Raw genomic sequence first — 144,179 nt, 5'->3', positions numbered from 1 at the left:
AGACAATAATTACCCTCAGGGCAGCTGTGCAGAGTCCTTACAGAACGGATTCACAACAAATATGCACCACAGCAAACTGGTTGGACTACAATGGAAAAGAACTTGTGACAATCCCAGAATATATTTCCTACCTGAGAAACAGGACACAGGATGTAACCTCCTTCACATTCAGTTTAACCTGTCGGACAATTGACTGCACACCAGAATGTTTATACAAGTCACAGGGTAGCAATGTTGTGAACCTGTCAGATTCTTTGACATGAACTTGTCATCTACTCACATTAGAGGTAATTTTAGAAACTAACGTCATGTGCACTGGTTATTCACTAGTGCAGCTTGGCGGTCCAGCATACATCTAGTATACCTCCTCCCCGGTCATAGGAGCTGCACTGTGCAAAAGGCTTAACTATCACTATCCCCTCTCCGCTACAGTGTAAGCTCCAACCGCCTCCTCCCAGCTACAGTGTAAGCTCCAACCGCCTCCTCTCCGCTACAGTGTAAGCTCCAACCGCCTCCTCTCCGCTACAGTGTAAGCTCCAACCGTCTCCTCTCCGCTACAGTGTAAGCTCCAACCGCCTCCTCTCCGCTACAGTGTAAGCTCCAACCGCCTCCTCTCCGCTACAGTGTTGGCTCCAACCGCCTCCTCCCAGCTACAGTGTAAGCTCCAACCGCCTCCTCTCCGCTACAGTGTAGGCTCCAACCGCCTCCTCTCCGCTACAGTGTAAGCTCCAACCGCCTCCTCTCCGCTACAGTGTAAGCTCCAACCGCCTCCTCTCCGCTACAGTGTTAGCTCCAACCGCCTCCTCTCCGCTACAGTGTTAGCTCCAACCGCCTCCTCTCCGCTAGTGTAAGCTCCAACCGCCTCCTCTCCGCTACAGTGTAAGCTCCAACCGCCTCCTCTCCGCTAGTGTAAGCTCCAACCGCCTCCTCTCCGCTACAGTGTAAGCTCCAACCGCCTCCTCTCCGCTACAGTGTAAGCTCCAACCGCCTCCTCTCCGCTACAGTGTTAGCTCCAACCGCCTCCTCTCCGCTAGTGTAAGCTCCAACCGCCTCCTCTCCGCTACAGTGTAAGCTCCAACCGCCTCCTCTCCGCTACAGTGTAAGCTCCAACCGCCTCCTCTCCGCTAGTGTAAGCTCCAACCGCCTCCTCTCCGCTACAGTGTAAGCTACAACCGTCTCCTCTCCGCTACAGTGTAAGCTCCAACTGTCTCCTCTCCGCTACAGTGTAAGCTCCAACCGCCTCCGCTCCGCTACAGTGTAAGCTCCAACCGCCTCCTCTCCGCTACAGTGTAAGCTCCAACCGCCTCCTCTCCGCTACAGTGTAAGCTACAACCGTCTCCTCTCCGCTACAGTGTAAGCTCCAACCGCCTCCTCTCCGCTACAGTGTAAGCTCCAACCGCCTCCTCTCCGCTACAGTGTAAGCTCCAACCGCCTCCTCTCCGCTACAGTGTAAGTTCATATTCTTTTTTAATACAATATAATGCTTTGAATTTCAATTTGTGCTTATTTTTTGTATGCTATGACTGACCACTTACTATGGACAAGGCCTGCTGGGTAGGAGGCTGAGAGTTGACACAAGGACGCTGGGTTCAACACCGGACAGCCAGGGAACGGATTAGAGTGTAAGCTCTTAACTATTGGGCACAGGATACAGCAGGTAATAGTCGCAGGCAGAGTCTTCAAGCAGTGATGTTTTATTGTGCAAGAGTCTTGACAAGGAACTTTAAACACTAGCTTGAGGTGCTAGTGATCACCGAGAAGTACAGATGGAATAACACTACATTACCTGGTCAAACAGAGCTCCTTATATACTGTTGCTGACACACATGTTGGTAGGGTGTAACCCAACCCCCTTCCGAGCTGGCACCACAAAGTCCGAGATATTACATTCAATGTTTACCATCAGGATGTAATATATACTCTAATCTTGGTTTTCTCGCAATTTACAGACTTGCTGGTTCAATAATTCTTGTAGTTCATCAATCTTTTTAACAAGATAGGATAAAGGTGACGACCTCCTACTGGGCATTCAGGCTAAAGGATGTGTTTGTCACTTCTGAGATAAGACTTCATTAACATGGGATTTGCCTTCAGAAGTTACAAAAACAAATTTCCTCCTACATCGCATACAGCATCAGAAGTGAATACAAATACATTTCCAATACAACACAATATAAAAAAGCAGTACATTTGCAGTGGTGCCCTGCGCCCGATTGTAATAAGTATCTACAATGTTATTTCTACGTGAACCAGCCACATATGCATACAGAAGTGTAAACATCACATCAAAATCCAAACTCCTACCCCTTCAGTACCCCCTCTTTCAATTTAATAAACTTTTACACTTTGCTCCAGGAATACTGCTGGGTTTTGCCTCATCTATGGCGTAAATAAATCATTAGCCTGAGGGGACATCATGGGTCTATCACCTGCATCACTTTTGTGCTTGTGAAACTTTTCTTATATTGCTGTGAGCGTATCTATCAATCCACTTCTAGACGGAAGTGCAACATGGAGGCACAGAATGGTTCTTATCAATGTGTCCCCAACCGAGTGCTGGACCTGATTTCACAAAAAATGTACTGCATCAGAATCGCTAGCCTGGGACTTGTTCTCACTATCATAGGGGTCCCTGCGCTTGTGGTCTCCCTGTTATAGAACCACCCCAGACTGTGTAGCCCTAGTGCTTGTTGATGATATGGGGAACGGGGCTTGCTGTCTGTTTTTTAATTATTAATTGCCAGGGGCCTGTCTTTATTACAGCTGGTAATTTTGTGTATTATATCAGTCGCAGTGCATCTGGATATGCATGAATGTGTTACGAGCCACAGCGACAGGCATCGCCGCAACCTTCTGTCTCCTTCGTCCCGGCCGTCTCCTTGACGACCAGGACGGCACTTCCGGTCAGACGTTGGTGCATTATTTCGCCGCGTCCCGGCAATTCAGAGCAGCCGGGCGTGTGCGCACCTGTCAAAATAACCTAATGCGATTCATTATACTATGCCTGAGGGGCGGTTGTCATATGACCCTACTCCTGCTTCTAATTGGCTGCATTTAGTATTTAAGGCAGGGAGGGCTTAGCCTCCCTGCCGGTTGTAGCGTGGATACTGTCCATTACGGACCTGCTTCTGTCCTGTTCCTGTGAATACTCTGTTCTTGACCCTTTGCTCTGTTTCCGGATCCTGCTTTCGTATTGGTGACCCTGACCTTTTGGCGTGTTATTTGACTATCCTACTTGCTTCGGACCCCTGACCTCGGCTTACGTCTGACCATCCGTTACCATCTGAATTGCCTCCTCTGGCCCTGCTGCTGCGGTGGGCATCAGAGTACCTGTGAGCACATCAAGCTCTACGGGAAAGACGGCTGCTATAAGAGAAGACCTCTAGCGCTAGTTCTATAAGTTTATTACGAGACCGGCAGTCTAACAGAAAGTACAATATAGAGCCGCAACCCAGGTCCAACTAGAAATACAGGACGCAACCTAAATCTGAGAAGGAGAAAAATGTATTTCTTTGTGGAGTAGGAATAGATGTGCTTCATCTGAAAAGACATCATCTCCAGCCAGTAATCCAATCTATATATTAACAGCACAAGTACAACTTTTATGAGTGACTTATTTCTATGACGCTATTATCTGAGCAGAGCACATCATATACCAAATTTAAGGTCTTGGGCTGTAGAGTTGCAGAAAAATATTGTCATTGCATTGTTTTGGAGTTATTTTACAAAACATCCACCCGTCATTTACAACAATGCATTACCATTGTCCTCTGAAAAATGTAACAGTTGGCAATACACCTGAGCACCTGCTGGGTGGTCTGGAAACTGTCACAGTTATTTGCAGCCCTGCTGGGTGGTCTAAAAATGGTCAGATATTTGTTGCCACATCGATCAGTGCGACTTGCAGGGACCACGTCCAGCAACGTAACTTCAAATAACTTCATATTTTGTAGTACATAAATACATTTTTTAGTTCCTTTAATACAGTGATTGGTAATGTTGGTAATGTAGCTATCTATTCCTTATACTCTGTTAACATTTTTACATTTAAAGTAGTGTATAAAATGTATCGAATTCTGTTAGTAAAGTAATTTAGTCATTACATTTCAGTTTAATTTAAGGTGGTTATCACAGAGTTTTGCTAGTATAAATAAAAGGCACATATCAAGGCACACTGTTGTACGTACTCCACTGAGAACACTATCACCACACCCAACTCTTTCCCTCGGCCTGTGCAAAGGAATCTCCGCATCGAGTGATGTTTGGGTTCATGGCTTTTCAAACCACTCTCAGCCTAATGGAAGGGGCACTAAACGTATAACACAAGTATTGCCGTAGTCCACAACAAAGCCGCCTCCTGTGTGTGGGTGACAGTTCCTCTATGACAGCCAAACATTATCTACTTGTTACCTTTACACAGTTCCGTAAGAAATCTGAGCCGAGATTGCACAATGAAACAATACAAGAGGTGACCATCTCATTTGCCTCTTTTCTTAGCATCTCTTAAAAATGTAGAAGTTAGCTGGGCACATTTTTTACTCTTGTAGAAATGAATGCAACAGCCAATAAAATGTTTATATTACTACCGCGATCTCGGAATTCTTTTGCAGGTTGTCACCATTCCTTTTCATACTAGTAATTTGCATACGATTACACGGACCTCTTCAGAGATGTACACAACAATAGCTTGATACACGTAACCTTGGACACCCAGTAATGAGGTTTTACAGATCATTCCATCGTAGCAATATTAGTCCAATAACTGGATTTATACCATCTGCTGAAAACCACATATATATATCCCTGATGGATGAGAATATGATCTGCAAACATTTTTATTTACTTCTCTGCCATCTTAAGGTTGAAGACCAGTGAAGCTTATTAGTGTCTCTACAGCTCAAAGGTCTTGAACCCTTTGGATTAATACCAGTAAAACGCATGTAAAGCTTATGCCACTAGAAAATCATTGGTCCTATAGTTTATATTTCGGTTTTCAGAATACATGTTGTTCTATCCCTGTGTTTACCACAGGAAGCCTAGACAGAGCCCCACACACTAGTAACAAAAGCATGTGAGGAGTATGTGTCCGACCTGTATCTTCACGTGGTTTACTAAAAATAAAATAAAAAATAATGGGTAAATGGACACTTGGCCTAGGACTGTTGCCATGTGGGCACTTTTTCAGACCTGCTTCATCTGAACATGTATCATCTCCACCCCTTGATCCCATTTAAACATTAATAGCATAAGTACAACTTTTGTGAGCGACTTATTTCTATGGTGCAGTTGTCTAAAGGTCTTGGGCTGCAGATTTGCAGAAAAATATTGACATTGTAATAGGTTGTCCGTTTCGGAGTTTTTGCGCAAAACGTGCACCTGCTATTTACAACAATGCATTACCATTGTGACAGATGTTAATACACCTTTGCACCTGCTGGGTGGTCTGGAAACTGTGACCGTTAGTTGCAGTCACATAGAGCAGTGGATCCAGCATAGACCATGCTCAGCACTGTAACGTCAATGGAAGAACTTATACATATTGTAGGGCATAAAGAAATTATTTTGTTGCTTTAATATAGTGATTGATAATATAAATTTTTTAGAATGGTGTATAATGAATAAATAACTACCTCTGAAGTAGTGTATATATGAAAAAAAACAAGTTATTGAATATTGTTAATAAAATAATTTAGCCATTACCTTTCAGTTTAATTTAAGGCAGTTATCTCTAGTTCTCATTTGTTTTTGAATCTTACCCTGTAAGAAAGAATGAGTTATTGTAAGGACTCCATTAGAAAAGCAGGTTTAGGGAAATTGAATATAACATGGCTTTTGAGTGTAACATTTAATCACTAAAGCACAACACATAATGATGAATAAAATTTCTGAACCAGTTTACAGAATATAAGCTTTATACATTCTACTACTACTTATGGATCTTACTCTTGTAATTACACACTACACTTAAAAGCCAGCACTTTAATTACTTATGCGACATTGACTTTGGCAGATTTACTAAAGCATGTAAAACGAAAGTAGTGAATGCTGCATTGATCCATACACATACTGTACTCTGGTATACTATAACATAGATCAACGATTCCACAAACATTCAGTTTTGAACAGGACTTAAGTCTGCCAATCTTCTCATAGGAACAAGGCTTAAAGAGGAAGGTGGTCTCTGACTTCATACCCCTAAATCCTTCCTTATAGGAAACCAGTAAGAGCACCACATCCCTGCCCCCACCACACACAGAGTCCCCCCCGATGCTGACCTCTAATGCAGAATTCAGTAGAGATTGCAGCCAGCCATGTCAGATTCCCAGGATGGGATGAGTGCTGCAGCTAAGATCACCTGTCTATTCAGGTGACCACCCCACATGACAAGACTCCAGCTACTGCAGAATTCTCCTGCAGACAGTCTAAGCATGTAACAAGTTTACTAGGTGCATATCAATCATATTGACAGCATGTAGGAGTGAATGAACAGGTAAGGTTATTATATTTGTATAACGCCTTTGATACCAGAACATGAGGAACACCCCCCCCCCCTCTCCCAATTAAATTAGGTATTATAAGTGCACCCAAAGAAATGCATTTTGCATTAAAATTATTTCTATTTCTTTACCCAAATATCCATCTCATGCCAATTCTGATGTGCGATTATAGAGATATTAGCTATATTTGCTTTATAACCATGACCTAGTGTGCAGATCAGTAACTGCTGCAGGCCTATACATGTCCCTAGGCCTGGCTACAAGTATTATATACCTACACAGACTGGCAGTTCACCAGTTCCAGCATGTCCACCATTTACATCGCTGAGACAACGTTAACATATACACAAAGCAATGCGCCACTTGTGTAATACACTAGCCCAGTAGGAAATAGCCGCACTCCCCTTAGTACCATCTGGTTCCGACCTCCTTATACCACTCAGCATGTTCATTGTTAAAATGAAATTAGAAAGTTTCATATAAACAACGGAATAAAAAGGATATTTCTTCCTTTCGTATGGTATTATTTCCAGCCACAGGACAACTGCCATTTGGATTATTCATAGCTATACACCTGTCCCCCCATGTAGCATTGACAGCACTAGCTGAAAGCTCAGACACCCTTGGTAATTCTGCGAGCACGGTCTGCTGCCTTTGTGTGTTAAACAAAACTATTTATTGCAGTTACAGTGATCATTGATCAAACATTAGCAAACCTGTAGTACAAATTACATCGTTCACTATTAAGGTTCCTAAAACCCCGATCTGAGGACAATCTTATAGACTTCTTAAGACTTTTCTTCTTTTCATCTGGTTACTCTTAGAGTGCTTTAAGAACTTGTGATTTATTTTCTCCACCTCCAAATGTTTCCAAATGACTGAAGTATAAACCCACGAGTACCAAGTTTGCAAGATGCTCTCAATGTTATTGATATTAGGCCCAACACTCACAGATTAGGGGGACCCAGGACCCCCAAAAACATTGAGCAAAGACTTTTTTTTTGCCATCTTTGATGATTTAATTCAGATTAATACATTTTGTGCATTAGATTGTTGTTTCTCTTTATACTCCCAACGCTGCAGACTGCACGTAATCTTAATTACTCGCGGTGCAGCAGCAGCAACATCTAAAACCACGCGGAAGAGCTGCACCGTATAGGAAGCCGATGGACCAACAGGGAGTGGATGCGATTGGTCACTATTGACTAAACAATTTCGTGCCAGATTTCTGCAGAGGTTAGTAGTGAGCGGATACGACAGGGATACAACCCGGCGCAAGATACTGTTTCCAAGATGGACACAATACGGGCGTTATAAAGCTCTACTATGGCTATGAAGAGCTTTTAGTCACCGACTAAATGGCTTCAACAACAGTAACACCAACAGTGACAGAAGAATGTGATAATATATTGGAGAAGGGGCTTCAAAATGTAAACTAAGCCTATGTTTCAGTTGTAAATTGCCCTAGTGAATGAGCTAAGACGAGAGTGCATAACCAACCACCACCTTAAAGTAATACCTCAACCTACAAATATACTTTCAGCACCACTTAATGGTCCGGTCCAATATGAGCAACTTGCTAAAGAGATTGAACCTGTCTCAAATGTATTTCAGCGCCACCTACTGGTACAATCCGCTTAAAACCTACCTCCTATTATATTATACTTAGGAAGGTGGTTTAATTTACAAAAGTGGACAGACCCTTTAAATATCAACCACTTGAGACAAACCACAATTTGCACGTGTGTATTATTTTGTACTTTTGTGTAGTATTTTTTTTTTTTTTAGTTTATTTGTTTTGGGGGCAAAGGGGTTATCTCGAAACAGAGAAACAAACACTCTGGGGGGAACAGTGGGGAAAAAAAGACAGACGTCGGGATAAAAATTATTACAACAGCACCTGGAATTGATAGGCCTGCCTAGGAGAAACACAGGCACTGCCACAACACCACAGGAAATAGCTACTGTCTGAAACTGCCCAGACAATCCAAACTTCTTCTGACGGGTGCTATAGGTCCAGGTCATAAAAATCGTCCAGATCCTCGTGGAACAAGTCCCACTCGTCCTCTGAGTCTGTTAGGTCTTCGTCGGTGCCTGCTGCTAACAGCATTAGAAGCATTTCACCTAGCTCAAAGGTCATCACTTCGTCATCATCATTGTCGAAGGGGTCTCCACCCTCACGCTCCTCGAATTCCCAAAACCGGTTCCTACGTTGGGCCTAGAGGGGAGAATGTGATAAAAAGAAACAAAACAAAGAAAGACTTGTGACTTCAACTATCTCTTTTCAAACATGTCCCACAAGAATCTGACCAACTACATCCATCAGTTAAAATGGACCAATCACCTTCACGGTAGAAGCAGCCAGAGAGCTCTCCAAACCAATATTCAAGAGAATGTAGCCCATCCATTAATTAGGGGTCAATGGGAAGATGGAGGCATAAGGTACCACAAGGATGTCATAGGTTCTTAGTGATAGGATGAGTTCTTATTAACACTGGTAAAGCCCAAACAATGGCTGACCGCAGTGTGTGTATAAGAGAAGCACATTTTAAAGGAAACAACTAAAACCCATAAAAAAGGACAAAGTTGACACGACCAAATCACATACAAAGACCATAAAGAAATATTAAACTACTGGTTTAGCATAACGGAAATAATTTTGTGCAGATTACAACATTTGATGCATACTTGCATTTATTAAAAAGGGATATGAGGGGAAGAGCGGCCTTCATTGATGAAATGAGTGCAGTGATGGTAGAATAGAGTATCCTAGACCAGGGAGAACCTTCTACTCTTCTAAACAAAGATCAGTAAGTTATCTAAGTGACAGACGGCAGATTAAGCAAAAGTTGCCCTACTGAGTTCAAGCAAGTTGATTTCTTCATTTAAAGATAGAATACAAAGCTAAAAGACAAAAACAGGAACTAAACATTAGCTGGAAGCTCAGACATTTTATTTGACTATGGTACAATTTAATAAGCAAACAGGAGGCGAGAACTTACCCGGTACCTACTGGACATGCCCCCTTTTTGCCGCGGCTGTGGTTCCTCTATGCGGCCGTCGGGGTACGCGTGCTTGTAAAAACAGTTGCCTCCAAATGGGCAGGTGCCACGCCCTTCATCAAAATATCGGCAAGATTTGTTGCTGGAAGACAGATAATAGAAAGGTCTGTTCATTGCAAGCCGCTGGGACCGTCACCTCACATGGACTTATCACAGGTGTGAGACAACTTCACAGCGCTAATAAAACAGCTGCTAGAACCATCATGCTGCGTGCACAGAACAGCGCTAATAAAACAGCTGCTAGAACCATCATGCTGCTTGCACAGAGCAGCGATAATGCACTACATGGAAGGTGCAACAGCCGCAAGATGTTGCCAATAATCATTCATTAGACCTCTTTGCCAATGGCAAAAACCTCTACGCCAAACGCACAGGACTACAGCATTAAAAACACTATCACAGTATTTTCTTCATGTTTACAGTAATGCTTTTAAAAGCACAAGTCATATATATCAATTTTAAACACGTATCAAAGGGTGAACCCCAGACTCAGCTTCACTGCAAACTACTTCCATAAACAGCCCCACCAGCAGGCTGAGCGCAGTCACTACATGCCAATGTACGTACAGCCACTGTCACCAACTAGAGTGCATCTGTCGTCTACAGACAGTGGAAGATACCATTCTGTGGGCTGAACCAATTTATGAGAAGGTAACTAGGAACTTAAAGCGATAGGCTGCATTCTAAATATATCTGTCTTCACTGTGTACAGGCGGTCTGTGGACTGTAAATGCTTTACCTCCCAAAAACAAACAATTATATTTGGTTAAAAAATAAAATTGTAATCTGTGTGCATAGTAGCCTTGGAAGACATCTGGGAAGTTACATCTTCAATGATCAATTATAATCCAGCAAAACTTCCTTTTACAATCTGGGTAATGTCAGATTAACCTCAATATGTTTATCAGGATAGTTCCTGCTGCTCTAACCATCGGCTTTACCATGAGGACATTTATATTTTACCAGTCCGAGCCTGGAGGTTGTCTTTGTATTATATGGACTTGGATTTTGGCTAAAGCAGCAGAACCGATTTCATCTATATTAACAAGTTTTATTTACTTCTTGCCAACGATAACCTATAAAGCAGAGGTAGGCGGCCACGTGCAGCTCATCATCTATTAAGGATCTACAAGTTACACCAAGACGACTGTTGCCTATATCGGAAGCGACTGTCGCAATCCTACTTGCTTCAATTCTCTTTGCTTTTCAGACTAGCTTTAAAGATGAACGCTGAGTAAAACATACAGTACCTCATGGCTTCTTTGTACTTGTGGATCAGCTTGTGTTTGTCCTCCTTGTCTTCCACCCAATATTCACTCGGAATGACAAAGTTTGATGTGATGCGGCACTCTGGGCACGACCTGTACACAGGACACCAACGTGTTACCATCTAACGTGGTATGTATGGTACAAAGACAGTCTAAGGTCAGGGCACACTCACTTGATGATCTTGCTCTCGAACTGCTTGGCACTCCTCCACCGACGGATGCACTTTAAGCAGTAGGAGTGGTTACAGTTGGACAGTATGCCGAAACGCCTCTCGTTGGGGTTTGTTTTCTCGTACACCACTTCCATGCAGATCCCGCACACGATGTCCTTACTGCGCTGGATGGCAAAAGACAGTTCCATGTCCTTCTCATGAGCCTCGATGCAGGACTAGGAGATCAGAACAGGGTTATAAACACAAATTACAGTGTCTAAAGAGGTCCCAGCAGAGTGTTATCATTTCCTCTGTCAGGTCGTTAAAAAAAAAAATAAGAGTGACAAACACTGCCGGACCGCGCACAGCACAGTGAAGAACCCAAAATAATTAAATTGGGTCAGAATTTGGCCAATGAAGGCAACAGAGCCATGTCCCAGATTTGGGGACACTGCACTGAATGTAGTGTTCACTGTAGAAACTCTATACGTCCGACCTAGAACAGTCTCAGTTAAAGGTTAAAAATGCTGACTAGATCTTCAGTCATCACAAGTTGGTCAGAAACTTTACTAAGTTAGTGTAATGGCCGAAGCTGAAAGGCCAATTGCAATACATATAAAGTGCGTCCACAAACAAATTCCATGACAGTCATCTGTATGAGACAGAGCAACCAGCGTGGGGTCTAACAAATGCTCATACAAACATGTATAACAGACGGATAAGCAATTTGTTACAGACAGTAAATCATACATAGTTGTGTCTTTATTCCATTTTATTATGATATTACCTGAACACATTACTAACCGGAAACGTGAGACATTTATGGGAAAACGTAAAAACAGATATCAGTAGATTTTAATCAAACTCTTTACCTTGATGTGTTGCGACCGCTGAGAAGTGTCCGCAGGATGTAACACCTGGAGCCCACACATGTCACACGGGTCTCCGTGAAGGTAGACACAGTTCTCTCCGTACCGGCACTCCCCCACCGCGGCGTACGGGCAGAGCTGCTTCTTCAGCTCTGGGTCGGCAGGCTGCTCCTTCTCCTCTTCTTGGTGTTCAGTTCCCTGAGTGTGAGGGTCTGGGCCGGACGGAGCTGCGGGTAAGGACAACGGTATGAGGAAGGCGGAAAACGTTCTCCATCCAGGCTTTTATCATGAGTGGCATCACTATGCTGTGTCGGTACAACTATACCCACTAGGTTGACATTTAGCCATATTTGCTGACAATGAATATAAACAATTCTACCTGGAATAAAAACATTATTGAAGGTGTAGTTTCTTTAATATAACTTTTTTCTTCATCGTTCTGGTGCCTGTTCTGGAATCCACATAATACACCATTGTATCCACTGAGTAATTCACCCACAGATCAGAACTACACAAACCTAACATGCATACAAGTCTAGAAACTGCCAAAATCCCACAGTTGTCTCAGCAACACTTTTACTCGTGCTACAAAAGGATTCCAGTTTAAATATGAAAAAAATAAAAATCCAACCACAAAAAAAACCAAAAACACCCCCAGACTGTTTAGTAATAAGAGATACATTTCAGGTTATAATTCAGATTAAATAGGATGTCAATCCTTGCGGTGAGAATTGACCAGGGATATGGTGCGTGGACATCACCGCAATATCCGGCTGGGCAAACTGCCGGCAATTACGATAGGAATCTCTGCTCATTTTCCCCCTCACACCTCTATGGGGAGATTCCAGCCGTAACATTGGAGTGAGGTGTCTCAGCGGACGCTCCGGAGACACCTCCCGCCAAACTGAATCTCCCCTTATGAGCATACACGAGCTGAGATCTCAATCTGTGCAGCGTGAACAGTGTCACCACGTGCGGCTTCTAAGGGACCACGTTCTGAACTTAAATCCCCCCCAAAGTCTCCCACAGAAAAACAAACAATAATTTAACATTGACTTTCCTGCACCAAGGAAGAAAAAGTTTGAAGTTAGTGTCCTTTAAAAGGGACTAATTGCAAAATGTCATAATAAGGGATATGAAACCTGGTGCCTGGGCAGCACAGACCTAACCTGCAGCAACCAATATATTTTCTTAAATAAAAACACAAAAAACCTGCACGTCAGTTTGCTCAATATATTTTGTATAATAAAACAATGTGAAGCACCATCCCTAAAAGTATTTAATAGAAGTTCTTGCTTGGTATTAAATGCACTAATAACTGTACTGATTAGCTAGTCAGCAACAGCGCTGTCTGTCATACTGAGGGTACATTGTACTCAGAAAGGTCTCATCAGTCAGTGTGTTTATCCCAGTCAGTAGTTATAAGAGATGGGGGAGAGCAGTCACTGCGGTGGCATGAAGACACCAGGGAGCGGAGAAGAAAGTCTGTGCTAGAGTTCCCTTCCCCAGGGAGCGCAGAAAATAGACCTCATCCTCCACCAATTAATGTGCCACTGCGAGGAGCCGCTATAATTCTCAAGAACAGAAATTGCATTTCGGAGGGAAAATCAACCATGCCAGTGACACTGGTCTCACTAATACAACCACACATGCAATCACTAAAGTGATGAGCCATTTGCAACGAGACATCTGTACAAGCAGCTGCCAGACCTGAATACATTTACAAACAAACCAATAAGACTCATGACTGAGGAAACAAGGTTCAGAATGGACAGACCAGGGAGGTGCAACATATTTGACTAAATTATTGCTGCCTGCCCAAAAGCATCTCAGGCACAGAACTGCCCTACTGTGAGCCACAGAACCGCGTGGGGGGCAGCTATAAACCAATACTGCCAATACTCAGATCAATGGACAATACACACGGCACATAATGTAAACTGTAATCATTCTGTACGATACGTCTGAAGAACAGATACCAGCTTGTTCGATAAGTAAAGAAATTTGTGAATCCTTTAAACAAACAGGAATTTCATAAATGAAAAGTATGGTGATCTGCTGTAAAATCTCCCACTTAACACCGTATCATCAGCGTTAGACCACACACCCACTGATGTTGCGGTTCAGTTTTTCTAACTAGTCTTACACAAATCAAAATCTGTTCCATCCATAAAACAAACAGTGTGACACTAAGGGGTAAACGTATCAAGCTGCGAGTTTCTGGCGAGTCTACAGAGTAGAGATGTTGCCTATAGCAACCAGATTCTAGCTATTTTGTAGATTGTACTAAATAAATGATAACTAGAATATAATTGGTTGCTATAGGCAACATCTACACTCTTCAGACCAGCCGGAAACTCGCAGCTTGATACGTTTACCCCTATGTGTCCTAACCAGACTGTTGTTCGAACTACATATATAGGGGAAGCAATGATGGCATGAACCCATCAGCCAGACTGGAGGGAAAATAAAATAAAAAAAAAATGCCCCCCTTCCCCCCCCCAGCTCTCTCTCTCCTTAGCGGTCACATTGTTACACCCCTTTCACTTTCTAACACAAAAGTACCCATAAGCCTCCACAAGCTTCCCCCAAGTATACTGAAGTTCTATGGAGACCGATGAGAAAAGAAAATGGCACAAAACAAGAATAACTCACAGATGAATTATTTGGCTGTAAGATAATGTTGGGAAAGACAGTGACTGGGTTTTGTGTTCCAGGTGGCATAATAAGATTTCCCTCCCAAACAATTACCACGTCCACAGTAGAGCTGCCCGGGCACAAACTCCACGGCATTGACCCAGTCTTCAGCCTGTGAGACCCCAGCTGCCAGGTCACTAGCTGCCAATTCAGCTGCCTTACTGTTAATGTTGCTGCTGGTTTCCTGGTGGGACCCGTGGGGGCAGATCCTTGCAGAAGAGGTGTCGCCAATTACTTCTTGCTTTAGTGGTTTTGTGTGTTCATATCTTAGAGAGAAAGCACAGATATAATGAAGGTTATGAATGTTCTTATATAATTCACTTGAATAGGTTAAAAAAAAATATTTGTTTTAGGACATCCGGGGGCTGACAATGTGCCACAGAGGACATCTGGGACATGCGAGAAGGAACTCTGCAGCTAAGCAACACCGCAGATTGTTCCTCGCAGCCTAGAGGTGGGCAAGAAAATCTGCAACGCTGGCGTACCGCAGTACACATACGGCGATGATGTCCCGCAGCACGCCAACTTGAATTGAATTGGCCACATAGTGTTTTATTTTGGTAGCACAGTGAAATGACATCGTGCTTCCAACCACAAAGCAGATTGTGCAGACAGTCACCCACCAATGCTGTTTGAACAGACGGCTGGGCCAGGAAGCAAACTGATTGGTTCCTGGCCAGCTCTCCGGACCCAGTGCCCGATAATGACAGATGGGGGCCCAGAGAGGAGCATGATTACAATTGACATTTGAAGTTTCCATATGTTAATCCAGTGCTGCACTGCACAACATTTAGAAAGACAATGATGTGACAAGAGGTAAAGTAGAAGGATACAGAGATCCCTGTGAGAGGTCACAATGCAACATGAGACACACAAGATGCTATTTGCAGAGCATTTTGTGGAACACCTTAGCTTTGCATTAGTGCATCTTGACGCTCCTCACAGTGCACATAATACATAAATACTCCTCGTTCTTAGGGGCCAAATTTAAAATGTCTTGATATGCTGACAGGTGGAAAAATTGAGGCTCAGTTCGCAAAAAAAACACATCAGCTGATTGTTTTGACTGATACCAGAACATGCAGAAACCCAGGTTGATGTTTGGAAGAAAGACAATGGTATAAAAGCAAAACGAAACTGTGGGAAACAACCTGGAGTCTGAATGATGACGTTCTGCGCACAAAGCGTAATGTCTCCATCAGACACAGCATAAGAGAAAGTCAGTCTGCCTCACCTGCAATGGTCTCCGTAAGCACAGCACCCGCGTTGGTAATATCGGCAGATCATGGTAGATCGGCTGGTGGACAGATCATGCGAATAACGACAGTTGTTTCCTTCTTTGCAGACGCCGTGCATGAAATATCTGTAATACAGGTAAATGAATGGACAATTAAACACAGAAGATTTGGAGTCTAACCTTACACCTTTGGTGTCAATGTATCTTACCTCATGGTTCAGATCTGAAAAGTTAATATTTGGGTTTAGTGGTCCTAAATTAAAATCCAGTTTAAAATTCTAGTTGTGGCTCTTAGACAACTCACGCTGTCTTATGCCCTATGCACCAAAAAAATATAAAAAAATCACTGAAGACAAAAGTGATTAAACAATCTGTGCTGGACAAATTAGGCATAGAACAAGACGAAGCTGAAGGTGCTATAAAAAGTCAAAAGTAAATATTAAAATGCTAAGTATAAGAACTCCCCAAAGTGTAGAAAATAGTTGATTCAAAGACATTCTCCACTGTCAGACATTTTATCCGACTGGTTTGTACAACTGCTTCAGTCTCTACCCTCAAAGTGTTAACGTTACCCTCATAACCATTGAAATTTCTTATTAGTTTTAATCTGTCTCAAAGCTTACGTAGCAGATCAATGCAAGAAGGGATGGTGATCTATTCTCACAACCCCACCTTCCTCAATCGTAGGTTATCGTAGAGTTTTATTCTGGTTCTTTTATCTTATGCATTTCAACACCACACAATGTTTAATCACTTCCCGCATAACAGTTCATTTTTGTGCACAGGCTACATCTAAGGAGAACAAAACTGCTGCAGTTCATGAACATGGAATAGCTTGCTTTATATCCAAGGTCAATAAAAATAAACTGCTGCTACATCTACACTACATTGCCAAAAGTATGTTGGCACCCCTTTATATTAGTGTGTTTGACCATTTCAGCCACACACATAGCTATAAAATAAAGCATATAGCCATATAACATTCACAGTGAAGCATGCCATGGCTGGTAGTCTCACGAATTAATCTGGGATGGGCAGATGCCAGGAGAACACTTCCTATGCCAATGTGCCCTGCCAACTGTAAAGTTTGGTGGAGGAATAACGATCTGTGGCTGTTTTTCATGGTTTGGTCTTGGCCTCTTAGTTCCAGCGAAGAGAAATCTTAATGCTATAGCATACAGTGACATTATAAAGAATTGTGTGCTTCCAAATTTGTGGAAGGCTCTTTACTTTTTTTTTCCAGCAAAACAATGCCCCATGCACAGAGAGGTACATTAAAAAATGACCTCCAGAGTTTGGTGTGGAGAAACTTGACTGGCCCCACTCCCTCCGTTCCCACCCTCTGCATCACCCCCACTCCCTCCGTTCCCACCCTCTGCATCATCCCTACTCCCTCCATTCCCCCCACTGCCAGTTCCCACCACCTACATCATCCCTACTCCCTCCATTCCCACCACCTACATCATCCTTACTCCCTCCATTCTCCCCCCTGCCCGTTCCCACCCTCTACATCATCCCCACTCCCTCCATTCCCCCCACTACCCCTTCCCACCCTCTACATCATCCTTACTCCCTCCATTCCCCCCACTGCCTCTTCCCACCCTCTACATCATCCTTACTCCCTCCATTCCCCCCCTGCCCGTTCCCACCCTCTGCATCATCCCTACTCCCTCCATTCCCCCCACTGCCCGTTCCCACCACCTACATCATCCCTACTCCCTGCATTCCCCACACTGCCCCTTCCCACCCTCTACATCATCCCCACTCCCTCCATTCCCACCACCTACATCATCCCTACTCCCTCCATTCCCACCACCTACATCATCCCTACTCCCTCCATTCCCACCACCTACATCATCCTTACTCCCTCCATTCCCCCCACTGCCCCTTCCCACCATCTACATCATCCTTACTCCCTCCACTGCCCCTTCCCACCCTCTGCATCATCCCTACTCCCTCCATTCCCCCCACTGCCCCTTCCCACCCTCTGCATCATCCCTACTCCCTCCATTCCCCCCACTGCCCCTTCCCACCCTCTGCATCATCCCCACTCCCTCCATTCCCCCCACTGCCCCTTCCCACCCTCTACATCATCCCCACTCCCTCCATTCCCCCCACTGCCCCTTCCCACCATCTACATCATCCTTACTCCCTCCATTCCCCCCACTGCCCCTTCCCACCATCTACATCATCCTTACTCCCTCCATTCCCCCCTGCCCCTTCACACCCTCTACATTATATCCATCACCCATTACATGTACATACACACACATCTCCTCAGCACGGACAGCACAGTCACCACCACAGGACCCCACACGCACACATCTCCTCAGCACGGACAGCACAGTCACCACCACAGGACCCCACACCCGCAGTACTCTCCCACCATGTACATCCCCACACACAGGCATCTCCTCAGCACGGACACCACCATAACACCCCTCCTACCTGCAGGTAACTTGCCGGGTCCAGCCACCCACGGGGGGATTGTCGGGGAAAGCGGGCAGCGGGCTCTTTCCTGCCGCGGTTGATGTGAGAGCTACAGGCGCCGCCGCTGCCTCCGCCATTCCTGTTTATCCCCCCTACACAGCGCCGGAACTTCCGGGATCACGTGCTTCCGGCGGGGGCGGGGCCACGACGAACCAAAACTTCCGGTAGTAAAAGATAACTGCGATCCCAAACAATGGGCGGGGCTAACACTCAAACCCGCCCACCCCCGTCTGTACCAACCAATGAGAACCGAGCAAATGAGGGAGCCCAGTCCCCGCCCATCATAGCTGTGAGCTTCATATATCCCATTATATATATATATATATATATATATATATATATCATTGTCAGTTATGTATATTATGTATATATTATATATCTAAGTGCTGATGTGTCTCTTATATCCCATTATATACATACATAATATATATATATATATATATATATATATATATAAAGTATGTATGTATATATAGAGATATATATATATATATATATATATATATATATATGCCATTGTTATTTATGTATATTATATATACAGTACTGTGTAGAACTTTTAGCCAGGCGTGGGAAAAAATGCTGCAAAGTAAAAATGCTTTCAAAAATAGAAGTGTTAATAGTTTATTTTTATCAATGAACAAAACGCTAAGTGAAGGAACTGAAGAGAAATCTAAATCAAATCAATATTTGGTGTGACCACCCTCTGCTATTAAAACAGCATCCGTTCTTCTAGGTACACTTGCACACAGTTTTTAAAGGAACTCACAGGGAGGTTGTTCCAAACATCTTGGAGAACTAACTACAGATCTGTGGATGTAGCTCAGATCCTTCTGTCTCTTCATGTAATCCCAGACAGACTCATTGACGTTGAGATCAGGGCTCTGTGGGGGTCATATCATCACTTCCAGGACTCCTAGTTCTTAATGACATTGGCTGTTTGTTTGGGGTCATTGTCCTGCTGCAGAATAAATTTGGAGCCAATCAGACGCCTCCTTGATGGCATTGCATGATGGATAAGTACCTGAGCATTGAGGACACCATTAATCCTGTTAGTTCAAACTCTGGTTCAGGATCTACTGGTGCAACTATATAAATCAAATCACTGATTTTCAACAGCAGATTTAAGAATTATATGTCCATCCTGCCTGTCCTGCAAATACTCCCCCATTTATCTGTCCCTCTGAGGTGCCATTAATGGGAACTCCTAAACCAGTGTTGGTTACATTTCCAAATACAATCTTCCTGGTTCTGAATTCCGAAAGAAATAAAGTGGTCATGAGCTGTCTGATCTGACCGCACTACGTCTCTTCTCTCCCTAAGACGCTCATTGCAGAGCCAGCTTGAGTCCTGTTACTTTATAGATCTCCCTTCTTGGGGAATGGTCTCCTCCCTCTATAATCTACTAGTAAATGCTAAACAATCTCCTACCTCTAAGCATGAAATAAACTGGGAAAGGGACTAAGGCAGCCCTCCAGATGAGGATTCATGGTCAACAATCAGGGGAAGAATGTCAAAGTCATCGATCTCAACCCTTAGCAAGGACAATGCCTATAAAATCTATTAAAGCTGGTACTATATCGTTCCTCTTGGGGCTGCCGATCGAGGGCTTGTATAATATCTCTGACAAACTGGCTACTCAGATTCTCAATTCCCTCTCTGTAATGGGTACACAACAAAATATGGAACCTCACTACTAAAAAATTGTGCTTATCTAAATAATAAAACTCATGTATTTTCACCAAATCTGGAGTTTAAAGTTTATATTTTTTTTATACATTGTAACAGATGTAACAAATGTACAGGTGGTATAATTATATCACTTGTTACCTGGAAAACCTGCACTGTTAGGGTTCCCTGAGGACTGGGTTCGAGAAACACTGCCGGCTACGTACAGCAGCATTTACTTGTTGTACTGTAATAGTTTGCAATAACAATGGGTAGTTCATGATTCTTTTTATTTGTAGCAATTGACGACTAAGGCGAAAAATATTGCCTAGAACAACTGATGTAAATGGACTGAGCAACCTGCGTTTAACACTTGGGATTGTTGAAAAAACCCCAGAGAATGATTCGTTTTTGGTAACCAGAGAATCTGTCTGGGAATGTGCAGGTCAGGTCTCCGAGCTATCAGTCTTCTATCTTTTGTTCCATGGCATTATCAAAGGAGTTTCAAAACAATTAGCACATAATCCTACTCAGTCTGTGGCTGAAGATCAGCCCGCCTTCAAAATCTGACCTGAAAAGAAGGATTTTGAAACAGTGCAATCATACATACAGGCTTTTAATACCCAAGTTATGTTAATATACTCTATGTATAGATACCTGTAAATATCTGTATAAACAGTGTTGTTATTGCATCAATATTCATTAGGAAAATGTATATTAGAAGTCACCTTGTAATTCTGTGACTTGTATAATTGCTGTGATTTTATATGGTCATAAAACCCCTCAGTTATATACAATAGGGAGTCAATTATCCCATGTGTAAATGACAATAAATACATATATAAAATAGGTTTATAACTTTCAAATGTGCTGTAACCCATACCGACCAATCATATTCTAGTTGTCATTTATCTAATCCAGTTTAGAAAATGAAAGCAAACATCTGATTGGTTGATATGGCTGAGAGCACATTTGTACACATGACAATATTTTAGAAAATAAGCCCCATAGTGCTTTCAGCCTATTTAATCTGACAGTGAGCTGCCTAACATGTCAAAGGCCAAGAGGTATACTTAAGATTTCTAATAAATTAATGCATTTTTTTCTGTGTTCAAGCTAGACACAGTGGTTATAACACTCATGGCCACAGAGGTCAAAATTACACAAGTATAACTAATACAAAAATAACTATATCATCATCATCATTTATTTATTTATATAGCGCCACTAATTCCGCAGCGCTGTACAAAGAACTCATTCACATCAGTCCCTGCCCCAATGGAGCTTACAGTCTAAATTCCCTAACATACACACACAGACAGAGTAGGAGCAATTTGATAGGAGCCAACTAATCTACTTGTATGTTTTTGGAGTGTGTGAGGAAACTGGAGCATATATGTTGTGTATTTATTGATAAAAACATATTTTAAATAAAATCTATATCAAAATTCCTCAAATATCACTATAATATTCTTAAATAAGCATATTGGTGGATTGATTCAGAATAGTATCACAGATAGCCAGAAAAATAGGAAAAACTGCAGCAAGCAGAGAAACGCGTTGAGGTTTGCCAGTGCCGAGCTGTGATAACTGCATATTGGGAATTGTATATTCTGAAAAAACTGCAGCTAGCAAAGAAACGCGTTGAGCTTTGCCAGTGCCGAGCTGTGATAACTGCTGCGACAAAATGGACCGCCTATGCCACCCTGTCTGTTGTTGCTGGGAACCGGCTGGGCTTACTTTGCCACTGTTCCCTTTCGTTATCACAAACGCGCCCTCTAACCGCAGTAGGAGGGGCTTACAAATACTGCCACCACTGGACTCCTTATCGGCATCCAGTACCGGGTTCCTTCTGGGTAACGGTCACTGCTAAGGTATCCCTTTGCTGGTGCACCTGCGCTGGTACTCCTGACCGCTTACTATGGATCAGGGATGCTGTGGATGGATCCCCCCTGGCCTATCACACTGGCCAGAGCTGCTGGGTAGCAGGCAGAGTGGTGGTGCTGGGAAGCTGGGTCCAAACCTCAGTACAGCCGGGAACGGATTAGAGTTGGGTCTAATCTGTAGGTCACAGGAATTTCAGCGTGGAAGAAGTTGTCAAGCAGGTCTTTGAAGGAAGTGATGTTTATTTGCTTTCACACTGGTTTAAGGTACCAGTGATCAAGAGGTCAAAAGAAACAAGAATGATACATTTCAGTACAAACCAGTGCTGTTTTATACAGTTTTGGACACAGCCTCGCAGGGGGTAACCCAGCCCCCTGAAGTCTGAGTTATTATTTGTATCAGGATGCAATGTGTTTCTCCAACATGGATTTACATGCAATTTATACTTAAGAAAATTTGCATTAATCTGTGATATCCTAAATCATATTGATCAGAGATTTCCTTTCACTTTTACCAGGATACAGGTAATGACTCCCTGCCGGGCCTTCAGGCCAGAGCAGGCATTTGACACTTCACAGCAAAAGACTTAGTTAGCATTTCCTGCTATCAGCAAAACAGACTCCCTCCCCACATATGCCTAATTGGAGATTTCCTCTAGCAAAGTTACAAAACCCCAAACAAGACATTTCCTAAAACAAAATACACACAATATCAAAAATAAGTACATTTGCAATTATATATAAAAAGCACCCTGTGCTATCTCCTTTAAATAAATTTATACCATAAGTTATTTATAACAGATCCAGCCACAACTGCATATTGGGAATTTTATATTCTGAAGAAACTGCAGAGAAATGCGTTGAGATTTGCCGTTGCGTTCATTTTGGGAATTATATACTTTTTTAGTTGCTTTTTGCCATGCCAAATTAATTTTTTTTATACTTAAGTCTATATATCAAGAATACTACAGCGCTGCCCATTTTTTTTCTTTTATTAACATACCCAAGAAGTATTACGCACGCTCTCATCTCACGTCCTCATAACAGCAACTCTCTCTTCTCATTGGGCAGTGCTTCCATTGACAGCCATGGCCAGTTTCTATCACCCCCCCTTGGTGATAGTAAAGTAATGCAGGATAAAACAACAGAACATTATCTAGCAGATCTTCACAGTGTTATCCAAACATCACCAGCAGCTTGTGAGTGCAGCAAAGGTCCGCTCTATGATATTGCAGGTGCCCGCATGCGTTCTGTTGTAGCAACGTTCTGACAATCCTTGGGGGGTATGGAATGGGGTGAAGATTGGCTTTGTCGGATCTTTTGTCACCTAAACAAATAAAAGAGTTATTGTCTAACTCAATAACTAAAATATCAACAAAGAATGACTAAAATACACATTTTGTTTTATGCATTCAGGTTATTTTGTTTACCAACAGTTGCTAAGCAACAAGACACAACTAAAAGTCCCTCTCTCATAACGCCGTCAAAATCCTGATAGACAGCAAGATACGAGTCGTGCACAGAGTTTTCAACTTACCAACAACATCCAGTATGTGCTTATTTCAATCTATATAAAAAAACATTTCAAGTATTTGGGAATGTAGTCAACAGCAACACTACTGCAGTATAAACGATGGTTAAATACAACGTAGTACCTAAACAAACTAATGTCATTTACATTTATAAAGGTAAACACTACCTGATACAAACATGTAGAATAGACTTTAACAATGATATTTAAAAAAAATAAGCAAATCACTGCTGTTAGTCAACAAAGTTAAGCATATGCTTTACTACAGAAGAAACATACTGTATATTAATCTTAATATAAATAACACACAATGGACCTGATTCATTAGTGATCTTATCTTGTGCAATAGTTAAGATGCTTATTTTAAGAAGAAACAGGGAGATAAGAGTGATGGATTTTCATCTTAACTTAAGACATTATTCACTTAAGCAGTGGATTTTGCTTCTTATCTCCCTTTTCTGGGCATGCACAGAGTGGATTTGCTTAAGATAAGCAAAAAAACGGCAGATAAGAACACTAATGAATCAGGCCCAATGTAATTAAATTTACATATATTACTTTGTAAAGTTACACCTCGTAAACATTACAATATCAATTGCACACAACAATTTTCATTACTCAATTACATTGCAATATATACATATTTTTAAAGAGAGATCATGTTCAAAGTTTCTAAAAACTTAATTTAATATATATATAAAGTATACGATCTGAGTTAACTGGTGCGCTTCAAAAACATTGCTGCCCAATTTAAATCCTATATTGACCATACATTATTATTATTATTATTACTTTTTATTTATAAGGCGCCACAAGGCGTCCGCAGCGCCGTACAGAGACAAACAAATTACAATACAATGGGAGACAGCACAGTACAGTAAACAGTAAGCACAGCAACTCAATAAGCTCAATGCACAGCTAGAGAGGGCGGGTGAAGGGGGGAGGGAGGATCCGCAAACGACGGGGCCCAAGAAGGAGAGCGCGGAAGACCCCCAGGGGGGAGGAGGGAGCGGGAGTGGACGTGGGGTGGAGGACTATCGAGGAGGAGGGCTAAGTAGCTGGAGAGCAGAGTTAGAAGTGGTGGAAAGAAGAGGAGAGATAGCCCTGCTCAGAGGAGCGTACAATCTAAGGGGAGGGGTGGACAGACAGAGAGGCGCAGGGGAGAGAGGGAGAGTAGGGGGACGGAGGCAGAAGATAAGGTAGGAAGTTAAGTGGGAGACAGAAAGGCTTAAAGAAAAAGGTGGGTTTTTAGGGCCCGTTTGAAACTGGACAGATTAGGGGAAGTCAGTCAATAAAGACATCAGTCAATAAAGCACAATATAGCACACAAAGAGAAGATAGGACAACAAATCAAGAGCTCCCTTTTTCCTTATAGTTCTCCAAAAGGGGACCAGCACTTTGGAGAACTATATGGATTCTGTTATTCTTACCATTTTATTAAATCATCGTGTACAAATAGCATTGCACTATTATTTGCATGTTTTTTTTTGTCTTTTACATTTTGTGGATCGCTTGTGAGAAACGTGGGAATCTTTATACTCACCACAAAATATAAGTATTCTTATTCCTTATTAATCTATATGAAAAGGATAGCGCTTGATTTGTCGTCTTGTTTGTATGCTCTAGAATAGAACTGGTCAAACTGCGTCCTTCCATCTGCCTCTTGGATTGTGTATCGTACTTTCAGTCACAGTAGTGTAGCACCTTTAATATATTTGGAAACTAAGGTGTGCGGACCATCCCCCCTTGGAATTTTGTATATTTTGAAGGTGGTGGCCCAGCACCCCACCCATCTATCCATGGGTGGTTTTAATCAGAGCAGCCTGGTTCCTACCAATACTCCTTGTAGCTTAGAGGCACTAAACGAGGTAAGTCCTATATTATAAAATTATAAATTCTTAGTGTATCTACCCATCTGAAAGAGGTTACCTTGACGTGGCAGATGGGAATCCACAGTTTGATCAAATTGTGCACTAAGAATCTTGGGCCTAATTCATTAAGGAAGTTAAGCAAGAAATTGAGTACGTTTTCTAACTTAAGTTTTATGGGCAAAACCATGTCGCAATGCAAGGGGTGCAAATGAGTCTTTTTTATTTTGCACAAAAGTTAAAAACTGTCTGTGTTTTCATGTAGCACACAAATACTTGTTAACTTATTTGTGCACTGTAATTTAAAGTTGATCTAGTTAAAAAAAAAGCCAGTATTTTACTTATGTGCAAAATAAAAAAAACTAATTTGCACCCCTTGCATTGTAACATGGTTGTATTCAGGAGAAAACTTAAGTAAAACAAATGAGTACTTTCCTTAATGAATCAGTCCCCTTGTGTTTATTCTAGTTGTTTTATTATGAAGTTTATGTTACTGCAGAGTTTAACATATACCTGTCTTTAATGATGTATAAATATGGCCTTATAGCTTATAAACTATCTAATAGAACAAATATAATATAATGGAAAATAGTGCAAAATGCAGACAAAACAAAATTGAGTTGCAGCTTCTTGGAATTTAAGCGAAAGTGAAGTCTTTTTAGTCTTTAGTATTTTACTATGATTTAAGATTCCTGGCGTGCCCCATGGCAGATAGCTCTTCCCTCCTCCCCCTCGTTGTCCTTATTAGGCATGCGGGCAGTATGTCCCCGTACACCCCCTCCCCTCACCAAGGGTCCTGTGTTTAATAATAAACTAGAGAGTATCTGTGTTAGGAATGCAGGACAGGGTAGACTGACCCTTTCTCAGACCCCCCTCTCTCTTGGCTGAGCTGGTAAGGAGTAAGTCTTGTTTGTTCCTGAATTCACAGAGGTAAGACTGTGACCAAAATTACAGAGCCCTCCACAGGGCCATCTTAACAACATTATGGGCCCCCGGGCAAAGCAGTGCACCGGGGCCCCTAGATATAGATATATAGATGTATACAGATACAGATATAGATATAGATATATAGAGATAGAGATAGATAGATGTACTTGCTCAGGTTTTTTTTGCAGGTTTTTTTTCTTTTGCAGGATTATTTATTCTCATTAAGAGCCTTGCCTATGGGGCCCCCTTGTCTGTGGGGCCCCCGGGCAGCTGCCCATCGTGCCCAATGGAAAAGATGGCCCTGGCCCTCCACTTAAAATCTGTTATAAAGGCCAATTTACTTAACAGCTGTTTGTAGACTATTTCCTTTTAGGGGGGGCAAAGGAAAAATCAAACTTTTTTTTAAGGTAATCTTTGACAGAGCCTCATATTACAGACCCTGTTCTGGAACAAGAACTCCGACTGTGGTCACAGATGTGTGACAAAAGGTCACAAAAACAGGCTGAGAGAAGGAATTCACGAAATATGCCACTGATATGTCAGTCAATCTGACCAATATATATGTATGTGTGTATATTTATATATATAGATATACATATTAAATTTGAAAATTGCAAGAGAAACATCAGTCTCATACACTTATTATTATTATTATTATTATTATTAATAATAATAATATATTTTATTTATAAGGCACCACCGTATCACATAGTACATTGAGAGGATCATGGTAAAAATGGTATACAATGACATGAAACAGGAGTTAAAGATTGCCCTGCCCACATGAGCTTACAATCTAAGAGCCCTGGGGTACACTTATTAGATCAGGTAGCAGGATAACAATTGGAGCTGTTCCTGGTGGTCACTTCACTACTTCCCAGCCCCAGGCAGTTGATAAGTACTGCGTACTTGCATTTGGGAGTCTTCCGGAATGTCCGGGAGACTCCCGAATTCCGGGAAGAGCTCCCGGGAGAGCAGGCAAGTCTCCCGCACCCTGAAAGGCGGCAGCCAAAATGACATGGGTAGGGCCAAAATGACACGATTGACAGTGCCCCGCCCCCTTCTGCCCCCCCACCACGCTCCCTATCCGGCATCTCCCAGAGGTCTCCAACTGAAAGTAGGCAAGTATAAAGTACTGGTACTGCGTTAGTGCCTGACATTGGGGAGTTGTTGTTTTTCTTAGTTTTCACTGAGTAAAGCTCAGGTACTTCCATGTTGACTTCCACCTTATTTGAACTTGACTTAAATTTTCAGCCATTCAACTGTTTAAAGCAGCAATTCCATGATATAAATTATGTAGGTTTATCTAACATAAATCACTGTGGGAGTTAATAATTGCTATAAGGAGAATGTTGTAAACCCTGCACACACTGTGATAGGGAAGTGGGTGGGATCCAGGGGGGACATGATCTCCCTGAATTTCGTGAGTCTCACAGACATTGAGGGAGAGTAGGGAAGCATGTTACAATGAAATAAAGGGGTCAGGGTAATTCTATGTATTTAGTGGGCCTGTGTGCAAGAGTAGTCCTTGCCCTCCCCCTATATTTGACAAGGGGAGCATCAAGAAGTCGTATGTGATCACTACGCTCCCCTTGCCACAAATGTCCCCCCACCATCCAGGATCCCTCCTGCTGTGGGGTGTGGTGAAGGAGGCCACTGGCTCTTACAGCAGCTCCCACCTCTGCTGCTCCATGTGGGAAGAAGCAGAGTGCCGGTGGCTCCCACTGATGATGCCCACATTTAATAAACGTCCTGTCATTAAATTACTTGCTCACACTTATAATACAGAGATCCATTCCCACCAACTAGCCTGACAATAAATTATTAACTCCCATATTTAGTAGAGAACCCACATTGAAATATCAGCACGACAATATATTAATAGCCCCCGTTAACACCACATTACATGTATATCCCACACTAGCAGACACATTACATGTATACCTCCCACTTCATTACATTAATACCCCCACACTACATTAATAGCACTCACCAACTCCTTCATTATTTTATTAGTCCCACTACATAACCCTCATACTCACTCTCCCACACCTCTTCCTTCTCATGTGCCGCTCTCAAGCATTGCCCCGTGTGCTGCCTCTTCCCTTGTGTGGAGCTGAGAGGGGGTCACCTTCTGCTCCTCTGTCATACCGGGAGAGTGGCCTTGGGCTGTTCCATCATAGTCACACTCCCATCATATCTCTGACATGCAGGTAATAAGCTGCTGGCTTAGTGTCCGGCACTTAGTGCGATAAACAATAATAGCTCTACGTAAGTTACATTATGTCACTCATTCACTCCCTGCACATTTTCAGGTGTAGTTGGCAAACCTCCACTTAGTAAATGGGACTGTTTGTGCACCTGCCAGGTCTAATAATCGGGCGGGTTTGATGCTTGCGCTTTGATGTGCAGTTTGAGCTTTAGTAATTTATTTACAAACCGTACAGCAAAACGTCAAAAAGTACAAATCTGTCCCTAAAAGTCATTTCAAAATGGAGATAACTATATAGACAGCTTTGTTTATACTGCAACCAGTGTACAAGATTAGTTCTTGATTTTTTTTTTGCAAACGCATTATTTCTTTATACATGTGTGTTGTTCTGGTAGTAGGGGATGGATGTAGCCCTGTTTTATCAGTCCCTGTGTCCATATTATGTTTAGGTGAAGTGCTATGTTGGTGTCTGCCCTACGACGATCTTCTACTGGACTGTCTGTCACAGTGGTCCAGGCATGCGGTACTGTGACACCCGGACAATTACATCGTCATAGTAAGTTACTGTCATTTATATTCAAGCAGCAATAAAATCTTATTAGAGCTATATATATATGTTTTTTAAAGGACACAAAGTCACTACATTTTTTAAGACTATCTCTATTATATGGAGGTGGAATATAATATATACAGAGTTTTATATTTAAAGTGAACCTGTCTCCCGAACACAGTGGAGACGCCTTCAAACACTTGATTTTTTTTCCCTGATAAGATTTGTTATGGGATAATACTGGGCCTGTACTTATACACTAATATCTCCGCTGCAGACTCTTCATTCAGAGTACACCCTAGTGTGAGTGAGGCCTTAGCAGAGAGGAGGCCGGTCGTGGCTCTGGAGAGCACAATCATTACGCATGGGATGCCATATCCAGAAAATATCAGGTGCGCTCATTCTCTTTAATGTTTGTATCATGAAGCAGGTCTATAGGGTAAGTTTATTTTAGTAGCCACAGACAGTGATTTCTAAATTTGTGATTTGCCTAATGCATATTTTGGGGACAAAATTTGTATTTTAAAGTGTGTGCTACACAATTGGCGTAGCCAGCAGGACACTTTTTGTCACAACATTGTTTGATTAATCCTTGGTTTTGTCACTATGTTGCATTCACCTGTGCTCCTGAGAGGACACCTTGAAAGCGTACACTATGGGTAATTCTAGGGGACAGGATTTTAGGACCATTGTATAAAGGCTGAGAATGTCACCATTGTAATTTCTCCATGAGGCTGCTGGACACAGCCCTAGCGGACGGCTTACACTGACATTATCTTTTAGCCGATTACTGGTTTGTTTTACAGTCTGGGCATGTTACATTATTCAGCAGTTGCGTAATGGTTTAGCAACACCAGAGCTGAAGTTTTCTGTAAACCGCGTTCACATAAATAATAACAGTAATAACTAGTTATGGTATATTTAAGTCATGTTAACTTATGGGGGCTAAGAGTTAAGGTTAACAACAAGTTAGTTGTTTATTAAAGGATCCCTTTAAACATATTACATAAAACTTAATGCAGCCTCTACTGATCCATTCCTTACCCATCATTTGTGTGATTGTCAGAATGGCCAATGAAGTGGAGGAAATCGTACGGATCAATGGGTCAGTACCAGCGACGGTGGGTGTTATAAAGGGCAAAGTTCATATTGGCCTCTGTGAAGAAGAATTAGAGTTCCTGGCGACAAGCACCGACTGCGTGAAAGTGTCACGGAGGGACCTTCCCTACGTGCTCAGCCAGGTATTAAAATGAAATAATATAATCACGTTATAAATTATATTTCTGAACCATAAATTGCATATTAAAAATAAAAACTTGGGTTTGATTGCTAGGAAATCCAGGTTTGGCCTTTACCAAATCAAATTTTGCCCAACTGCTAAACTTGATATATTTTAATATACATACATATATATCGTGCTTGTCATTTGACACACACATGCACTTACTTTTAGTAATTTATTTGAACTTGGTAATTCCTCAGAAATGTTTGTGGCTTTTGAAGACTAATGGTGAAATGCGTTGGAGGGGGCAGACTGAGCAGACATTCTAGCAGTGTAAACTTTTACCATGTCCTATAACCTAAACATAACTTGTAATAATCGTTAAAACAATGAAAAAAAAATAACTAAACTGTGTTATTTCTCTTGCCAGGGCCTCTCCGGAGGGAGCACAGTGTCCGGGACACTGATAGCCGCCCATCACGCTGGGATCCCCGTGTTTGTGACCGGAGGCATCGGAGGGGTACATCGTGATGGAGAGAAGAGTAAAATATTTGTTCATTATAAAATTTAGCAGCGCAGTCTACGGACTTAAGGCCTGATTCACCAAGGCAGGCGTACTGAACGCAACGTGTGTTTATTTTAAAACGCGCGTTAATCGTCTCTGCGTGCTCCTGAATTCAACAAGGCGCGCATAGGAAGATACGTGTGGTGATGAGTTCGGGTGTAGTCACTGCACGATACGTACAACACCTACGTGGTTTATAATGTCACAAAAAAAACGCACAGAAGAAAAAATAAAATATTGAATTAATGTCTCCAGTTAATAATATAGGCATTAATTATAAAACAGTAAAAAAAAAAAATTGTTTTGTCCCCACCCTATGAAATACATTTATTAACATGTTCTTAATGTAGAGTGAACATAAAATACATTTTTACAGTTTCTCCTGATTGCGCAAACGTTATAGAATGCATACGAGACTGTCATCACCACTGATCAGACTTAGACTAGCCCTGTGGCTGGAGCAAGAGGTACGGCAGAAAAACAAGTAAGTTTGATGCCCAAAGCTTGAATCGGAAGTGGCTGCGTACGCTCGAGTTTGGAGCATTCTTAAATAGACCGCTCATTCTCGCTCTTTCTCTCGCTCTTGCGCTCTTCTTATGTAGCAGTGCTCCTTGCAGTGTCCGTAGGTGAATACACCCTCCTTACTTGTATCTCAGTGCTCCTCATAGTGACCATAGAATCTTGTCTAGGTGTAAGTTTTTTTTTTCTTCTTGCTACAGCCATGGATATAAGTGCAGACCTGACCGAACTTGGAAGGACCCCCGTAGCAGTTATATCAGCTGGCATAAAATCCATCCTGGACATTGGCCGGACCCTCGAGTATCTGGTGTGTAAACAAAGGCTTCTGTGATTTAGCCAGCACTGTATTTACCTAGGGCGTAATTTTTTAGGGGCAACATTTAAATGTTTTTTTATATTAATTTTATCTACTTTTACCTTTTTTTTTTTTTTTTTAACCTTTTTGGTTTTTGCCATCCACCTATTATTTTTCGTAAAAATATTCAAGGTGGGTATGTTGCATAAAGCGCCATGATTGTATGTGATGCTCATCTGCTTATGTGACATTTCCTGGCCAATTTTTTTGGGGGGGAATTTTTGAGCCTCTAAAAAACAAAAGAGGTGCACAATTACCTTGAGAGATCAGTCTAAAACCCTTTTGCGAATGAAATCAGTAGAGCACCATTCTTTGTGTCTTCCCCAAAATGGGCGTGGCTTATAGGCGGGTCTGCAGCGCTATGTAACAAAAAGGTAAAAAGCTAAGCAGAAATGGCTACAAAAACCTCTGCCGCTTAGACCTGGCATAGAACAAACTTATGGTGTCCTTTGGTGGACAGCTATAGAATTTCTTACAGTTTTGATAAGTGTTGGGCATATTTGCCCTTTCATTTTTAACTAATCTGTTTTTGAACAGAATTTGTAGTGAAGAAGAAGACCTTAACAAAGAAAATCTATATAAAGTGTTGGACATTTCTATATAGGTCATGTAAAACCCTGCCCAGTGCTCTGTTTTTGAGCAGAGCAATGCCATATATCTAATATATAAATGCTTAGTGGCGTCTGTGTGTGTGTGGAAAAAAAAAACACCAAGTTGCAGCGCCACCTGCTGGGCAGAGTTATACACTGACCTACTAAATTCTTAGTGTGTGTGGGAAAAAAAATTCAAAAAGGGCTGAAATTTGGTAGTGCTCAAACTCATTTTCGTGAGGTAATTTTACCTCATGAACACACATGTGTAGAGGCGTGCGTTAGTGTGTGTGGAAAAAAATATTTTCTCAGAAAGGGCTCATCCAATTGACCTGAAATTTGGTATACTGACATAATTTGACAAAAAAAATAGAATAGTCAAGTCAGTTAACTTCCATCATCCCCCCTTTCCCCCTTGGGAGGGGTAGTAAAGGCTAAATGTACGAGTTGAGGGGTCAAACTCATTTTCGTGAGGTAATTTTACCTCATGAACACACATTAAAAAGGCCGCTTGCGTCGGGAAGTAACGCTCTTCCCCTGAGGAGGCCTGGGCTAGGTGCAAATGCATGACAAGAACCTTTTTAAAACCTTAAGTAGCTTGATTTGACTAGAATGCATGAGTATCATGCACGGGTTAACTTGTAATATAATATTCAGTTATTACTCATAACGCAGCAATACCGCAGCTTTGCCTAGAGATTGCGCCACTCTGTCCTCCATATTTGCCTTAATACACAGAGGCTCTATATATTAAGGCAAATAGTTTTGGGGCAGCACTCAGGCTAGGTACTGTCCTAGATTTAGGTTCCATATTCAGAGCCATATGAAGAAATAACAGATATGATCCTGATTGTGGCTTTTTTTTTTATTACTATTTCCATTCTCAGTTTGGATTACAATTTTTTTCCCTGGTGCAAAACGGCTTCACGGATAATTGTACAGTGCTACGGAATCTACTGGCGCTATATAAATAAATGTTGATGATGATGAAGGTTATGAGCTCTTAATCTGGACACAGAACCTTGTGGCTGTTAGACATAGGAGACACAGGATTTGAACGTTTTCCACTTGAATGTTATGGCAGGAGACAGAAGGGGTCTGTGTTTCCAGCTTTGGTGATTCCAGCGACTTCCCGGCTTTCTTCACCCCGCGTAGTGGCTTTCAGGCTCCGTGTCGCGTCCGTAATGAGGAGGAAGCCGCACAGCTTATTGGTAAGATGCCAAAAATGTGCTCATCCAATTGTAAAACTATTGTAAAGATGTATTAATTTATGGACTTATTTACAGACCAAACAGTTTTTTAGGGAAGCTAATAACCTTTCTGGTTATAGCATTGTATTTCCATTGCTCATGTGTGTACCCACAAGCTGGGTCACGCATGCGCAGATCCCCTCTTTCCTCTACCTGTCCCCAAACCATTCCCCACAATAATACCACCCCCTTCCCGGGGGCTGGTGGACACATAGATGCCCAGAACAATCACATGCACCTAAGACCTCCACACATGCCCATCAGATTTCCTGACATGCCCTTTACAGGCTCGTCAGACCTCCCCACGTACCATCCCCTTAGGCTTCTCCGCCTGACCTCTTAAACCTACAGATTGAGAGTCTGTCACTGGTGAGAATAAGAGATTCAATGCAGACTGAGATTGATGCAGCAAGACAGCCAGAGCCAGAGTATCTCATTTCACAAATGACACCATGAACCTCAAATTTATGCACCATTCCCCTTGTTACGGCCCTTTGACACGAGGCCTCACCCATTCCCATTAGGTGAGAGTTCTCAGAGCTTCTTTCACTATTACTCTGCTTCCTGCCATATTGTTTCTCATGCAGCCAGTTCTCTGGACCTCAGACTGGGCAGTGGTGTCCTCATCGCCGTCCCCGTACCACCAGAGCACGCTGCGTCTGGGCAGAGGATAGAGGAAGCTCTTCAGCAAGCTATGGAGGAGGCCAGGTTAGTGGCACAGCGTTGGTCTGGTCCCGTCCATCGTTATTACTTTAGATAAGATCTGCCATGTTTTACCTAAAGGATATTTGACGTTTTATGCTCTATGTAAAAGAGTAGAGTGCACTGAGAAGAACATGAAATATCTCTGCACGTTATATCAAATGTTGGCTGCAGAAATTGACTCATGCCCGTTCCCTGGTTACTTCCTCTCACATTACAATGTACTATGTAATATGGTGTTTAGCTGACACATGACAGGTCCTCCATAATGGTATTTTGTCTGCATTGTCAAGCCCCCCTCCCCCTTGTGAGTTCTCCATTTGGATAAATGAGTCACATACTGAATTAACACATCATCCAGCTTGACACCACACCACACAGATCAGTGCAGGACTGGCTCACTGGGACACGGGAAGTTCATGATGGGTCCCACTGTCTGAAGGCATACTTATATACAGGTGTATAGGAGGTGGGAGCGAGGTGGTTGGACTCGTCTTCCATGGACTGGCATTTGGACTAATGTAATAAAACCTTCAGTGACTTGTGATAATGACAGACCCGGGAGTAAATGTATCAAGATGAGAGTTTTCCGGCGGGTTTGAAAAGTGGAGATGTTGCCTATAGCAACCAATCAGATTCTAGCTGTCATGTTGTAGAATGTAGTAAGTAAATGATAGCTAGAATCTTTTCAAACCCGCCGGAAATCTCTCAGCTTGATACATTTACCCCCTGATGTCCCCTTATGTTTATGATTAAAGTAATATGTGCAGTATGGTGGCTCAGTGGTTACACTCCTGCCTCACAGCACTGGGGTCATGAGTTTAATTCCCCAAGCGCTTTAAGAGGTGGTTTTTCGTTATTATGTTTTATTCATGCTATCTGATAAATTGCAGTGGATGAGTATTTTATATGTTGTGGAAATACAATAGTTATGTGTTATTGATGTTTACTTACATTAAATTAACGTTTTAATTACAAATTGGTTGGTGTTTTGAAATAGTCAGAGAACGGCGCCTTTTCTTTGTCCCCCTTTTTTTCTTGTGATTTATCTTCACTATTTTGGATATAGCACAAACTATTCCATAAGAGGGCGGCTGTTCTCTGTTATTTTAGCAATGAATGTATGAATTGTTTTAATCTTTAAAGAGAATAAGAAGTGAGGTATAATTTACCTAGAAGAGCGCCTAATCCAGTGGTTCCCAAACTTTTGCAGTTCGCGGCACCCTTAGAGTCTCCAAATTTTTTCAAGGCACCTCTCCAAAATAATTATTGAGCAGTCGTGTTTTAGAAGTAGTTGGGTCAAAAAATTGTAATAAGTATTAAGGTCAGGACAGAAATACTTATTTAGTTGTATGCAAAAATGCCCCTCTGCATCCAGACACTCTGCCCTCAGGCACTCAGCCCCCTCTGCATCCAGACACACTGCCCCCTCTGCATCCAGACACACTGCCCCCTCTGCATCCAGACACACTGCCCCCTCTGCATCCAGACAAACTGCCCTCTCTCACACTGCCCCCTCTGTCCTCTGTCACGCTGTCCCCCCTCCTCTGCTCTTTCACGCTGTCCCTCCTCCTCTGCCCTCTCGCACAATGTCCCCCTCCTCTGCCCTCTCACACGCTGTCCCCTCCTCTGCCCTCTCACGCTGTGTCCCCCTCCACTGCCCCTCATGCTGTGTCCCCCTCCTCTGCCCCACTGTGCCCCTCCTCTGCCCCACTGTGCCCCTCCTCTGCTCTCTGTCCCCATCCTCTGCTCTCTGTCCCCCTTCTCTGCCCCCATCCTCTGCTCTCTGTCCCCATCCTCTGCCCCTCTGTCCCCCTTCTCTGCCCTGCTGTCACCATCCTCTGCTCTCTGTCCCCATCCTCTGCTCTCTGTCCCCCTTCTCTGCCCCACTGTGCCCCTCCTCTGCTCTCTGTCCCCCTTCTCTGCCCCGCTGTCCCCATCCTCTGCTCTCTGTCCCCATCCTCTGCTCTCTGTCCCCCTTCTCTGCCCCCATCCTCTGCTCTCTGTCCCCATCCTCTGCCCCTCTGTCCCCCTTCTCTGCCCTGCTGTCACCATCCTCTGCTCTCTGTCCCCATCCTCTGCTCTCTGTCCCCCTTCTCTGCCCCCATCCTCTGCTCTCTGTCCCCCTTCTCTGCCCTGCTGTCACCATCCTCTGCTCTCTGTCCCCATCCTCTGCTCTCTGTCCCCCTTCTCTGCCCCGCTGTCCCCATCCTCTGCTCTCTGTCCCCATCCTCTGCTCTCTGTCCCCATCCTCTGCCCCTCTGTCCCCCTTCTCTGCCCCGCTGTCCCCATCCTCTGCTCTCTGTCCCCATCCTCTGCCCCTCTGTCCCCATCCTCTGCCCCGCTGTCACCATCCTCTGTCACCATCCTCTGTCCCACTGTCACCATCCTCTGTCCCCCTCCTCTGTCCCACTGTCACCATCCTCTGTCCCCCTCCTCTGTCCCACTGTCACCATCCTCTGTCCCCCTCCTCTGTCCCACTGTCACCATCCTCTGTCCCCCTCCTCTGTCCCGCTGTCACCATCCTCTGTCCCCCTCCTCTGCCCCGCTGTCACCATCCTCTGTCACCATCCTCTGTCCCCCTCCTCTGCCCCGCTGTCACCATCCTCTGTCACCATCCTCTGTCCCCCTCCTCTGCCCCGCTGTCACCATCCTCTGTCACCATCCTCTGTCCCCCTCCTCTGTCCCGCTGTCACCATCCTCTGTCCCGCTCCTCTGTCCCGCTGTCACCATCCTCTGTCCCCCTCCTCTGCCCCGCTGTCACCATCCTCTGTCCCCCTCCTCTGCCCCGCTGTCACCATCCTCTGTCCCCCTCCTCTGTCCCGCTGTCACCATCCTCTGTCCCCCTCCTCTGTCCCGCTGTCACCATCCTCTGTCCCCCTCCTCTGCCCCGCTGTCACCATCCTCTGTCCCGATCCTCTGTCCCGCTGTCACCATCCTCTGTCCCCATCCTCTGTCCCCATCCTCTGTCCCCCTCCTCTGTCCCGCTATCACCATCCTCTGTCCCCCTCCTCTGTCCCGCTGTCACCATCCTCTGTCCCCCTCCTCTGCCACGATCCCTCTCACTCTGCCCCGCGCCAGGCGCCAGCCATAAAAAAGCAACAACACAGAAACTTACCAATCCGTCGGGCGTCGGAACCCAGCAGCCTCCTCTCTCCTGCAGCTTGTTACTGACGTCGATATTCAGTGACGGCTGCAGGAGAGAGGAGGCTCCTGGGTCCCGGCGCCCGACGGCTTGGTAAGTTTCTGTGTTTTGGTTTTTTTTATGTCTGGCCCGCGGCACCCCAGTGACAGCGCCGCGGCACCCCTGGGAGCCGCGGCGCACAGTTTGGGAACCGCCGGCCTAATCCATACACTGCAGTGACATTCTGAGGGTATTGTGTTGTTTTGTTTGTAGAGGGGGTTTCCACACCACGCTACCAGTGGGCGTGACCAGCATGCATGGGGGCGTGGCTATAATATTAGACAGTAATTGGCTGCTCTCCAACTCTTCCTATCCCTATAATATACATGGGCAACGCTGCGTGCACTACTGTTAGGTGCACACAGCTCACCCTTTTCAAGCAGAGCCATGTGAAGCGGGGGCAGGGCCCAGCCACCTTAATTATACAGTAGGCTTGGATGGGGCTTTCCCAGCACTAGGAAACTCCCCCTCGGTTTGCCTATGTACAGGGAGTGATATTGTCACAATTTTGCTCCCCCCCCAAAATTAACTGCCCCCCTCCCCATAAGTATCACACCCACGGCTGCAACCAAGTCAGCCTATTGTATATTGGCTCTGGTAAATCAACTTCTTGGGGCCCTTTCCATAGCTAGTATTGGGGGGCGTATCCATTGGGCAATGTGCTCCTAGGACTGTGTATCCCTGTGGAGGGGCAAAATACACAGAGCAACAAGGTTCTCAGTCTGTACAGAATACCCTCTATACATGTTTACTCATCTTTAATAAGAAATTAAACCAAAGTTGTCATTTTTGATAGTCGGGTACAACACTCAATATGTAACTTTGCTGCAATTTCTTTACAGGTGTCTGCCAGATGTTTTGATTAAAAATGTATATTATTGTTACCAGGACACAAGGGATTGTGGGTAAAGCGGTGACTCCATTTCTGCTGCGCAGAGTGAACGAGCTGACTGGAGGGAAATCCCTGAGTTCCAGTATCCTTTACTGTGTAAAAACACAAACAAAGTGGTGGTCAATATTTACTTTCCCTTCTGTAGTTATTTTTTAGCTAATTAATCTCCTATTTACTTCAAGAGTTTCTTTATTAAAGGAAGCACAGAAAATAAGGGTATAACGTTTTCTCCTTGTGTACACATGGTGGAGGCAGCCATTTTGTTCCCTGGCCAACATGTATGAAAATAGAGGGTATTAATTTGCTGTGAATCTGTGACATCACTGAGATAGGAAGTGAATGGATAGGTTGCATTCTCATGAAGTGGAGGTGTTGCCCATAGCAACCAATCAGATTGCAGGTAGCATTTACCTAACGCATTCTAGAAAATGATAGCTAGAATCTCATTGGTTACTATTGGCAACACCTCTTTTTGCTTTTTAGAAGGTTTGATGTCTACCCCAAAGAGAGAAGACAGTTCCTTAGCCCCCGTCAAGATATTGCTCTGATAAAGAATAATGCGATGGTTGGAAGCCGCATAGCCGTGGCTCTCAGCAAGCTCCGAAATCCTAAAGTGGGCACAAGAAAAGAATGTTGTCGTATCGAGAGTAAGGAGGACCCAAAACCTGATTCCAGGCCGGTGAGATATTTCTACTGCATATAGTCGGTACCTTTTGACAATCCTTGCGCAATATTACTGTACGGTAACTTCAATGCTGATATTTGCTCGCGAGAGTGGTGAGCAGAAATCCGCGTTAAATTACCGTACTAATGGTAATAGTGCGCGGGCCGCGTTACGCTCACAAGTAACGCAGTCAATTGAACCCCCCCCCCTTATTTCCAATCAGGAGACAGACTTACTATATATAGTTTATCTGTACACATTTTGAACATATTTTAGTTTATCTGTCATTTCCATTCATTTTCAGGTTGTCATTGGAGGCATTAATGTTGACTTCATTGCAAAGGCAGCTAAGGACAAAATGGTGGTGCGTATATATTACTGTATAATACCATAGTAACAGCTGTGTAACTGCAGTAACTCTGGTGTGATACCATCCTGTGAGATCTCAGTAGCCCCTACTGTGCACTGGGTGGTTTTGCACCAGACTTCGCTCAAGAAAAATCTAAAGAAATTTTTTTAAAAAAACCTTTATTAAAAACAACGCCCCCCCACCCTACGGGTTTCCCTGCTGTAGTGTCACCAGTGGCGGATCCAGGGGGGGGGCGATCGGGGCAATCATTCCCCCTAGCGGGGGCTTGCTGCCGGCGGCTGCACACTATGTGCAGGTCTGTTCTGCAGTGACAGTGTGCTGCCCGGCTGCTCTGATTGTGTTTAAAACACAATCAGAGCAGCTGGGCAGCACATTGTCACTGCCGAGCGGACCTGCACCTATTGTGGGGGACACACACAATTCTTTATTTGTTTAACTCTTTTTATACATACTAGCAAGGTATCATCTTCCACCAGGAGTCGCACAGCCTCAACGGATACGTCTCCGCACAGGCATATCCGCGGCTGCTTCCAAGTATGTAAATTACATGAAACGCCCATTCTGTACTTGACCCACGCTTGTCTGTCCCGTTACTGCCCCGTTCATCCTCTCTAAGGGGGGTATTCAATTGTTAGCTAGATTTTTTTTTTTCCCCACCGTGTTAAAAAAAACAATAAAAATCTCCTGCGGATTTTTGACGGCAATAGCGACCGTTTTGAGTTAGCGCAGCGGGAAAACTGGTGCAATTCAATTGAAAAAGAGTGAATGCTGCCCCCCGCGCGTTAAAAATTGTGTTTGTGAATTTTTAGGGGAGTGAAGGGGAGTTTTAACGCGGTTATGTATAACACAAAAAGGTTTTGCATACATTTCCATACATTAGATTACATTACACATTGATAATATCTACATTTAAGTACTTTCTTTAGTATATTTTTTAATTGAACTATTTTTTTTACCATACAATCATCTATACCATGTCAAAACACATTACTACATTCATATTTGTATCAAAAACATACATAAATATAATAATTAGTGATTTATTTATTTTTTATTTTTTTATTTTTTTATTTTTATGTCATTATTTTTTCACAAGAAAATCAACTTACACAAGTTAGGCATTAGTGATAAACATAACTTTTTGTCAACATTTTTATATGATTTCAGAGGTGTTTTATTTTTATCACACCCCAAGGAGGTGCGCGATAAAACAGCATATTGGCCTGTTTTACCCGCCGCGTTAAAAAACAATTGAATAGCTTTTAACGCGGCTGCCTCTCGCACAGCCTATACTTTTTAATAGACCTTCTACTGGAGCGCGAGAGGACCGTTTCATGAAACAAAAACGTAGCGTTAAAAATGGAATTGAATTGCGGGTAAAGTTAACCCGCTTGAAAATGATTAAAAACAGCTTTAAAAAGACTTAACACGCTAAAAAAAACAAACTCGCTGACAACTGAATACCCCCCTAAGTGTAAGTGAAAGACGTGGCTCACTCCGCCAAGGGACACTCACGTGTTTGTCATGCGCATGCGCAGGAAGTAATTAGGTTTTTTTTGCCAAAATAATGCCGGACCAGAATGATAAGCTGAACTTCAAAGTACTAAGCTTCATTTACTGTCAATAAATAAATCTATTTCACATTCAATTGCTCTCAAGAAAAATGCCCAAGAATAAGAAATTTCCCATCTAAAAATAGGAAACCTATTAAAACTGATGAGAAACACAAGGGAGAGACCGAAGTACCATACATTTCTTGACAAAAATATGCATTTTTCATATCAATTACATAACTAGTATAACTTGTCATTTTATAAAGTGCTGTGTGATGAGATATAACCCCCTGGAGGCCGTTCGTGCCCTTGGTATGACCTCTGTAGGAACATCTCGGTACATGTAGGGACTTATCCAGCAGCGCATATAACGGGCTCGGTGGGAGGCAGCGTTTAGAGTCGTACTATTTATTATCAACATACAGTTGTTGTGTTCTGTCTCCTCTTTAGTATATTGTTATTTATGAGCTTTTTCTCATAGACTAAACTTCTTCAGATTTTATTTTTGCTTTTGGAACATATTAACAAGTGCAAATAGTTTTCCATTTAATTTTAAATCCCCAGTGCAAGCATCAGCCATCGTATATACCAAAATGACCCATTCCAGCGGGACCAGGGGGGATATAAGAGTGAGGTTCACAGGAGGGCAATGCCTTGGGGGTGGGTCTTGGTTGAGACCAGGGGCGGATCCAGAACTTAATTGTAATTTAGTGGGGGTGATTTAGCCCCGCCCCCTTTTTGACACCTAAGGCTGCTGACGGCTGCTCACTATGCAGGTCCGTTCGGCAGAGAGAGTTAGGGAGAGAGTCCTGCCCGGCTGCTCTGATTGTGTCAATCAGAGCAGTTGGGCAGGACTCTCTCCCTAACTCTCTCTGCCGAACGGACCTGCATACAATCAGAGCAGTTGGGCAGGACTCTCTCCCTAACTCTCTCTGCCGAACGGACCTGCACATAGTGTGCAGCCGCTGGCAGCAAGCCTCTGCGATCGCCTCCCACCCCTGGATCCACCACTGGTTGAGATAAGCAAATATTCCACCATGTTCCACTGGGGGGTGCTGTTTCATTGGCGTCTATAGAACATATTATTAATCACCTAAACAGGGCATACGGCCACCACTAATGCTGATATGTTGTGAATTAAGGTTCTTTGTACAGAAGTACAACACAATAATAAGTACTGACAGTTAAGAACAGCTCCTTCTAATTCATTTTTCATTTTTTGTTGGACTAAATTAAATATTTTGGAGTAGAATATATGTTAATTGTTTATTTCCATAACACCCACAAGGGGAATGGTCTGACCCTCTCATCATGTCTTGTATATTGACTTATTCCTGCAGTTTGGAGGACAGACCAACCCTGGGCAAGTCCACCAGTCGGTTGGAGGGGTGGGCAGGAACCTGGCGGGTGAGTAGGTGAACTAATGCCAAGCTTGGCACAGTTATTTGGACAAGACAGAGGTTCTTAACCTATTTTGCCTGAATTTCCAGTAAAAACTGCACTTGGTGCCTAAGTACAGCGGAGGCAGCCATTGTCTGGCTTGAGTATAGATGAGTGCAGGGTGGACTTCAGGTGCCCCACCCAGATCCTAGAGCTTATTCTATTCTTCTCCTCTCCAGACTGTATGAGCCGCCTGGGTACGAGACCATTCTTCATCTCTGCTGTGGGGCAAGACGAGCTCTCTCATTCCGTCCTCCAATACTGCTCTCACATGGTGAGTTTTCATGACTCATTACAACCAAAACTTTGCTAAGAGTCATTTTAAAGACCGATGTGTTTATACTAGATATGTCCTATTCCTTTGCTGACAGCTGACACTTTTTAGAAGAGACATTTTTCAGGAGAGGCATCGGTTGGAGGAGACAATATATCTTGTGTAATGTAAGAGCCAGAGTCAGCTTACACATGACAAAAATACTGCAATAGGATTCACACACACATAGGCCTGAACTATGCTACTGCAGGAACATTGTGCTTTACTGTTTGAGCTTTTTGACCTACCTCTTTCCTTAGAGCCACCGTCTAAGAGCAAAGGAATGTGGGTTTTAAAGTTTGTGATGGAGGGGCGAGGAAATGCTCCATCACACTTTTTCTCAATGGAAAGTCAGGGTAGAACTGAATGATGTATTTTACCTTCATGCTTAACATATGAGAAAAAATAAATACTTCTTGGGTTTGTTTGTTGAATCAATCAAGGCTTGAAGTGGCTGCTTCTCATGCAGGATCTTTCTGTTTTATGGCATTAAAAAATATCTCCTTTTTTTTGCAGGACATGCAAGGGGTGGCTCGTCTTAAGGGCCACAATACTGCCACCTACTGCGCAGTGATCACTGGCAGCGGGGAGCTGAGCCTGGGCCTGGGAGACTTGGCGATACACAACCAGATAACCGATAAACACGTAAGGATTCACAGGGAATACATAGGCAAGCCGGGGGGGGGGGGGGGGGTTCCTAGTGCCTGGAAACCCCCCTCCAAGCCTGGGGCACTGTATACTTAAGGTGGCTGGACCCTGTCCCCGCTTCACACAGCTCTGCTTGAAAAGGGAGAGCTGCGTGCACCTAACAGTAGTGCACACAGCATTCCCCATGTATATTATGGGGATAGGGAGAGTTGGAGAGCAGCCAAGCACTGTCTAATATTATAGCCACGTCCCCATGCATGCTGGTCACGCCCACTGGCGGCGTGTTGTGGAAACTCCCCTCTACAAATCCTGTGTTTGCCCCTGGAATACTTCATATCAGCAGAAGAGACATATGATGTATTAACTCTGCCAGTTTTACGTATCATGTATATTGTAGTTGGACGTTTTAGGATAGTTTTTTTTGTTTTTTTGAACAGTTGTTATTTTTTTTCTGACCAATCAGAAGACAAACGAGTGTACCTCCGTGTCTGCGAGATGTAGCATTAGCATTAGCTTAAGGTGATAATTTGCACTTAGCCACAACAGCCAACCAGCTATTAGCTTTGATCTGTCTAGTGCAAGTTATTTGAATTGTACAATGAAAGTTAATTGCTGATAGGTACAATTTACTACCAAGGGCTTCCAACATGCCCAGTAATCCCCGTAATTTATATAGCGCCACTAATTCTGCAGCGCTGTACAGAGAATACTTCAGACCCCACACAGAAGAGGGTTAATGTGTCAGCAGCCAATTAACCTACTAGTATGTTTTTGGATTTTGGGAGGAAACCCACACAAACACGGGGAGAACATACAAACTACACACAGATCAGGTCCTGGTTGGGAATTGAACTCATGACCCCAGTACTGTGTGGCAGAAGTCCTACTCACTGAGCCACCATGCTGCCCACTAATGATTTGATCGATTTTGTTCAGATTATTATCAAACTTTGCCGTCATTTTGGCCACACACACTGAGATGCTGAGCCAGTCGCCTGATCTCGCTGCCAAAATCTCATGGTGTGTCCAAAAGTACCAATCAGTCCTTATTGATTGAAGAAGCTAATCCAGTGGTTCCCAAACTGGGTGCCGTGGCCAACTCCCTGGGGTGCCGTGGCCAGGGCTGGTGGTAAGTAAGGTGGGTGACTACTTGGTAATAATTTTGGCTTAGGGGTGCATTGAAAATTTTTTCGAGACCCTAAGGGTGCTTCGAACTAAGAAAGTTTGGGATCCACTGAGCTAATCAATGATTCTACCATTGTACCACTAGAGGCGCTGTCCCATTAGAGTAGGCCTGGCGAACCTGTGGCACGCCAGGTGTTTGTGAAACTACAAGTCCCAGCATGCATTGCCAGTAGATAGCCAGCTAATGGCTGGCAGGGCATGCTGGGACTTGTAGTTTCACAACACCTGGAGAGACACAGGTTTACTAGGTCTGCATTAGAGCATATAACTGGTATTTCATCCTATCTCAGCCAACAAAACCTTGTGGTCGTTCAGTTTAACACAAATATGCAGTTAAATGTTTTATGGTTATATAATTGTAAAGCGCTACGGAATATGTTGGTGCTATATAATTAAAAGATGATGATGATATTTGTAGAACATTTCTCTGGTTGCAGCAAACCCTTATTATAGGAATATTATTTCTTACCCTTTATCTGTAGTGTAGACACCGTTATGGTTATGTCTGAATATGACGTTGTAATTGTGATACCATTGCATGAACTCAGCTCATAGGAGAGTGCTGTCAGATCAGACAGCACTGTTACTGTGAGTTGATTTAAAGAGATTAAACTGTATCCATTAGACTTGGGAAGATTAAACAGACTGTGGGTTCACAGGAATGCAAATAGTTACACCCCCCAACAACGATCTTGTTGCTATGATTCCGCTGAGTCCCTGGATGACAGGATGGTTGTTACTCATACACAGAACATGGAAAGAGTGAGGTTGGGGATCAGGGGAGGTCAGGAGATCAGTGACGATGAAAACACAGCTTAAATGTATTGTTCCCCCTCCCACTGCTCATCAGCATGGAGAGACCTCTCTGCGTTTGTCCTGGGGCGCTCACCTGAGTTCAGACACTACCGTGTCATCGATGTCGGCTGCCTGATAAATGCACTTTCCTTTTGTAATTTCTGCTGGACGCAATTCTCAGTTTTGGCCATACATGCCAACCTTTGAATAGTGAATTCTGGGAGATCCCGGACAGGGGGTGTGATTGGAGGGTGGGAGGTCAAAATGACACGATTCACCGCAAATCACGTCATTTTGGCGAGTAAATTGCTGTATGCGGGATACTTGCCTGCTCTCCCGGGAGTCCGGGAGACCTAGCCTGATTTCGGGAGTCTCCCAGACATTCCGGGAGAGTTGGCAAGTATGGTATTGGCCTTTATTTCGTATTGCCAGACAACTGCTGAGTGCTTACTGTGCAGTTTGGTTAGTTCCTATTATAAATGTTATGTAAACTACGGCTTGTACTAACACTCTATAGCTGGCTTTGAAATGCTCTGTTCGGGGTGACCGTAGAGTTTACTGAGCTAAATGTAGGGAACATTCGCACCCACAACTCGGAAGGGAGTCAGAAGGGACCGGTGATAGGAGACGCAGTGACTACGAGCAAATGAAGACAAGGGAAGGTCAGTTAAGACAGGAAAGGTGTGCAGGTAAATACAGTGAGTTGGGCTAAGGATAGACCAGGGGAGTAACAGTCCAATCAGGTTAAATAAAGTCAGTAAGTTTCCAGCAGGTAAATTAGCTGCAGTTATATGTGATAAGTACAGTACTGCAGGTACCTGATGTAATACCTTTACCCTCCTCCAGGTGTCTCAGTTTGCAGACATTCTCCACAGGGCTCCTCTGCTCTGCATAGACGGGAATGTGCCCGTGTCTACCATCCAGTATGTGTGTGAAATCGCCCAGCAGAACTCTGTGCCAGGTCAGTGTGCCACCATGACTGGCATCTCCCCAGTGTCGTGCTGGTTTTTGATAGCGGGTCCAATTTTTCAGCCCTTGAACAGTGTTGGTTTCTCTTAAATTTGTAGTTCTTCCATTATTAGACAGAGGTCTGTCATAAGGTCTCAGCCAGCGAATGACCCACATCCTCATGTCTAAGCCCCAGCGCCCAGGCCAGGAGGGTGGTAGTCACAATACTACTATATAACATACTACTATATTACTAACTCATACATTGCTATATAATTATTTACTACATTACTTTATTATATGCTACTGTATTGCTATATTACACACGTGATGCTAATATATGTGTAAACTCCTGTAATGGTCTATTCTCATGTCATCACATTTGTGCCTGTTAAATACTTGTGTATTATGACTAACACACCCCTGTAAATCATTCAGGATATGAGAAGTCACCTTGGAACACCATAAATACAGAAACATTTGAGCTGCGGCCTCGTTCTTTAATAATGTGGGAGCGCAGTGTAGTCCTATCACTTTATGGTCACTAATTTGGCCCTCTCACAGCGCTCCAGTCCCCGGCCTCATCTTGCAATAACTGAGGAAGAGCGGGGTGATACAAGTCACCTGTGCTCTATCCTGCAATCACTGTACCATGGGGACTGACCGAGTGATAGATGTATGGACAGGACTTATTCTCCCTCTCCTCCTGTCAGACACTGCGCTCCAAGTGTAGTGAGGGGAACCAGAGAATGGGGGAGGGGGGCACTATAATTGAAAGGTACTACCCTGTATTTTACAAAAGGGGGGGAGATAATATCTATAATATAAATGTCTAGTGGCGTGTGTTAGTCTGTCTGTGTGTGTGTGGAAAAAATAAAACCAAGCTGCAGCGCCACCTGCTGAGCGGCGGAGTTATACACTGACCTACTAAATTCTTAGTGTGTGTGGAAAAAAAAAATCAGAAAGGGCTGAAATTTGGTATACTAAGATGTTTTTAATTTGTTAATTTAATTTGTTAATTGTTAAAAGTGTTTATAAAGATTTTAAAAAATATATATATATTTCTTGAAGGAGAAGTGACAGTGGGGAGTGGTTGGTGGTTGCCGGGGGTGACAGTGGGGAGTGGTTGGTGGTTGAGGCCTGGGCTATGGCCCAAATGCATGACAAGAACCTTTTTAACACCTTAAGTAGCTTGATTTGACTAGAATGCATGAGTATCATGCACGGGTTAACTTGTCCTATATATTACTTTATAATAAACCACTATATTAATATATAATACACTTCAGTATACTATACTACTGTATTCCTCCATAACATACCACTATAGTAAGATCATATACAGTACTTTATTATATCAGGTATTGTATTGCTCTCTACAAGCCTGGCCAACCTGTGGCTCTCCAGATGTTGTGAAACTACAAGTTCCAGCATACCTTGTCCTCTTTCAGCTGTCTATCTACTGGCAAAGCATGCTGGGGTTGTAGTTTCACAACACCTAGAGAGTCACGGGTTGGCCAGACCTGCTATAATAGGCCACCGTATTTGCATATAATACACATTTTTCTTATATATCATATATATATATACCATATATGTAACCATATTTACTTTAGCATATTATGTTAAAGACCATTTCACTATACTACTAAGCAATATACTATGCTATATTACTATATAATGTACTAATATGTTACAGTGACTATTGTGCATTCTAAAAGTGATTGAGCACCGGTGTGTTTGCCCCTGAGCGTTGACTTGGAGACCCCTGTAAATCACCCATTAAAGGTCGGGTTCCACTTTCGAGACAAGTTGTAGCAGAGTTGAATTCTCTCTTGCAGTTTGTTATGAACCCACAGATGTAGACAAAGCTTCAAAACCTTTCACCTCACACAGCTGGACGGCTTTGAGGTACATCTCCCCAAACTTAAGAGAACTAAAATCCATCAACAGGACCTTAGGATATCCGGTGGACATTGGTAAGTTACCCCAGGACATGGGATTGCCGAGATGATGCGTCAATGTTAGCAGTATTGTGTGGAAAGAAAATTCTATGATCATTCAAGGGGTCTGCTCTAGAATTGATATAAATTATACTGTAACATTGTTACTAACGGAATATCTTATTTATTTGATTTAAGTTAGTGAGGTGGGATATATACGTCCTCAGAAATATGGCAGTGTGCAGTAAGCAAATTCTGAATTATTTTCCGAGTAAACTAGCAGTAAAGGAAAAAGTACAATACAGACAATACGGTTCAAATACAAATGTTTCAGTGAACTTTTGGATATAGTTACAGTTGGTAACATCTTTATTTGTGTATATATTTACATAGATATGACATATATAATATGTTATTTTAGATTCATTATTATTTTAAAAAACACCCTAATAAGACAGACTGAGTCAGGATAGACGGTGAGAGCACTTTATAGAAAACAGTGCAAATCAACCTTCATATTAACAAATGAGTTTGATCATGTCGGGTACCAGAGATCCTCCTGTTTTACCTCCCATAGTTTCCAAATGTCTCGATCTTGACCTTTTAAATGATTGATTGGCTTAAAACTAGATTCTCGGTGTCTTTCAACACTTCATCGTCCATAAAAGAATTCCTTATCTATGCGTTAGCACATGTAATAAATGTGATGTTCTCTCCTCGGTCATTGTTTCCTTCCTCAGAGGTCCCGGGTGAGTTGGATGATATGATAGAAGCAGCCATCGGCCTGTCGTTGCCTCTTCTGGAGAGCCTGCGGTGTGTCATAGTGACTCTGGGGGCTGACGGCGTCCTATTGTGTGGTCACAACTGTGAGGGGACATTATCCCTCCGTCTTACAGACAAGGTAAATCTTCTTCTGTATGAGTGTCAAACGGGGAGACGGTCACCCCTAAAACACCCCTCAAATATTTGTCCTCTGGGCCCTGTCCTATGTCTTCTACCAACCTAAGGGTTTATGGTACGTTGTACAAAGGGGTAGTGATGGTATAGTGTTTGGGGAGGGGAGATTTATAATTTAACATACATTTTGTTCCTGGGCCCCGGTGTGGAACTATAGGGGTTGCAGGAGGTGTCAGAGGTGAGGGGGCCCCTCCAAGGACCCTACACCAGACCCCCGGCTCTGCTGTCCCGGCCGGACCTCATAGCAATAGGGCCGACGTTACACTGTTCCACACCTGCTTGGACCCTGTATCCATGTCAGACCCTGTATACCGTAGTCCTGTTTGTTATCCCTATACTCAGGAGAACTTGTTTTTTTACATTTTGGAATAAATATTCCAGTGGTACAAATAACCTGGGGAAGAATCATAAAAAGAGAGAATGTTGTTCCTAATTGTCCCTGTTTTGCCTATGAAACAAAATATATTTATGCCACTATAATACCATAATAAAGAACTGTATAAATGGACTAACTGGAAATAAACAGTTGACACATCACCAAAATGTGAGAATTGGTCCAGTCATGAAGTGGTTATTGTGCTGGGTGGAGGTGAGAGGTACGATATAGTAGTAATAGATATTTTGTTATATACTATAAATGTCCCGTTTGCTTAGGAGCCGCCCTGTGTCTCATTGGTGGGTGAGTGTCAGACATTTTTACTCTGTACAATCTTTCTGGCTTCTCTTCCCCTTAGATATCCGGAGGTGATCTGTGTGCTGTGCATTATCCTGCTGCCCCCATTTCCCCAGAGGAAATTATCAATGTATCTGGAGCAGGTGACAGGTCTGTCGTACTTATCGTGAATCTGTTGTTTACACGTGGTGAAGGCAGCCATTTTGTGGGGTGAACCTATACTCAAGAGATTGCAGCCTATCCGGTCGCTGAGAATCAGTGACATCACTCAGGCACTTTGTGAGGCACCCGGTGGAGGCAGACATTTTGTGAACCAATATTTAGGAGAAGGCAGCTTAACCATTCATTATTTATTTAATAGGTTGCTCTGCCCACAAAATGGCTGCCTCTATATGTGCAGAAAATGGGGGAAGACCACAATAAACTGTTGATATTAATTGGAGAATCTAAAATACCATGATAGAAGTTATGATATATGACCTTGGTATCTACATCACAGTTATCGGCCATCTTAGGCTCCATAAAATTTCCTACATTGTCTCACAGACAGGAAGTCTAATGCAATATGTTTATGTTGTTTATGTCTGTGTAATGGATACAGCAGCAAGCAGAATAGATAGTTATACACACTTGCCTGGTGCTCCTTTGAATATTGTTTCATTTAAATTCACAATAATTTCCATTTTGCCCTTTAAATCGGTCTCCCAGGGGGGCGAATGGATAAGGTATCTTGTTGTCACAACACCTTTCCCACCATCGGCTGCTTTATATAAATCATTTCTCACTTTCATTCTCACAGTCTCATGGCTGCCCTTCTGTCCGGGGTCCTGGCTGATCTCGACACCGACACCTGCGTTCGGATGGGTCTCCTGGCCGCTTGCCTCTCCCTCCGCTCCCCCGGTCCCGTCTCTCAACTCCTCTCCACCACCAGTGTCAGTGTCCAGCACGTAGCGGAGGAGAAGTGGCCTGCACCCCGAGTATGGGACATCTCCCCGTCCAATGGGAAGTCTATCTGCAGAACCAGCCCCTAAGAAATGTCTGAGGGAGAGGAACCCTGACTGTTGCAGGAGTAATAAGGTGGTGGTTAGAGAAGTTGGAGCATTTGTGTTAAATGCTGATGTTCCAGAGATCCAGGGTGCGAATCCCCAAAGCTATCCACACATTGCAGAAATTCTCAGTTGAAACCCCTGAAAATATCCTGACGATGTAGAGATCCAGGGTTTAAATTCCCAAACCTAACCTCAGATTTCAGAAATTCTATGCTCATGTCCTTGGAAATATCCTGACGTTGTAGATAGCCAGGGTTCAAATCCCCAAAGCTATCCTCAGATAGCAGAAATTCTCTGTTCAAATCCCTGGAAATACCCTGATGTTGTACAGATCCAGGGTTCGAATCCCTAAAGCTATCATGACATCGCTGAGATCTAGAGCTTGAATTCCGTAGCTAACATGATACTACATTCAATTGTAGTCTGGGCACATTGCAAATTTCACAATCTCAAATGGTTGTAATGTCCAACTGGAAATTATTTTATATCAGAGTGAGATTATCCATTAGGCAACCTAGGCTTCTGCCTAGGGACCGCTGGGGGATGCAGAGGACTGTAACTCTCATGGTTTCTTTTTTTTTTTTAAACAAACAGACAGGGTATGGTACCCAAGCCTGTATCTTGCCGAGGCTCTGATATATATTTATAGTTCTTGCATACTGGGTCCCATTAATACGTTATAATATATAACATTTGGCTGCGAAATTGACTCTGCAATGAGTAATAGACACAGGCAGTCAGTGAGGCAATCCAGGGATGTGAGAGCCGGGCTTGCCAATTTCGGTAAATTTTACAGTCAGGAAAAATATATAAAAATATTTAGTTAAATAAAAATAGCACAAAATATACAACGTTTGGTAATCTGTAAAATAAAGTTAGTTCAGTAAATCAGTAGATACATATAAAAATATATATAATATAATTTAAACACTTATACTTCTTTAATTGCCAATGGTGGAATAAAAAATATTTCAAGGTTTCAGAGAAGTGCGTTAGGATTCAGACTTTGAACTACATAATGACCTGATTCCTCTCACTGCCTCTCCTCAGTCGTCCACCAGGTGGAGCCACAAAACGTTTTTACATTGAGCACAAACTCATGGAACAAGGACATTCTCTGTCCAAAATGTAATCATTTCTAAAATGTATTTGATGAGCTCCCTGCTCATTTTCCAAGTTTCCTTGAAGATCTGATACTGTACAAATCGGGATTATTTTTTTATTCTAATGATCATGAAATATATTCTAGTATCGGTTCTGCCATTAATTAAATATTTAATTGTTAAAATAATTGTCATTTACAAAAATAAATATTTTTTTTTATACAATCCAAACATCTATGTGTTGTATCTATTGTCGCTAAACTTTCAGACTGTTGCTCAATTATCACTTACTGACTTCAGTGTGCAGCTGCTACGCCATCAGAAGAGATTAGCGTTACCAAACCAAATCATTCACTTTTTAAGAATCTACAAGTGTCAGTGTACTCATTGCCTGCACAGGAGGCAGCCATTTTGTGAGCTGAATGAAGACATAGCAAAGCTCCTCAGTAATGCCTCAGTCACTAGTTTCATTAGAGAAGTTGTAAGATGGCTGCCCCCACTATGTATAGATGACAAGAATATTGTGACTGAACTAACTCCAGAATGGTCGGACTTGCTAGACTTGGGTGATTGTCCCAATCAGAGCACAAGAAATAAATCCAGAGGCTGATAAAGCAGAATGTCCAGGCCCTGCCAATAAAATTGGCCCCTTTAGATGATATCATTATATCTGGGCTTTTTGAACTTTATACATTGTAAATGTTTAATTTATTAATTGAAGGAAGGGTGAATGCCATTTTTAAGAGAAGTGTATTCTGGGATATTCTATTCACAGGTTAGTACATATGCTTAAAATGGGAAATATTAAGGAATCAATAATATTTAAGCAAAGGCTGAGATAAGATTAATAAATTATTCCAATTTTGGGAATAAGTCATAGTTTTTGGTATCGCCTTTGAGAACCTTTTACATCACTGCTCCCAATTTATGTTATGTCACCATGAATGGTGTCATGGTTTAACATCTTTCGGGCTTGTTGTTTTTTTTAAAAAAAAAATTAAATACATGGTGTGAAGATACTGGGTTTTCTGGCCCAATTCTATCCACTTCACGCTAGTTGGCCACCCACGGGTGCCTTACTATGCCAGGGAAGGCTACCCAGTACCTTCTAGGGTTCTCAGGCAAAATGCAGTTAGAAAGTAAAGCAATACATTTATTGTAATAATCACTAGATTATTATGTACACACAGTAAATAAATACCAGGCAAGTTTACCTTATCATCTGTCCCTTACCCCACTAGCTTAAGGTGCTAGTCACCTGGATATCCTGACTTATAGGCCCATGGATCTCTCTCATCTGCATTTGTAGACTCTGGTAGAGAACGACAACTCAGAACCAGATCTTGCACTTTCCAGGAATCAAAACACAGAATGAACACCCCCTCCCCCTGATGGAGTGGCTCCTTATAGCTAGGGTCAAATTTCCACAGTGCTTTCCCCTCCCTCGACAAACCTCTGGGTCTCTCTCTCTCTCTGTAAATATTGGTAGGTCCTGGATCAAGGGGTTGGAGGGGGGAGTGGAAATGAGCGGTGCTTCCACAAAAGTCCCCTGCTGGGACGCAGACAAAACGTCTGGACTAGTACTATGGAGAACAATGGATACTAATTGGCTTCTCCCACCTCCAAAGATGGGGTAGCAGTCAGCCCCTTCTAAAATTAACCCCTTACACTACTTTGTGATGTCACAGGGTCCCCAGCTGTTCCATGCTTCCTGTAGAGGAAGGAGGGGGGGAGAATGAATGCATCTCCAGCCCCCTCACCTGTATCCTGGACACCACCTGATCTTTACCCATAACCCACTCGGCTTCACTTTAAGCACAATGAATAACAACCTCACTGCCACATCAGCAATATACAATACACAATATACATATTTACAATGAGCTACAATGTCCCCTTATCCACATGTAATTAGATACTGCAGTGGTATTCTGTTGAGCTGGGGAACAAAAGCAAAGGGCTATAATCCACATTTTGTGAGAACGAGACACAGGCTGGTTATGATGTTATCAAACTCGTTTCGTCACATATGGCAATATAGACTTTTATTTCAGAGAGAAGACACTTTTACTTCCAAATCACTTGCTCTCATCTCATTGTTGTGAACCCTTTATCTGTCGTTCCACCCTCCCCATCCTATCTCTCAAATATTTCAACCATCTAAACCAGTTACAGATTGTCTGCAACCGTCTAATTCACTATCCTCCAACTCACTTCTTCTTTAGTCTCAATTCCTCCCATTATATACAACAAAAGCTACGGACTAAAACTAAGGGACGCTTCTCTAATACAATCCTCGTTGACTGTCTGCCACGTAGACTACCTTCTCTGTGTTATTTTCCTACTCTACTAGTCTACGTGATGCTGCATTATCTTGGGTCAAGTCATATGTATCGACCTGACCTTTATTCAGTCTCTTTTTCTGAATAAACCTCAACACCCCTTGGACTGACAATCCCCAAGGATCAGCTCTTAGTCTTCTGGGTTTCTAATTGTTCTCTGCGTACCTTGGAAACCTCCATCCTTTGGTTTTCAGTATGATCTTCATGCTGATGCCACCCAAATTTACCAACAGTAGATCCTGATCCAGATCAGATCATTCAAAGGTCCATCAGGATCTTTTATAGGTCGTTCAGAACTCGTGGATAACGCACGTGAACAATGACCTCAATCTGACAAGTGTAGACCTCCTCTGACCACAATACCTGTGCCCCATAGCAGGTAAGGTTGTCACCAAATATTACCTCTCTTACTTTAATTAACTGTATGTTCCCTTAGATATTTCCCGGCACTGAGGAATTGAGCTGGTACTTTATAAGCAAGTAATTATATGTAATATTGATGAAAAGATAAGACCCTGGAAAAGCTTGAAGTCTTCTATCCATGGCTCGTGACTTCGGTTTATGTACAAAGAAATTAAGGGCATGACAATTTACCAGCAACAGTATCCAGTATAAATAAACCTATTTGTCTGTTAGCTGATAGTTACCCCAATGACATCATCCGTGTTGTATTTCCAGATGTGTTTTTGTGCATTGTTTTTTAATGACACCTCTTAAACATTCTCCACTCTCTTTATCCTTGAGTTGAGTAACACCAGTAGGTGTCCCCATCAAAACGGCATACGTCACATGGAGGTGGTGGAACAAAAACATGTTCTGGGATGTATAGATTTTGTTTAAGGAAAGGTGATGTCAGACTGGGAGAGAAGTTTCCATGTCAGGGGCACGACCAGAGGTGTGTCAAAGGTGACAGCTGTGGAAGAATATTTAAGGGTTAGGTGTGATGAAGGAGGAGACGGAGCCCCAAGAGATCTAGAGAGAGCTTGTAAGGGCCGGTGAGATAGATCTAAAACTATGAACGTCTCATCCCTTATATGGGCGGTCCTCCTAGTGATGGGACTCTATGGTAACGCCAGTGGTGCCACATGGAGAATTAGGCAAACGCCCACTGGGAAAGTCAAACCGATGCCTAGTGAGAAGGGCACAGATGCGGAGTCTTTGGTACTGGTTGAAAAGAGGTCAGCGTCAAATGGACTGGACGATACGTCTGAGGCCAATCTGAGACGTAGAAGGAAACATCAAATTTTACAGGGACCAGTCAGTGACCAAGGTCATGCGCTATTTCACTGGCCAAGTGAACATGGATCGTTCAACCAGGACACGGTAAGTCACTGTCTTTGGTTTGGTATATATATAAATCTGTCGATTGAGTTTAAAATAAAAATGCCATTCATTTAAATAGGACAAAGTGGGTATTATTTAAAAATAATTGACAGTGTAGCACCAACGCCCCAGGACATCTTTTTATAAAGCATACTATGTAGCCAGGTTTCACCAGAATTCACTGCATGAAGTGATGGAGCCTTGGTGTAGTGCAGGGGTCGGCAAAACCCTGATGTACGTGGCACGTGGACCAGTTTTATCTGGCACGACGGAGCTACGCAGCAGCTTCACTAACGCAGCCGAAGATGGTTAAAATAGAGCTGCGCAGTGTCCACTGCGGAAAGAAAGACGTGTGAGCGGACACCAGAGGGCACATGAGAAAGCAGCTGGCACTTATGTTTAAAGCTGAACTGGGCAGTACAACTGTGTGGCATAATATGAACTGGGGGTACAACTATGTGGCATAATATGAACTGGGGGTACAACTACGTGGTATAATATGAAAAATATAGTTGTTGGTCCCATTAATATTATCATGATATTTTCATGATAAAATAAGAACTAATTAAATGTTATATATAACTGACACACCTGCGGTTGACTATATTTTAACCGACGCAGTAATAGAAGAAGGTTGCTGACCCCGGTGTAGTGTTCTGACCAACCACATTACAGGGGAAGTTTACAGATTCTAAGTAGAATGTTTCAGTTTAATGTACATACGAGTGGAGAGTGGAGTGGAGTTCTGCTTGTTAGAGTTTCCAATTTAAATGCTTTAATAGTATGAGTGGGAAGTGTGGGAGTTATTTTGAAATATGAGCCTTAGGGGTCGATATATCAAACATTCTAAAAGGGAAAAGTGGAGATGTTGCCCATAGCAACTAATCAGATTCTAGCTATCATTTATCTTGTACATTCTAGAAAATGATAGCTAGAATCTGATTGGTTGCTATAAGCAACTTTTCCTGTTTAGAACTTTTAATACTTCTACCCCTTAGACTCCATTTGAACAGTGCCTTATATTCTTATATCCTTAGTACGCCTGTGATGAGATTATGTCACGTCCCTGCCAGGGACCCTCAGACTGTGACGGGTGTCTGGGTTTATTCACGTGCAGGATGCCGCAGGCCATTTGTCACTTCAAAGGCGTCTCCCCGAGCACAGGTATGTAGAATTTATACCAAGACACCCAGTGCAGAACCAAAAGTAATGGGGTCAAGGAAAAAACACAAAACATATGGAAAAATAAAAAATGTCCATATATCCTTATTTGTAGACAGATACAGCTCCAACAATAGAACTGTAAAATTCCAGACTGTGCAATATTTAGTACACACACATATCAATCAACTTTACACTCCTAAAAGTTAGATTTAAATAAAAGTGTAATTGTGCAATTAATTTTTCTGTATAAAAATGTCCCATTGCCAGCGCAGCTATTATGGGTTATGTGCAGTTTTATTATTACACCCTGCTTTAGCTCCGTTTTCTTTTTATGAATTTTCAGGTGTTTTTCACCAAAGTTTGCAGGGGAATCAGGAAGCCGATGTCAGCACTCGCTAAGCGTGGAGAGCAGAGGCCTCTGGGAAGTAGGAGGAAGCAAAACACACAACATATTGTACCCCATCTCCTGTCACGGAGGGGTGTGAATAACATGGTGAATAACACCATGCCATATACAGATCAGAAACCAACACATTTTATTAACCATTTGCAGCTACTGTGCCAAATTCTTTATGATCAATATATGATGCTGTATCACTACAATTTTATAGGGGTGCTGTATTGTATAATCAAGAGTAATATAATACACAAGTGATGCTAATATATAAAACGTCTAACTAATACGTGTAAAATGGTGAATTATGATGTTATTGCTTATAATCATTAGGAAAGCCTGGAATCGTAGTGACCTGTATAAAAGGAGCTAGGGGTAGATTTATCAAACCTTCAAAAAAAGTAAAAGTGGAGGTGTTGCCCATAGCAACCAGTCAGAATCTAGCGATCATTTCCTAGAATGTACTATATATATATATATATATATATATATATATATATATATATATATATATATAAAAAACTAGATTCTGGTTGGTTGCTATGGGCAACACCTCCACTTTTCCTTTTCAGAAAGTTTTCCAATTCAAAATAACTTCAGAGTTCATTATAACATAGCAGCCATCACATAAGCACCAGGGGACTCACTATAGCCATAACGACTGGTGTAAACGATTGTGGGGGCTACGCTATCAGATGGATGTCTCTAAAGTTGTTCCTCAGTCTAGAGCCATATATTAAATTCAGGCAGCAGATGAAGTCTGCAGCTACTGATAACTTGTATGTAGTTCAGGTTGTTTTAATAGATAAAAATGTCATTGTAGGACTATGTATTGTAGGGGAGCGATATTGAATTATTTACAATGACCAGACATCAGGGATCAATTACAGGACCTGAACCCTCACATCCGACCTGCCTCTCAAAATGTTACATCTCGAAACTCTGGGAATAAATACACATGCGTTTGCAAAGTAACTCTGTTCAGTTTTTATGAAATGCTTTTTTGCACAAATTGTTTAAAAAAAAAATTAAAAAAATCACCATTTTAAAGTAGAATTACTCTGTATTTTATTTTTCCTTTTAAATCAAATATTCCCTTTGAGTCAATTTTCTTTGTAGTTCGTAAGTGAATTCCAGACCTATAAACTGGGCAACATCCATCAACCTTGAGGAATTGTCCAGGTCATCTTTATACATACATGATTAGGTGGCGATTATGTACACTGTACACATATATGTACTTATATGTTTATTAAGTAAGCCCTGGTGATTTTATCTAAATATTATAGTCCATTTAATAAGTATACATCATAACTATGGAAGTTCAATTATCATATCTCACACACACAACATAAAAAAAAATAATTCTGAAGGGATAAATTACCCAGATTCATGATACCTTTAGGCATGTATCTAAGATACATGTTTTCAAATATTTAATATAAATAAAATGCAGCTTGCTGTACCATGGAGCATTGTAAAGACAGTGATAATGTAGAACACAGAAAATAACTATAGTACAGTTGACGATTGAATATACAAATAAATATTATTTATTATGTCTGTATGGAAATATGTACATACTTTGAATTATATTTTGTAATAACACTTCACACTCTGGCGTAGATTTATCGAACTTTCTAAAAAGGAAAAGTGAAGGCATTGCCCATAGCAACCAATCAGATTCCAGCCATCGTTCTCTAGAATGTAGTAGATAAATGACAGCTAGAATCCGATTGGTTGCTTTGGGCAACACCTTCCTTTTTAGAACGTTCAGTAAAACTACCCATCTGTCTGCAATAACACTTGAAACCAGCAATTACATAATAGGATGAGAGTGACAGAGAACATGATGGTAATGAACGGAAATGGGGGGGGGGGGAGGGGGGAGTGTTTAATGTTTTCGAGAGACATAATTAAACCCCAGCAGGAAAGGACAAATTATTTTCACACATGCAATCCTGGTATTTTAGCTACAGTCTTGTGTTTTCCTGATAATCTGCTCCCTCTCGGTCTGCAGGTATATTCAGGAGGTAGAAGGTTCTCACAATACCCGCTGTGGAATGTGTCCAGAGACATCTTGTTTTCCAAGCAGATCTGCATGTCGCAACAGACACTAAAATCCAAAACAAATAGGTGAATGTTAGACTGCGGGCAGAAATTCCCAATCAGCCTCCTGCATACGAGGATGGCCCAAGTTTGATGAGACAAACCAGTAAGAAACGGCCACAAAGCAGAAATTCGGTTAGGATCCGAAAACTGTATCCCACGTTAGTTTACACAGAAGATGCTGGAATGTATAATGCAATAGCTACCAAATGTCAGTCATTTTTCCAGGATTCAATCCAAGAAAAAAATAAAATGCTTAACTGATTAAAAAAAACTATTTTTAGTCAGACTGTCAGGTTTGGTTCAGATGCTCACATTAAATCTACTAATTAAACCTAAAAGTGTACCCTTTGTTCAAAGAGCAAATCCACTTTCATCAAATGTTGTGTATTAAAGAGCTGAATAATAGACACAAAATAACCGGATTAGGTTTAGAATGATCTAGATATGTCCACCATGCTCTCTGTTTCTACTCTGCAGCAGAATGAGATGTTAGGAAGGAGGGGATTCACTAAGCAGGCAGAGTATGAGTGACCATTTTACAGACTTGCTTTGCAGAAATGCACTGTGTGGATTGGTGTATTCATGCAGAGGTGGGGTCAGTGATGTCACAGTAGTTAAAACGACTGCATGCTCAGGCTTTTGGACAACATCAGATCAGGACAAGGACCTAAAGCTCTTAGAGGAATAATGGATGTATGCAATGGAGCGGGGAGGTAATAGATTACCTTATAACAAGAGCTGCAGTTTAATGTCAGGGTAGCACTGAACAGTGTATTTACTTTTTATCATTCATATCCGAAAACTTTAATCTTAGTGGGCCTTTAGTAAAAGAGGTTAATGGCTTGGACACATTGAGACACACTTATGAAAATGTGTACTTATGTAGATAGTCCACAGCAACCAATGACCACATTTAGTCATCCAAAACACAAGGGGGCGCAATCCAGCTTATTCTCCATGCTATAGATCAGTTTTGGCTAACCTGTGACACTCCAGGTGTTGTGAAACTACAAGTTCCAGCATACCCTTCCAGCAATAAGCTGCTATATATTAGCAAAGCATGCTGGGATCTGTAGTTTCACAATACCTGGAGTGTCACAGGTTAACCAATACTGCTATAGACAGACTTATCACAGCACAAGTAGCTGAGCTGATTCCCTCCACAAATGCTCTAAATATTTATGAACATGAAAGGACCAATCAGTGTTACCACTGCCAATATTAAGCCAAACTTTAGCAATAGACTCCAATGGAACAGTGCCTCCGGTGGCCAGATTCCAGAAACAGGATTATAGTGAACCAGCCGACTTCACATACAGGAGGCGGCCATTTTGTGTGTGAATGGCAACAGCATGCCAGCGACATCATGAAGGCCCTTTGGGACTAATATTCATTTGGCCTGACCAATATTGTGTGCACTGTGCCCCCTTCTGGCTCCCGGTGGCTGTATTGGTCCAGGGGTAGATACACTGCATAATTAAAATAGTGATTTTAGAATAAAAAAAAAAATATATACAAAATCTTAATATAAACCACAGGCTCAATTTTATTGGTTTATATATATACATATATAAACACACATACATATATTTATTACACACACATAATTATATTTTAACATTTGTGCACAGTATGACCCACAGAGGGCGCTGTCTAGCTTTGTCTAACTTAATCACAGGCTTCTATATTAGTGGTTTCAGTATTCCGCCAGCCCACACTGAATCTGTATCATTCACTTCCCTACAGTAATTCATTTTTAGGAGCTTCTGTGATTTTCAGCCACTTCACTGGCGACTGCTCTTTTCATAGCATCTGGCTGAAAAGCTTTAAAAAAAAACAAACCTTTTTTTTTATTTTTACATCTCTGAAGAACAATCTTTTTTCCATCTTTGGTATCTTCCTAAGGCACAGTCATTGCAAACAGTGGAACACAAGCACAAAGCTGAATGCATATCTTAAGGCTTTCAGTGGGCCAGGAGTTGCCCTCCTCTTTAATGGCAAACAGGCATGTACAAGCCGCATTCTTAAGGCGGGCGCCAACACGCGGTTATTATACTTTACAGCAGGGGTAGGTAGGACAGCTGTTGCGGAAAACTGGCTACCATTCACTTTGGAAACGTACAAGACTGAGGCACAGGAGAACAGTTACAGGGTTGCGCTCACATTTTTAGGTTACCGTCTTCATCTCTGCTATAGGTCAACGTGGACGGTAAAGTAGACACGTGACCTTCTTGAAGCAGACCATTTCGGCCACGCCCAATTTCCCTTGGCCACACCCTTTAATGATAACTCAGATTTACTGCAAGTAGATCCTTGCTTCACATAGGTCATTCGTTCAACCTGATTTAACCAATGGGGTCGCCTTTTTACGGCTGACCCGGTTTACTAAACGGTGGCTAAACCGTCAATATAGAAGATACAGAATCAGTCCCAGTTCCCAATCACATAAATGTTCTATGACGATATAATGCAATCTGCAGATTATATTTGAATTATTCCCGCCTCTTGTGATCACAGTTGTGCTACTGGTTATACTTGGCATCTAAAAAAATAAAAAAAAATAACTTTCGAATACAACAGACTCAAAACGACGAAGGTTCTTTTCCTGTCCAGCACTGATTACATGCAGAACACTGTAACCTAAGCAGTACCACAGACATTAAACGCCACGGAACAGAATAAACCACTGTCAAAATATAAAGTGGGGTGGACGGGTGCCTAGTCTTCGTAGCCGTCATCATAGTTAACGACAGTTCTAGCTGTACACCCATGCATATGAGCCGGATAGAACATCATACTCTGCAGTATTGCATTCCGCAGGCTAGTACGGATTAGCAAAGTCTCTTACGACAATGACCTTTTCGCACAAGGGTCTTCAACCGTAGTATATTAAATCAGCCCCCATCTTGTTATATCCGACAATAGCCATCTGCTTGGCCGCACTCCCGATATACTGATTTCTTGGACAAACAGTTAAATATCCCCAATATTTAGAGGTGATAAAAATCAGTCAGTCAATCTTCTTGTACAGATTTTCTTTTCATCCTAGTATAAATTAAAAAATATTTTTTATTTTGAAAGCGAAAGACCTAAAAAAAATAAAAATAAAAAACAAATAGCGGTTGTTGTTGTGGTTTTAATGATGAGCTTATCCAAGATCTGTCCAGTGCATGATACAGCAGGGAGAGACCCCCAAACAGTTCTACTAAGTATCCAAAGGGAGTTAGCTCTTGGTGAGGGGAATAATTTGGCTTCGGCTCCATGTTTGTGAAGTCCCTCCATGTTTGTGAAGTCCCTCCATGTTTGTGAAGACCTTTTTAAATGGTAAACAGCAACTAGGAGAGGGGTTCGTGATCATTGAATGGAGGCAGCTTGTTAATAAGTTAAAGGCATGTCCTTACGGCCGTCTTCTCCGTTTCCTACTTCTTGTGTAGAAATCGCATTTTACTTCCTAAGGAGCAGACCAAAAAATAAAGTAAAATTGTAAATATAATTCTTTGAGTATAAGACACAAATATTTATCCATAAACTCTCTAAAGGTAGAGTGTGTGTTGTGACATAGATTAAGACGACAAGTGACATTGTATTAAAAGTTTTTTTTTTTTTAGCCATGCCAACCTCCATTTTTGTTTTTCGGGTGGTTAAATGTGCAAAATCATCTTCGGGAGGGGGACGACGCCATACTAGATCTTGCCCCCTCCACGTTATTTGTCAACAAAGATTTGTCAGCTTTAAGCAGAATACCATGGAAAACAATTTGCTCTATCCACCAAAGTAGAGTTTTCATGTAATTGATAGGCTGAGTGGTGAGTGAACATAGGCGGTGTTTTGGCAACTTGGAAAAGGAAAAAAGGTCAAATCTTGTTCCCTGGTCAGCAGGTGACACCATACAAACGCCAATGGCAGCATTTACCATGTTCACTTCCGCCTAATTAAAATCAATCAACTGAAGTGAACAGTTTGATTGGGCTGGCTACACAAAATGCAACCAATGGCCAAGTCCAATGAAAGCCTGTTTGGATGTCAATCATCTCTGGCTGTGGGATATGGTTGTCTGATATCACAATCCAATTTGGTTGTATTTGCTAATCTTAAAAACGTATTCTTTACTATAATGGGCTAGTAAATCATATTATTATTATTATAATAATACACAAGTGATGTTAATATATGTATAAGATCATGTTAATAAGTTTTGTATAAACAGTGAGTTTGGATGTTGTTGTGTTCATTAGGAAGACTTGTGTATTATAAGGAATAACACCCCCCCTACTGTCAATTTAATATGAATAGAAGTCACCTTGCATGAATAAAAGCCTACAGACTTCTGTGTTTATATGGGCACACAAGTCCTCGGTTTCTTCTAACATCCATATAATTTACGTCAGGGAGTGTATTATCCCATATATAAAGCCTATGTTATAACGGGGCAGATGGACTTGTGTGTGTACTTTTCACCTCACCTATTCTATTGAAAAATTTGTTGACCCCGCTCTGCTCTCCACCTGGCAGGGTCTCCAGATACTCCTGCGCCCGGACCTCAAACAGACCTGTAGATACAAACAGCAGGGTCAATCCCAGTTCCTTCCAAACACACCCAGAGTCCTCCAGGGAGAGAAGACTCACAGCTGCGCCCATCTGTGGGGGCCGCACTGCTAGCCCCCGGGGGAGGCTTGTAGCAAAAGAACAGACAATAAGAAGTGGACAACACACAGATAATATGCTCCAGTTTATAAATGCATATGTACAGAAAATATAATCTTGTATTAAAATAGGGATAAAGACACATTATACTGGAAGATTTCAGATTTTAGAAATACTAAGTGCTCCCCAGAGCCCTATTAGGTGATCAAACACAAATCGCAATGATAACAGCATTCTACTGGATTACATTATTTAACCAGTAGGGGGCACTGTGCCATTGGAGTTTACGGATGATAGCGAGAAGAATGTTGGACCTTCCAATCATTCCTTAGTTTTTATTTGTATAGCGCTTACATATTATGCATCGCTGTACAGAGAATATTTATCACTCAGATCAGGCAATGACCCAGTGGAGCTTACAATCTATATTCCCGACCACACACTAGGATTTATCTTGTCAAAACACAATTAACCACCCAGATGAAACCCACACAAACACGAGAAAACCATACAAGTGCCACACAGATAGGGCCCATGTTGGAATCAAACCCACGACCCCAGTGCTGTGTGGCAGCAATGCTAACCCCTGTGCTGCCCAATCATTTTAATACAAATTCAAAGGGACACAAAAAGCTCCTTTGTGCAGAACGAGTATTTTAGTGAACATGCCCAGAAAACCTCTCCACTATTTAAAAAAAAATTATACATTCACTTTAAAGAAAAATGAATACAATTTGTAACAAAAAATACTTGTGCAAAGCCGTACATGGCGCGGTACCAGCCGCCAAAACCAGTCTAAAATACTTAAATAGGACGGCAAATTTATGAAAGGATACTACCGATATCTTTTTCATTGATTGTATTATTAAAGTTTAAAGGGACTTTCCATCTTCTTTCGCTCATTAACTTGTACACATCCTCTTGCAGCTTTAACTAAATATATTGCTTTTATCTTTCTGACGTCCGTCTATGTTTTTCAGCCATGTCTAGATATGAGCATGCAGAGCCGTTTCATTTTATTGCTCCCTGCACTGGACACAATGGATTCCAGAGAGTAGCTCTGCATCGTATCCATGGGCAACAGAAATGGGATGATAGAAACACATGGCTAAAAAGCACAGAAGGAAGATGACAAGACGAAAGTATTTATGTTGCAGGAGGGGGCGGTGTATAAACCAATACCATAAAGTCGTTTCAAGATGAAAAACCCATTTAAACTGTACCATGTATTTAAATTTTATTTTTTTTAAAAAAAAAATCAGCGTTGGGGATCTCCGACCTTTGCTGCCCTGTTTCCGCATCTCCCGCTCCTGGCTAAATCCCCCAAACATCTGCGTCTCCATGAAGACCTCTAGGAAGCGGCGGACGCTCTTAGAGGAGATGGATTTACGGAAGGTGTCACGGCGGAGAGATCTCTCGTCTTGCTCCCCGGGTGCCATAAACAAGGAATAGTGACCGACGATTTCAACAAAGAAGCGGACAAAGGCCTCCGATATCACGTCATTCATCGAGCTGGAGTCTGGAGGACAGGATACATTCCGTTATTATGAATAAAGATGTACGAGAGATCGACAGGGAGCAACAAACGTTCCAGTAACTTTTCCCCATAGTGACCCATTCACTGGTTTTCATAAATTTCTCAAGTGAGTTTTCTTGGCCCTTTAAAATATCTCTATTTTCCTTTTACATTCAGTAAACATTTTAAGATCTTATACTACGGTCTAAGGGAGAGTTAGCAAACATTCTAAAAAGGCAAAAATGGAGGTGCTGCCCATACCAACCAATCAGATTCTAGATACCATTGTCTAGAAAGTATTAGATAAATGGTAGCTAGAATCCGATTGGTTGCTATGGGCAACACCTCCATGTTTCCTTTTTAGAAGGTTTGATAAATCTACCCCTAAGTTTTAGGTGAAGATTTTTCCTCAACTGATCCAATGCCCCCTCCACGTTGGTGTAAATAAGGCGGTTACCTTGCTGGCCGTTAGCAGAACCCTGGTCTAGCTCACTGGCCATCTCGTTCCTCTGCTCTAAGATTTGTTCCAGAGCAGCTTGCAGTTTGCGGGGTAGAATAGAGTCTTCGTCATCCATCTAGAACACACGAATAAACAGAGTCTTGTTTGTGGGATATAAAACCAAAAGCAATCACAATAGTGTTCACTATTCAAAATGTGAAACTGGAGGAGACCTAGGGCAAGCATGGGAAGGGAGGCCAAGGGCAAGCATGGGAAGGGAGGCCAAGGGCAAGCATGGGAAGGGAGGCCAAGGGCAAAGCGGGAGAAGGCCAAGGGCAAGCATGGGAAGGGAGACCAAGGGCAAGCATGGGAAGGGAGACCAAGGGCAAGCATGGGAAGGGAGACCAAGGGCAAGCATGGGAAGGGAGGCCAAGGGCAAGCATGGGAAGGGAGGCCAAGGGCAAGCATGGGAAGGGAGGCCAAGGGCAAGCATGGGAAGGGAGACCAAGGGCAAGCATGGGAAGGGAGACCAAGGGCAAGCATGGGAAGGGAGGCCAAGGGCAAGCATGGGAAGGGAGACCAAGGGCAAGCATGGGAAGGGAGACCAAGGGCAAGCATGGGAAGGGAGACCAAGGGCAAGCATGGGAAGGGAGACCAAGGGCAAGCATGGGAAGGGAGGCCAAGGGCAAGCATGGGAAGGGAGACCAAGGGCAAGCATGGGAAGGGAGACCAAGGGCAAGCATGGGAAGGGAGACCAAGGGCAAGCATGGGAAGGGAGACCAAGGGCAAGCATGGGAAGGGAGACCAAGGGCAAGCATGGGAAGGGAGACCAAGGGCAAGCATGGGAAGGGAGACCAAGGGCAAGCATGGGAAGGGAGACCAAGGGCAAGCATGGGAAGGGAGACCAAGGGCAAGCATGGGAAGGGAGACCAAGGGCAAGCATGGGAAGGGAGACCAAGGGCAAGCATGGGAAGGGAGACCAAGGGCAAGCATGGGAAGGGAGACCAAGGGCAAGCATGGGAAGGGAGACCAAGGGCAAAGTGGGAGGAGACAATTCCTCAAAGTTAAATTACAGTTAGCTCTCATAACCTCTTGCAAATTAAAATTAATAGAAAACCTTAAAAATTTTGCACTTAAAATGCATCATTGTTTTTTGCTGCCCGGATTAGTTCTGGACTTGCCCAAATATAGCACATGAATTTCCCATGTTAGTGAATAGAACAGACAAGAAGGAAATAGAAACAATTTGCACCCTGAAGGACCACAGCTCACGCAGCCACGCAAGTGACAAAATATCCATACGAACAGGTTTCACACTTGGCGCAGGGATCAGTGGAAGCGTCATTAACAATCATGCACAAGGCATCCTTGCAACGCATATGATGTTTAGTGACGTCAAGCGCACAGTTAGACTTGAGGTGGATGGACCTGCGCATGAACATGATCGCACCAGCAGGGGGCGTGCATGAGGCGGACGGACCTGCGCATGAACATGATCGCACCAGCAGGGGGCGCACATGGCTGCATGTTGTGACGGAAAGTGCTGAGAGAATCTGCAAGCTCTTAGTCCGCTCACACGTCTTGTATTGCACCCGCATACATGAAGAGATGTTTACACAAGATTCAAGGTGTGGATAGACCTCTATAGGGGGGGGGGGGGGGGGTGTTTAGTTGTTAGAGGTTACAGGACCATTATACACCCCAAAAATACCTTTCGTATAGGAGCTTATTATAGCTTTTACACTAAACAGGAGCATTAAATACAGATAAGAGCATTAATAGGTGAACAAATGTCCACGTATGAACAAATCAGGCTTCAAACACACAAGTCAGAAATGTGCAGCTGTCCCATCCTATTATGTAGTCCTGTAGGTCTAGGTGAGGCCTGTCCAACCTGCGGCCCTCCAGATGTTGTGAAACTACAAGTCCCAGCATGCCCTTCCAGCTATCAAATGGTGTCTACCAGCAAAGCATGCTGGGGCTTGTAGTTTTACAACACCTGGAGGGCCGCAGGTTGGACAGGCCTGGTCTAGGTCATTTTATGGTAACAGTTCCCAATAGGGGTTAATGTCTGTATCCATCTATGCAGGAGCTAGCTGGAGAATTAACCCCATTTCTGCAAAAACGAAACGAGCTGAGTGTCCCTAAATGTCGCGTTTAGCAAATGTCCGTTAGTTTTAGCAGCAGAAGGCGTAACAGTGTAATGCAGACACGAAGTTACATTCACCTGTCTCAGGAAACGGTTGTTAACAAGGTCGACCAGTAGGACCTGCGGAGGAAGAAAACAAAGACCTTTCAGTTTCCTGTTTCCAGGGGAACTTTCCAATCATTAATCCCATATATGCCCTTCCTGCCTGTTACAACAGAAGCCTGGGCCGGGGGCCATGCATGCAGCGGGCCGGGGGCCATGCATGCAGCGGGCCGGGGGCCATGCATGCAGCGGGCCGGGGGCCATGCATGCAGCGGGCCGGGGGGCCATGCATGCAGCGGGCCGGGGGGCCATGCATGCAGCGGGCCGGGGGGGCCATGCATGCAGCGGGCCGGGGGGGGCCATGCATGCAGCGGGCCGGGGGCCATGCATGCAGCGGGCCATGCATGCAGCGGGCCGGGGGGCCATGCATGCAGCCTGCACATCCACGGCCAGTGGTGTGAAGTTTCCCAATTGCAGACCAGAAATGACATCTCTCTCGCTCAATTGCCCTGGACACTATCCAGAAGGCACCCAGCCCCCGCCTTACATTTAGAACCAGAGGGTCATTTAGTTTCTGTACCCCTAGGAAATCTTTACAGCCAGACACACACAAGGGTGATACCGTATAACGAGAGTTACTGCAAGTTTATATTTTTATAGAAACAAATCCGCGGCGAGTCACATGACTCGAGAACATTAATCGAGAAGAAACTATGATTGAGTTACACTGTTAAACATTCTTCCTCTACTCTTCTGTCCACGGATCGCTCAGGGGTTACGACAGATTATCATTTACAAACATCTCAGGACAGAGTTATTTTTGGCGTGGAAGCCACGTCCTCTTCTGCCTCCCGGGGCTATTAGTAAATGAAAGTCATTATTTCTCTCCTGTGATAGCCGGCCCAGTGACCCAGTACTAGTAATCCCGCGATGCAATGTAATTCTGCCTTGTGTCTGTAGGGGCAGATGGACTGATACACTGGGAAGTGTCCTGATACAAAATGATTTGATGCAAGTAAACAGAACAGCGAGAGGATTAGTCCCTCGCTCAGTATTCATCCATATTCGCTTTCTGTACCTTATATGCAGAAGTAATGCATACAAATGTACACAGAAATAATCCGGAGCTCAGTGAAGTGTAGGGATGTTTGCATGCAGCGGAGGCAACCAATGAATGGGTGGAAAAATGTATTCACAAGAATTCAGCCAATCAATTCACTGGGAACTAAGAACATGATTGAGGCATGAGTGACTCCAACTCCAACTCCGGTCAATTTACAGACGACATTCTCCTAAATAACTGATGCAGCCCATAGACTGGCTGCCTCAATTGTGCGCTGGTGACAGGTAAATGCTAAATTCCTCATTCACCATTGCTTGGCATTAAAAATATCTTTAAAACAAGAGTCAATTCCAAAATAACCATCACCAGCAGATGGTAGCATCTCCAAAAACACATTCAATATTTCAAGCATTGACATGCTGTATAGGTAAAACACTATTTGGTGCCATTTATCATTTGGCTATTAACTGGCAAAGCATGCTGGGGCTTGTAGTTTCACCAGCAGAGCCACAGGTTGGCCAGGCATGCTCTATTGTTTTACTAAGCTAACATTTTAGAGCAGCACAAGGAAACATCCTTTAGCGGGTATTGTTATCCCTGTACGGAACCAAGCGCTCTACAAATAAAATAGCCTTCTGCTTTATTTTTACTGACGTTTTAAAAACAGGAAAGGTAACACACAGATATTTTCATACACAATTATACCCAATCACTCATGAATGGAGTGATTGTGTATGAAGGTTCAAATAGACACATGTACTAGTGTACATAGAGGTGTTATCTCTGAAATAAGGCTTTGCCCTCATTTGCTACATCCATCTACTAACTCAATAGACAACTCGAAAGGTTATATATTTAATGGAGTGGTGTCATAAACACAAATGTACTGTAACCAACAGCCACCAATAAGCGGTTTATTTTCCTTTTACAAACCATACTAGAAAAATGTAATTTAGAATCAGAGAGGTTACTATGGATTACAGAACACTAGTCCCTAAGAGTTTTCCCCAATCACTGCATGCCCATGTTAGTTTGACTATAATCTTGCCCGCATGTGGCACAGCAATGGGCATTAAGCACGCTCTGCCTTACGCCATCTAGCACTTTAATCATTTATCCAAGAGTTAAGTTCTCTTGGGAAGGACTGAGACATTTTCCCAGGGTACAATAAGGCGGTATGTTAACAAATAAGACTAAATTTGTGATCCTAAACCAATTGCGTCAATACGTGGGTGTTTATTAAAGACCTCTTTGTATTCATTACTTTCCCAAGCTGCTCTATTACTTGTTACAAAGATGTGGATTTGCATCTATTTTTTTCTAGAAAGCAGAAGTATTTATATAGGTTATAATAGTTCTACAGAGAACCAGCTTGTACTGCACAATACACTGCTATTAACTCAAAATAATATGTGAGACACTGGATTCACAGTTACACTGTGAAAATAGTCTCTGGTTTTTAATCATGCAGTTAATTAAACTGTCCAAACGTCTAGGCACCCTACACCTGTGGCCCTTTAACATTCCTGACAGTGACCTGGCCACGGGGGAAGATTGAGCAAGACAGAACTTATCTGCTTCAGAGAACCCGGTCAAATATGGCATCCTGAACACCGCACAGTCCTTATTCCCACAACACATTAGCAAAACGGGTAAACATTGCAACAGGGTGTAATCTGAAGGGGAATGGGGCTTAAAATGTTGAAGTTCTGTCTATTAATGACCAGGATGGGTAAGGAGGCAGCTTAAAAATATTGGTCATTTCTAGAAACACCTCATGCAAATTTCGATAGTCTTTACCTCAGTAATAATCCTACAAGCAACCAAAACAACCAAAAGAAAACACAAAAATAAACATACAAAATACAGTTGTTGTTTGTTTGTTGACAGTTGATGTTATGACCGCTAGTTTACTTTATTAAACTTAATTGAATTTGAATGAAGATATTTCAAATATTTGCTACTGGTTTAAAATCAATCCCCACAGTGACAGTAAAACATGAACCTAAAATCAGCCTAAATACAAAAGAAAAACAAGTCTGGCGCTCTAAAAATATATAAATCACTACGTGGGGGAATCAGTGGCCCGCGCATGATTACTGCTAATACAATAATTTCAACACAGAATTTTGCTCGCAGTTCTGTCAGCCTCAAACAAAAATCCACATTTTCCAAACGACCAAACTACCGGTAATAGTACGTGGGACTCGTTCTCACGGACACCAAGGTCAACTGAATTCCCCCCTATGTGTCAGCATATATAAATATAGGAGAATTCTGTGCTTAATTGTCCAGGCTGCACTGTTAAAATGATTTTATTCACATGTACACATTTCATTAATGCAGAGAAGCGCATCTTGTTTCCACTAGTTTCTAAAATCAGGCTCGCTCACATGTACACCCCGTTAATGCCTTTGTTAGGCTCTTGGTTTTACGTTTCAGCAGCTAATGGCCGACGCTAGAGACAGAGCATCTTGCACCCACCTCTTCCACGGGCATGTCTTTGAGACGAGGCAACGAGTTGGAGAGCAGACCGATCAGGAACGGGGTGGGGGAGCAGACGATGTCGATCATGGCGGGCGGGAGCACGGGAATATAGGTGTGCTGCCAGGTGAAGGGGTAGATCAAGGCGACCATCGCGTGACAGCATTTGGACAAGGTGCTAAAATAAAAGAAACAAATTAAAAAAAACAAAAAATTAAAAAACAATCCTGTCAGACACTATTATAACGTTGGCAGCCTGTGACAGTAACATATTTTATTGGAATAGAAGTGTAAAATACAAAACAAAATCAGGAGGAAGAACAATTGATAATTCTAAACCCTATCCCGGGCCTTGGAGGAGACTACCAGATTTAAAGTGCAGCTGTTGTTTACAATGGATGCGACCATTTTGTGAGCTGAGAATGCAGCTATTCTGTTCACAAAGGAACCAATGACATCACTTTGTGCCTCAGTGATGTCACATGTTTTTGGAGACTGGATAGGCTGAATTATCAGCGATGTCACTAGTTCCTAGTGAATGGATAGGCTGCATTCTCATGAATCATAGTCCAGAGCACAAAATGGCTGCCCCCATTGTGTGTAGAGGACAACTGCACTTTATTCTGGGTCCCCAGGATAACCCTAAATACAAGTCAAAAGGAAAGTGCATCTAGAAACAATTAACAATTATCTGTGTAAAAGTTCCCAAACAATGACAGCAGGTAACATTGGTAACAGCCGGAAGAGTGGTTAGCATTGCTGTCTCACAGCAGCACAGAGGTCATGGGTTCGATTCCGACCAGGGCACTCTGTGTGAGGAGTTTGTATGCTCTCTCTGTGTTTGCGCGGGTTTATTCTGGGTGGTAAGGAATTTAGACTGTAAGCTGCAATGGGGCAGGGACTATTGGTAATGACTCCATATTCTCTCAACCCTGATCAATGCGATTAATGCTATATAAAATATTATAGTAATAATATTATTAATAATAATAAAAATAATAATCTCTTCACTGCAAATATTTTTTTTTATTAATTGTCATTTTAGACTCTGAAATGCTTCTTGTAGCAAAACTCAAAATGTTATCAGGCAGGAAATCTAAAGTGCATAAGAAAGACCTCCGCCTGCCCAAATCAAGTTCCTCAAACGTTCTTAAATAAAGTAACTTTTAATTAGGCTTAATATTGGCTTAAGAATGCCTTCGCCCAAATCTGTAAAAAAAGTCCTTAGTATCACAGAGAAATCTGAGATTTTAATTTACAAATCATGGAATTCCAAATATGTCACTCTGTCAAATCAAAGAAATTGCATCAAAATCTGTAAAAATGGCACTTCTAATAGCGTCGTACGTTGATTCGTGTTTATTAAACGCGCTCACGTTACTTTAATAGGTTTAAATAAACAGACATAAAACAAGCGGCGTTACACATCTGGGCTCTAGAACATCGCTAGTCACTTGGAATCCTGCCCGGAATCCCACACTCTATAATTATACGTTGGGTGACATCAGCATGGAACGCTGTAATGTTTACATCCGTCTCCGTGGCAACACAACAGCGAAAGAGCACAGAAATATGCGCTACACTTAACCCCTTCCCAGGCAGGAAACTGGAGCTGGACAAAATACGTTCACATCTGTTAACACTATCGTAGAGGAAGCTTAAAGTCAAACACAGCTAAGCTGTGTAACTATAAACTATAACTATAAAATGAACAGAATACAAGGTTTGCTTTCAAAGTCCAGATAGATATATTACACTAATCATTCTGCAATAGGGTATTTCTTGGGATCTCTCGTGCAATTACAGTTTTCTACAATGAGCACCAGAAAAATTTAATAACTCAAGTGCCCGTTCACTTAATCTCAAAACAAAATATTATTAAGGAGGAACGTGTGTGCCCGGCCGTAAGCGGAGCACAGCATCACTGCACGGTTTTATCGCCAAACAAATTACGCATTATACATTTCTAGAAAGAATACAACATTAGTCTTTTTCAGTCAGTCTGTCATGCATGTCACTTAGTAAGTGACAGTACAGCCTACAGGATTGCAAAGGAAATCCACGAGTTACACCCAAAAATTAGTTTGGCTTCCATTTCTTTTAAATACATCACAAAACAATTACATATACAGTGATGCGGCTGGGCAGGCATCAGCAGCAGAGAAGAATACAAACTGTTAAGTTATTATGTATCATTTAAAGTTCTAAAGTGAGACGAAGTTTTATGAAAACTAGACCCTATGCAGTTTACAAGGAGTGTTGCTTTTTTGACAGGCCTGGTAAATATATTTCACAATAATGTATTATAAATTAAGACTCAATATTGGCATTATTTTTTTAAGTGTTTTTTAAGTATTTTTTTGAAGTTCCCATGGGCACCTGGGCCAAACCAATGTGATAATAACTATATTTAGAGCAGGACTATACCTGAGGGTGTCCGCCATGAAAATGACTCTTCTCTCTAGGAGGAGCGAGGCGAAGACTTGTATGAGGTGACGGACGCTAAGCGTGGAGAAGAGGGCTTCAAAGTCCACGTGTTCGAGCCTGGAGTCCAGGGGTCGGCAGAGCTCGATCACCTAGGGAAGGAGCACAATCACAACTGCTGAATGTGGACAGGAAAAAGGTATTGTAACCCATAGCGACCTCATTTAAGCCAATTAAATCCTGAAGACGGCCACAATCCCCCAAAGATGGAGTCTCTGACTTTACCTCAGTGCCTGAGCCGGGCAGGAAGTTCTTCACGGAGATCTTCTTTCCTAGAGCTGGGAACGGGGCGTCTATAATGGCTCTCATGAATGGCTGCACGAGAGCCGGGGACAAACCTCGTCTTTTCTCCACCTCATCCAGGATCTGTGGATGAACAAGTCAGGACATTGGCAGAACGTTGCATCTTTTTACATGGTGCTTGACGATTTTTTTATTTATTTTTAATGACACCGATACACTAAATACACCAATTAAAACATAAAATTAAAAACAACCACCACCCCCCTTCCAGAATAAAAACAACCTGCCCCAAACAAATAAAACATTACAAATTTCTTCCAAGCACATTTAAATGGTCATCTCGGGGCCCCTGATCAACTGGTGTCTACAGATCAATGCAATCTGTCACTGTCCAGCTGTCGTGTAACTACGAGCCATAGCAAGAGTCAGGAAGGTGGTGCTGGGACTTGTACTTCCACAACAGCCAAACAGTCGCAGGTTGCCTCATGTTAATAAATAGATGCATTCTAAATACTCTTGGACCCTACGTATTGCTGAATATTTAAACAAAAGTAAAACATGAGCTACATCTTTAGTGTGCGTTCAGTTTAAAAGAGCAACTGCTACAAATATTTTTAATAAAAATAATTTTGCTTTCACTGGTTTTTTCCTATATTCCATTGTAGAACACTCTTCAAATGAGTGACAGACAGGTGGGTGTGGTCTGAGTACATGGGGACAGGTAGATCAAGTGGCTGTAATACAATGAGGACTAGTAGCTTCTACTATTGTGACGTCATTTTATTAACAAGGACATCAGCTAACAAACCCATTCATCAACCACAGCTTCCCTGCCCCTAATCAGTACCTTGGAGAAGAGGTTGAAGCAGCCTAGCCGGCTCACAATACAGTACACTTCAGGGAGGCGATTTCCTTTCCCGCTGGGCTGTAAAAACAGAAATGGAAGATTAAATGCAAAGGACGCAGGGAAATGCGACAAGAGCAGCTCTCTCTGTTCCGTACAGCTAAAAGCATCACGTGAAAATAGCCATAAAGCTAAATATTCCATCATCTGTCTGTATTGACCAAAACAACATTTAGCAGTGCATAGAAATAAACGTTTTATTTGGTAGAGTGTAGTATCTTTTACAGCCATCAGGTGTCACTGTTACTGTCTAAAGAGAACAGGGGAAAAAAAAAAAAAAAAGATCATTTAGAAGAAAAACATTCTTTATTTGCCTAATAAAGCATTGGTTTCCTTTGCTGATTACAGACATGGTGTCATTGCTCAGCTCAACCTCACAGATATTAGCTTTTGAGAAGTTGGGTGTAAGCCGAGCTAACGAAAGCAGACGTCTGATTAGATGCTCCGAGAAATTTGCACATTTCTGCTAATTGCACAATGCTTCTAAATATGATGTTCTTACAAGGACAGCGTATGAACCACTGCAGCGTGTGAAAGACATTTGTGGTCAATTTGTGGGATGTGGTATTGACTGGGGAATATAAAAACTATAGTTACCAGAAGGCGTCTACAGTAACCAAAACGCCGACTCCCGTCCTCCCCCGTCAGCACAAATGAGAAAGTCTCACTGGAAAGGAAAAAAAAATAATAATTATATAAGAGATGAAAATATAGAAGAACATTTTCATTATATATTTCAGTCACTAAAAGGCTTCCGTCAACTACTAAGCTGCCTACACAATCAGAATACAGTCATACGTCCTACAGATGTTTCCAGACAAGGGGACGGTATCTCGCTAATCATATATTAATTATAAGTCTGCAGCTATACCTGTATGTGTGCTACAGTCAGCAATAAATTGCAGCATTAAAGCCAAAAATACTACTTGAAGGACACATAACGGATGTCTATGTTACCTGTCAAACTGACCAACAGGAGCCCAGTCCTTTGCGTCCGGGAAACAGAACTGAGGAATCGCTTTAAACTGATCACCGGCTTCTCGCATGAATTTAAACGATCGCTCCAACTGCAAACAAAATCACCAGATTTTAGACCCCCGTCGTCCAGGAGGAACGGTCAGCGCCCATTTAGAATAAACAAACCACGGCTCGCCGCTCTTTATAATTAAAGTGTTACAGACCACAGTTTACGTTGGCCCAAAATTAGGTGAAAAATGAAAACGTTCTGGGTGCACGTTCCAGGAGGATAAAATGAAAACATTCAAATAAACACATATGGAACAATGAATCCCACACCCCCCACCCCACACTGAGAGATGAGGCCACAGGTCCAAGAGCTGTTTGTATAAGGTTTGGGAGCCGGTGTATATTTCACAGTAGGGGGTGCATTTTTCCTTAAAATACATAAGTAGGAGTTTTGACAAAGAAATAAACATTAGATGTTTTGGTATATTTAACCTTTTGTTTAACCCTTTTGGGCAACCTGATACACTGCAGTCTAACCTTCAGTTGGGACACACATCACCCTTAGGGGTATATTTACTAAACTGCGGGTTTGAAAAAGTGGAGATGTTGCCTATAGCAACCAATCATATTCTAGCTGTTATTTTGAAGACTGCACTAAATAAATGAAAGGCAGAATCTGATTGGTTGCGCAGTGGCGCACGCAGGGGGGGGTTTTGGAGACCCAGAAAAAAAGTGGAGACCCCCCCCCCCGCTAAAAAGTGCCCTACAAGTGCCCTACTGTAGTATACAGTAGCCGCGGCGCTGTCTAAGAAGCGTCCACGGCGGTGCTGTATTGTATACAGCACCGCCGCGGACGCTTCTTTGACAGCGCCGCGGCTGCGTTATACTACAGTGCAGCCGAAACGGCGCTGCCGCGCAGGTCTCTAGATTTTTTTTTTCCCGGGGGCGGAGGAAACCCCCCACTGACAAATCCTCCGTGCGCCCCTGTTGCTATAGGCAACATCTCCACTTTTCCAAAACAGCAGTTTAGTAAATCTAGCCCTTAATCTCAGTAATAAGCTAAAACACACTAAATCAAATAAAAGACACCTATCTGTAATAACCTATCAGCAGACATATTGTTCAAATACACTGCATGAAATATTATGTATATAATCTTTGTCACTCTCTGGCATGAATGAGGTAGGAGTATTTGTTGGTAGAAGTATTCACATCACTCATGTATTTTATCTTGACAGCAATTTGTTTCAGAAACGCTTATTAATTCAGCTATTTAATCAATGTAATATTAATCCTCTTTGATCACCACTTCCTATCTTCATGGCCGTAACTAGGGCTGTAGGATGGGTGGCGACCGCCCAGGGCGCAGCGTTGAAGGGGGCGCAGTTTATGAATATTTTCGATTCATTTGGGACATTTCGGATTTTTATTTTTGTATAAAATCACTGTTAATAAGGTACTATTATTTATAAATTGTCAAAGTATTCTGCACCATAGTTTATGATATAGCAACATAAACCTGAGACGAACAACGAGATAGTCCTGATAGCAGGAGCTTACAATCTAATAACGTCTTCATGGGGTCTATGAAGAGATAACATTCATACCTTTAAGGGGAACTGCTGAGTGATCTCGGGTACGTACACCGTTCCCGTCGCCTTCTTCTGTAGCGATATTACCACAAAGTACTCAAACAGCTGCCGCTCCTGATACTCGATGAGGTCGAGAGTCTGGTACCGCGGAGTGAGGCTGACGCGGGACTTCACGTGCACCAGCCTCTGGCTGTGGGCTGCGGAAAACACACAAAACATTTCTTTCGTAACAATCGCCATCTATCAGATTCTTAGCAAAAAAAACGGAGCACTGGAGCATTAGGTACGTTAGTACATAGAGCACATGGAATTCGCCCTGCAAAAGGACTTTCTAAAGCTGGGTGCACACTACGGGTTTATCAACATTTGCGGAGCATGAAAACGTCAGCACTCTCCCATATTCTGCGGTTTGTAACTAAACTTTAGTGAATTTCTTAGTTCAACCTTGTGAATCTTACACATTTATTCATAACCCAGATATGTTTTTGCTTTGATAACGCAGTGGAATACATCTAAATTTTATTTTATTTGGATTATAAATTAGCACTTATTAGAGATATACAAAATTCCGGTCAAAGTTTCCGGTAAAGACAAATTCTTAGAATTTGGCCAACTGAATCCTGATACGTGGGATTATCATGCACAATTATAATTTTCAAAATAAAATTTTAGCATTATGGACAATGTTTCAGTGAAGTCGGTACGGACAAGGTTTCACCTACTAGTGAACAGTATGTCCGGTAATTTACCACGGGGGCGGGTTTACAAGCTTCCTTGAGAAATAGCCTTTTGGCCACAAAACCACTAAAATAAACATTAATTGGAACTAAAAAGACAGGATGTGGTAAATTCTCTTCTCACTCTTCATCCACTAGTCCTTTAAATTGGGAAGGGTGTCAGCAACCTTTGCCTCTAATTTTGATACAGACGGACACAAATACGCAGCCAAAGAAAGAGCACTGCAGGAATGAACTTACAGGGGATCCGCACATGCACATTAAAAAAAATATAATAATAATATGTGACCCCAGCTAGACGGTTCATGCCTGAACCTAATAGCACATTTTCCCCTACACAGACCCTACCAATTATATTCAAAGTTATATATGTGAAAGTTTCCTGTCATGTGATCCCCGACAGGAAGTCTGCTGTGCATAGGAAAACACCCTCCCCCCCCCCCATAATCACAATTTTATTTCAAATATCTTCAGTTCCGATAGTTCCTGCAACTTTTACATATATATTAGTCTATGTTATTAGAAGTCAACTTGCATTTTAGATTATGTGGTCCTTTATTAATCATTTCCCTGTTTTAATAAAGCGTCATGAGAGGTTATATAATATGTAAATGTCTTTGGTTTAGTCTCCTTATTTTAAACATATAAAACATACTTTTTAACTTTTGGTCTCTGGGAGATCCTAGGGGGCGGGGAGCTCGGGAAATGGCATCATTTTGTCCACGCCTCCTGCAATGACGCAAACGCTGCATTTTACTGCAAGGGGTGGTTCAAAATGACAATTCCTCGAGAATCGAGTTATGGAGGCTCCTAATCCTGCCCACTTCACTAGGAAGATGGGCAGATGCGGGAGAATGCCAGAGTCTCCCAGGAGTCCAGGAGACCTACCTGGAATTCGGGAGTCTCCCGGACAATCCGGAAGAGTGGGCAAGTATGAAAAACTTTGCAATGATCTTACAAATTGTTCTTCTTATCATATCGTTTTAAAACAGTGTTCCACCATCAGACAACTTTGATTTAATTCTTTGTACATGCCCTTATCCAACCTTCATTAAATATCTTACTTTATTATCCTGGATTTACTTTGTGCGTTTATGTCATCTAGACAGAGTTATTTATTTTTGCTGTCCTTAATAAGACAAAACGCCATACGTCCCAACTGCCCCAAGTTAGGTGCGACAGTTCCGATTGGGACAGCTTAGACTCTTGGGTGGGAAATTTGTGTGCCAAGGGCACCGGTGTGCCCAGCAATTAAGGTGTTTGGAGGGGAGGACAGTGCGGGACAGCCTTGTGCTTAAAAACCACCCCCTTCGTAATGTGACCGCGCCCCCTCCTGATGACGGATTCCCAAATGTTGGGAGGTATGAAACGCTGCTGTACATTGTATCCAAGGGTAATGGAAATAAAAAAAAAAAAGTCTACCAGGATCATATAAAGACTCTGATGAAAAACACAGAAGGAAGTCACAAGTTAAAAGAGGATTTTTGAACTTACAGTTAAATCCATTTTTCCGATTTCATTTGGTGGACGCTGTTACCATGGTGTTATAGAGGGCGCATAGAGTAGACGCAAACCAACCCCTTAGGACAGGACCGAGAGAACCAAGCAACAAGAATATTAACTCTCAAACGGAACAGCTACACCAAACAGAGCGGAAAACCGGGTAAGAACGCAAATGGAATCAGAGGACTGAGCGGTAACTAGAAAAATCTTCTTTTCTCAGTAATGAAGCCCCCCAGTGAGCCCCCTATAACCCTATGGTAGCAGTAATCTCCCAAATAGGAAGGCAGAGAAAGCAAAACATTTAGTAAAAGTCGTAGTGTGACATGTACACATCTATAAATCAAAGTCGTCTGAAACAAGACACCATCTTTAAAAAGAGAAAATAATGAACCCTAAAACGAGAAAAAAAAAAAAAAAAAAGTACAACTAGAATTCTATCTTCAACGTAGATTTCAGACACACATAAACCACAGCATGCCATGTTCCTATTTCTCAGAAAAGCAAATAAAAGGGGATCTGTAACATAAGCCTTGACGTTTGTGAAGCAGCAAAACACATGTCCACGGATTAACAATCCCACCAATATCTGGTTCTATTTAAAACGTTTGTCAATTCTTCAATCTGCTATTATGCAATAAGGGCGAAGGAACGAGAAGAGGAAGCTGACGGGACAGAGGAGGGAGCAATAAGTCAACGCTTTTCAGAAGAAATACAGCGGTTCATTGTGTTTGCATCAGTCCTCTGACACTTCCCAGAATGCTGAACTGTGCGCAACAATAGGAGATAGAAATCTACCTTTCAGTTTCTCCTCCGTGTCGCTGTCAGATTCACTGTTGTCATCTGTAACTGAGGAAAAAACAAATAATATCTAGATTAGAGTGCAGCAATCAGACACATTAAGGTAAATGGTGATATGTGCCGTATTTTGCATAAAATCTCACTGCGCGTGCCCAGAACCAAACCATACACCAGAGAACGCAGCGACGTTCAGTTCATCCTTAAGGGCAAAGAACCCTCATTACAGGCTACAATTTTAGGGGCAAAAAGAGGAGGGGAAGGGGCATAAGCACTTAGTCAGTGCACAGTAAGGGTGAGCCAAGCTGGAGCACACACAGCAACATCCAAATCAAGCTTTGGGCATCTCTCAGGTACGTGATTTTCTGTCGCATCACTTGTACCAGCTGCAGGTTGGGTGTAAGAGCAGATTACTAGTGATGGCGGCTGTGTGTGCAGCTAGAACATGTGTCTGCAGCTAGAACATGTGTCTGCAGCTAGAACATGTGTGTGCAGCTAGAACATGTGTCTGCAGCTAGAACATGTGTGTGCAGCTAGAACATGTGTGTGCAGCTAGAGCATGTGTGTGCAGCTAGAACATGTGTGTGCAGCTAGAACATGTGTGTGCAGCTAGAACATGTGTGTGCAGCTAGAACATGTGTGTGCAGCTAGAACATGTGTGTGCAGCTAGAGCATGTGTGTGCAGCTAGAACATGTGTGTGCAGCTAGAACATGTGTGTGCAGCTAGAACATGTGTGTGCAGCTAGAACATGTGTGTGCAGCTAGAACATGTGTGTGCAGCTAGAACATGTGTGTGCAGCTAGAACATGTGTGTGCAGCTAGAGCATGTGTGTGCAGCTAGAACATGTGTGTGCAGCTAGAGCATGTGTGTGCAGCTAGAGCATGTGTGTGCAGCTAGAACATGTGTGTGCAGCTAGAACATGTGTGTGCAGCTAGAGCATGTGTGTGCAGCTAGAACATGTGTGTGCAGCTAGAACATGTGTGTGCAGCTAGAACATGTGTGTGCAGCTAGAGCATGTGTGTGCAGCTAGAGCATGTGTGTGCAGCTAGAACATGTGTCTGCAGCTAGAACATGTGTGTGCAGCTAGAACATGTGTGTGCAGCTAGAACATGTGTGTGCAGCTAGAGCATGTGTGTGCAGCTAGAACATGTGTCTGCAGCTAGAACATGTGTGTGCAGCTAGAACATGTGTGTGCAGCTAGAACATGTGTGTGCAGCTAGAACATGTGTGTGCAGCTAGAACATGTGTGTGCAGCTAGAACATGTGTGTGCAGCTAGAACATGTGTGTGCAGCTAGAGCATGTGTGTGCAGCTAGAGCATGTGTGTGCAGCTAGAGCATGTGTGTGCAGCTAGAGCATGTGTGTGCAGCTAGAGCATGTGTGTGCAGCTAGAGCATGTGTGTGCAGCTAGAACATGTGTGTGCAGCTAGAACATGTGTGTGCAGCTAGAGCATGTGTGTGCAGCTAGAGCATGTGTGTGCAGCTAGAGCATGTGTCTGCAGCTAGAACATGTGTGTGCAGCTAGAACATGTGTGTGCAGCTAGAACATGTGTGTGCAGCTAGAACATGTGTGTGCAGCTAGAGCATGTGTGTGCAGCTAGAACATGTGTGTGCAGCTAGAACATGTGTGTGCAGCTAGAACATGTGTGTGCATTCAGGAGCAACTGTAACAATACTTTATGTACAGTAGTTATTAATAACATCCTAATAAATATATTTTATGGGGGAAAAAAATAATATTTTGTCATTAATGACTATATCATTGACAGGTGTCATCAATGGAATAGTTTTGTATGTGTGCGTTCGTTTGTGACTTTATATTCCACATATGTACGGGAAGTATCCTCCAGTGTTTCATCTGTTAGAGCAGGACGGACCTACACCCGTATTCATCTACAGACGTATCCTCACATCCGCTCCTTGTTGAACGCGGACGTGCGTATGCCCAATATACGTGCGTTTTTGCGTTTATTAATGAATCAGGTCCTGTAAGCCTATCCATCACTACTGAACGGATGGGCTGAATATTGCACAGAGCAGACATTAACCTACAGCAGTTCATGGGGGGTAGAGTTACGAGAACTTCTATAAAGCAAAAGTGGAGATGTTGCCCACAGCAACAACTCAGGTTCTAGCCACCAGTTATCTAGTACATTCTACCCCCATGTCTATTAATTATCAGACAGCCACATGAGCCAATACCTTGTTCGCCTCACTCAGATTTATAGCGATCAAGAGGGGAATTTCCATCCTATGGCAGGCCTAGTTGTAAACTACAAGTCCCAGCATGCCCTGCCAGCTATTGGCTGTATCTATTGACAGAGCATGCTGGGAATTGTAGTGTCACAACACCCGGAGAGCCACAGGTTAACCAGGTATGTACTAGGGTCTCATGCTCACATAGGCAAAGAACGATGCAATGATGTCACAATGCACCCTGACATCACTTCCTGTAACACAGAGTGGAAAACCCACTCCCACGGTCTATCTACTGGCCGCCCAGTTTTGGGTGTGACTGCTTTAGGCAATGCAAAACTGTGGAGGTGATGGCACCCATCCAGCGTATTTACATGTCACATACTTATGTTTATAAACCATGCAACTCAGACAATGGGTCCAGGAATAGATAACATAATTCTCTAATTACCTCTCCCCGAGCTATTTTCAGTAGCCTGGTACAACCTCTTGACTCTCTTTTTACCCCGACGTGCCTCATAAATGGAATTAATTCGCATCACCAGCTATAGAAAAAAAAAAAAAATACAAATATTAGTATTAATTAATGAACAAAAACACACGCAGTATGTAAACTAACGAGGAGGAAAAGTCTTCTGCAATTCCAATTGTAGATCAACCTGTTGAGTTTATTCTTTTACGCAGTGTTGTGATTGGTTAATGTTAACGCAACACGTTAGAACTTTTGGAAACAGTGCTGTGATTGGTTTGTGAATCCAAACTGCTGATTACATCATATGGATCAGACCTGTGATTGGTTAAAGGGGGTGGACCACACTTTGCCTTAACACAATTTTTTTGTAGCCCGCTGCCATATATGACAATGGTGAGCTCGGAACGATTAAAAGCAGCAGGGATTTTCGCAGAAGTCGGTACGTGACTACTTATCTGTGGCTTGAATTCACATGTCACACCTTCTGGCATGGAACGTTCACTGCGTTCGAGCGTTCCTGGCTAACAGCAATCACCATAAAAGAAGCTTTAAAAAGGTAGTCAAGGTTCAGGATGACATGTAAGCCAATAAACATAGTTGGCATTAATAACAATAAACAATATACCTTTGGGATTTTTCTCCTCCGACGCCCATTCTGTTGATCTCCCGTGCTGAAAAAGTTATCATCTGGGCTGCTGGGGGAGGACGGGGGGCTAAGTTTACTGGGGGAGGCCACTCCATCCCTCCCCAACTTCCTTATGTCCAACAGTTTGAAACTGCGGCGCTCCGAGTTCTGCCGGAAGAAGGCGGACTTCTGATGTGCCTGGCGGAACCAGAGGAAGGAGAATACAATATAAACATTAAACATGATCCAATATTCTATTGTAGCGCCAATCCTAGAGGGCCAAAGTACACAACATGGTCACAGAAGAACCATCAAAATAGTATATATTTAGCAAACACACACAGGTCAATCAAAACAAATTCCTTCCTGAATCCCAACAAAAAGGCAGGGGGATAAATTCCCTGGATCTACCACTCCCTGGATGTCCTATATTATTATAGCTATAGATACCATTTGTGTTGTATAAAAAGGTTATTTAGACACATCTTTGTATTGACCCTGAATATTGCGGGGTATTAGAGGATAAACTCACAAGGGGTACCCTGAGACTTCTGGGTGAAGTCATGCAGACGGAAGACAGGGAGAGATACAACCAGTGGTGGCAGTGGTGGGTATACGGTGGTACGCCATACCGCCACATCTCCTACCGCCTTCATTGTACAACTATAACATTCCATTAACTTACATTCCCATACTTCTAAATTTCCACTTCAACCACTGGATACAACAATATCTTTATTAGAGAGTTGTCTAATACAAGTTCTCTAAATCAGCAAAAGGATAAAATATAAAAATATAACTACATACAGGTCCCAATAAGACCAGTTTACCGCTAGTCTTCCCAAAACTTTCCCACACTGTCCGTGATTAATGCCCAACTGATCCGGATGCGATATGATCCTATACTTCGATTGACTGCTGGGAAATAACAATCCTTAGAGGGGGTGGGGTACTGTAAAACGGCCATGTGAAAGCCGACATTGTTTTAAACGACAGGGGAATAACGATGGGTATAAGCCCTACAGTAATAAAATCACTACTTGCCATATGCGCGACATGAAGTTTGTCCGAAGGATTTTAAAGCGGCAATACTTGGACCCCACGCCATGTATAATGGAAAACAGGCGTGGGTTTCCCCGAGTCCTGCCGCTTTAAAAGCGGCATTTTCAGTGAGTCCATAGTAAATGACGTCATTTGCGCCTGTAGCCGTTTCGGAAATTCGGATTTGACAGTGAACGGTGATTTCAACCTTCGGACAAACTTCATGTCTCGCATATGGTAAGTAGTGATTTTATTAGTGTAGGGCTTATACCCATCGTTATTCCCGTAGTTTAAAACAATGTCGGCTTTTACATGGCCATTTTACCGTACCCCACCCCCTCTAAGGTGCCATATTCCAAAGTATGCAAACCAGTTATTTTCTAATTTCTCGTAATAGATTAACCCATCCATTCACATTATTTAGGAGGTTGCCCACATCTGGACCCTCTCGATTTATCACAAGTCTTTCCGGCAGTGAGATGCCTAAAAACGTACCCCCATATTCAAGATGTGGTCTAACTTGTGACTTATACAGTGCTAATACTCTGTTTGCATCAAAGGTATTTATCCCGCTTTTATGCATCATCCCAGCATTTTACTCACCTTTACAGCCACTGCCTGACACTGAGATCACCTACTAGGTTTCCTGTTAGCTAGTATTCCTGTTATGTGGACAGACAACACTAAGCAGTGGAGAGAATACTGTCATAGCCTTTTATCTATTCCATCATAACCTTATAGGGAGGGGAGACCCCCACACCCACATGTCCCCAAAGACCACAGAAGACTATGTGCAAATAACAAAACCAAGGGTCACATATGCCGTACCCATCCAACCGGCCACCTGACCCTCTGTCCCAGTGACAACTATAACGGGGGTGTAATAGCCCCCCCACTAATGGTAACCCATTAGGGGTGCCATCTAGCCAGCCCCCCCTCCCATTCAATTCCTGATCTACAACACAGCCTGTGACAAAATCAAATGAACAGTTACAAACATCTCCATTCTGTAATATATATATTTATATATTGTCCATTTCTCTCTTTTTTATTATTTAGATCTTCCTCTCGTTGTTTCTTCTTTTAATTTTTAAACGTCTTACTTCTCACATTTATCTTCTCCTATTTTTTTTTTTCACTTTTGAATAAATGACAACAAGTTCACATAACATTCAACAATACAACAATATCACAAACTTAATATTCGTCTCCCTACGCGACTCCCAAATGGGTGGGATTGGCGGGATTGCCTCCATATAATCTGCAGAAGAGTGGGGGGAGGAGATTGCGCCTTCTGGTTTTAAATGTCATCCAGTGGAGGGTCGGCAGATTTTTAGCCCGGGGGGGGCAAGGACTCGACTGAGTAGCCTATTTTAATCGGAAAAAAGTGGCCCAGTGACCCAGCCCAAGGTAGCTCATTATGGGACCAGCACAGGGGATGCCCCCTTGCCCAGCATGCCCCTGAAAGTCGCCAAGACTCAGGACATGACGTAGCTCACAGCCCCCCCCCCCCTTTTTCCCCCCTTCTTTGCCCACCTACACCAGACTACCAAAGTCCTCCTCGATCTGTCTGCTCCCTCTACAGGCGATAATCTCGCGGTTCCCCCTCCTAAACCAAGGAGTCTTACCCTGTTCACCGTGACCCTATTGGGTGTTCTCTAACTTAAACAATTTAAACGCTCCCCCCGTCTTTAATACCTCCAATACTTTCTTATATAACCACGTCGTATACCTTTCATTCTTAGAAAAGTTACTGCCATATGAAAACAGAACTTATTTAAAATATATATATATTTTTTTAAATCCCACTTGGTCTGTTCACCCAGCCGACAAGCTCCAACGCTTCTCTGTGCCAATTAAACTTTTGCCCTTCTCAATTGCAGAATTGTGTGGTTCTCTTCCAGAATGTTTTATTGAAACTCAAGTCAAATGTTCCCATGTAAATAATATTCACTAAGTACCCCCATTCACCTGTACAGCGGATCCGATATCTGTTCTTTATAGATAGTATCAAGTCCAGCAGGGCCCCCCTCTTTTGCTGGTTCTTCTACAACAATGTAGTTATTATGCAAAATAAAGGACATTCCACTGCAGTTCTGTTAAAAAGTAAAGTATTAACTCCCCACAGCATTTCAGACAGCTAAAGCTCTGCTGGGATCGGATGCAGGTAACAGAAATAAAAAAAAAGGTGAGAATGCAGCTTGTAAAGCTGTTGTGATATCACTGGCCCTGCCCCTGTGTACGAATCCACCAATCAAAAAAGGGCATGTCTGCAGAGCAAGTCTGCAAGAATGTCAATCTGTCTCTGTCTGTGCAGATGGTGAAGCACCTCCCCCACGCCGCTTTTTACCTTGCTTATTGTTCCAGGAAGGGATGGCAAGGTCCCCGGAAATGCAGAGACAGACTTCTTTCCTAGACTCCGACTGTCAGTCTCAATATCTTCATAAGGATTTTCCTTCGACGGGGGATCTACAGAAACAGAAGAGGTAGAGCGAAATTTAATTTGCTACATGTGGAGACAAGGGTGTCCTTCTAAATTTGCATTAGTTTCTACAATTTACATATGTGGAAGTGCTATGAAAAACCAAGAACAAACAAACAAGCCCCTCCCCTCACTTCATACAGTCAAGTGAGCCCTCTGTCTTGTGACTTTCTGAAGTGCACATGTTGTATTGTTGCACTGCTAGGAGTTCAGCCGAAACTGCCGTGGTCACACAGCAAGTGTATTTCGTAAAATGCCTGGTGTTCAAATGGCTGATTTGGCAACTCTGCTGAAAAGGATATGTCAGTTATTACAAAGGCTCTGGCAGAGCGCACGCCAGCAGAAGGGGATCTAGTGGTTAGCACTTCTGCCTCACAGCACTGGGGCCATGAGTTCGATTCCCGCCCATGGCCTTATCTGTGTGGAGTTTGTATGTTCTCCCCGTGTTTACATGGGTTTCTTCCGGGTGCTCCGGTTTCCTCCCACACTCCAAAAACATACTGGTAGGTTAATTGGCTGCTATCAAAATTGACCCTGGTCTCTCTCTCTCTCTGTGTATATTAGGGAATTTAGACTGTAAGCTCCAATGGGGCAGGGACTGATGTGAATAAGTTCTCTGTACAGCGCTATATTAATAACTGATAATGATGATGATGATGTGTACCAGCAGAGTCTTGCATGTTGGAAGCTAAAGCAATATCCAGACTATCAATTCACTAGGACCATCAGTGAATTGATAGGCTGCATTTGGGATATTGGTGCTGCCCACACTGTGTGTGGGTATGACGGGCATACTTGATTCGGGAACTGGGAGTAATTTGCCCGTACACCTGAAGTCAGTGGTGATGTATCCGGAGGCATGTCATACCGCCACCTCTCCTACTGTACATTCCCGGTACATTTTTCATACCGCCGCTTCTAACTTTCCCCTTCGACCACTGCGTGGAGAGCCAAATTCACAGCTTAGGGGGTATATTTACTAAACTGCAGGTTTGAAAAAGTGGAGATGTTGCCTATAGCAACCAATCAGATTCTAGCTTTCATTTATTTAGTGCAGTCTACAAAATAACAGCTAGAATCTGATTGGTTGCTATAGGCAACATCTCCACTTTTTCAAACCCGCAGTTTAGTAAATCTAGCCCTAAATCTTTAGGGGGCCTTCCACAATTACTGCATCACAATGTAAAGACCCCAGACAGGTATATTTTTACACATTTTGGGGTGGACAGAAAGTCACCCAAGTGTAAACATACGAGAAAAGTGTCATTTAATGAGACTCACTTAGAGTTTTAAAATTTGACCTTCATTGTTCATACATTAAAATAAACGGAAATATGTTAGTTCCATTGTTAATTATTTTTTTCTAAAAATTGTCAGCAAAATATAATATAAAATAAAGGGAAATGATTAGGAAGATCAATAAGTGATTTAGGATTTCTATGGTGTGTGTAGTGTGTGCATTTTCTATGTCTTTATCAGTTAATAGCAGTAGAATATTCAGCGAGAAAACTTCAGAATATTGCAAACTATTTGCAAATTTTGTTCTTAATATATTCTTGTTCAATACTGCAACTCAATTGTAATTCTTACTATATGTAAAAATGTCATTGGAACTTTTTTAACTATCTCAGCTTATCATCTACAATGACTTCCAAAGATCATACAAGTGTTTTCACGTGATGTCCTTCAAGAGGACCCATTCATGAACCCACACACGTATCAGTTTACACAGTTATAATCTAACTTGTCAGCTAATTACCTTATAGTGACAAAGTAGATTTTATATATAATTATTTTTCTCCTCAGTAGTATTTTGGTAACTGTCAGGGAAATAGTAGTTGTACAATATTCTTTAATAAAATTAATCTGATATTGATACTTAAATATGTGTCTTGCAGTCACTGTTGTTCGGTTTGACAATACACTCTTAGGGGTATATTTACTAAACTGCGGGTTTGAAAAAGTGGAGATGTTGCCTATAGCAACCAATCAGATTCTAGCTGTCATTTATTTAGTGCATTCTACAAAATGAAACCTAGTATCTGATTGGTTGCTATAGGCAACATCTCCACTTTTTCAAACCCGCCATTTAGTAAATCTAGCCCTTAGAAAGTCACCCAATAAACACTCTTAAAATTCACCATACAGTACTAAGTGTTGCCACGTTTAGTACCGTCAATAAACTTTACTGATCAGAGTAAATATTAATCCATCAATAAAAACAAACATTGAGACCAGCAAACTGAGGCACCATCAACAAACACACCACTAAAACAATGCATGCATCACGCACCAAAGGTTTGGGGAACCAATCACAGAGCTTTGTGTGCTGTGTACCATCAAATCATGTTTAATTTTAATACATATTAAAAGTTACTAAAAGTCCTACCACTCAGTAAACTCACATAAAAGAAAAAAAAACAACAACACAATAATGTTACATTTAGTGAAATATTATGTACCCATCGTTTTGGGGACCACGTAGCCAAAGGGAAACTCTTATTTCCAGTTCTGGTGTACTTTGGACATTCCTTACTGAAAACATTTAAAATCTTTTACTAAACAACTCTCGTTAAATAAATAAATAAAATGGTCATAATATTTAAATTGTGCAAACTCGACATGAGGTCTATACATTAGCCCTTTGCGTACAATACCTGTAACCCCAACCTCTGCCTCTGTTTCACCTCATTGATTCTCCAGTTGCAAAAGCTGAGGCTGAATTAATTAACTGACATTACAAAATAACTTCCCCCACCCTTAATTAATCCATCCCAGTTTACTGGAATACAATTAAATCTGCAGGGAAAACAAGAGTAACACATGATGACACAGCTGAAATAAAGTAGCAATGGGTCTGTTATTTAAATTCTCAATTAGATCAATAAATCAGAGAGGAATCCTCTCCCCCCCTTCAGACAGAGCCACCGTCCCTTAGTACAAGTGAGAGTTACACGCAGTCTTGTTTCCTCTCCTAGAATTGAACTTAGTTTCTGACTTGCTGAACTTTCGGTTTGACATCTCTGCACTGGTGGCAGATTGTGACCTGAATGTCACACACACAGAGAAGCCAGTGACTAATCTGACATGACAGGAGTGGTGCAGGGGTGCAAGGAGAGGGTGCAGAGCAAACATCAGGAGGACACTGGAAGATGCCCCTAAGTATTGAGGTTGCACTAATCTATAACTCACCTTTCTGCCTCGCCATGGTGCACCTCATGTAGAAGCTCGCCTGGCTGTCACATGATCAGGAAGTAAGGGCACAGGTATAGAAATAAGAGCCCTTTACTGGGGAGGGACAAGAGTTAAATGGTAACACAAGCAGAAGAGGTGTGTGTCTTACTGCATCCTGTTAGTACAAGGTTAGGCAACCTGTGGCTTCCCAGCTGTTATTTAACTCAAGTCACAATGTGAGTGGGGGGCAGTAACTCAGACCCTGGGGGCCCAGCCATACAAAGTCCTCTGCAATGCAGTTCCATAGGATGTAATCAGGGTGTATGTATAATGCCATCATTCACCTCTAATAATTAGTACAATGCACAGTGTTCAGCTTTACTTTCAATTGAGCTTTCTGTCAATGATTAGTAAAATGTCATTCTGCACAGTGCACCACATTTGTGGCGTATTTGCATTTACTTATATAAAGTGGTTATTGCTAAATTGTTATTATGCAGAAGTGTAATAAACAGACGTACATTCCGACGGAGCAGTCATGTGGTTTAATAATCAGGAAGAATAGAAGAATGATTGACTAGAAAGGGTCTATTATATAGTGATTTAGCTTTGTATCAGACAGACAGCTATAAATAACTGTGTTTAGACACAAGTATGTACAAGTGTATATTGGACACCTGGGTTGTGGGGGAGGGAAAGACACAGGATTTGGGGTTATGTTATTGCCATCTGACACAAAATCATTAATCAACTACATCCATATTGTAGATTATTCTTTATTGACTATTTAAATTATGAAGTTTAATTCCTAAAGTGTTTGAAACATATAAAAAAAGTTGGGAATATTTACGCTCTCTCGCTCTCTCTCTCATATATATATATATATATATATATATATATATATATATATATATATCTTTATCTCTCTCTCTCTATCTGTATCTATCTCTATATCGCTCTCTCCCCCCCTCTCTCTCTATAATTTATACATATATGTCTCTCTCTCCCTCCCTCTCTCTATGGGGTATATTTAAAAAAGCACGGTAGTGCACTATCGTGCACTTACCGTGTAAATTAGGCCAGGATGTGCCCTCCGCAAATTTATTAAAGGTGCATCGCAGCAGATATCATTGATATCTGCTACTTTGCACTCCTGATCGTTTTTGCGAGCAGTCACCATTCAACAGAATGGTGACTGCTCCTGGCCGCAATCTAACAAGTCCCGAAAAAATGTTTTTTTTGGGAACTTGTAGTGTTAATGTACGCCAGAAATGCTGGTAAAACTTCTGTTCTTCGGTATGTCCAGCTCTGCTCCGGAGAGCAGAGCTGGACAGCGCAGGCGCAGGGAGTGATCTTGTGATCCCTCCCTGTCACAGCCTCAAGTTCTCCGGTTGGCACATGCGCAGTAGCATGAAGAAGAGAAAGTACACCGAAGAGGAGGAGATCGGGAGACAGCGCGACAGAAGAGGGGGGTAAGTATGGTTTTTTTTATCACAGAAACAGCAGTTTTTTGGAACTGCTGTTTCTGTGATCCATTTTTAATAAATTTGAGAAATACATCAATCCTTATCCATGCGATAAGGATTGATAAGTATTTCTCGTTTTGTCCGATAAATGATAAATGTGCCCCTATATATGTTTCCATCCATCTCTTTCTCCCTCTCCTCTTTATGTCTCTGTCTCTCGCTCTCTATGTCTCTCTCTATGTCTCTATGTCTCTCTCTCTGTCTCTCGCTCTCTATGTCTCTCTCTCTGTCTCTATCTCTCTATGTCTCGCTCTCTCTATGTCTCGCTCTCTCTATGTCTCGCTCTCTCTATGTCTCTCTCTCTATGTCTCTCTATATATAAATAGAGAGGTATTAAACTGAACCCGCCTAGGTCTTATAGGTCTTTGCTGTTCCCCATCTGACAGCTGCATTGTATGATACAGGATGTATATGTGGCTGCAGTATAATTAGTGACACATATCTGACCTATATCCAGTCTGATCATCGCTCTCTGCTCTACAATTCCTCTGTCAGCCCCGACAGACAGATCTGCAGCATCTGTACAGCCGCTGCTGGATACGTACCTGCGGCTCATGCAGACGCTCCCTTACTGACATTGTCATAATCACACGCTCTCCATCAGCACTGACTGCCTAACACTTGTTTTATATTAATTAATTCAATAAGGCCAGGTTAGTTCAATCAGAGCTAAGTAAAGGAGCAGACAGAACTAGTTCTGGATTATTATTTTACATTTACCTGTTTGTAATTAGAGCATGTTGTAATTAGAGCAGGACATTTCTGTAATCATGGAATTATTTCTGTTGTCAGTCTATATAACACAGGTCTGCCTAATTTTAAGATCCAATTTGGCACTTTCCACTAGAATAAAATGGATATTGTTGAACATATGAAAGACAGGATCAACACCCTTTAAATATTTTCACACGTATAAATAGTCTCTTGCATCTAGATTTAGAAAGTGCTGTCATTGTTTGGGTCTAGTTTGTAGATTTCTGTAACATTTAGTGCTTGCATAGCATTGGTGTCCGCCGAGGTCATAACAAAGCATTCCTCTCATTCTGCAACCACAGCCGGAGGCTCACAATCCAGGGAACGATCTCTACTGTCAGACACTATCTGAGCACTGTTATCAGTACACTGAAATAGTGTGTAATGTGGATAAAAATAAACTCATCAGAAAATGGTTTGCTTGGTACAGTTCCCCCTCTGTAAAGGTATGTAGGATCTCAATAACGGGGCAATGCGCACACAGATTTATGGCAAGGTGCATGGGATTGCGGCAGAAGATGGTGGCGTTAGTGGAGGGCGCTGGCCAATAGGATTTTAGGAGGGTGAAGGCGTAAACCAAGAAACACACATTTTGCAGAGCAGAGAAATTTTGCAGAGCGAGCTTAAATAATTATATTAAGGGGCGTAGAAGGTGCATTTTTAAGGGAGTCTTTGCTTTGACGGAGAGGGCACAGTCCCTCGCTTTCCAATAACACGTGGATTTAGCCCCAGCGGCAGTGGTCAAAGTGGAAATTTAGAAGTGGCAGTATGGAAAATGTGAATGGAATTTAATAGTTTGAAATTACTTTTATAACCCCGCCCCAGCCCCTACTTAACGTTAAGCCCTCAGTCCCTCCCCTGGCCCAAACTCTCAATCTGTAATAAAACCCATTTCACTACACACCTAGAGTGGCACTGTTTTGCTTCTTTTTGTTCAGAGCCTCTCACCCATAGGCAAACCAAGGGTGGGTTTCCTAGTGCCTGTAAACCCCCCTCCAAGCCTGGCGCACTGTATAATTGAGGTGGCTGGAACCTGCCCCCGCTTCACACAGTTCTGCTAGAAAAGGGAGAGCTGCGTGCACCTAACAGTAGTGCACGCAGCATTGCCCATGTATATTATGGGGATAGGAAAAGTTGGAGAGCAGCCAAGCACTGTCTAAAATTATAGCCACGCCCCCCATGTCTGCTGGTCACGCCCACTGGCGGCGTGCTGTGGAAACCCCCCTCTACAGATCCCGCGTTTGCCCCTGCTCACAGGATAATTTTCAACATCATCAAAGACCGTACTCGGAAATAGAGTGTTCTACATGTTTAATGGAGGAACTGACCGCCTATACGTGGTATAGACGTCTTGACATGTTTGGGAGGGAGTACAAGGTGCGGGAGGATGTTTAGATTAAACACAGGGTCAGTGAAGAGGTGCTGACGTGGGCATCCGCAGAGCTAACACTTCCTGCACTGCTCAGCGGAGATTTGGTCTTGAACTATACTTTTAAAGGGATGATTTTGCAACAGCGAAGCACAATAATCACATGTACACGCTCTTCCCACACACATGTACAAGGCATCCACATGCCCATATTAACATGACAGGAAGAGAGTATTTTTTTCCGCAGGCCGGAGGTTTACCAAGAGCCAGCCAAGTGCTCAATGCAATAAATTCCTGTTTAGATAATGTCCCCGGAGAGCACAGGTTTGGGTTTAATTCTGTTTATTTTGGTTTCTGAGTTGTAACGGGATGCTTTCCTTTCCTTTTTTCCTGTCTGTTTAAGTTTCTCAACGGACCAAAGCGAAGAAAAAACCAAGAGGATGATTTTCAACAAGATCCCATCCTAACCGCAGACCCGCGTCGGGGACAGTGGAGGTAGCGTTGTACTGTGAGAATAATTATTAAGGGCCACTTAGGAACCTCAGAAGTGGAAACCCGCAGCTCCTGTGCGATCCCGCACCGGCTCCTGTGCGACAAGCGGGATAGAATGAAATAGTTGATGGCCTTTGTGACATCATGACCACTTTAACGCAACTGCAGCTGGTTTTACGGGGAAGCGCAAATGTTTCCACCTACCAGTGGGAGGAGTTGGGCGCGTGGGGGCGGTCCTTGCCGAGTGCAGATAAGGCAATTTTTTTTTACACGCAGTGATTATTAAATGAGATGAAGGGGTCAAGATATAACTGCACATAAGGAGGCATTGCTGGTCTGCGCATTTTGAAGCTTGTATACGACCTCACACTATCTGTTACAGAAACACTTGCCATTAGTTATTTAATTATTTTAGTTGTCTGTATTATTTATATAGTTATTTATGCAAATGAGAGGGGGGAGTCATATTCAGCCGTCATTCTAGTAGTGTAAACATACGGCTGCCCGCTTTCCCTGTAGCAATGAATGGTTCATTACGAAGAAAAAAATTCTTACCATATATTTAACAAAATAAGTATCTATATTGAGGGTTTGAAGTAGCCATCAGGGGGCGTAATCCTAGTGTGTGCTTCCCCTGCACCCAGCTGACATCCGTGGCACCACCTGTGACTCCGCCCACCCAGCCCTCCGAAAAATTAGTTAGCATGGGGTCCCAAGAAAGAAAACGTTGTCTGTGGAAGCAATTACCACAAAGGAGTAGATTTATCAAACATTCTAGAAAGGAAGAACAAGTGTTGCCCATAGCAACCAATCAGATTCTAGTTTGTACATTCTAGATAATGACAGCTGGAATCTGATTGGTTGCTATGGGCAACGTCTCCACTTTTTGCTTTTTAGAACATTTGATAACTCTACCCCTAAGACTGATATGTTTAGTAGCACTGAAAACACAGAAACAGAAACAAGGAATATCCCTATGGGTCGATCTGTCTGACCCTTGTGCTGCCTATAGTTTGTCAATGTCCGAGGAGGTCACAGTAGTGGCAACTTTAGAGGTTTCTACTCTGATTGTGCTGCCTGTAATTTGTACCAATGCCTGTGGCTACTGCTGTCCATTTTCTCCATGCTGCCTGTAGGGCGTGTGGGGTGTAAATCTCTCCCTCGTTAAGGTTTATCCGTGTTATAGTGCGATGGTCAGACTAATTTTTGAGCATATCGGGGCTGTGTTGTATTTTTGTGTTCTGTTTTTTATGTTTATTTAATTTCCTCTACTAGATATTTACAGTGTATGCCTGCGGTCTACTCTTCTGTGATTCAGTCTTACACAGAAAAAGGGTTAACTTCTGCTTCTTCTTAGGAAGTGTAAACAAATTACATGTATGAGTGTTTCAGTTTTTAGCAGATAAAAGATTTTCTTTGAGGCCAATTCTCTCCCTGCCCCCCCATCACCATGCAGTATTTAGTAACATGCCCCAGTGCCACTTTGGGCTTCTAGAATACATTGGGCAAGGGACTCTAGTAATGTCTCTATACTCATTCATAAGAAACCACAGAAGAGTCGCAGAAATATCCCAATTACACCATATGAAATCTTGTGACCTGCTATTGATCTTCCTCATACAATACAACTTTCAATGACTCCCAGACAAACAAGCAAGCACTCATCTCTATCCCAATGGGGTAGGAATCTATTCTATTCAAGCATTCCATCGTATATCACTTTCAATTACTTGCAACCTGTACTTTTGGGACAATTAATCATCTATCAGCCATATGGAATCAACGGCGCCAATTGTTGATCTGGGGCCTGATTCATTAAGGATCTTAACTTGAGAAACTTCTTATTTCAGTCTCCTGGACAAAACCATGTTACAATGCAAGGGGTGCAAATTAGTATTCTGTTTTGCACATAAGTTAAATACTGACTGTTTTTTCATGTAGCACACAAATATCAACTTTAAATTTCAGTGTACAAAAAAACTATCAAGTATTTGTGTGCTACATGAAAAAACAGTCAGTATTTAACTTATGTGCAAAACAGAATACTAATTTGCACCCCATGCATTGTAACATGGTTTTGTTCAGGAGACTGAAATAAGAAGTTTCTCAAGTTAAGATCCTTAATGAATCAGGCCCCTGGCTCCTCTCTAGTGGCCAGAATCAAGGGCCCTCACAGAATTTTGGCATTGGTCCCATAAATGTCCTGCCCTGGCTGCCAGTGTGGTAATATGAAAATCCAAGGTCAGCTTGATAGTATATACCGGTATAGGTTTTAAGTTTACATTACACAGAGAACACAGCAATTTTTCGATCTGAACCGACACCCACGGGAATGCGACTTGTAAATTCTACTAGTGTTATCTCTGAAGCACTAACACGCTCACGTCACCAGTCCGTAGTGACCTGACAGAACGCACTGCGTAAATATATATAACAATATACAAATATAAAATAAATATATATTCTATTTATTCTGTAACTTTAAAATCGCTGGCTCCTTACCTAAGATGTCTTCGTAGACGTTTTCCTCGGATAAAGTGCGTGTAAGGGCCAACTTGGTCTGTGCGTACCAGTCTACTCGGCCGTTCTCCGACGACTGTAGTAAATCTTCAAATTCGTAGGACTTCCTGATATTCAGACAGGAATATTGTTACAAAAATGTTCCAGGCTCATCACACAAAAAGAAGCTGACACCTGTCACTTGCAACTGACAACGAAAATGTATCTTGTATGTGTTGTACAAGAGAAAACTGTTTGCACAGGAAGAGATAATGATGACACGTGGTCATCGGATGACAGTGCAAAACAAATTTAATGACCTATTAACCGCATGGAAGAAATAGTTCGTTATGCATCCGAAAATAGATATTTCTTCAGAAAACAGATCTATCCCTTGACACTATGTATATTGTAATTTTAAGCATTTCAAATGGCTTAATAGGAAACGGCCATAAAATGTAACTTAAATATGTGATATTGATTCTTTCAATAAATAATATTTCTAACAATCTTTAGATAATATTATGATGGAAATATCATACCCTCTGTATTTCTCAAACTTTGTGCATTTTATTTTATTTTATTTTACAAGTAAAACGGCCTCTGTTAAACAATTGGTTAGATTCACTCTATTGTAGGGTGTATCTAACGGGTATCTGGAGTTAAAAAAAATCTATGTGTCTTAATGGGGGTGGCCATAATATGGGGACATGTCTATGTGCCGCCGGTGAGCTTGGTTTGCACAGCCTGAGTAAAGTCTGGGAGTGAGACATTGTTATATATACAATGATAGATGTTTTCAAGGCTTCAGAATTTGAAAATATCTTTTAACCGTGCCTATGATATATTTACGTCCGTCTTAAGTTATATAGAATGGAATGAATGCCTCTTCTTCCCTAGCCTTGACTAACCGTAGGATGGTGAGAATAGCTCCTACCACCAGATATAGTGGCAGGTTGTACATGTCTAGTAACTGAAACTGGCGGCAGAGCTGTGGCAAGTTGTTGGCGTAGAGATGGAGTGATTAGTTATGGGGTTTACATACCCTTATACCTCCCAATATTTGGAAATCTGGACAGGGAGCGTGGTCAAACTGTGATGGGGCGTGCCTATCGCTTTTGAAGTGATAGGCTGCCACGTACTCTCCTCATATCCCCTCCAAACACCTCCATTGCCGTGCGACCCATTCACCAATGCTCTGCCATGCTCCGCTCGGCCGTGCTGAGCAGTAGTGAATGAGAAATACCTGCAAAATGGTCCACCCGCGGGACAAAGCTGTCCCGATCTGGTTGGCGGTTCAGAGCATCAAATCGTGACTGTCCTGCCTAAATCAGGACAGTTGGAAGTTTTGTACAGTTCCCTTTCTGAACTGCAAAAAGAAAACATATCCATATAGTACTGCAAGAATCTACGGCTGCATGCACCCTGTTTATAGGTTGATTTACACAGTGATGTCACAGCAGCTCACGACTGCCTTCTCCGCTTATTCACCTGTATAACACCCCAATTAGTACACTGCCGTAAAGAACTGGGAGGAGTTTCATCTGTCTGTAGTCAAGTGGGGAGGTAACTTTTTATTTTTTTAGCAGAGCTGCAGTGGAATATCAGCGTAAAACTGAGCAATTTAAATGTTGGGGTTTAGCTCTAACGTAATATTCCATTAAGTCTCAAAAACTTCTCAGGTTGCACAATCTCAAGGGTCTTTATGGATATTTTGGCGTTAGCCCAGAAAATGACTCTTATCACTGAGCTGGAATAAAACATCAAATTACATAGCTGTGTTACAAATATTAAAATATAGTTCCACTCATTTCTTAAAAATTGGCAAATGTAAACCCAACCCAAATGATATTTTTCGGATTTTCTCCCTGTGTGGCGGCAGGAACAATATAATAGGGATGTAAGTGAATGGAATGTGATAGTGTTACAATGGGAGTGGAAGAAGTAGCGGTATGGGCATACCACCTTGTACACCCCCACTTTCACACCACTGTATATATGGGAATATTTCTTCACACATAAATACAAAACAAGGTTATGCATTAAATAAAAGCTAATAAAGCAAAAGTAAGTCCACTGCCTCCCATTCTTATCACATTTTTTACCAAATTGTACCACGTGGGGCCCTATCCTGACAAGTTATAATATGATCCAGTTGGATTATACAGTATAGAACATTGGGTCCTACTTGGAATTGAAGGAGAACACAGATTGGTAGTAAAGTTGTCGTTTGGGTCAGTGTTGAAACTGCTCACAGAGCTCCCTGATGAATGCTACTATAGCTGCAATTTACATAAGAGCGTAGCTTTTCAAATTCTTACATTAAAAGCCATTACACTCGTGTACCCTTGAGGTGGAGGCAGGTGCTTGACAAACTCCATTCAATTCAATTATTGGAGTCCAGCTGAATACATAAAAAAAAGATCATCACAATTGGTGGACAAGAGTTCATTAATTTAACTGAATGGAGTCCTGGTCCATGCATTGTAAAAGCACATCCCCGCGCCTGTGCATTTAAAAAGTGGGCAGACACGGACACCACTGGCTGAAAATAATTACAAAAGGTGCGGACACTAAAGTGTAAAGCCCAAAGCATTGTACAATTGCCACATTTATACTTCTGAAATCAAATTACTTTTCATTTCCTTTCAATTTCAGCATCACATCACATCGGTAAATAAAAGAGTATAATAAGTGTACCTATGGTCTCCATTATTTCTGTGTTTGCTATTCCATAGTCTTCTGCTCACAGCCGACGGTGGTGGAGATGTGGGGAGAGGAGGTGGAGGTATACAAGGAAGTGGAGGTAAGTCTCTATTAAATTTCCGTAGACCTGTTCTGTCTGGACCCACCTCCCCTTCATGCCGGAAAGTCCTTCTAGGTTTGGGTAAGGGGTTTATAGGTAGCTTCTTCTCGGGTGCGCCAGGTTCTGTATATACATTCTCTGCATTGCTTGTCCTTCTAGATCTTCTCCCCTCTCCCACCCTCCCAAAAATCGGTTCCGAGTTCTCTGAATCTGACCCCCATTTCAACTTTGACCCCACTCTGTTCTCCTGGATCTCTGAATCCAACAAACACTGCGGTGAGTAATAGGTCCCTGGTAACTGTGGTAGCCCGTCTGCCGGACCGTCCTTCAGAGAACGTTCAAACCTTTTCACCTGACTCAACACCGTTGCTTGGTCCTTCTTCGTGCTTATAACCTGCTCCTGAAGTCTTTCTACACTTGGATTAATCTCTTTGTCTGCTTTTTTCTCAACCGTTATACAGTCTTTCCGTTCAAGTTCCTTGTTGTCCATCTCCCAACTGAACATCCTTTTAATGCTACCTTTTTGATGGATTCTTCCATCGTCAACATTCGTATCTCCGAAAGCAGTACCAAAGGAATCTTGCCTCTTCACCTGTACGGACTCCTTCCTGTTGAGTATTGGGGATTGCGTCTCTCGTTTACCTTCCCACACAGAGATCTTATCTTTGATGCTTGACGTCTTTTTCAGTGTGATCTTTTGGGGTAATGGAGAGGACTTGGCGTTCTCCAACTGTTTCTTAAGGATAAGTCCTGGATCCTTGACATTAATCTCCATCACGGGGTCATTGATGATCATTTTGTTGCTGAGCATGTTCTGCCGAAAACCTTTTGTATCTTTAGCTTTTGGCTGGATTTCCAGGCTTTTCCGAGGACTTTTTTCCGGGTCAAGTTCTTGATGATATTTTATGGGGAAAAATTTATTTAGGGCTCGATTTTTTATACTTAGGAGAAGTTGAGGAAGTTCAAGTTTTTTCCAAGTGCCAGAGTTTCCTTTACCTGCAGGGGACACCCTGGGGTGAAGAGACACAAAGAATATTGCAGTATTAGGTCAAATAAATTCAGATGTATAGAATATAAATAACTGTATACTACAACAATACACACAGAAGTGTAGCAACAATTTTCAAATTTGTGTCTAGGGTCCAACCTTTATTTAAAACTCCTGAGCTCTAATTTGTTGTAGATAATGCTTCTACCTTCAGTTCTCTACGCGTATAGAAACTTTTTTTTATAAAGTATAGAATCTTATTTTTATAAAGTATAGAATCTTTTCAAGTTAATAGAAAAAAAACTTTAATAAATTGTTGATGTGCAGTTACGAAGACATAAGAGAAAAGTGCTCAGGCAATAAAACAAGAGACAACCTGACAACCCCCCCCCCCATTAAAAAAACCTCCATCAACAAAAATTACACACAAGACACTTTGCCGTTTTCACAGGATTTAAGGCTTTTCCCTAGTCAGCAAATGTCTCGGCCAATGAGAGCTATCGTTGGCAGTATCCGTCAACAAGGGCTTCCTACCAAGGAGTCTGTACAAATACCACCACTGCCCACTGATTTCGTCCTATTTTTTTATTATTTGTTTAATGTACTTTTTAATTTATATATATATTTTTTATCATTATTATTATTATTATTATTATTATTAGTTTTAATCTGGAACTGGAAGCACATTTACCAAAAGTAGGATTTCTTCTATAGCACGGCTGCCCTACCGGAAGCCATAAGATAAAACACACATCCTGCATCAAAATAGGAAGCTATCTGGGACATTTTTGTTCACCAACTCGAATAATGGGGGAAAAAATGGACATTGTAAACAATTTCTATTTTAAGTAAAACATATTTTCAGTAGATGACACCAAGGCTACACAAATGGGACAACATGTATATCCCAACCAGAAGAATGTGCTACATATGAACTTGTTGCATATCCTGCAGCATTATATTCATACTCCGACATGCTTAGTTTTGTAGCTGACAAAAATAGGTATAATTGTTGTCTGTGGAGCAGGATACATGATTTACATTTTTGTTCTTCGACAGGAATGAAAACCTATTTGTATCTGTCATAAAATATCCCTGTGGCATGATCCTAAGTCAAGAACATAGCGACTGGTGACAATACAACAGAAAATAGCTGACATGCAGGAAAAAGGATATATTTAGGGCTTTACGGCACAAATTAAAAAATTGCAGCATCTAATTCCCACTGCTTCTAATTCTAATTAAGCTTCAATTTTTCTACAGCAGTGCTCAATGTTGCAATAGTATATAGAACAATTATTTTTTGCTCGATCAGTTTAGTGTGTGTTAGCAATTATACTGTATAGTAATCTTTATTAATATTTTTGAAAGGTAGCAAATGAGATAATGCCTTAGGCAATTAAAATGTAGCTAGAACCAGTCAGCAGACAGAAGTATATAGGGAATGATACAATTGTACTACATTGCACAGGGGGTTGTTGTTGCGTCACAATTTTCCCAGACAGGCAGCAGCTGCTCTTCAAAGGAGTAACGTCCTGTCTGGTAAGTAACTGCTAAGTGACACAAATACTGCACTGGTGAGTAGAGATGTACACAGTCATTGCAGCAGTGCGCAGGGCAGCCCAAGGACTCTATGTCCCCACATGTGTGGTTGCCAATGGGGTCACTGGCTATGGGATTAGTGCAAGAACCAATAAACCTTACATTACATAGTTTTACCCCCCCTCTACACTAACATGTCACAAAAACCTCACTAAACCACATGTTACATTAAGTTCCTCATTGTCTACTCTAAAACAGACTAAATTGGTAATTGTTCCACTGAGGTTTGGTTCAGCCTACCTCTGGATCAACACAATTAAAATGTATAAAGTTGAAATTGATGGACCTGTGTCTTTTCAGCCATACTATGTAACACAACTATATCCCCCATACTAACTACACTAATAATATTACAAAACTAAGCTCCACACATTGACCCCCACTTGTGTCCTACAACAGCAACAATTATACACTTACACACTTCACTAAACCCACATATTACACAATATCCATACAGTGCATTTGTGAAAAGCAAGTCTACAAGACTGTCACTCACAATCTGCTTGCTCAGGTAGAGAAACACTTTCCTCTTAACTTCGAAACCTACTGTAATGTGGCAAACGCATAATAAAGTTAAATATAGACACTTCAATTGTTTCGGGTACATTATTCAGCCTTTGGCATATAATAATGTGACTTTACTTGGTCTTCCTCCTTTAACCACTCGAATTGCTGGGAGCTATTCTTAACATTGTATGTGGCTGTTAATAGACTCACATAACAGGGTTAATGAACTCTGCAAACATCCATTTTTATCACTTCCTGCAGTTAAGACAAGGAGAGGAACCGCAGTTTAAAGAGAAAAGAAGGAAATCTCACGCAGGCTCCTCGGTAGTAGTTCCATTTTTTTAGTGTGTGAGTCAGCAATCAGTCAGACCAAGTGAAGCCACAGTAAACGCTCACATCTCCTGGCTCCAAATTCTGGAAGCACAATGGAAAAAAAAAGTGAAAACCCCCGACTTGGCGAGGTGGAGTAAACCACAAGCCGCAACAGCGGTGGAAGACAGAGGAAAAGCAGAATGATGATGGGCACAAATACATGGCTCGTAATCCCTGTTCCACAAGCTCAGTCTGCCCGGGACAGTTCATGACTCGGTCTGAGTCAATTCTGGGAGACGAGTGTGTCCCATAGTCCTGGCCTCTTGTGTTAGCTTCTGTTTTATGAACCAGACTTATAAAAAAGTACCCAGAAGAACATACTTCCCCCCATATGACCTGCAGCAACTTTAATTCATTTTTATGCTCACTTTTATTTTATATTACTTTATTTGTAATCAAAGTGGGCCGTGCAGGATATGTCACTAGGTCTTCCCTATTACCAGCTCTGATATTTTTGGTGTAGACTTGACAAGCTGCTTTTTACTGCTTAGGTTGGTCTACGTGACATTACCATGAAATGTGACAAGTTTGCCGATTAACAATGCAGAAGTGCCTGGTGTTCATTATCGGCTGCGTATATTGTATCCACACCAACACTGAATTCTCCATTTTCTGCAGAATCCATTTAAAGATTGCCAGCCATATTTTATTAATTTCCTCAAACTGATAGTAAAGACTTGCAAATGGTAGCAATTAGTTTTTCTAGTTAAAAAATATATAAAATCGTAGTCTACTGTCTGTACGAACTCACTCGATACAGGTCAGGCACATTCTCCTGCAGACTGGAGATCCCTCTGTAGCAATTACCTAGCATGCAGTGATCACTAAGAATGAAGGTTAGAAATATAATAATGTAGCTATGATGTCACTGACGGATTACGTTCCCGTGAATTTTTGCTCAACCCAAAAATGATCTGCCTCCATTGCGTGACAAGTGCAGCTTAATGCAAAATCATGACTAAGTCCCCCCCTTCCCAAAACATAAGTTAGCATAGGTGATGATTTTTATTTCAATACCAACAAAATATTAATGACTCTATTCTGTGAAGCTGTGAATAACTTAAGTGTAAATGAGGTGCATTTCCTGTTTAAAATGCATTTGCAGCCTGGTGGTTTCCCAGTCGTAACACCTGAGGTTAACCTCACCCTGCCGCAATATGTTAAAGACTAGATTAAACCTGTCATTACACATGTTAATATTAAATTAATTAGAGACTACCAAACTTTTAACATATATCTCATCCAATTAATTTATATTTTAATATAATGATAGGCATATTGGCCATTGAAATGTAGATATAACAGGGACAACGCATTTCGCTGCAAAAGGAAAGCTATCAGCCCTTCATCTCTCTCTGTGAAGCTTTCTCTACCAACTCTGCCTGACTAGGGGGTAGATTTACTAAAACTTCTGAAAAAGAAAAGTAGAGGGGTTGCCCATATCAACCAATCAGATTTTAGCTATCATTTATCTAGTACATTCTAGAAAATGATAGCTTGAATCTGATTGGTTCTTATGGGCAACACCTCCACATTTCCGTTTTAGCAGTTTTAGTAAATCTAACACTAGAAGTCGAGAGAAATTATCCCACAAATGTAAAAAAAATGCCCACTGAAATCCCTATTTTAGTAGCAGATGAAAGGGATAAAGCCATCTTCAATTTATTATAAATTCATTTTAATATGCTCGATAATTATGGGCAGTGCTCAAGTTGTCCCGATTACCTCTAGGGCAATATTTGGAGGAATGCAAGAACACAAAAATATTTATTTTGAACCATCACTTCCAGATCACTTGGCTGTGTTCTTTTACAAAAGCGTTTGCGTTGCTATGCAGCAGGTTGCATAGCAACCATCCCTGTTTCACTTGCATTTGAAAGAATCCTGCAACGTCAACCGATCGTGTTCCGCTAACACACCCGAATAGAACTTTACTAACATTCCGCCAAGCACTTGGAAGAAAGTAAAGGCTCTATTAAAAGCCGCCTGGGAGCACAGGGCATTGAAGAGTACTGTGCTGACTGAGTAAGCAGTTACTTCAAGACATGACAATATAAGTATTATTTGCAGTGCAGAAACCCATTGAAATAACGCGCTGAAAACAATTTCTCACCAGAATTTTGTTACAGTATATTTGTACCAAATACCGCTTTGCCAAACACAGCTGTGAACTCAAATCCCTCCCCCCACTTGCACCCCATATCTGCAATAATTAGCAGTCCTTACCTGCTGCTAGGCTGGTGCGAGGCGTGGTACTGATTCCTGGTCACCTCAGCAGCCCGTCTCACGGTCATTGTGTCAGCATGGGACTTCACATCCGCTCCCCTACAACATAATAAAAGCCATAGGTTAGTCTTATTGCCTACACTAAGGTTAATATGTGAACCATAGGTGTTATCAGAACTGAGTCTAGTAAAAGGGGTGGATCAATTGAAAATGGACAAGTTTAAACAAGCTGTGAAATGTGATATTAATCACAATGATATATGATGTAAAACACTGTCATTTTATGAGGTTGAAAAAAGACACCAGTCCATCAAGTTCAACCTATAGCTCAGACTCAGATGAAATGTATATAGCTCAGACACAGATGAAATGTATATAGCTCAGTCACAGAAGAAATGTATATAGCTCAGATTCCAATGATATGTATATAGCTCAGATTCAGATGAAATGTACATAGCTCAGACACAGATGCACTGTAAATAGCTCATACACAGATGAAATGTATTTAGCTCATACACAGATGAAATGTATATAGCTCAGACTCAGATGAAATGTATATAGCTCAGACACAGATGAAATATATATAGCTCATACACAGATGATATGTATATAGCTCATACACAGATGAAATGTCTATAGCTAACATACATAACATAGTTGATGAGGTTGAAAAAAGACACCAGTCCATCAAGTTCAACCTATAGCTCATACACAGATGAATTGTATATAGCTTAGACTCAGATGAAATGTATATAGATCATACACAGATGAAATGTATATAGTTCATCCACAGATGAAATGTATATAGCTCAGACACAGATGAAATGTATATAGTTCAGCCACAGATGAAATGTATATAGCTAACATACATAACATAGTTGATGAGGTTGAAAAAAGACACCAGTCCATCAAGTTCAACCTATAGCTCAGACACAGATGAAATGTATATAGTTCATCCACAGATGAAATGTATATAGCTCAGACACAGATGAAATGTATATAGTTCATCCACAGATGAAATGTATATAGCTCAGACACAGATGAAATGTATATAGCTCAGACACAGATGCAATGTATATAGCTCAGACACAGATGAAATGTATATAGCTCATACACAGATGAAATGTATATAGCTCATACACAGATGCAATGTATATAGCTCAGACACAGATGAAATGTATATAGCTCATACACAGATGAAATGTATATAGCTCATACACAGATGAAATGTATATAGCTCAGACACAGATGAAATGTATATAGCTCAGACACAGATGAAATGTATATAGCTCAGACACAGATGATATGTATATAGCTCAGACACAGATGAAATGTATATAGCTCAGACACAGATGAAATGTATATAGCTCAGACACAGATGAAATGTATATAGCTCAGACACAGATGAAATGTATATAGCTCAGACACAGATGCAATGTATATAGCTCAGACACAGATGAAATGTATATAGCTCATGCACAGATGAAATGTATATAGCTCATACACAGATGAAATGTCTATAGCTCATACACAGATGAAATGTATATAGTTCAGCCACAGATGAAATGTATATAGCTAACATACATAACATAGTTGATGAGGTTGAAAAAAGACACCAGTCCATCAAGTTCAACCTATAGCTCAGACACAGATGAAATGTATATAGCTCAGACACAGATGCAATGTATATAGTTCATCCACAGATGAATTGTATATAGATCAGACACAGGTGGTCTTACCCCTGTACCACCAATGGGATACTATGACACATGAATATTAAACTGGGTTTTTGCAAACAACATTGTTGGTAGCGTGACCCTATGACCTGAGATGAAAAGCAATGAACAATATTACTAACCATTAATAAAAGACAAAAACTGCTCCAGTTACAGGCTAGAAACCTCTGTAACCTCAGCTTCCAGCTGAGCCCAGGTCTCTGCCAAATGCATCTTTCTGTTCCGATGACTGTTCCGCCCAATTAAATGTTGCAGGCAGTAGCTGTAGCCAACCCTGGCTCTGGGCTCTACGGCTTTCTCACTGCACCACTAAAACCTGGATTCTGCCACTTCACTGCGTCCTTACAAAGTCTGCCCGTTACATAACCGCCAGAACCAAAGCTTCACCTTCCTTCAGACTTTCTGGATTAATACTTAAATTCTACAGTATTCCCAATGAGGAGAACACAGCAGAACGAAAACTGCAGGAGGAAAAGTGGCAAGGAACCGGGGGTGGTAAAATGTGAGGACAAGTCAGCAACTGTTCACATAATAAATGAGATGTTTACATGTAAAGGTAATAAAATAGAATGTTACAGCTATATATATGAAATGTGATTGGACCTCTCTTTACTAAAATGTGATAGGACCCCTGTGCTCCACTCCTTAAGTAGACATCTACAGCACTGCTCCTACGTACTCCGATGGAATATACACAGATGCATGTAAATGTTAAGCGGCCCATGCACTGCGGCACGCTTTTGGTCTATAAATGTTCTGGTCAGAGGAGTAACAGTTTTGGGGAGGGGGTGGATGATGGTCCATCTGCCCGGGAGGCCCCAGCTCCCCTCTTTGGGGCATCAGGGCACGTACAATGAAGTCCTGTTTGGGCCTTCAGTTCCGGAAGCTGTGGGTGATCCACCAGTGTAAACTATCGGTATCTAGAAGTAAACTGTTGTGCCAGAGAGAAAAAGATCTTGAATATGCTCTGGAATGTGTCCTAAGAGCTGACCTTGGTCCCCTGTTTTGGGCATTTTTGTTATAAGGTGCCAAATTGTCAATACTTCACGAACCCCTCAAATAACCCAATATAAGTATATAACAGTGAATGACGCACATTGGGCACGAGGCACATTGGGCATGAAGCACACTGGGCATAAGGCCCACTGGGCATGAGGCACATTGGCCATGAGGCACACTAGGGCATGGGGCACACTGGGCATGAGGCACATTGGCCATGAGGCACACTGGGCATGAGGCACACTTGGGCGTGGGGTACATTGGGGAATGGGGCACACTGGGGGCATGAGGCACACTGGGCATAAAGCACCCAGGGGCATGAGGCACACTGTGGCATGGGGCACACTGGGACATGAAACACATTGGGGCATGGGGCACACTGGGACATGAAACACACTGGGGCATGGGGCACACTGGGGCATGAGGCACACTGGGCATTAGCCCCACACTGGGGCATGAGGCACACTGGGACATCAGGCACACTGGGGCATGAAACACACTAGGGCATGGGGCACACTGGGGCATGAGGCACACTGGGCATTAGCCACACTGGGGCATGAGGCACACTGGGACATGAGGCACACTGGGGCATGGGGCACACTGGGCATTAGCCACACTGGGGCATGAGGCACACTGGGACATCAGGCACACTGGGGCATGGGGCACACTGGGCATGAAGCACACTGGGCATGAGGCACACTGGGGCATGGGGCACACTGGGCATGAGGCACACTGGGGCATGAGGCACACTGGGGCATGAGGCACACTGGGCATGAGGCACACTGGGGGCATGAGGCACACTGGGGCATGAGGCACACTGGGCATGAGGCACACTGGGGCATTAGGCACACTGGGCTTGAGGCACACTGGGCATGAGGCACATTGGCCATGAGGCACACTGGGGCATGAGGCACACTGGGGGCATGAGGCACACTGGGCATGAGGCACACTGGGGCATTAGACACACTGGGCTTGAGGCACACTGGGCATGAGGCACATTGGCCATGAGGCACACTGGGGCATGAGGCACACTTGGGCGTGGGGTACACTGGGGCATGGGGTACACTGGGGCATGAGGCACAATGGACCCGATTCATGTCTGAAACACAGCGTGGAAATAAGTTGCATGTATAAATAGACCACAGAACTTGTGCGTAGTTCTGAACATATTCACATCCTAGCGTATCTCAAGATACATTACGATTTAAATCTGAGTCACTGTGCACTCTGCCTAAACAGTACAGACTTCAGTTTACGGACATGCGAAAGTAAAATAAAAGTTCACATCAGAACGCATAAAATTTTTACTTGAAACATTTTTTAAGTGACTACTGCTAACAGTATAATCATTGATATAAATATATATATATATATTTTTTTTTTTTAATATTACATAAAGAAGATTTCAATGCGTACAGTACATACAATGCATTTTTATTGTCTTAGTTGCATATAGTTGTTCTGTGATAGCTCCTGACAGGCATATGTGTACTTTTTCATTTAAAGATGTTGCGTCAGTCATCACTATCAGTCGGCACTTACACCTGACCTACTGCAAAAGATACGAATGAAAACAAGCACACTTACGTACACCCAGAACTTGAGTCATCCACGTCTGCATGGTAACTGCATTACTGTACATGGTCTACATTGGTCAGCCCCTTCCCTCCCCTGCCTCTCAAGTCGTAGACAGACATACGTGTTACATGTGTTCGGACAAGAATTGCATGCAATTGCGTTCAGTGGCGTAAGGTCCGATTCTGGGCGGAAACACGCAAGATACGCTACTCAAGCAGACATACGTCTGAACATGGATGAGGCCCACGGTGTGTAAGTGACGGGTACTCTTGGCCGTTAGGGGTTTGGGAAAGTATCCGCCTCAGAAGCTTCGTTATAAAGCCCTGCGCTATTCAGCTTTTACTGTATACATATGTTTTACAGGCCAATGCCCCTGAACTGCAGCTTACAAACAAGCTGTTCCTAGTTCACTCAAATCAGGGTAACGCAACATTTCAACTGAATACTCCGCTGGATTTCCCAAGAGAAATGAGCCGGTCTTGTTCCATGACGACAATCAGTCTGCCCGTTAACCCTCACGCCGCCAGACCTCATGTTATGTAACAGTGCGTTCATGGAAGCTGGTGGGGTCGGCACAGAGGTTAGTAGAAGGTCACAGGGTAATGAACCACTAGACCACAACAGGGGGGACCCCTCTTTCTTGTGGTGCAGTAAAAGAGCCTCACCATCTGGTGTCACTAAATAACAATGAAGAGTGGGCGAAACAGCAAAGACACTACTAACCTGAACTGCAAATAGACTGGATGAAGTGTTTCACAACAGCTTTTTTCCTATATTTACAGTATTAAAATCTCCAAGGAAGAGGTGCATTTATGAGACCAGCTTATGACCTAATCATGGTTCCGTTCTTCTCCCCCAGGCAGCTTCCAGCCTTCTTTCCCCCAACTGTCTCCCTCTCCATGCACTCTACTGTCTCGTCTGTTCCCCAATGCACTCTCCTTCCCCATTCACATCCTAGAACCCTTGTGCCAGTGCCCAACTGCGTGAAATGCTGTAAACTGCAATAATGATTGGCAAACACACGACCAATTAGCGGCGGAAGATTCACCTGTAGTTGGGAAGCTCATCTCACAGTCCACCTATCTCAAGCCCACAGGCCCCGATTGAGAACCGCTGCTCGAGAATACCAGGTGATCATGTATAGCAGAGATAGGCCCCCATTTGTATGCCCCCGCTCTGACTTATTCTGTTTTATGCCATAAAGTCATGATAGGAACAGCCTGCGCCTGCATCACGTTACTTTAACTGCACAACACATTAGGTCCTGCAGAGGAGGGGTGCAGTGCAGTCTGTATAACGTGGTCTTTCTCCTTCCTCTGCGGGCTCTTGACTGAGTGACAAGGTAAGTGGGGGTCTGAAGGTTAGTGGAGGAGTGTTAGAGCAAGTGGTGCTGCTCATCATCCCGCAGGAGGCTGCACATCATCCACAGGAGGCTGCTCATCATCCCAGAGGAGGCTGCTCATCATCCCGGAGGAGACTGCTCATCATCCCGCAGGAGGTTGCTCATCATACCGGAGGAGGCTGCTCATCATCCCACTGGAGACTGCACATCATTCCACAGGAGACTGCTCATCATCCCGCAGGAGGCTGCTCATCATCCCGCAGGAGACTGCTCATCATCCCGGAGGAGGCTGCTCATCATCTCGCAGGAGGCTGCTCATCATCCCACAGGAGGCTGCACATCATCCCGCAGGAGGCTGCACATCATCCCGGAGGAGCCTGTTCATCATCCCGGAGGAAGCTGCACATCATCCCGGAGGAGACTGCTCATCATCCCGGAGGAGGCTGCACATCATCCCGCAGGAGGTTGCTCATCATCCCGGAGGAGGCTGCTCATCATCCCACTGGAGACTGCACATCATTTCACAGGAGACTGCTCATCATCCCGCAGGAGGCTGCTCATCATCCCGCAGGAGGTTGCTCATCATCCCGGAGGAGGCTGCTCATCATCCCGCAGGAGGCTGCACATCATCCCGCAGGAGGCTGCACATCATCCCGGAGGAGGCTGCTCATCATCCCGCAGGAGGTTGCTCATCATACCGGAGGAGGCTGCTCATCATCCCACTGGAGACTGCACATCATTCCACAGGAGACTGCTCATCATCCCGCAGGAGGCTGCTCATCATCCCGCAGGAGACTGCTCATCATCCCGGAGGAGGCTGCTCATCATCCCGCAGGAGGTTGCTCATCATCCCGGAGGAGGCTGCTCATCATCCCGCAGGAGGTTGCTCATCATACCGGAGGAGGCTGCTCATCATCCCACTGGAGACTGCACATCATTCCACAGGAGACTGCTCATCATCCCGCAGGAGGTTGCTCATCATCCCGCAGGAGACTGCTCATCATCCCGGAGGAGGCTGCTCATCATCTCGCAGGAGGCTGCTCATCATCCCACAGGAGGCTGCACATCATCCCGCAGGAGGCTGCACATCATCCCGGAGGAGACTGCTCATCATCCCGGAGGAAGCTGCACATCATCCCGGAGGAGACTGCTCATCATCCCGGAGGAGGCTGCACATCATCCCGCAGGAGGTTGCTCATCATCCCGGAGGAGGCTGCTCATCATCCCACTGGAGACTGCACATCATTCCACAGGAGACTGCTCATCATCCCGCAGGAGGCTGCTCATCATCCCGCAGGAGGTTGCTCATCATCCCGGAGGAGGCTGCTCATCATCCCGCAGGAGGCTGCACATCATCCCGCAGGAGGCTGCTCATCATCCCACTGGAGACTGCACATCATTCCACAGGAGACTGCTCATCATCCCGCAGGAGGCTGCTCATCATCCCGCAGGAGGCTGCACATCATCCCGCAGGAGACTGCTCATCATCCCGGAGGAAGCTGCACATCATCCCGGAGGAGGCTGCTCATCATCCCGGAGGAGGCTGCACATCATCCCACAGGAGGCTGCTCATCATCCCGGAGGAGGCTGCTCATCATCCCGCAGGAGGCTGCTCATCATCCCGCAGGAGGCTGCACATAATCCCGCAGGAGGCTGCTCATCATCCCGGAGGAGGCTGCACATCATCCCGCTGGAGACTGCTCATCATCCCGGAGGAGGCTGCACATCATCCCGCAGGAGGCTGCTCATCATCCCGGAGGAGGCTGCTCATCATCCCGCAGGAGGCTGCACATCATCCCGCAGGAGGCTGCTCATCATCCCGGAGGAGGCTGCACATCATCCCGCAGGAGACTGCTCATCATCCCGGAGGAGGCTGCACATCATCCCGCAGGAGGCTGCTCATCATCCCGGAGGAGGCTGCACATCATCCCGCAGGAGGCTGCACATCATCCCGCAGGAGGCTGCTCATCATCCCACTGGAGACTGCCCATCATCCCGGAGGAGGCTGCTCATCATCCCGCAGGAGGCTACTCATCATCTCACAGGAGGCTGCTCATCATCCCGGAGGAGGCTGCACATCATCCCGCAGGAGGCTGCACATCATCCCGCAGGAGGCTGCTCATCATCCCGCAGGAGGCTGCAGCTCATCATCCCGCAGGAGGCTGCACATCATCCCGCAGGAGGCTGCTCATCATCCCGCAGGAGGCTGCACATCATCCCGCAGGAGGCTGCACATCATCCCGCAGGAGGCTGCTCATCATCCCACTGGAGACTGCCCATCATAACACTGGAGGCTGCCCATCATCCTGCAGGAGGGAAGTGGTGCTGTGCAGGTTACTGTACATGAAGTATCAGAGAAGTGGTGCTGTGCAGGTTACTGTACATGAAGTATAACAGAAGTGGTGATGTGCAGGTTACTGTACATGAAGTATAAGAGAAGTGGTGCTGTGCAGGTTACTGTACATGAAGTATAAGAGAAGTGGTGCTGTGCAGGTTACTGTACAAAAAGTATCAGAGAAGTGGTGCTGTGCAGGTTACTGTACATGAAGTATCAGAGAAGTGGTGCTGTGTAGGTTACTGTACATGAAGTATCAGAGAAGTGGTGCTGTGCAGGTTACTGTACATGAGGTATAAGAGAAGTGGTGCTGTGCAGGTTACTGTACATGAAGTATCAGAGAAGTGGTGCTGAGCAGGTTACTGTACATGAAGTATAAGATAAGTGGTGCTGTGCAGGTTACTGTACATGAAGTTTTAGATAAGTGGTGCTGTGCAGGTTACTGTACATGAAGTATAAGAGAAGTGGTGCTGTGCAGGTTACTGTACATGAAGTATCAGATAAGTGGTACCATGCAGGTTACTGTACATGAAGTATAAGAGAAGTGGTGCTGTGCAGGTTACTGTACATGAAGTATAAGAGAAGTGGTGCTGTGCAGGCTACTGTACAAAAAGTATCAGAGAAGTGGTGCTGTGCAGGTTACTGTACATGAAGTATAAGAGAAGTGGTGCTGAGCAGGTTACTGTACATGAAGTATAAGAGAAGTGGTGCTGAGCAGGTTACTGTACAAGAAGTATCAGAGAAGTGGTGCTGTGCAGGTTACTGTACATGAAGTATCAGAGAAGTGGTGCTGTGCAGGTTACTGTACATGAAGTATCAGAGAAGTGGTGCTGTGCAGATTACTGTACATGAAGTATCAGAGAAGTGGTGCTGTGCAGGTTACTGTACATGAAGTATCAGAGAAGTGGTGCTGTGCAGATTACTGTACATGAAGTATCAGAGAAGTGGTGCTGTGCAGGTACCTGTAATGAGGCAATTGGAGATAGTAATTTCAAGGGTCAGTAGAAAATATAAGCAATGAATTTAAAAAGGCCAATTTTCATGTTGCAAGTATCTGGAATATTGTTAGACTTCCCTGACTCCCGAGAACGTAGGATCACCTCCTGTACTACAAGAAAATGGCTGCGTACATGGGAACAGAGCAGGACACACCCACTTCTGCGACGTGCTGAGCGTGTTACCTGCACAATCTCCCCGTCAAGTCATTCAAACATAATACAATAATCTCAATATCTCAATGGAGCCAAAGTTGAGCTAAAAAGGTTTTAACACAAGAAACAAAAAAAAGTTTTTGTTAATCTAACTTTTGTCACATCTAGTTTTGGGGGTGGAGATATTTTAATATTCAGAGATGGCTAACATATCAGACATAATGATATAATCACGTCCTTTATCTTGCAGTAAATAATGTATCACTGACATATCTGGGCATCACCGGAGTGAGGGACAGGGTGTCGCAAGATAATTGTCCAGCCGTGTTGTCTATTTTGCTACCTCTGCTCTCTGGGTCGATGGAGCTCATCTCTTAGCTGGAGACCGCTCAAAGATGTAAGCGCCATTGTTGGTCTTTGAAGTGGTGACAAGAGATAGACAGACTTTGGACAGGACAGATAGAATGGGGGGGGGGGGGGTCCCAACAGGGGGCTCTGGTCTGGCAATGGGAAGTTGCTGGTTTTCTGGGACCTTGTACGGAATATCAATGGGACGGATGAAAGGAAATGTTGGGTACGGTTGCCCAGAAACAAGTGCAACCAGCTGTGCGGGCAGAGAAGAGAGATATCTCTCTCTCGGCACCGGCACTTATTAACCGTTTCACCACCAAATAAAACTGTGGGGGGAATCTTAATACGTGGCTCTGTACCGTCCACATAGAAATCACTGTACAACGATTTGTATCTTTGGGAGAAAGGAGAGGAATAGAACCAGATATAGGAACCCTGCCGATCTGATAGAGGGAAGGGGGCTCTGTATAAACTTATCCTCCTTAGTAGCTGCAACATTGTTGCAACAAGGGAAAAACTAACTAACCCTGGCTCCCTGCCAAGTTCTATTGTAGTGAATAGAGAAGGGAGGGGGGAGGGGGGGGGGATGTGTGAGCTCAGACCTCTATCTTTTCAAACTCAACCGAAACATGTCAGCTGAAATCTCCAGCTCACAAGTAGATTACAAACAACTTTAAAGTATTCTTCATTTTCTTATGGAAAAAAAAATAATAGTTAATAATACTATTTTGCTAATCACAGTATAATACTTTTATTTTGAGTGAAATGGATTTTACATAATGGGCCTCATATAGACGCGTTTCGCGCCGTGAAAATATGCACAAAATATCTGCCGCAATAATCGTGGCTTGCATGTGTCTGTTACATCCAACACAGAGGTGTTTCTACGTCAGGAGTACACATGCGGATGCTTACGCTCAACGTTACTGCACAGATGCAGCGTGACTGGTAGTTATAGATATAAAAATCACATTTACCGTATAAAATGTAGTTAAGTTATTAGACCAACCTTTGTCACTTTATAAATCCAGTTGGAATCTTCTTTTATTTAGTGGTTGCTAAATAACAACTAACAAAGACAATTAAATGGGAAACAAAGACATAAAATGAACATAAAACTGTTTGTACATTGCCCCCTGAATGGTGCCGTCTTAAGTATGTGTCTAATTGCTTTTAATGGTAAATACAGAACTGACTTTAATTGTTCTTTTTATATTAATGTGTTTTTAATTTTTTTTATTTTGATATTTATGGAATTTGCAATTATGTTGCATACATAGTCCAATCTTACAAGTGACTGATAAGAGTTAAAGCACATTTGCCACATTTTAAAGTAGTCATTTTAATCTATAAGTCTTGTTCCATAACGTCACCGTTTCCTGTCCATTCTATATTAATTTTCATTAAAAAAAAAATTCAAATTGGATGTGTACGTTCCCCTCGACACGCAAGCGGAAACAGAACTATGTTTTGAGGGCAAAACCTGATCTTTGAAGGAAGATCTCTGGAGAGGGAAGGGGTCAGCGCGGGACAGGATAAAATATGTGTTTAACCATTCGTCTGCTGTGACAAGTCCTAGGGCTAGATTTACTAAGCGGCGGGTTTGAAAAAGTGGGGATGTTGCTATAGCAACCAATCAGATTCTAGCTTTCATTTATTTAGTGCTTTCTTCAAAATGACAGCTATAATCTGATTGGTTGCTATAGGCAACATCCCCACTTTTTCAAACCCGCAGCTTAGTAAATCTAGACCCTTGTCTTCGTTCTTCTCCCTGATTTTTTTCTCTCACAAATAATCTCCTTTTTTGGGGGGAAAAAATATTTCCATTTTATTTGTGGAAATGCTCAAATATGCACTATTGGTTCTATGCTGTGTATTATTATATGAACGTTATTACCGTATATACGGATATTATTATCTGTTACTGACTGTTGTTCACAGTTTTAAAAGATTTATTCTAGGACGGTGACTATTTTTTTTAAACTTGATCAAATGCACATTTAGAGCACGATTCTTGTTCGGGCGGCCGTCCGTTAGCGTAGCGTATGTTCCTGTGATTCTGCACTGCGCACGCCCACAAACGGACATTAGGCCAATGAGCGCCATTGCGGGTAATTCATATCCGCGCATCTGACACTTACGACCCGTTACGACTCTAGAGGCGGAACAGGGGGAGGAGCCGACTAACATAACCCATGTGCGGTAAAGGCGGATAGACACTGATGCGGCCAATTCAAATCCTGTGTTTATTGTAAATCCCCTTGTATTCAGCCCACTACAGGGCAGGTATAAATTAGAGATGCTCACTGACTCCCGTGAAGTGGTTTTGGTTTTGGATCTGGATTAGCTTTGTGTTTTGGTTTTGGCAAAACCGCCCTCGTGTGTTTTGTTTTTGTATTTTTAAGAAAAAATCCTAAGATATGCTAAAATCACATAATTTTTGCTTTTTTTTTTTATCCTACATTATTATTAACCTCAATAGCACTAATTTCAAGTCATTTGCAGTCCATTTTGACCACCTCACAGGTCACAATATTATTTTCATACACTTTCGGACAAATACTGCAGGGACCTGGCTGGATGGTAAGCGACAGAGCAATGACACAAACACACGGCAGTTCCTAGCACATCTAGGACACATTGGTACACAGCAGTGGCAGAAAAGTTAAATGAGGTCCGCCCCCCCCTCCCACCCACCGTTACGTTGAATCTTAAATGGAATCCAAATCTCACGAGATCAGAAATCTGATGATGTAACAATGACGTTTTGCCTCGTTTTCAATCCCGAGGGCGTGCGACAGTACCGAGCCGGCTCGGGGGCCGACTCGGATTCCCTAAGTTCGGGTGTGTTCGGTTCTCGAGGAACCGAGCCTGAGCATCTCTAGTGTAAATGCTGGATAATAGTGGTGAATGACACGGCACTGTCTTTAATTTCAAAATACCACGTATGTGTCTCTGTAGCTATCACAGGACTGTATGCATTGAAGATTTATTATCAAAATGCATTGTATGCACTGTACGCATTGAATATATATTTTTATTAATGTAAAATAATTTATGAAATGAAAGATATAATTTTGTTTTATATCTAAAATCTTTTTTTAATATCTATTATATTGTTAGTAGTTGTTGTTTTATTATATGATAAGTTTTGTGTGTATACTTCAGTATGTTATGTGTTACATACGACAAGTACCGCATACTTGCCAACTCTCCCGGAAAGTCCGGGAGACTCCCGAAATTCAGGTCAGTCTCCCGGGCTCCCGGGGGAGCTGGCATTTCTCCCGGATCCAAGATTTCACAGAGAATCGCGTCATACAGTATGGGTTCGCGGGGGGCTGGGCCAAAATGGCGCGATTGGCCTCGCCCCGCCCCCTCCCGCCACGCCCCCAACTCCCGGAAGCAAGTTTCCGGGAGTTGGCAAGTATAAAGTACCGGTTATACAGAGCGTATTTCCACCCTTATCCCATTGCAGCGTATCTTGAGATACACTTTGATTTGAATACAGGGGGAACTTAGCAAAAGCTGCACGTTCCTTTCAAACACGTAAAATACAGGCAAGTTGCGCTTGGACTTGAATCACATCCAATGTCTCTTGTTCCGTTTTCTACCTATGGACAAACGCACAGTAACACTTCTCTTATTGTATATGGGGGATGGAATTCTCAGTATATTGTCCTGCAATGAATTCATTCTTATCAGCAATACTTCAGTTTGTACTTTATCCCAAACCAGCAGGAACGCGCTATAGGCAGACTGAGAAGTAGACTGTTTGATGGATACATGTGGTAGAACAGATCACATTAAAACTGTCAGATATACATTTTTTTTTTATAGATTCTCCTCTGGAAATAATCTGAAATTCCATGTGTTCTGAGGATTTCCTCCTTCTACATACATCAGCATTTTTATGTCTGGTTAAATTGAGCTTTCACTGCTGAATACTGTATATTGTATTACTAGAAACTAGTTATTAAAGAGAAAATATCTTATTTAAAGGAACTCAGATCTGATGTGGAAAAAAAAAGTTTTTCCACTGTATATTTCTACAAGTGTTCAGTAATACTTACAGACATAAGCGAATCTGTTCAGAAAGCCTTTAAGTTGTCAATAAATAAATACCCTTAAAAAACCTATGCTTAACAATTATCTCTAATTGTTGTTTAGATACACTCTAGAGCAGTGTGTATCTTACTGCTACCTCTTACTACAGAGTATCCATCTTCAGTGACTAGGATAGATAGATAGATAGATAGATAGATAGATAGATAGATAGATAGATAGCATACCTGACATTTCTATCTCTGTTGACAACATGACCATAAATCCCACCCCACAAGCTCGCTGCCTAGGTGTAATCCTTGATTCACACCTATCCTTTGTTCCCCACATTGACTCTATATCTAAATCATGTTACATACATCTAAAGAACATTTCCAGAATACGCACATATCTCACACAAGACACTGCTAAAACCTTAACTCATGCACTCATCATCTCCCACATTGACTATTGCAATTCCCTCCTTACTGGTCTTCCCAAAAACAGACTCAAACCCCTACAATCTATTTTGCATGCTTCGGCAAGACTGATTTTCCTTGCAAATAGCTATTCCTCTGTTGAATCACTCTGTCAGTCTCTACACTGGCTGCCTGTCTTCTACCGAATCCAATATAAAATACTTTTACTAACCTACAAGGCCATCAACAAAGCTGCACCAACATACATCTCCTCTCTTGTCTCAAAATATCTCCCAACTCGGCAACTCCGTTCTGCAAAAGATCTGCGTCTCTCATCCACCCTCATTACATCCTCCCATTCCCGGTTACAGGACTTTTTTCGTGCTGCACCCACTCTATGGAACTCTCTCCCTCGCACAATAAGACTCTCCTCTGGTCTACAAACTTTCAAGCGTTCTCTGAAAACCTACCTATTCAGACAAGCTTATAATATTCCTCAACCACCCTCTTAACCTCACTACCTTTAGCCTGTTACACAATTTCACAGAAGACAACTACCCCCGGACCAACATTGTTGTGTGACAGGATCATTTAGCTTATGAGTCACCTTACCTTTGCAGTCTGGCTGGGCCATGATGCAAAATGTATACTTAACCTCATGTGTCAATCTCCCATTGTCCCATAGATTGTAAGCTTGCGAGCAGGGCCTTCTCACCTCTTTGTCTGTTTTACCCAGTTTGTTTATTAGTTTTACGTTTGTCCCCAATTGTAAAGCGCTATGGAATATGTTGGCGCTATATAAATAAATGATGATGATGATGATGATGATAGATAGATAGATAGATAGATAGATAGATAGATAGATATTAGATAGATAGATAGATAGATAGATAGATAGATATTAGATAGATAGATAGATAGATAGATATTAGATAGATAGATAGATAGATAGATAGATATTAGATAGATAGATAGATATTAGATAGATAGATAGATAGATAGATAGATAGATAGATAGATATTAGATAGATAGATATTAGATAGATAGATATAAGATAGATAGATATTAGATAGATAGATATTAGATAGATAGATAGATAGATATTAGATAGATAGATAGATAGATATTAGATAGATAGATAGATAGATAGATAGATAGATAGATAGATAGATATTAGATAGATAGATAGAAAGACAGACAGATATTAGATAGATAGATAGATAGATAGATAGATATTAGATAGATATTAGATAGATAGATATTAGATAGATAGATAGACAGATAGATATTAGATAGATAGATAGATAGACAGACAGATATTAGATAGATAGATAGACAAAACCAAACGTAACAATTCCAACAGAGAAGGACGGAGGTTTCGAGAGCTCAGACTTTTATCTTTTCAACCTGAATCGATACATGTCAGCAAAATATCCAGCCCACAAGTTAACAGAAACAACATTACCGGCTTTGGAATATATTAATAATGTACTGGAATGTTAAATATACTTTGCGTTGTATACATACATGAAGACCCCACGCTGTTTTAGCTGAACCCTTCCCTAGTGACCTCTAATTGTGACTGTCACAGTATTCAAGTCAAGTTGGATTTTCTCACAGCTAAGCACAGGAAGTGACATCTCTAATAACAGGAAGTGACAGACACATTGTAACGAGCAATCATTCACAAAAAAACAACACAGAAGTTTCCAATAAAACCTACAAATGGTAAATATTTCCTATACAGATATTAACCAGTGCAGTGCCTGACTGTACTCCATCCAGTAAGAGATATACTGGGGTATTTTAACAGTAGCCCAGATTATTTAAGCATTGAAAAGAAGACACGTGTATCCTATGTAACATAATAATAAAGCATTAGATTTGAAATAAATATGTGACCTAAATACTGTTTATTAAAGAAATAACTACGCGGGTTTACAATTAACAATCAAAACAGCATATAATATACTTGCCAACTCTCCCTGAATGTCAGGGAGACTCCCTGAAATAGGGGTGATCTCCCTCCCTCCCTGAAGAGTCTGGCATTCTCCCTGATGCTGAGCCAGTACAAGACGTGGTCGGCTTCGCCATCTGTGGCATGATGACACAGTTCAGAAATTGTGTCCTATGTCCATGTACTGATGCCTATGGAGGGGGCCATTTTCATGGAGACCAAGATTTAATCAAAGACTGACAGGTAAGACAACATGACTTCAGTAATGGAGACAGAAATGTAAAAGACACTTCAGTCTCTAGAGATTCATTAGCTGCTTTTCTTTAATGGATAGTTGCTTACTCACCCGGAATGACCGGGAGACTCCCGCATTTCTAGGAGACCTCCCAGGCTCCCGGGAGAGCAGGGCAACCTCCCGGTTCTCGCCACCGCAATAGATAAGTGGTGGGGGCGGGGCTTAATGTGTGATCTTAGCCTCGCCCCCTGCTGTAATTGGCCAAAATTGTGACAATCGTTTAGGGGGCGGGACCAAAATGATGCAATTCGTCAAGCCCCACCCCCGCACGCCCACCTCCCCCGGGATCTCCCTGAAGCCAACGAGGAAAAGTTGGCAAGTATGGGATATAATTGGCAACTTCACAGCAGGATGTCTCTTTAGAAAGGTAGAGATTGTAGCTGTCAGTAAGTATATATGTTACTGAATTCTTGCTTTCAAAGCCAGATGGAGTTTTGGCTTAGATAGAAAGCGAATAGTTGAAGAAGCTTCGATATTAAAGATAGGCACACACTAATATAATTATTGTGCAGATTACACAATACACAACCATTTGTTCAGATACTGCAAGAGTGTGTACACTCCCACGATCAAGTTTTATCGTACCAAAGCCCATCGCATCTGTTGATTTGGTTTTCTAAACTTCCTAAGAAATCACGGTCAACAATGCAACGATTTCGGGTAAATGTGGCAGTGTGTACGCACTCACGACCAGCGGTGTAGGCAGATATCTTTAGTGTGTACAGAGTCACAATCTTATCAGCAGATGGTTATGAGGGATGAAGATCACAGATCTGACGGTAAATTGTGTGTGTGTGCGCAATTATCTGCATGGTCGTCGGGACTTTAAATCGTTGGTGAAATCGTTACAGAAATCTGAAGTGAGATCAAATACATGTGTACCCAGCTTAAGCCAGAACGCACTAGGTGTTCCCTTGAGCCCTTTATAGTAACTTGCATTCGGCTCACAGTCTGCCATGTCTGACCCCATGCGGACAAGAGCGGTGTCAGACATGGGGAATTTAACCCACCTTAGTTATTCAAGCAGTTAGGGCCATGGTGTATGTGTTGGGGCAACTGATTGGATTGCCCAGGGCTCCTGTCCAATCAGCAGCTGAATATAGTACAGAGGATATTGATAGGAAGTGTACCCTTATTGCTTAGTGCAGAGCCTTTGTAAATCCCCCAGACTGACGGTACTCCCATTGGCGGGAGTGCTATCATTTAACTCGCAGAAAGTACAGACTCACACATTGACTTTGCCTATGCAAAATAGAACTTAAGCTGCGTCAAGGTTGTTGATTTGTCCAGCATCAACGGGGTTAACAAGCTGCATACATAAATGATCCCCCAGGATCAGTTTATCCTGTACCTTAGAAGTTATAGAGACCCCGATTAGGAAATCTCCTCAGCAGTTGTGTCCGGCTCTGCGTTCAGGGTCCTCCATCTCCAATACACCCCCTCCTCTTACTGTATGACCGCGAGCCTCACTGCCTGGACAAGAGCCAGACTGTGTCTACGGACACCAGCAGCTCCCAGAGAGAGAGCTCTTCACAGATCCCCCCAATCATATAAACAATGTCCATCTTCCAAGAAGCCGTGAGAATACAGGCGTCTGCAGCTGCCCTTTGCCTCTTCGCATCCAGTCGGCCGCTAGTTACTTAGTCCTCTTCCACATACCTGTCACTCTCACACAGCTGACGCCACGTTAGCACAATATTAATATAAAAAGCCGAACATGGCACCAATGAGAACCAACCACACACGTGACATTGTGAGCTAATTACTGGACTGATCTCTGTGGATTACATCACATTTATATATATATATATGGTGCTCTAACTATAGGCCGGTGACCTGTACTGAAGGCTGCAGAAATAATGTCACGGTAACGTTGATTGATTTAGTATTGTTGCATGTAAAGGTCCATTGTGTGTCTGGTGACAGCTCTCTCTCTCAGAGGAAAAAAATTATTGGTGAAATAAATTATTTTTTTCAGTCCGGAATTGTTTAAACTGAATCTGGCCAATGCGCTAATAAAACAAGACATATACCACTGCCCAGTGTTAGTCAGGGTTAATATAGAAGCCAAATGGTTCTACTATTACTACATCAAGATCTCCAAAATATAAACCACCTGGGGGATTTCACAATCATGATTATGACAGCGGTAAATGTACTGCAGGACCTAACAATGTTCTCATAAAACAACAATTTAAAAAAATGACTCATATAGCCGTCATATATCATGCTAGTTATTTGCCTGGCTGGACACTGCGTTCAGAGATTATTCAGAGTTACAATGGACATTGAATGGCAGGGCTTACTGTGAGAGTAAATGACACTAGCTGGTGGTGGTGTTGCTGATCATGGCAGAACTTGCATTCCAAGCTCCACGTCTGCAGTAACACCAGCCAGCATTATGTACTTTGCCCCACTCCCCAGTGGACAGGCTTATTCAATTATTTTTATCTGTCTCCCTCCTTTGTAGCCAGCCCGTCCCTAGTGGCATTCTATGCACATGAAGGAGACAGACTCAGCAAGCATTCTAGTTCCTTCAGAAGAAAGATGGATGCTTGCACTGCAGTTTTGAGGCAGAGAGTAAAACATTGTTTACAAAAGCTCCATTATATTTTTAAAAAACATTCTGAACTAGAAAATGTCTTGCCAATGAAAAAAACATTTGTAACGCCCCCTTGGCTTGTATATGACCGAGTGATGCCCCTGATTGACATGGATGAATGGAGCCACCTTTGGTTTGGGCCAAGGTATAGTGCAGGGACCGGTGCATTTAAACACCCACCTGGTGCTCCTCAAAAGACCTTCCTTTGAGTTAGAAGAGAAAGGGGGTATATTTACTAAACTGCGGGTTTGGAAAAGTGGAGATGTTGCCTATAGCAACCAATCAGATTCTAGCTGTCATTTATTTAGTGCATTCTACAAAATGACAGCTAGAATCTGATTGGTTGCTGTAGGCAACATCTCCACTTTTTCAAACCCGCAGTTTAGTAAATCTAGCCCAAGAACTCTTTTCAAGTTCAAGTCTAAGTCCTTGACTTTGGGTTTAAACTCTCTGTTGAGCGAGAAGGTCTTCAGAGTCCCATCTATACTATAGGTAACAACTTTATGGACCTCTCCTCCGGTACATAGATCCTGGAAAGAGAGTTCCAAGCGGCAAGTGTGGTGGTGATGGGGGGCAGTGTCGTCGTGATTCGAGTCATCGCGGCCCAGTTCCCCGCTGCTCAATGTAGGATCCTGTCATCTAGCCCTATCCTCTCCCACTTCACTAGGGAAGTGGTCAGGATGGGGTCCTCAGATCCTGAACGGGGTTGCGGGACAGAGCTCTCAAATCAGGACAGGGAGTCACGTTGTTGACCACTGCTGGGCTATACCAACTATCAACCAATCAATTCACTAGGACCCAGTGACATCACTGAAGCATCTGGAACAACTGCCTCATGCCCCAGTGATGTCACAGACTCCCAACGATTGAGCCGAGAAATGGTTTAGCCCACAAAATGGTGGCCTCCACTGTGTGCGAGTGACAGATTCACTGTCGCTAGCAATGTTTGTGACATATGTGAGCGGATGGTCTACAAAATCTCACGTTACCAATAAACACATTGCTTCTGCATTGCATTCCGCTGTAAATCCTTACATTACGTTATCTGTGAAGATTTTCCCATATATTACAATGACATCATCTTCCCTCCCTCCTGCACAGACTAGACACGCAGGGTCCCTGTAGTATCTATCATGCAGGATTTATGCTAAGGCTGGCTGGCGTGTAAGGAGACAGATGTATCTCTTGCAGATATACAAATATCACAACAATCCTCCCAACCGTCCCGATTTCAGTGGGACAGTCCGATTTTACAGGGGTGGGGGATCACGTCATGACCCTGCCCCCATTTTGCCGTAGTCCCGCTGGTGGGGACAGACATATGAGGAGGTATGACAAAAACCTTCCCTTTTGTGTAAATAACTCGCTGTGTGCTCTGATCTCATTGTATACCACAATCTTTGGGAAAACCTGGCATTTTCTCCGCGCTCCTGAGAAGCTTTCTGTGACATCATCAAACTAGGAAGACTTTGGCGCATTGGCTCTGAATGATCACATGTAATCAGCGTTGAAGACTCTTCAGTCCACAAGACAGCCCGCACTACCAGCCAATTGAAATAATATCTAAGGCATTATAGCAGTAAGTACAAGAGAGATGGGGTTATCTATCATAGTCAATTGTTTTTCTTCTCAAGAACGGTATATGTGTAAATAACTGTATGTTACTAATAGGGTTTTTACTATCAATTTTAGATTTTACAGATTAGATTTTCTTGTCATTTTTTTGTAGTGGAAATTAAAAAATAAATCATCAACTCAACATTCTCAGTGATGTTAAAAACAGAAAGGAACATTCGTAATTGCCAATGATTTTTCTTTTTACACTACTACAATCCCGGCTTAATCTGTCATTCTCTATAGCCCCCAGCAATGAGGAGAGTTACTGAGTTATTAAGAACAAATAATTGTAATAGTTACCCCAACCACTGGAAAAACACAAATTATAGCCAGTCCAGACCACCCCGGTTATACCACCGCTGCTGAGCATCATGGGAAACGTGAACCAGTAATAGGTCACTGACCAGATAATTAACCCTCGTTCCCACCAGCGGAGTCCTGTCCGTCCTTTCCCACCAAATAACTCAAAACATATGATTTATTACCTCAGTAACCACTAAGTGAGACCTCGAAATGTCTGTCTGTTCCGATGGCATAAACCGTATATAATAACCACAGCAACCACAGCATAGCTGGCATCTTCTTACACAGCAGAGACAGCGGTAATTAACCTGGGCAGAGGGTGTCAGCCAACTATGGGGTGTGTTTATTATAAGGCGGAGAGCCCCCTGGCTGCCAAAAAAAACGGGTGTCCCGCTGGTGACAGCTTCCCAATGAGAGTACTGTCGCGATCCTAGTTCGGTTATCGACATTTTCAGGATGCCGAAAACTGAAGAAAATCAGTGACAAAATACTTTATTCCTTAAATCAAACAGTTTTTTTGATAGACACTATTTTCTAAATATATATATTTGTTTATTTTTAAAAACTATTTATTGTATTTTTTTGCTTGTTTATTAGTGTAATGGAAATCCCTTTTGGGCTTTCAATTCCACCGGGTTATGAGCGAACTGGGCTGTCGGGCTTCGCACGGCAGATCATCATCATCGGCTATTTATATAGCGCCACTAATTCCACAGCGCTGTACAGAGAACTCACTTACATCACTCCCTGCCCCATTGGAGCTTACAGTCTAAATTCCCTAACATACACACACAGAGAAAGAGACACTAAGGTCAATTTTTGATAGCAGTCAATTAACCTACCAGTATGTTTTTGGAATGTGGGAGGAAACCGGAGCACCCGGAGGAAACCCACGAAAACACGGATCCCTTGAGACTGGCTAGACAAAGCGGTACATGACCGCAGCGGGCAAGTATCGCAGAGGCAACTGAGCATCGCTCTGTTGCGTTAGTGAGATTTTGTTCAGAAATTGTGGCAGTAACAGATTTTTTATTACCGTGATAAGGGAGGGGGAGAAATCATGGTTAGTATATAGGACTCTACGGCTTACCTACCAAAGGAGAATAGGAAATTAGTAAGTGTTGTGGGTTAAACATTTCAGGTGGAAAATTGGGACACACGGAAAAAGGAAAGTACTTTGAAGCTCCTTCCGGCACTGAAGGCTGCAATTAGCCAATGGCAGGGATCCCGAGCGAAGCAATGATTGGGAGGGGACTGCTGTCAGAGAGGGGAGTGTGTGACCTCATGGTAGTGTAAAGGGTTATAACATTCTGATGTGTAATAACTGAACATTAGTGATGATGACGATGATTAAGCTCTTCCTCTAAACTGCTTATGCTGGTGGATTGCGAGTGACCATATAACCACAGTATACAGGAAAGATTCTCTTCCACTGAAATCATTTCATCCCTGTCTGGGTGCACAGGAAAATCAAATCTCCTAAGAATAAGGACAGAGAGGGCCTGATTCATTAAGGATCTTAACTTAAGAAACTTCTTATTTAAGTCTCCTGGACAAAACCATGTTACAATGCAAGGGGTGCAAATTAGTATTCTGTTTTGCACATAAGTTAAATACTGACTGTTTTTTCATGTAGCACACAAATATCAACTTTAAATTTCAGTGTACAAATAAGCTATCAAGTATTTGTGTGCTACATGAAAAAACAGTCAGTATTTAACTTATGTGCAAAACAGAATGCTAATTTTCACCCCTTGCATTGTAACATGGTTTTGTCCAGAAGACTTTCTTAAGTTAAATCCTTAATGAATCAGGCCCAGAGTGTGCTAAATAAATCACAATTGCTTAATGTTTATCAGACTTCTTATAACTGTAGACAGTGCGCACAGCACGGAATTGTGCGCAGAGACACATCGCGGCGGAGATTTGCTCAGTTGCCCCCGCTTCCCATAGACATGCAGGAGAAAATGAGCGTAGATTTTAGCACAGTATTAGAAGACAAGTTTCAAGCAGGACATGGAGGCCATGTCCGCCTGGACTTGGCGGCTAATACAATCTGCCCCTGACTGTAATATTTCTAGTGCACTTTAGCGTGTATAAGCCAGCACTGTTTCCAGTTTTCATAAATGATCATCCACTTAGTGATAATTCCTGTGCACCCTCCATAATAATGTTCCTCCTCCAACAAGCAGCACTTGAGCACATATAATACATTATATTTTCTTAGCAGTTTGAATATAGCCTCAGATTTTATCTTGTTGGAGTGTTCTTCAATCATGTAGTGTGTCACTTCCAGAATATATAGAGCAGGACCTTCTTCATGGCTGAGATTTACATAGATCAAAATATATTATCATCTAAACCTTCCAAAGTCATAAATAGACAGATGCCTCAAACCCTATATATGGACATTTAATATAAATGTTATTACTTGATGAGGGCTGTCTGCAATCTGACATCACACAGTGACACAGACTAGCAGCTAGAAGGAAGGATATCAGCCAGTTATTCCACTTGCTGAAGTATAATTATCAAGTAAAGATGAAGACCTGGTAACTTGGATCCATGGAGCAGAGTTAGGGCTACAAATGGGCGCTGTCCTTGTACCTGTTTAATGTTCGATCTGAGCTGAGTTTACCATTTGGCACCAACACTACAAATAGGGTTTGTTAGATCCGGTGAAGAAGTTGCTGATTACACTTGTGCAGAACATGGATGGAAGACAACAGAACATCCTGTGTCCATGCTTAGCCTAGTCTTGGTCTATTGCTCTGATTGGATAAAGCTCAGTCTATTTCTGTTAACGTTCTAATGCTCTGATTGGATACATTATAAACTAGCCTTGTAAACGTTCTAACACTCTGATTGGTTACAGTATGATCTTGCCTTGTGAACACTCTAATGCTCTGATTGGATACAGTATGATCTAGCCTTGTGCCCATTCTAATGTTCTGATTGGATACAGTATGATCTAGCCTTGTGACCGTTCTAATGCTCTGGTTGTATACATTATGATCTAGCCTTGTGAACATTCTAATGTTCTGATTGGATACAGTATGATCTAGCCTTGTGAACATTCTAATGCTCTGGTTGTATACATTATGATCTAGCCTTGTGAACATTCTAATGTTCTGATTGGATACAATATGATCTAGCCTTATGAACGGTCTAACGCTCTGATTGGATACAGTATGATCTAGCCTTGTGAACATTCCAATGATCTGATTGGATACAGTATTATCTAGGTTTGTGAACATTTTAATTTTCTAATTGGACACATCTTGGTCTATCCTTGTGAATGTTCTAATGCTCTGACTGACTACATGTTGGTCTATTCCTGTAAATGTTCTAATGCTCACACAAAACAAAATTTCAGAAACATCTAAGAAGTGAAGATCTTTGACATAAACGCAACTATTTATTTTATAAGATGGTGGGAGAATATACAATTACATATTTTTGCTAAAACCCCTTGAGGGGACCAAATATCAGCGGTAAAAGTTACCGTACTAACGGTAATAGTGCACAGACCGCGTTACTTTCGAGAGTAATGCGTCCAACTGAATTCCCCTCCCTTGTATGAGACATGTATTCATGTATGTGAAAGTGATATATATGTAGTTCATGTACATCCGTTCTGTAAGCTAATCCTCTGGGATATATTGTTGATAAACAGGACAATTTGTTTATTGATCCAGGCCACCGACTAGTGATGTGAGATGTATTTTAACGGACATATGGATATAAGGAACAACCTCTGCTTGTCTATACAGATCTACGGTATAAAAAAACTTCATGTTTGGGTTTACAAATACACAGGGGATATTACATCCTGAGGAATTCTATTGTTTGCAGTCAGATACATTTTAAACATGTTTAATTCTGTATTACAAGTCCAATTTGTAAATACATGTGCATGTAAAAGGTACAAGATACCTTGTCATTTTGATTAATTTGTACATTTATGTTTAGTGGAAATCACTAGAAAAACACAATCATTTGACGTTCTCATTTCATCTCAAAGGAACGCTTAGAGATTCTCTGTTTTCAATAAATCTGTCTGTGTGCCCTGGAGCATCGACAAGTTTAATTAATTGTCTAATGACCCATTTAGAACAAACATATTATTACTGTTATGGATATGAGTGAGGCGCTTTATAATCCAGGTCACAGTCCGTTTCTTCACTTACGCTATTCATTTTCCTAATAATGACCAAGATACCGGCAACAACAGGTCAGATCATTAATTCTCTAATAGCAGCAGCGACTGGGGCGTGGAGAAAACTCTATTTCATTGATTTATTTTCTTCTTGAACAGTCTCATGAGACATAACACCGTGTCTAATTACCCCTGGACGCAGCGTTACCGATGTACAATGTGCGTTCAGTGCATGAACCGTACCCTATAAAATGCATAAGTGTTGTCTCTTAATATGTCACTGATTGGTATTCACATAGCTCATTATGTCTATCATCAGCTAATTATATAGCACCACTAATTCCGCAGCGCTGTACAGAGAACTCACTCACATCAGCCCCTGCCCCATTGGAGCTTACAGTCTAAATTCCCCAACACACACACACACACAGAGACTAGGGTCAATTTAATAGCAGCCAATGGGTATGGTTTTGAAGTATGGGAGGAAACCAAAGCACAAACCCTGGCAGAACATACAAACTCCACAAAGATAAGGACATGGGGCCTGATTCATTAAGGAACTTAAATTAAGAAGTTTCTTATTTAAGTCTCCTGGAAAAAACCATGTTACAATGCAAGGGGTGCAAACTAGTTTTCTGTTTTGCACATAAGTTAAATACTGACTGTTTTTTCATGTAGCACACAAATACTTGATAGCTTATTTGTACACTGAAATTTAAAGTTGATATTTGTGTGCTACATGAAAAAACAGACAGTATTTAACTTATGTGCAAAATAGAAAACTAATTTGCACCCCTTGCATTGTAACATGGTTTTGTCCAGGAGACTTAAATAAGAAACTTCTTAATTTAAGTTCCTTAATGAATCAGGCCCATGGTCAAGAATAGAACTCATGACCCCAGTGCTGTGAGCCAGAAGTGATAACCACTGAGCCACCGTGCTGCCCCAATGAGATCCCACTCTTATCTACTACTAACTACTCTCCAGAAACCTTGCAGGACATTTACCCCATATTTTGCTTACTTGATTCTTTTTTGCAAAATGTATTATTTTTATGAATATGATGTGTTTGATTTTTGGGACACTCCTTATGACCAAATTGTACATAGATATATTAATGACCCAACAACAAATGTCTGAATTACTGCACAGGGATATTCTGCTAATATGGGATAGAGAAAAGGAAAGATGAGATATCTGGGAATCACACAATGAATAACTGATAAAATGTAACATTTATAATGTGCCTTTCAAAACTAAAATAAGCTAAACCATTAGGGATAAATATCTCTTACCCTGGATCTCAAAGTCTGCCAACAAACCCCAAAACCAGCCTCTCTGTCTTAGCGGTCTGTTTATCAGTGGGTCTTAGGCCTTGACTACGGCGTAAACGGATACGTGCACAGTTTTCTGCAGTGTTATCCCTATTGTAGCTGAATACCACCCGTCCCATAGAGCTCTTTGCGGACGGCGACATCAGTTCATTTATCAAGCAGAGAAAACCGCTTCTTGTCCTTAAATGCTTGGCTGCTTTTAAATAATATAACGGAACATAGACGATTTGGTATACCTGATGCAGTTAAACTTTGGAACATTGTACATAGGGTTTATTACATGTTTAATTTAAGTTCCATCACTCATCCGTCAATTGATTCTGGAATGGCCTTTGATTCTCTCCACCTCCCCATCCATTACAATATGTCATTATATTATTTTACACCGCCAAACCCATTTGTTAAACTACACTGACATTTGCAATCTCAATTATTTGCAATTTAAATAAGAAGTGGTCAGCGTGCCAAATGTCCTGCCAGCCTTCATGCTGGGAGTTGTAGTCCTGCCACAAACGGAGACCCACACGTTTCCTCGGCCCATTCTAACAACAGACCTCTGATACCCGAAACAACAAAATCATCCTAAAGTGACAATTATGATTAATAAACAAAAAATGGCATGTACAAATCCGTAAGAAACACAGTTAGATTTGTCCATACCTGTTTTTTAAAAGAAAAAATTATTTTCTAAAAGTCAATTTGTTTCCGAAATTCCTGGGTCCCTAGGAATGCACCGTCAGCTTGCAGCATCAGATTACTACCTTCCACCTAAAAAAAATACAAAAAAAATCCCCCGACATATATTTTGGTTTAATTTATTGCGCCCTCCTCTTCCCCGCTATTCCTGGAAGAGATTTGGCTTTCATTGGGTTTTCCACTTGGGATTTTCATTCTTGGAAAACCTGCAGGTCTTCAATCAGACCTCAAAACAAATCCAGATTTTAGCTGGAGCTGAAGTGGGGGTGGACAGGGGGCGTTTAACCTCTTCCAAACCTGCCTGATTGATCAGCAGGGCAAGAAACAAGTGACACTATAGAAGTAGTCAACAACAGATAGATTCTAAGACAGATAGATTCTAAGCTCTGTCTTTCCTGGGTTTTTTTTTTTTGGTCCTTTTCACACAGTCTAGTTTAAGTCACTGTCTAACCTTCTATTAGTCTACTAGCTATCTGTGTGCTTCAGTGGTGAATACAATCTCTAAATACATCCAAGCTGTGTTTGTGTGCGGAAAGACGATTCATCATTAATTACTTCCAAATATAACCCTTATACTAAGGGGGGAACTATACATTGGAAGATCTGTATTATTATAATTGTTATTAATAATGAGATTATTTCGAATACTTTTAAGCTTTTCTTTCATCAGTTTGCATATGGTAATAATGTATTATTAGCTTCAAGAAACAATTATGATATAAGGATGTAGAATTTAGAGTTGCCAACCGTTGGCCTCCATGAGCCACGGAGGGGCTGCTGGGCGTGAGGGGACGGGGCTCTGAGAATCGCATCATTTTAACCCCCCCCTTTGACTTAATGACACAAACACGTCAAATTACCACTGGGGCACGGCCAAAATGATCGCATCCTGGAGGCTCGAAATCTGGCAGTGGGCAAATGCGCAGAATTGCCGCTATCCCGGGAGTCCAGGAGACTAACCTGGAATTCGGGAGTCTCCCGGAATATCTGGGAGAATTGGCAAGTATGCTCTGCATCTCAACCAAAGGTTAAGGGGCCTATTTATTAAACCATAAACCATGGCTTTTTCTGCATGGTTTAGGCATTCTTAAGTTAATTACCTATGTAACAAAAGCCTAATGCAGAAGATATATTATAGAAACCTCCTGCATTAAGTTTCCAATCTTACCGCAGTCCCCCTAATTTTCAATGGGGACTGCGGTCTGGGGTTATTTAATAAGCTCGCGTTTAATTGAATCTGCCTCTTAGGACTCAGTGGGGAAATCTATATCAGATATAGGGGTCTATTTATAAAAGAAGCCAGACTACGGCGATAAAGACGATTTTTATCGCTGCTTATCACGGAGATACAAAAATCACTTACGATGCAACTGATCAATAAAATGTCGCCTCGCCTAAATATCCTCAGCTTCTCCGTGATACTGGCCGAAATCGAGAACGGTTAACTTATCGCTTCACAGACATTATCAGGGGCTTTTAGGTCTGCTAATTAATAGAAAAAGTACCAAAAAATATTTTTAAAAAAACATTAATTGACCACTAGAAAAATACTTTATTCAAAGAATAAAACTTTATTGTTATCGCTATCTCAGGATGGTGATAATGGAATAAGTATAGTACCTATAGTACATATACCGCCTTGAGACTTGTTATATAGGCTCAGGTCAACCTGGGTTACCTTGTTATTTAGGGCTAAGTGATAAAAAGTTATATCGCACACGTGAACACCCGTTTTAACCAGCAATAGGGATTTTCGCCCGTGCATAAATACGCCCCTTAATCCCAAAAAGTTGATCCAATGTGGAAAGTGTAATTTCCTTAAATAGACTTTCTGACAGGAAGTCAGGTATACATAGAACTATTTGGATGTATGAACGTTGTTTCATACAGATGACACCACAGTCTTCCCTTTCCAATTTAATTAGAGCATCAAATCACTCATCTCCTGTTATACTCTGTACTGCTGGGAGGCCCTGCTCCTTCCACTATATAACTCTCAGTCTGTGGCTTCCTGCTGCCTCCATTCCCTTCCTCATATCATCTGACTGCCCCGTCACATGCAACCCTGTCCCCACTAATACATCACGTATCTCCTGATATACTCTGTGCTGCTGGGGGACCCTGCTCCTTCCACTATATAACTCTCAGTCTGTGGCTTCCTGCTGCCTCCATTCCCTTCCTCATATCATCTGACTGCCCCGTCACATGCAACCCTGTCCCCACTAATACATCATGCATCTCCTGATATACTCTGTGCTGCTGGGGGACCCTGCTCCTTCCACTATATAACTCTCAGTCTGTGGCTTCCTGCTGCCTCCATTCCCCTCCTCACATCATGTCACTGCCCCTGTCACATGCAGCGTCCTCACTAACACATCACTCATCTCCTGATATACTCTGTGCTGCTGGAGGACCCTGCTCCTTCCACTATATAACTCTCAGTCTGTGGCCTCCTGCTGCCTCCATTCCCCTCCTCACATCATGTCACTGCCCCTGTCACATGCAGCCCTGTCCTCACTGACACATCACGCATCTCCTGATATACTCTGTGCTGCTGGGGGACCCTGCTCCTTCCACTATATAACTCTCAGTCTGTGGCTTCCTGCTGCCTCCATTCTCCTTCTGGCATCATGTGACTGCCCCTAGAGGTCAAATCATCAGCAATTACACAGCCAACATTTTCCAGGTGGAGCAACTAGAGGTGATTGAACTGCAACCCGCGGAGGTCTTGGAGGGAACTGCCGAGAAGGAGGGATTTTAGAGTTTTTTTTACAAACAGTATTTTTCACCTAGGACTTTTGCCAGACACATTTCCTCAAAAATAACATAAGAATGGGATGACGCTGGTTCCTGGTATAGGTTGTCTTTGCATGAATATTGTCTCAGACTGCAAAACGGCTGCCTCCACTGTATGCTGATGAGGAGAGCACTTTAACATACATAAATAACTGGACTAGTGGAGGAATATCATCACTGCAGTGGGTGTGGCCACAACGGGCCCAGCATTGCGCGAAGACCCTCCCCCGAGGACCCATTTCAGCGATCACTGGGCACTTGCTTGCAGAGCCCCTTTGGGGAGGGGAGAGCAGGAGGCTTTCTGAGCATGCGAAGGGCCCAAAAGAAGAGCAGAGCGGTGCCTCAGGGGCTTGTCAGGCATCACTGGACCCTAACCCGAATTATATCAGACCCAGCGATGCCCTGCTCCGCCCCTGAACTGGACACAATAGATGAAGCCTTCATTCTTTATCTGCCACCTCCCGACAGTCCCGATTTGAGGGGCCGGTCCCACCGTCCACATCGGGACAACTTTGTCCCATGGGACAGAAATTGGGGAGCTGTGTCCCTCTTCCAGTAATGAATAGGTGCCACACGCACCTGTCACCATTGGGCGGGGCATTGAAAGACTGCTTTCAGGAGAAGGGGAGCTGGACCACACCTCCTTCGCGTCAGCGCCCACACAATAGTTGTAAGGTATGTGTTATCTTCCCCACATCCAGCTCTATCTCTATAACCAATAAACTGAATTATGAGCCACAAGAATCTTTTACATAAATTTATAGAGCAAGTGGAATATAGGAAAAGATAATAAACTTCAGTCAGAGATTCCACCACTATTATCTGTTCTAACAGCCGGCTCACGTGTCTTTGTCACGATCGTTTCATTAGAAATGTTTCTCCTTCCTGAACACTTCCTGCCCTGATCGGGGTGAAGACACTTATCTCCCATTGAAACAGTCCGGACAGCAAATTCTATTGTCTTGTGATATTTGTTTAGCTGTTGCACAGAAATGGGTGTAAATTTAGAAACAAAATAACATGTTCATTTTTCTTTGTCAGGCTATAAAGACAGTTTCAGTTACTAAATCCACCCCCGGAGCTGCCATTCACGTAACCGACTCATTACTGCAAGTTTACGGATAGTTACTTATAAAACGTGGGTGTTCTCTAGAGCGAAACCAGGCGTGAAACGGAACTGGTTCATTGTTTATAAAAGTATAATGCACAAGTGATGCAAATATATTTATATACTGCACTCCTGTCAGTAATATCTCTATCATCATCATCATCATTTATTTATATAGCGCCACTAATTCCGCAGCGCTGTACAGAGAACTCATTCACATCAGTCCCTGCCCCATTGGAGCTTACAGTCTAAATTCCCTAATATAGACACACACAGACAGAGAGGGGGACAGACAGACAGAGAGGGAGACAAGGGTCAATTTTGATGGCAGCCAATTAGCCTATCAGTATGTTTTTGGAGTGTGGGAGGAAACCAGAGCACCCGGAGGAAACCCACGCAAACACAGGGAGAACATACAAACTCCACACAGATAAGGCCATGGCCGGGAATTGAACTCATGACCCCAGCGCTGTGAGGCAGAAGTGCTAACCACTAGGCCACTGTGCTGCCCTATCTCTATAGACATTGAATTCTGTGGCCATTGTGTCAGTCAGGAAAACTTGAATATTATAAAGGAATAACGCACCACCGACTATAAATGATTGTGGAAATTTGAGGTCACTTCGTCTTCATGACTTATAGGTGGGAATTCAATTGGCCGCGTTACTGTAAAAAGTAACGCGGCCTGCGCACTATTACTGTCATTACGGTAATAGTGCGCGTAATTACCGTTAATACGGTAATTTCAACGCCAGTTGGGCCGCGAGCAGAAAGCAGGGTTAAAATTGCTGTATTAACGGTAATAGGTTTTCCGCTGTGGTATTCTGGGGGGAACTGCATTCCCCCCATAGGGTCACAAACAAAACTTGGCGGCTGCAACCGATATAATTATCATTAACCTCTCTACTATATATACATACATACATATATAGATATATATATATACATATGTATATATATATATACACATATATATATATGTATATATATATATATATATATATATATATATATATATATATATATATATATTTATTTATATATATATTGCATTCAGTGACTAACTTGTGTGTACACTTGCTTTTTGTTTTTATTATAGAGTTTCCTTTAATAAAGAAGCACAGAGATAAAATAATAATACACAGTGACAGATCACAGTGCTAAGTGATTGAGGATCTAACTTTGTTTTGCTGGAGTGTTTAGACCCCAAACAGTAAATACAATATATTTACTTGTTACCAAACTTAGGAGAATTTACGAGCAGTTTAAAAAAAAAATTAAGCAAGATCTGTAGGCAGCAAAATAAAAGGAATTAATGTAAAGAATTGAAGTCCTGCTGCAAATGTCTAAATCAGTAGCAGTAATACTATGTGTTGGCATATGTAATAATAATAATAATAATAATAATTATAATCAGGAGTCCTGTTTTCTTTTGCCTGGTCTCTAAACTACGGACAAACTATACCTGCCGGCTGAATCTATCACATATCCCAAGACACCCAGCAACCTGCTAGTTCGGTGAGGGATTGATATATTAAGACACCTTATTACACACTAATTATTACACCAATAAGCTCACAACAATACACAGGGTAGGCTCTCTGACAAGGAAGGTATACAGCATGATACATTCAGGGTAACCTCAATGTTACCTTGCGTGACTCTCAGCCACGCTCCAACTGGAAAATTAAATCATTTGATATTTCACCTCAGGAAATCTATTAATTTACTCTTCTTCCTACGCGGTCATCCCAGAGAGCCTATAGCAGCCACCTGTATGGACTCAGTGAGGTATACATGTTTGGCAGACCCCCTCTTTTAATTATCACTGAAAGATTTGTAACACACAACAAATCTCGGGTTTCACAGAGAAGAATCTGCTTCTGCTTCTCATTACGTAATGTGCAGGACTTCCTCTTCTGAGGTGATTGTTCAATAAACAATATAAAAGAACCAATGTAACACATTCAGCATGAGTTTGTGGTTTTCAGTGTACACGGATCCGTTCTTATTCTAAAAAATATAAACTAAAGCTAAAATACAAGTAATGATCATCTGCAAATAAAGTTGTGTTATATAAAGAGCCGGAGGACTAGATGTATGAAACCTTCTATAAGGCTGGGTACACACTACAGAGTTTTCAGCCGATTATCCGGCCAATCATACGATAAACGACCTGTTGGCGTGATATCACATCAGTGTGTACGCTCCAATGTTGAACGATTATCGCTCCAAAGCACATCGTATCGTTTCATTTGATTTTTAAACCGGACTAAAAATCTTGTTCATCATCAATCTATTTATATAGCGCCACTAAATCCGCAGCGCTGTACAGAGAACTCATTCACATCAGTCCCTGTCCTATTGGAGCTTACAATCTAAATCCCCTAACATACACACACACACACATACCGAAAGAAACTAAGGGAAATTTGATAGCAGCCAATTAACCTACTAGTATGTTTTTGGAGTGTGGGCGGAAACCGGAGCACCCGGAGAACATACAAACTCCACACAGATAAGGCCATGGTCGGGAATTGAACTCATGACCCCAGTGCTGTGAGGCAGAAGTGCTAACCACTAAGCTAACCATCTTTTCAGCTGATGATTATGAGATGAAGAACACAGATCTGACGCTAAATCGTGTAAAACATGTTTAGTGTGTACACATGGATCGACATGCTTAGCAGGACTTTTTTAAAATTTTAGCAATCGTTGGTAAAATCGTTAAGGATATCGCATCGAGAGAAATTTACTGTAGTGTGTACCCAGCCTAAAGGAAAAATGGAGATGTTGCCCACAGCAACCAATCAGATTCTAGCTATCATCTATCTAGTACATTCTAGAACATGACAGCTAGAAACTGATTGGTTGTTATAAGCAACACCTCCACTTGTCCTTTTTCAGAAGGTTAGACGACCACTTTTAGCTTTGAAGAGGACACTTTGTTCTGTGCATAGGTCTCTGCCAAATCTCTCAGATCACCGCACCATACTGCCCCCCTGATTATGTCCCAGCCAGGGTCTGAGTATCCAATAGGCTGCGGCCTAGGGCGCACGATTTTTGGGGAGAGCAAAATTGTCATAGGGAGAGGGATAAACTGAAATTAATTTTAAAATATAAAAGAATAGTTGTTCTCCAAAGTTAAATGAAGACATCAAAGAAATTGTTAGGTTTTAATCTTGACGTATTCCCATGGTAAAGGCTGAAGACAATGAGTCATCCTCAAGTACACGCCTGAGGATCACCGAGTAGTAGATGGCGACAGGCGCAGGGGTGACAGCCGCACCCCTCCCCCTTCACCCTCAGTAGCGCTCCACCAGACCCAGGGGCGGATCTAGGAAATTGCTATACCCGGGGCGATGTAGGGGGGGGCGATTTAGGCCCCGTCCCTTTCCGACTTCTAAGGCTGCCGGCGGCTGCACAGTATGTGCAGGTCCGCTCGCAAGTGACAGTGTGCTGCCCCGCTGCTCTGATTGTGTTTAAAACACAATCAGAGCAGCCGGGCAGCACACTGTCACTGTTGAACGGACCTGCACAGTGTGCAGCTGTCGGCAGCAAGCCCCTGCTAGGGGGGGGCGATCAGGGCGATCCGCCACTGTCCAGACCCCATTCCACTATAAAGTTTTGTTTTTAATCAAGTTAAATGAGTGACACAGATCGATGTGACATTTAAAAAACCAAGTGGAGCTGAGTTTCGAAAAGGAAAGGTGAGGTGAAGGAAGCCCGATTAAATTAAGGACAAATTTGGTTTGCCTACCACCTATTAGCCTGGTGAGGAAAGCGGAGGGGCGCTACCAGTGTATTAGCCTAGGGCACGCTGAACACTATATCAGGCCCTGGCCCCAGCGTAAATGCAATTATTAATTATATGCCCCATGTGCGCAATATACAGCCACGTAATATCGCCTGATGGACAAATTGCACCTCAGATACTTTATGATGTCACCGTATAGCCCCATATGTCCTGCCGGGATCTCATGCTCCATCTCAGCCCTCAATATCTGAGCCGGAGATATAGAATAGGGACCATGCGCTTTGTGGTGCGGTAACAGGGAGATTAGTATGTCCGCATCTAATCCTTCTGCTGGTCCATGATCTAATATCAGACTGGGCTGAACGTGTGAAACAGCCGATATTAAACCGAACCCTCCGGTGTAACACCTATGGTCTAGTCATGTCAGTATTGCCCAATCATATTTCTTTCCCACCAAAGCCACATTTTCTGCGTCTCCCCCACAACCTCACCCTACATCATTATCGATCATCATGGTCTTGGAATCATTCAGCCCTAATTAGACTCACTTACGTTTTTTAGAATATAGAAATAATTTATCAATATACAAAACAAGAAAATAAAAAGTGCAATTTACCATCCCTGCTAAATAACTCCCGGTTCTGTGTTGTCTTAGCACAAATCCAGGCCTCCATATTTTTGTGAGGACCTCCCTAGACCCGAACTCTGGATTCTTTGTTGCAGTATTATTCTTTAAACTGCAGTACTGGAGACTATTCTCTGAGAATTCTAATTACCCCCCAATCAGCCTCAGCTATTCCCTATCAGTGACCAATCAGAGGAAGCACAGAACTATCTAAAGAGAGCAGCTCCCTGTCACCATGGCTGATTACTGTGGTCCCTACCTGTGATCTCACCTTGTAACTTCTACCACTGTTACCTGTGTACAGATCTGGTACGTCCTTCTCTATTTATCAACCGGTGAAGGGGGTTCTATCTATCAAAGGGTCATCACCAGGTCTCGGCAGTAAAAGCTTACCCATTCAAAGTATAGGGAAGCCTACTTCAAGAAGTGTGGCACTACCAATGCAATTCTTCTATTGTTATCACCATCTCACGATAGAGAGAAGAAAATCAATGAAAAAATGCTTTTTCAAAACAGAATTATTTTAAAATAAATATTTTTACATAATTTTATTCTATTTTCAAACATTTTTTATTTACTCTCTTTTAAAGTCCAGGGGTTAAATGTTTTAAGTAATGATTCTAGCAAATCGCCGATAATTTAAAACAGCAATGGGTTTAAAGGTGAGTATCGCTCACAGATTTCATTGATAAATCGCGGCAATAGGAGGCTTTCTATCGCTGTGATAAATGGCAATAGAAGACCAGCCCTATCACCACGTCTTATTAAACAGGCCCGATAATATGTTACAAGTGGCTCTTATTTGTTGGCATACTTTTATTTAAGCTAGTTTTGTTTTTGTGATTTAACTCATAAACGCTGACAGTAAGAAAGGCTTAACCTCCGAGTGAGTTTAACTAAGGCGAAGTTTACAATGTGAGCCAAGTAATATATTGAATTGTTACACAGAGCCGGAAACATCTTCCTAGAATCCCAAATCAGACCACAGAACAGTAAAATATCACAATAAGTCTATCTGTCAGGGGATTGTTCTCCAGGTCAAATAAACACATAACTCTGTGCCTCAACTTTACTTGTATTAAAAAAACAATTTAGAATGTAAGCTCTCAGGAACAGTGGTCATTCAATGTAGTCTGTGCATATTTATAGTTTGTATTTTGTACATGGCTGTTAAAATAATGTAAATTGAAAGGGAACATATACAAATGTTTTTCAGTAATTATTCAAATATAATATTCATGTCAACATAATTAATGCTGAACAAAGAATAACTCCATGGAGCCTACACTCCATGGAGCCTGCCAATTGGTTGGAGCTAAGTCAATTCATGACAGTACAGCCTGTCAATCACCGGGAACCTTGTATCTCACATCAATCAATATTCCGCGATTCCTCTCACAAATTAATAATTGCTGGACTGCAACTATTTTGGGGTTTTTTAAGTGCAGCACTAAAAGAGAAACGTCCAGTTTGTCACTTATTGGGATGAGTTAAGTGTATGCAGAGACCTTGCCCCCCATTGAGGCACGAACATGATTAACAAATATTGATTTCCTCACCAGAGGCACTACATAGCGCCACCTAGCTGATATAAAACATGAAAAATGGCATCCACAGTTTGTAGATAGTTGTATATTGCCCCAAATTAACACACACACACACACACACATATATATATATATATATATATATATATATATATATATATATATATATATATAATTTATCTATTATCTTTTTCTTTTTCCAATTGATATCTACACCAGTCATTGCATGTGAAAGCCAAGAGACCCGCAACTACTCTGCAGCAACATTCTGTAAACAGATTACAGGCTGAATGATTAACCAAGTGTCTAAAATGTTTTGCAGAATCCCAATGACTCAGACTTGCACCTAAAATGGTATTGGAGCAGAAATCGAGAAAACTATGCCTCTGTATTGTACATTCCTCCGTGCATACTGTCAAATGCCACAAGTGTCATTTAAATCTTTACATTATGACAACTATCCTTAACACAGATTTATCCCAGACAAAAAAAAAACAACCAACATAGATATTCTTTGCAGTTCGGAATGTTCTCCTGCAAATATACTATAATATATATATATATATATATATATATATATATATAGATATAGATATATATATATATATATATATATATATATATATATATATATATATATATATATATATATATACTATAATATGTTAATGAAATAAAGCAATCTGGTCTGTTTTAATAGTAAAAACACCAATAGTCCCCTGAATCATTGGTAAACACCCTTTTCCCGTTTGAAATATTCCCCCATGGCAAAGGAAGCAATAGAGTTATCTGAGACAATCCATTACTATCTTGTCTATAGATCTATCAGCATAACTATAGAACGTTTATGAAGAGTGAAGAATTTTCCCAAATCTGTTTTAATACAAAACTATTTGTCTTAACAAAATTTCAGAAGTTTTCCAAACAGCTCTGAAACTTTTCCAGCCCGTTCTCTTGAATCCACATCTAGACAGCAGAATGCATATAAAACTCTTTAAAACCCGACAATATAAAGTACACAAGCAGACGGGTAACTGAAAGGGGGGAAGAAAAATACCTCTGTTAAAACCCAGGGAGCAGCTTCATTCTCTTCCTCCCTCATCTTGTGTAACTTGAGAAAAGAGCAGAGATCTGAATAAGCAGCATCTGGATCCATAGCCCCCCCCCCCCTCCTTCCTCCCCTCTTTTGTTAAACTTCCAAATCCTCTTTGAAAAAAAAAAAAAACACAACTATTGCCTTCTTCTCCCAAAGACTGCTGGAAACTGAATGCAGCAAGTCTGCAGGATCCCTATCCGTCCCCAGCTATCTCCCCTCCTCCATACATCCTGTAGTCTTTATTTCCCTGTTGATAATGGGTATTTTTTTTTTCTGTGCGATTGCTGGAAATTCTTGTGCTCTCTCCTCTGTCTCTCTTTGGAGTTTCTCCGTTTCCCCTCTCTCTCTCTTCCTCTCTCTCTCTCTCTCTCTTCCTCCCTCTCTCTCTCCTCCTCCTCCTCCCTCTTCCCTATTCCCACCCGTGCAGGCCTGACCCATTCTTCATCTGCAGCTGGCTGGGGAAAGGTTCTATCTCCA

At 42.3% G+C, this 144,179-nt stretch overlaps 3 protein-coding genes across 4 annotated transcripts; 1 reads left to right on the top strand and 2 right to left on the bottom strand.

Annotated features, from left to right (window-relative positions):
• Positions 1-8,244: 8,244 nt before the first annotated feature.
• On the bottom strand, positions 8,245-18,408 carry MKRN1 (makorin ring finger protein 1). 2 transcript variants are annotated; one of them, XM_075210377.1, is made up of 8 exons: positions 18,231-18,408; positions 15,780-15,908; positions 14,600-14,811; positions 11,852-12,075; positions 11,001-11,215; positions 10,810-10,920; positions 9,500-9,641; positions 8,245-8,715 (listed from the first exon to the last, which is right to left on the bottom strand). In XM_075210377.1, exons 1-8 carry the CDS (start codon positions 18,347-18,349, stop codon positions 8,506-8,508), a joined length of 1,362 nt encoding a protein of 453 aa, XP_075066478.1. In that variant the 5' UTR covers positions 18,350-18,408; the 3' UTR covers positions 8,245-8,505. The 2 variants fall into 2 exon arrangements, with proteins under 2 accessions (XP_075066478.1, XP_075066480.1); XM_075210379.1 differs by having other exon boundaries at positions 14,708-14,811; positions 18,231-18,407.
• Positions 18,409-28,536: 10,128 nt separating this feature from the next.
• LOC142153103 (uncharacterized) lies at positions 28,537-52,049 on the top strand. The gene is made up of 18 exons (XM_075210376.1): positions 28,537-28,917; positions 29,189-29,303; positions 29,978-30,152; positions 30,564-30,675; positions 31,418-31,524; positions 33,247-33,373; positions 34,000-34,120; positions 38,187-38,272; positions 38,727-38,869; positions 39,159-39,218; positions 42,118-42,184; positions 42,397-42,491; positions 43,047-43,175; positions 46,005-46,119; positions 47,948-48,085; positions 48,790-48,950; positions 49,741-49,829; positions 50,479-52,049. Exons 1-18 carry the CDS (start codon positions 28,821-28,823, stop codon positions 50,708-50,710), a joined length of 2,169 nt encoding a protein of 722 aa, XP_075066477.1. The 5' UTR covers positions 28,537-28,820; the 3' UTR covers positions 50,711-52,049.
• An 8,917-nt stretch (positions 52,050-60,966) lies between these two features.
• Positions 60,967-143,792, bottom strand: DENND2A (DENN domain containing 2A). The gene is made up of 20 exons (XM_075210375.1): positions 143,664-143,792; positions 105,858-105,956; positions 100,057-101,172; positions 97,360-97,484; positions 87,412-87,530; positions 84,021-84,218; positions 83,375-83,468; positions 80,728-80,778; positions 77,708-77,889; positions 76,092-76,201; positions 75,732-75,801; positions 75,078-75,155; positions 74,213-74,353; positions 73,931-74,079; positions 71,504-71,681; positions 67,993-68,034; positions 65,784-65,901; positions 65,090-65,329; positions 63,630-63,716; positions 60,967-62,617 (listed from the first exon to the last, which is right to left on the bottom strand). The coding sequence occupies exons 2-20, from the start codon at positions 105,923-105,925 to the stop codon at positions 62,586-62,588; spliced, it is 3,198 nt and encodes a 1,065-aa protein (XP_075066476.1). The 5' UTR covers positions 105,926-105,956; positions 143,664-143,792; the 3' UTR covers positions 60,967-62,585.
• Positions 143,793-144,179: the final 387 nt, after the last annotated feature.

Source organism: Mixophyes fleayi, chromosome 4 (assembly GCF_038048845.1).
Source record: "Mixophyes fleayi isolate aMixFle1 chromosome 4, aMixFle1.hap1, whole genome shotgun sequence".
NCBI classification, from domain to species: domain Eukaryota; kingdom Metazoa; phylum Chordata; class Amphibia; order Anura; family Limnodynastidae; genus Mixophyes; species Mixophyes fleayi.
The sequence above is the reverse complement of the archived record's forward strand: the minus strand, read 5'-3'. Positions and strand labels throughout refer to the sequence as shown.

Excerpts from the sequence above, each read along its gene's own strand:
- MKRN1 (XM_075210377.1), bottom strand. The coding sequence starts at position 18,349 with ATGGCGGAGGCAGCGGCGGCGCCTGTAGCTCTCACATCAACCGCGGCA. Across the intron at positions 15,909-18,230 it reads ACCCGGCAAGTTACCTGCAG|ATATTTCATGCACGGCGTCT; the intron begins GTAGGAGGGGTG and ends CCTGTATTACAG. Across the intron at positions 10,921-11,000 it reads TTCGAGAGCAAGATCATCAA|GTCGTGCCCAGAGTGCCGCA; the intron begins GTGAGTGTGCCC and ends TCCTGTGTACAG.
- LOC142153103 (XM_075210376.1), top strand. The coding sequence starts at position 28,821 with ATGTTGGTGTCTGCCCTACGACGATCTTCTACTGGACTGTCTGTCACA. Across the intron at positions 29,304-29,977 it reads CCATATCCAGAAAATATCAG|AATGGCCAATGAAGTGGAGG; the intron begins GTGCGCTCATTC and ends TGTGATTGTCAG. Across the intron at positions 38,273-38,726 it reads AGGGAAATCCCTGAGTTCCA|ATATTGCTCTGATAAAGAAT; the intron begins GTATCCTTTACT and ends GCCCCCGTCAAG.
- DENND2A (XM_075210375.1), bottom strand. The coding sequence starts at position 105,925 with ATGACCGTGAGACGGGCTGCTGAGGTGACCAGGAATCAGTACCACGCC. Across the intron at positions 84,219-87,411 it reads TTCCTGGAACAATAAGCAAG|GCACATCAGAAGTCCGCCTT; the intron begins GTAAAAAGCGGC and ends TGGTTCCGCCAG. Across the intron at positions 75,802-76,091 it reads CCTGTTGGTCAGTTTGACAG|TGAGACTTTCTCATTTGTGC; the intron begins GTAACATAGACA and ends TTTCCTTTCCAG.